Here is a 144,179-nt window from a genome sequence, read left to right as displayed (position 1 = left end):
ACTTGGAATTCCAGAGATAGATCACTCGGCAGGGAATATTCGCAAGATGACCTTACGTCATGGTTTAGTTAACCGTTCAGTGAATCGAATCTCACCATGCGGTCATTCCATTGAATAGATTTAAAGAATTTTTGCGGTCTTTCTATCGAACAGCTTTTAAGCAAAATGTCGCCTTGATCCTAAGATAAGAGTGATCCATGTTTTGTAAGTTCCACTTCGTGAAATAAAAGTAAAAATGAGAAAATAAGAAAACTAACTTTGAGAACATGTGCCAAGAGTCCGTGTCCTGTATTCTAATAACAGAAGATATGTGTGTCCTGTGTGGTAGTGGTATCTGACAGGAAATGTGTCTGTACTCCTCGGACGTGGTGGCGAGGGTGTGGACTAGTTTGTTGTTCCACGTGGGAGGATACGTGTAGTGCGCGTTACAGTACGTGTTTTGTAGCACGTGCAGCGCGTTGTGATTGTCACGTGATAAGTATCGCTCCTTCTCCTGAAAATTGGCATTTAGAATTTAATTTTTAATATTTAATTGTCATAATGAGTTCAAGATACAACTTTAAAAGATATTATAGTAACTGTAGTTTCTGTCAACTCATGATGCGAAAGTGCAGAAAAGTTACCGACAAAAATTAGCATTAACAGAAGTTACATCTCCATGTTAATTATAAACATTAACAAGAACTGCAAACTAGAAATGTTAACAAACCTGATGAATATCATCGCACGTAACCCCGTGCACCTCTCTCTGTCTGATTACATAAGATCTAACAGCACCCGAGGAACTGTAGTTCGTTATCTTGTCGTTTATCAGGTCTATGTACCATTGTGTTCCGTAGCTATCTCTTATCGTTATAGCTTTATCTTTGACTGTACCGTTCTGAGTTGTGAGCATGTTTATTTATTGAAATTAATAAATGTTTTAAACTTTTAAACAGGTTAGATTGAAAAACAGCTCATCAGAATGAAAACACGTACATTCACGGAAACCGTCAAAACTTTCCAGGATAAATGTCACCACGTGACATGACGTCACACCACGTGACACTTCTTTGAAACTGACCTTACAAAGAAGGGAGAATGAAGCTAGGAAGTGTTGGAAGGAAGCTTTACCGTACTCGAAACATCTCCACTCACTGCCATCATAATACTCCCATATCCTGAACTGGTGCTTTGCTGACTGAGGAGACGGCCGTGTTAATTATACTAATTAGTTAGGTAATTAGTAATTAGCAAATTATTAAGATACGAATTAATCCCAATCCTCATTCCTTATTGACCATCTTGGAGTTACTGGTGATATTACGGTTACTAATGCTCCAAATTCCATCTACTCACGAGAATGATATTAATTAGGTACTTAAGCCGCGCCCACGTGCGTCACACAGGCTGAGTAAAATATTCCAGGTATGCGAAAGTTTATTACTTTCGTGTCCGACATTCCTTACTACTAATAATTACAGAAAACAAATTACACAGGACGACCCTCATGCAACATTTTTTCTGACGATTTTAAAGATTTCTCTATCTGATTTTAGGGTTGCCAGCCGATATTATCGGCCGATAATTATCGGCGATAATTCTCCAAAAATCGTTATCGATTATCGCGATAATTTTCGAGAATTATCGCGATAATCAACCACTTTTTATTAGGGAAAAATGGCACAGATTTTCTAATCTGTTTCTTTGTTTGTAGAGTAAAACCCCAGTGCTAGCATAATTTACAGTGTGATGGTATGCTGACGTGCTGTGTAGTGTGTATTGTGAATGAATTTGTGGCAATGAAAATTTAAATGTTGCGTTATCGCATCTAAGTAAGTAGGTGGATTGAACTTGAAGGTTGTATGCTCAGACGTAGAGATTGTTGTTTGTTGAAGCACAGAAAGGAACTCAGACTACAACAAGACTGCAAAAACCGTTGGAGCTCACTGTGCAGTATGTTGGCAGTTGGAGTGATAACTGCAATGCAGTGAACGACGTTTTGGTTGAATTGGAGCTAGGTAATCTAAAACTGGATGCTGAAAAGACTGAGTTAGTTAAAGACATTATCAGTTCTGTGTAAAAGAGACAAAAATCTCGCTCATGCAGAAGTGATTCTTCAGTTTATTGACAGCCGGAAAAGATATAATTGCTACATTTTCGATCTCTTCTTGAAGTTGATAGTCTACGTACACGATATGTTAAGAGAAAGATTGAAAGAACCTTAACTTTGTATCGCTGGTAACGTTCTAGAATTATCACGAAGTAACTTTAAGTCCCTGCACCAGCGGTTGTTCAAGTAGTAAGAGACAAACGGCGACTGGTTATCAGGACTTACAGGCCATTCGACAACTCGGTACCAATGATAGATACCCTTGCTCGGGAGATTGACCTATTCACAACTAACAGGCAGAAAACTGACACTATCTAAGAAATACGCCGTTCATTATATTATATCGTACCACGCCAGCAGACTTTTTTGAATAAACTATTTTGTAACTTGAATGAATCTTCGTTAGATATGCTGATTGTTGATTTTCTACATTTTATGCCATTTTGTTACTATATAATGATGATATTGCAAGGTTACATAGCATAGGAGCATAATACAATATGTAAGTACGCAGAGTGCAGACAAATATTACTTCAATTATCTTGCCAAATTTATCGCCGATAACCGATATTATCGCGATAATTTCGAAAAAATTATCGATTATCGCGATAAAAAGAATTGTACCGATAATGGCAACCCTATCTGATTTGTAGTTAGAGAATATGTAGTGTTTTATTTTTAGCAAGTTAGGTGATCCTTAGCATTCCAAGAATAAATCTGTTTAAAACTTAAAGTATAGAAACATTGAATGTTTAATTCATTTTCCACATTTAACACCATGATCTTCAGTCACAATTATGAAAATGGCAGTTAAAATCCAACTATGTATTTTAAACTATTACAACACTAGAAATCTGTTAAATCTATTGAGATCATGACATCATCATTATGCAACATTGAAAATATTTGTCACGATCAAAAGTAGCTCTCGTCCATGTCACACAAACTTTTCGCGAAAAGAGAAGCATAAAAAGTTTAAAGAAATGTTCCTAACAATGATTTTTTAAATAAAGTATGATTAATATGCGTAGACGAATCGTGATCAAAAGTTTTGTTTCCTAGCGAGAGAGCTGAATTCTGGGGATTGAAAAGATAATCGTGTAATGAGATTACCTCTAATTTTAAAAACGAATTTCTAAGAAATGCAATCTGCTGATCGAGATAACGCCAATTTACGATGTTTGTTTTTTAGGAAATTGTTGTGTGTATGGAAATAAAAGAAAATTTGCTAAATCTTGTCACAGTAGTACACAGTTAATGTTACAGTAGTACACAGTTAATGTTACAGTAATGTTACAGTAGTACACAGTTAATGTTACAGTAATGTTACAGTAGTACACAGTTAATGTTAAAGTAAAAGTGAGGGTTAGGTGAAATATTAAACCACAGACCAGTTTAAAAAATTGTTTTTTAACACCAGGAAAGTTTCCACGTTTCACCCGTACAACATTTTTTGATCATTTATTGCTGAACTCAGTAAAATTTGAAAACTATTTAAACATTTAAAAAGTATTTAATAAACAATTTGTAAATGAGTATCTGTAAATATAGTATCTGTAAATATAGTAACCGTAAAGATGGTAACTGTAACGATAGTAACTGTAACGGTAACAATAGTAACTGTAACGATAGTAACTGTAACGATAGTAACTGTAACGATAGTAACTGTAACGATAGTAACTGTAACGAAAGTAACTGTAACGATAGTAACTGTAACGATAGTAACTGTAACGATAGTAACTGTAACGATAGTAAATGTAACGATAGTAACTGTAACGATAGTAACTGTAACGATAGTAACTGTAACGATAGTAACCGTAACGATAGTAACCGTAACGATAGTAACCGTAACTATAGTAACCGTAACGATAGTAACCGTAACGATAGTAACCGTAACGATAGTAACCGTAACGATAGTAACCGTAACGATAGTAACCGTAACGATAGTAACCGTAACGATAGTAACCGTAACGATAGTAACCGTAACGATAGTAACCGTAACTATAGTAACCGTAACGATATTAACCGTAACGATAGTAACCGTAACGATAGTAACCGTAACGATAGTAACCGTAACGATAGTAACCGTAACGATAGTAACCGTAACTATAGTAACCGTAACGATATTAACCGTAACGATAGTAACCGTAACGATAGTAACCGTTAAGATAGTAACCGTAACGATAGTAACCGTAACGATGGTAACCGTAACGATAGTAACCGTAACGATAGTAACCGTAATGATAGTAACCACAACAACTCACTCTGGTATGGTGGGAGTGTTTTAGTATGGGATGTATAGTTTTGAGAGTACATCTGTCACATAAGCCGTACACGTATCTCATTCTCACGTTCTGTATTTGTTTCCCGTATATACAGGGAACTTCCCGCGTTCCTAACTGAAACAGAGGAGGGTTTTAAACAAATATAATATAAAGGGGCCCAATTGCAATATTTAGAATATTAGAATTATTATTAAATTTACTCTAATGGGGCCGGTTTCGACTGATCAGCGACTGCATACTTTTGCACCGTTTAAACTTTTGCAAATGCGATAATGAATCTCCGGCCGTAGACACGGGTTACACTAGTATTTAGAATATTATAACCCCATTAAAGCAAATACTGGGGTAGGAAAATGATGGTTGTGGTAGTTCTTGTTCTAGGGCAAATGGTGAGATATGTTTAAACGTGACAGTTTAAATTAGCTCATAAAATATTGTTATAGATCCACTGCCCTGGATACATTAATATATGCCAACCGGTTAGTTTGAATAATTATCTAATAGTGGAATAATTATTTAATTTTATACCATTGTTCTGTGTAAACTGGCAACACAGAACACAGTGACCGTATACACTGTATATACAGGTATACACTGTACATTATACAGCCAACCTCAGTCAAGAGATCTCTGAGGTATGTAACTTTAAATATCTCATCAGTAAAACTGTGTTTTGAGTACAGACAGAAAATATTCGAGCATTTTTCCAGGCACATGACAGACACGTGACAGAGATTAACCAATCGGTTTCCAGCAGTGACCAATCAAATCCTCGAATCACTGTCACGTGCCACAACAACTGGCTCTTATCCTTACTAGTAGCCTGTTACATGGTTCACCGTTGGTGTAACAAGTGCATGGTGTATTGTTATAGTAATCAGAAATAAAATACAGCCAGACACTGTGGAACCCCGTACACCGGCCCCGTCTATCAAAACTATTTAGATTTCTACTATTAGTCTAGGATCTCATTAGTTATAACATCAGATTCAAGCGGTTACCGTATTTTGAGGCAACATGGCCACATGATGAAAAGACCTTACCTTGATTAATGTGTATTGTGTAATTCCTTACAATATGTTAATTTGACCCGCTATCCCGTGTAACCAACAGTGTGGGTAAATAGGGAATGTGGAACCCCACCGTGCAACACTACAACACGTACACACGTGCAGCATATTTGTTAAAACACGTACGTATATTTTAAAACACGCATATATTTGTTAAAACACGTACACGCGTACACCACACAATGTACTAATCATGGTGGGATAGTAGTTGCCATTATAATTGCTGCGTATGTGTTATTACAGATATAAGAGATGGTTAGTCCAGCGCGGTATGTGATAAGGCAAGTGTTGCTCTCTCTCAGAGAGAGAGTGGCTGTTTTAAGAGATGTGTGTTGTATTGAATAGATCTCACAGCATGGTACGTGGTACGTGGTAATTCAATTCTCACAAACACGTGTTGAAATGAAGCTGTGGAAATGAGGGAGTTTAACTCCGCCCCCCGGAGGTTATGTTACTTGTAACCTGTAACCAGTACATTAGGGCCCTCACTGTAACCTGTAACCAGGACATTAGGGCCCTCACTGTAACCTGTAACCAGTACATTAGGGCCCTCACTGTAACCTGTAACCTGTAACCAGTACATTAGGGCCCTCACTGTAACCTGTAACCAGTACATTAGGGCCCTCACTGTAACCTGTAACCAGGACATTAGGGCCCTCACTGTAACCTGTAACCAGGACATAAGGGCCCTCACTGTAACCTGTAACCAGGACATTAGGGCCCTCACTGTAACCTGTAACCAGGACATTAGGGCCCTCACTGTAACCTGTAACCTGGACATTAGGGCCCTCACTGTAACCTGTAACCAGAACATTAGGGCCCTCACTGTAACCTGTAACCAGTACATTAGGGCCCTCACTGTAACCTGTAACCAGGACATTAGGGCCCTCACTGTAACCTGTAACCAGGACATTAGGGCCCTCACTGTAACCTGTAACCAGGACATTAGGGCCCTCACTGTAACCTGTAACCAGGACATTAGGGCCCTCACTGTAACCTGTAACCAGGACATTAGGGCCCTCACTGTAACCTGTAACCAGGACATTAGGGCCCTCACTGTAACCTGTAACCTGTAACCAGGACATTAGGGCCCTTATTAAGGCTTTATTCTCAAAAGACCTTTACATTTACCCTTACTTCTAATCTGGACCATAGGATCTTAAGGACTTTCAACTTAAGGGACACGTTCCATTATGATTAAAAGTAAGCAAGCTCTGTCACTACTATATTGGCCACGGCGGTGAAATTTCAGGAGTAGTGGAAGATTACAGACACCGTCGGTTTCCTATACCTTTTGGTGAATTAGAAGTTAAGTTGAGGCTAATTTTCAAAGGCTCCGGAGAAATTGTTTACAAGATGAAACAGCTTATCAGAGAATATCTTTGTATTTAATTTTCTCAAATAGTGGGTTTCATTTTTGTAAAATAAGGAGATGAAAAAATTCCCCATATACCATGATTTGGGGAACGAAATGTGGGGTACGAAATGTGGCGGTTTTTGGAAAAAATTCCCATATTTTCGTTCCCAAATCATTTAGGTCACCGGAATTATGTCAAACATAAATATGTCTCGAACTAAATTATAAATATTTAGTTCGTTCTAGAAAAAGCAGCCGTGTTTCATTAAAACCGCGTATATAAATCAAAACCGCGTACCGGAATATATAATATATATGTAAATATATAAATATAAACCGGAATATATAAACATAATCCGGTACGCAGTTTTGACTTGAGAACGGCTGGTAGCACCAGACATCTTAATATTTCCACAGAAATACGAACAGTGCGTTGTGAGCTGGAATGACTTATGACTATTTAAAATCAGTAGACCGCGTCTTCTGGAGAAGCCGGTGACTTGTCCACTTTTACCAGATAGAACAGTTATTTCGACGAATTCTGCTTCTGCAGAATCTAGTGACGCGGTTACTGAGAGACGGAGAAAGAATTAGGTGAATTGTAGAGCAGTACATACAGAGAGAGAGAGAGAGAGAGAGAGAGCTGAGCGAGAGAGAATATCATATAGAGAGAGAGCTCAGAGAGAATATTATATAAAGAGAGAGAGGGTATACACCAAATATTATACAGGGTGGGCCAAAAGTCAGTGTGCAAACGTTGGCCTTAATAGCTCAGTCACTGAGTGCCCAATTGAAATAATTCCTTCTGGTATGACTTAGTACCACCACTGGTTCGAGGAAATTGTCAACTCGAAAAATATTCGCGTTCATTTTTTTCAAATGGAGGTTCATTTTCACATTTATTTGATAGTTTGGATAGTCGGATCAAGCTAAATGTTATTGAATTGTGTTTGGCCATTCGAATTACGTTTGTCCTGAAAGAATTAGAACTGTAGCTTCTCAGATGACCGAGATATGAAGCATAACGAGTTTATTCATTACGTGTGATCAGGTGATTGGTTTACCTAATCACGTGATAAGGTGACCCCGTTAACTACCTCGTTAAACATTATGGGAATTGTTAAGGGTGCCCAATTAAGGTGTCGTGTCACGGTGTCACATAATCACCCAGTCAATTTTGTTAACGAGATACACAAAATGCTTGATAACTTCGTCATTTCTAATCCGTTTTGCCTCATGTTTTCAGATCATATGCAACATTTGATAATCTACCGTCTCTGAAAAAATTAGGCGTTCATCATGTTCAGAGAAAACAATATAGGTGTTTTAATATTGAATGGGCGTGGTCTAAAATATTCGAATTTTCAAATTTTGACGACGGAATCCTCGAACCAGTAAGTACAGTATGCCATCTGCAAAGCAACAGCTCTCAAATATAAAACACGGCGGAGGTATAAGACCCAACGTTTGCACACTGACTTTTGGCCCACCCTGTATAAAAAAATATATAGGGAACATAATAAAGAATTTAAAGAGAACGTAACATTATAACATAGAGAGCAATCTTACATCACAATTTGTTAATTGCGGGTGAAGAATTGTGGAGCATTTCAGGGAATATGATGAATGGTAATGGGTACCAGCTGTACCGGGTATCATCTACCAGCTCTACTAGGTATCATCTACCAGCAGTACCGGGTAATATCTACCAGCTGTACCGGGTATCATCTACCAGCTGTACTAGGTATCATCTACCAGCTGTACTAGGTATCATCTACCAGCTGTACCGGGTAATATCTACCAGCTGTACCGGGTATCATCTACCAGCTGTACCGGGTATCATCTACCAGCTGTACCGGGTATCATCTACCAGCTGTACCGGGTATCATCTACCAGCTGTACCGGGTATCATCTACCAGCTGTACTAGGTATCATCTACCAGCTGTACTAGGTATCATCTACCAGCTGTACTAGGTATCATCTACCAGCTGTACCGGGTATCATCTACCAGCTGTACCGGGTATCATCTACCAGCTGTACCGGGTATCATCTACCAGCTGTACTAGGTATCATCTACCAGCTGTACCGGGTAATATCTACCAGCTGTACCGGGTATCATCTACCAGATGTACCGGGTATCATCTACCAGCTGTACCGGGTATCATCTACCAGCTGTACTAGGTATCATCTACCAGCTGTACTAGGTATCATCTACCAGCTGTACTAGGTATCATCTACCAGCTGTACTAGGTATCATCTACCAGCTGTACTAGGTATCATCTACCAGCTGTACCGGGTATCATCTACCAGCTGTACTAGGTATCATCTACCAGCTGTACTAGGTATCATCTACCAGCTGTACTAGGTATCATCTACCAGCTGTACTAGGTATCATCTACCAGCTGTACCGGGTAATATCTACCAGCTGTACCGGGTATCATCTACCAGCTGTACTGTACTAGGTAATAATATCTACTATCTAAGAAGACCTCTACGCAGAAATAGGGCAGCCGGGCAGGACTACTTATGATATGATACGAGAAGAAGACAAATTTTGAAATATTTCATAAGTTAACACAGTTTAATTACATCCAATACGACTAGCACACAGCAATGGAAACAGCAAAGCAATAGATCTTCATTACTTACCTTTACATTAAGTAGACCTTCATTAAAATGGTGAAACTTACCTTTACATTAACAGTAGATCCGTCCTCGAATGTGTGTACAGGGTTGATGGTCTTGCGGAGAGTAGCTAGTCTGTATGTTTGTTCTTGTGAGAAGCCTTCCCACCTGCTCCGGCTAGTTTCATACTCCCAGATCTCTATCATGTGAAACAGCGATCCTTGAATAACACTGTTAGAAACGTTTAAAGGAAGAGTTCTAAAACAAAACGTACACAGTGTACAGTTTATAGTGTACACGTATACATTGTACACTAAATTGATTTATACGAGGTAACCTAATTACTTAACAGTAAAATACACTGGTTTCCAAGTATTACTAGTAAATTACTCACTGGAGAAGATGGGTATCCTAAGTTTGACTTGTAATCCCAGGTAATACTGAGAATGTGCTTTAAGAAAGCTCTTTAAGCAGCAGAATCTGTCATGTCTTCCTTCAAGTTTGTAGCCGTTATCTAGTCTTATAAGGTAGTGGTTCAGAGGCCCACTCTCTTCACTCCTGAAATAGAGGGTGTCAGGATTGTAGGATTCAGTGAGGAGTAGAGGAAAATAAAGGAACAAGGTGTGAGGAGTAGAGGAAACTAAAGAAGGAGCATGAAGTGAGAAGAAGAGGAAAATAAAGAAGAAGTATGAAGTGAGAAGAGGAATATAAAGAAGGAGCATGAAGTGAGAAAAGGAAAATAAAGAAGGAGCATGAAGTGAGAAGAAGAGGAAAATAAAGAAAGAGCATGAAGTGAGAAGAAGAGGAAAATAAAGAAGAAGCATGAATTGAAAAGAGGAAAATAAAGAAGGAGCATGAAGTGAGAAGAGGAGAATAAAGAAGGAGCATGAAGTGAGAAGAAGAGGAAAATAAAGAAGGAGCATGAAGTGAGAAGAAGAGGAGTATTAGAATTGTTTGTGTAAGGATGTACTCACACGACTGATAAAGATAGTTTATTTCCCGCCTTATCGGAGCAGGGTCTGACAAGATAAGAGCCGGCTGGAAGTCCTCTTAGGAAGTCCTCAGCGTCTCCTCTGGACAGGTCGTTGTAACACATTACACGGGAGTATTCTAGGTGTCCTCCTTTGTCCTGAAACACCACGTGTTAGCAAATCACCTGACTTGACGTCACGTGACGTCACACAGGAAGGGACATTAAGCCACGTGTCACACAAATTGTTTCAAATCGTTTGTTTGAGTTTTTGGTGGCCATTTCGTTCATCATGCCAAATTTATCGTTACGTATTCGTTTCCAGATTTCTTCAGAATTTCGTCGGAATGTTTCCTATCTAATCTTGACAGTTCTAAGAATTCTTGCTAAAGTTAGCAGCGAGCAATTCAGCTAACTTGTCAATAAGCTAGTCTTACTAAATTAGCTTATCTTTATCCTTATCAATACGATCATAAATCAAGCTTACAGTTTTAAATCGACCTTTATCTTTAAAGCCCACATATTAGCCTCACATATTGTACACATACCATTAATAATTAATAAATTATGTATATCGTGTTTTTATTAAATATGTATATATTACGAATTTTATTTTAAACTTACCTCCTCAAAGTTAGGGGAGCAGTCGCATTCTAGCTCGAAATAGATGTGCTCTATCATTTGCAGTGCTACAAGATACTTGTTCAAATGGTTTGATAATAAAATCGTCGACATCAAAGGGCAATGCAAATTCTGACAAAATCTCGATGTATCCATTTAAGAATAAGAAGTAAAGCGCCAATAATAAAAATCTTATTTAAGTATGTGATTTGAATGTTTATTGAACAATGAACATTTCCCGGTTCTTAAGATAATAAATAAATAATAAATATACTGCTTGTATGTGTTTATTCGCAAATTCAATTGTAAGCATTGTAAGCATTGTAAGCATTGTAAGCATACTGAATTCAAGTATAGAGAGTATTAATATAAGAAGAGAAGCCGTAAATTACAATAAAGTTGATGAAAAGCACAGTGACTGCGTCCTAAAAACAAGCCCCTCAGTCCTCTACAGTGTGCACTGATGTGGCGGTAGTGTGGCCTATCGCCGGGGCTTGTTTAATTGTGATTAAGTATCTGTTAAATGCAGTTATGCATCGTTTCCGGGCAGGAAACCTTATTATCAAAACTTTCCGACATTATATTATAAAAATATATAATATCAGAAGCATAAACAACATCCCAAAATAGCTTGGAAGTTGGGGTAAATGAACTTGAAATAACACTTTTTAACCAAATATGACAAATGAAAATTTTATATTGTTATGTGATTATGATTGTGTATATTTTTATTTAATTACCACCGATGTGATCCCGGCACCAAGCCCCGGTATGTGGAGGAAATTCATGTAATAAATCCAGACCAACTATTACGTTTTGTAATATAATTCAGAAGCAAAAAGTATCTACAAATGTTAAACTAGTAACTTTAAAGTAAGTATTTTAGTTTAACATTTGCAGATACTTTTCACCTTATTGCTAGTTATAACGTCTAGCCTAATATTAACCAGTGTTTGTTGCGGTTCGGGTTATGTAACTATTAAGTTTTGTAATATAATTCAGAAGCGAAAAGTATCTACAAATGTTAAACTAATTACTTCAAAGTAAGTATTTTAGTTTAACAATTTACAGATACTTTTCACCTTATTGCTAGTTATAACGTCTAGCCTAATCAGTGTTTGTTTGATGTCTACTATCTCCGTAATTTAGCATTTGACAAGAGAAATTTTTGACATTAAGTTATTTGTTTTAGGGAAATATTCGACTTGGGCGTTCTTTTTAGCTATCCCTTGTTTAGAACTTTTATTTAATAAGTGAGTGGATAGTATTTACTTCGGGCTACTTATGACATGATGGTTAGCAGATAATTTTACGTTCACCAATCAGAAAAGCGGTGGAATGCCAAATAATCTGCGAGGAAATTTTGGATTTTATATGATGTCCAAAGAGGAAATTTTTAGATGACCTTTCAGGGCATGAGAAAATTTCTAGGGGAGAAACATTGAACAGCGAGGAAATTTAAATATTTCTGGATGTGGGCATACCAGTCTACTTATGACATTGACATGATGGAATGAATAGTATCTTGGATGCTATTAGTTACGACTAGCATTAATTGTAACGTAGTAAATTGCTGAATGAAATTAAAGATTACGATTAAAATGTGGTATATAAGTCATTCTATCTATGTGGAGTATTATCAATCACCATTATGATTAACAACAACAAATATTCCAATTCCTGGCATGGTGCTCTACTGTCTACTGAACGAAATCCATGGACTGGGTCGGGCTTCTTGGATGCTGCCCTCCCTAGTAATCAATCATGATCGACCCAATCAGGAGAGTGAAAAACGAAACATACAATTCAGAAGTGTTGAAGTAATTCTTAGAGTTTTGGAAAGATTAATTACTATACGGAATTCAGATTATTAATATAATTGATATGCCGTATGATAAGACCCTAAGAAGCTATGATACCGTACTTTACTAACACTAAGCGGCGTTATTGGACACGGTATTATAGGGACATTCAGGAATTAACTTTCTGAAGAACTACAAACCTGCCTCAAATCTAGCAGTTACAGAATTTCAGTAAAATAATTAATTATTATTATTCCGTCGGACCTTTGTTATGTCGTATTCGTCTGAACATATATCAACAATAAAACTTATTGTAAACTTTTTCTAGACTTAAAAATAAGTTCACAACAACTTCCACCCATACCTCTCGCACGGAACGGGGTAACTGTTATCACTATAACAAAGTGATATAAAACAAGAGGCCATGTAAAACCAGCGAGAAAAGTAACTGAAAGAGTTCCCTAGAGAATGGGAACGTCTAAACAAAGAGGAGAGGGAGCAATTGAGTGTAACTCAAAAAAGGCCCACGTGACACAAAAGAGAATTCTGAGAGTTGAATTAATGTAGGCCCTGGCCCATATCACGTGTCCTGGCCTCAACCATGGAACCAGGCCTCTACAGTCTCTCAATTCTCATGGGATGGTGTATTCTAACTGCACACATATTGTTAGACTGTTACACAAGTTGTCTATAACTCCGTAAAGAACATTGTTTATTGTAACAATGGACGAGATGTGTTGGTGTAGAACCAGAGAGAAAAAAAGAACTGAAATATTAATACATTAAAACATTGACTAATGAAAAGAAACAACCTGGTCTCCTTTTATTTGAAGTGGCGACCACGGACCACGTACAGAATATTAATGTCGCTAAAAGAAGCTGAGAAGAATTCATGGAGCTGGAAAATGGAGAGAAAAGAGGAAACTAGCAACAAAAACCATCTACTGTGTGTGACAAGAGATGAAACCAGCACGATGAAACAGAACTAACAACCAGGGCCCATGTAACCGGGAAATTAGACCCGACCCTGGGTCTCACCACGTGACTTAATTGCACTTTCGGAGGAATCCAAAATAAGAAATTTAATACTGTTTATCAAGCTTTAGCTTTTGGAGTGTCATTAGATTTATGAAGTCTCACATTAGATTTGAGAGGTAGAATTCTGCAGATTGGGTGACGGAGCCGTGAAGGTAAGTGGGTGAGTTCCGAAGAAGCGGACATTCAGCTAAATTCATCAAACACCCCCATTGCTTCACTTCCCCAGAAAACCGGGTGTCCGAGTGCTTTATCGCAGTGTGCTAGTTAGGGGGAGGCAGAGGCTGCCAACTGCCCGACACTTGTCTGGTATGTAAGTGGAAGGCGGGGAGTTTGATAACCGCTAAACGTTTTAGGGCTTTTTGAAAAAGGTGATCATGGTCGTTTATCTTTTCACGCACTTTGTAAAAGCGCGTGAAATTTAGCGCGTACAGATTTATTTTCAAACATCATATTTGTTCTTGAGAAAAAGTGCGCAGGTTCAACAGAGCTCGAGAAACAACCACTTCAAGACAGAGTTATAAAGAATAAGCGAGATGTGGTGGTCCCTTTACAATGATAATACTGGCTCTCAAGTAATAAAGAGCTCTTTAGTTGTAGCTGGGAAACTGTATAAAGAGTTGAGAGTTGAGAGGTTACTCCGCGAGATTCTGTGAAACAACTGGGGATTACAACCGGATATATATCCAACTATCAGTATTGGGATAACAACTAGCAATAGTTATCAGGTCGGAAGAACTGCAACTGCAAGATAAATATATTTCAACTGTTGGTATATTTCAATAGACATGCATCAATAAAAGGTTAAATATCTGACAAAAACTACTTTATGCTACTAAAAAGTGTGTTTTTATAAGCTTCCAAGTTCATTAATAGTGTTTGTAACGTAACGTGATCTGTGACACGTGATCTGTGACACGTGATGTGACGTGAGTTGTGACGTAGCACTGGTAACCCGGCTCTCTTTCCTCCTTCACGTTTATGCAGAAATATATGGGAAACCAAGCAACAACTAATCATTAGAATATAATATGTAGATATCTTTCTAGATTTCTAGAAATGGCCCCACCTTAGTAGAATTCCTACTGAATAACGTAAAAGTGGTTCCCCCAGTGCGTCTGAATAGCGTAATAAAACACGTAATATTGGTTCCAAGGTAATGGTAGTGGTTCCCAAGTGCGTCTGAATAGCGTAATAAAACACGTAATATTGGTTCCAAGGTAATGGTAGTGGTTCCCCAGTGCGTCTGAATAGCGTAATAAAACACGTAATATTGGTTCCAAGGTAATGGTAGACGGTAGGGGTTCCCCCAGTGCGTCTGAATAGCGTAATAAAACACGTAATATTGGTTCCAAGGTAATGGTAGTGGTTCCCCCAGTGCGTCTGAATAGCGTAATAAAACACGTAATATTGGTTCCAAGGTAATGGTAGTGGTTCCCCCAGTGCGTCTGAATAGCGTAATAAAACACGTAATATTGGTTCCTAGGTAATATTTCAAATGGTTCCTGTTCCTGCCTCTCCCAAGTACGAAATTAGCGACTCAAAGATATAACTGGGCATTACGTTATGTTGCAAGCAAAACTGGCGTATTTACATTTTACAGACGCCTGGAGACACTGCCTGTATTACATAATTATGAGGTGTTTTACGTTATTGTTCAGCTAGATCTGTAATTATCCAGGCAGCTCTGTCAATTATACAGATAATTATTTAATTAGTCAGTAAATTATTTAATTATTGGGCTAATTATTTAATGGTCTATGTAATTATTTAATGGTTCATCTTTATGTTTGATTATCAATTTTACTAAATCAATTCTTACATTTAGTAGCACAAAAATTTTGCATTACTTTTGAACATTTTCATAAATTATCCCTGAATTACCCAGACACTGTATAATTATAAACCCTTAACAATCATACACTCGCACACACTTGATAGGTTATAAGTGGGTAATACTCTAGGTGACATGAAACATGAGATAATGAGATTGTATTAGTGGACTAATAATGAAATGGATATGTATACCACTACAGTGTATACAGTGTGTACAGTGTGTACAGTGATGATACAAATCTGTGTACGTGGAGTTCAATTCTTGGCTACGTGCCCACATTTTTCATATTTATTGCGACATTTCAAATATTTGATACCTCTGATATAATGGTTTTTGTCCTTCGACAAAGTCTTGTATTAGCGTTTTAACAGCATATCTTCTCTTAAGTGAGAAAAGTTTCAGTTAAAAAAGGCTAGCGACGAGGTCTGTACGAATAACAGGTTGCGTATACTAAAGATACTAAGTTGCAAGACGCTGCTAACAGGTACTGTACAATGTAGCAATATATGCAGTAATACTGGGAGAGGGAAGCATCAGTGTCGATGAGACATGAGTATCATAATATAACTGTCATGAAGAGAAGACGGACGATAAAAATACGACAAATGTTAACATGTTGAAATAGTTAACAACAAATGTCAGCTAAAACGTGGCAACATATTTAACAAAAGTAAATAATTAGTGTTTAACTGATCTCAACATTCCGAAAGCCAAAAGCAGAACAAGAGCAGCAGAGTAACTGCAGTTACTAGTCTGCTAAGGTAGGTCTTCTTAAAACTGGTAGTAGCAGTAGCGTCATGTAATAAACACAGCAAAACACTGAAGTATCAAGTAGCTATAACAAAACAAGTACGGAACATTCAAGAAAGTTCCACAGAAAGAAAGGAGAACTGACAAAACAGAACTCAACAAAGAGCAAGAGAGAGAGTGAGTCTGAGAGAGAGTATACTTAACATGGCGAGAGAGAGAGAGTGAGAGAGAGAGAGAGAGAGAGTGAGAGAGAGACCAATATTCTCTCTCGGTTGATGTTCCGCAGAACTCGCACAAACTTTCTACGGAAACAGGAGAGTTACCTCCGTCATTACTCTGTAATTACCAGCACACATCATACACAGACCTCCACAGAGCACACAGACAACCTCACAGACAATCACACATCACACACAGACCGCTACATATCACAAACAAGTCACACACAGCCACACGTCATACTCACACAGACTATCACACACACAAACACACAAACACACACACACACACACACACACACACACACACACACACACACACACACACACACACACAGGTGATGGGGCCCTATAAATTAACTCCACTCTAGCGTATTACACAAGACACAACCTATGGTTGTACAGTCATCATATCAAGTAATACAACATATTAAATTTTTCATAAGGCGTATAATATATATAGATTTTATAAACTGTGATCAGATGGATATGTCGGCGAATGAACAATGTAAAACCATTTTTTGCGGTGATTCTCATTTCTACAGAAAGCACAAGTTGTAGCCTCCAGTCATGCATTTTCTAACTAGTTGCATAATATGTGGTTATGGTGGGCAGTGTAGAGTGGTGCAGATATGTAAACATACAGGTATGTAAATATGAAGGTATCCAAATTGAGATATACAGTGCACTGGACTACAATTTAGAATAACTCGCCACATTAGTCAAGTTTAATAGGCTACGATTTATTCTTCTCGCAAATATTTGTTTTTTTTTTCTAGAAGAAGCGTCGCACACTTGGATCCGAGGACTTTGTTCGATGTTTTACATTCTTCACCTTCTGTTTCCCAATTTCATTTAATTCTAGCACATTTTGTTTTGAGCACAGTTTTCAACACGAAACCGTCTATTATTACTTCAAGCAAACAGTCCTTTAACTCTATTCCAATACATTTATGGCCGATTTTAAAGAGCACTTAAAGCTGAAATACCACCCGTATTCACGCTCAGAACTGAGTTTAGTCATTTTCCGATACGAGATTGTGGACGGGTTCTATAAACAAACAAACAAAGCTGTAATAAACTGTTGCTATTTTAATTGGGATTGAAATGTTAAGAGTAAGGGGGAAATTTTCAGGTAAAAATGGTCAGACGAACAGATTATGATTAAATTAGATGGGAGTAGGGGCTGGAAGGACAGCCGGGTAGGGACCGGAAGTTATCTTCTCAGTCATCCGAATTTTATCAACATAATAATTTCTTATTTCCAAGTTTATCTCTTGATGCCGCGGAGAATTCCATTCCATTCCATCCCTTGTAAACAGTAAAAAATGTGCTTACACGTGATTATTTTGCTCACGTGATTATTTTGCCCGCGTGATCATTTTTCCTTCTGAGCGGCGTTTCTAGGAAACCAGTTGCGAGCTCTTTCGAAGAAATCTAGTTTCTGATTTTACTAGAAGTAGTTACTATACTAGTTATTTACCATTTCATAAAGAGTGCTGTAGCAACGGTCCTAATGGTATGATTACAAATTGGAAATGTAAAATTGGTCAGTGAGTATTGCAAATATTTCATCAAAGTCATCCTTTGATTATATACTAACTATTTGCTGGGATTACCAACAAATGTGATCTACTCCAGTGAATTCTTGAACAGCTGCATTTTTTATAACAATCGGAAATATCGTCTTTCAACGCCAAGATCATAGTCCAACGAGAACTAGCAGAACGGAATACTAATGAGCCGGGAAGATTTCCGCAGAGAAGAATCTTTCAATTTTGGGATATTATTGGTTTTCCACACCCGCTTCATATCAAGTTCTAGTTAAACGCTAAACGCCCAAAATCCAAATGTGCGGATTCGATTATTAATTAGATGTTGTCCTAATACATACATTCCATTTTCAGCAGAATAGAATATCTTCGTAGGACCAATAAACAACTGATCACTGGACACTGAGTGGTACAGAACTTGAAGTGCGATACAGAAATGATGTGATGAAAACACCTAATTTTGTTCCATAACTCGATTTTTGCGATACTTAACCGTAAACCGTATTATTATTAATTAACAGTGCCAGAAGAAAGACATAAATACTAATACTACATAAGTGATAAAGTAAATTATGTAAAAACTTAAACTGTTGCTTTTTCTTCCAGAATTATGTTAATTTTAGTGATGTCATGCTGTTCAATCCAATCACAAGGTAATAAATAGCTGTTGCTAGGGAACAAGCTATAGTTTCTATAGTAACCGTCCATTAAAATCCATTACCGATACTGTCTACTTGAACAAAACCTTATTTACGATTTTGAGAATAATTAAAAAAGAAAGCGATCTTAAACCTTAGACAATTCTGTGATGAAAATGAGTGAGGATATTTCACCAAAATGATATTAAATAACTAAATTACTAAATAGTCTTCTAGAAATAAACCAGAGATAGTCAAACAACTAACAGAACCTAATGCAAATGTAGAAAACAGCAATAAAATTAAGAGGGCACAATTGTAATACGTGAGACTTTATGAAATAGGTTACATTGAACTAGTTCCAATCACTCAAAAATATGACCTTAATAGGGATAATAGGCAGGTAACATCGCACCACCGCAACGTGTTGTATATAATATAATATATAATAAAATATGATATTATACTAATGGGGATAATTCAAGGGCGTCCACCGGGCCACCGCTATATCTCCAAACTAACACGTTACGTGAGATAGATCTACAAATAATACACTACGAGAGGTAGATCTCCAAACTAACACGTTACGTGAGATAGATCTACAAATAATACACTACGAGAGGTAGATCTACAAATAATACACTACGAGAGGTAGAATGTAGATCTACAAATAATACACTACGAGAGGTAGATCTACAAATAATACACTACGAGAGGTAGATCTACAAATAATACACTACGAGAGGTAGATCTACAAATAATTCACTATGAGAGGTAGATCTACAAATAATTCACTATGAGAGGTAGATCTACAAATAATACACTACGAGAGGTAGATCTACAAATAATACACTACGAGAGGTAGATCTACAAATAATACACTACGAGAGGTAGATCTACCAATAATTCACTATGAGAGGTAGATCTACAAATAATACACTACGAGAGGTAGATCTGCAATTAAGAGGGATTGAGCTCTACTCTGCTACTAGACCGCCTATTTCTATAGAATTATTTTATTGACTAATTAATTGTTTGTTGTCTGATCATTCAGAGCTCTTCAGAAGAGCTTGAAATAGGCAGAAGAATCGAGAACCAAGTTTCAAGGACTAAATGAAGCTATTATGTGTCTACTTGGCACACAGAACACAACCTGACCATATAAGGGCACCACGTGATCAGTAAAACTACACTGAATTAATTATATTGGCTGGGCCTGCTGAAGTGCTTAGCATGATCTCGAGCAACATAAGACCGGCAGCACATTCTGGGCCGATTAAGGCCGGAAGGGGGGGGGGGGGGGGGGTAAAAATCATTTTTCCAGTTTTCACATATGTGATAGAGCTATTGGCGACGGGAAAAATAAAAAAATCGGGCCGAAATCTGACGTTGCGTTTTTGAGATATCGCCCGCCGAATATTGAAGTTTACCTGTAATTACATGTAAAACTTTAACTTTAACTCAAAAAAGGTAAACCTCCACTTTTGGAAAAGACTGGCCACAACCAGGAGCTGAAACTTGGCACATGTGTTTTTTGGGGTGTCACGCAAAAACGTTATGTTTTAGAATTTTGATTTTTACCTTTTTTCTTGAAATATGAAAAAATCTCAAAAATCACATTTTGCCATTTTGTTAAGGCAAGAATCAAAATTCTAAAACATAACGTTTTTGCGTGACACCCCAAAAAACACCTGCGCCAAGTTTCAGCTTCTGGCTGTGGCCAGTCTTTTCCGAAAGTGGAGGTTTATCTTTTCTAAGTTAAAGTTAAAGTTTTACATGTTATTACAAGTAAACCTCAATATTTGGCGCACGATATCTCAAAAACGCAAGGTCAGATTTCGGTCCGGTTTTTTTCTTGATCGTCTTTAGTAGCTCTATCACATAATATGTGAAAACTGGAAAAATGATTATACCCCCTCTGGCCTTAATCATCAAGCTCTACAGATTAGCCATTACATAACTGACTGTCGTGTTCCCGTGCAGTAGCATGTAGTTTTAACTGAAGTTTTAATAAAGGAGCACTGTTTTCATATTGATATTGTTTAATCGAACTTTTCATTTACAATTAAAACAAGTCCTTCATATTATGGAACCAGGGTGTGGACTGGCTACACTTGGTTGGAGCACATGCACATTATATACTGAAATACAACAAAGTGACAATAAATTATGCAATCATAATATAATATATATATATATATCTCTACTATAATTCAGAAAATTATTTCTGCTGTATGTACGTACGACCGCCCACGTGCAAATTAGATGAAAAATAGGAATTTAGGTAACAACCAAAAGGTTCCATAGCAACGGTGTTTTAATGCACACATGCACGTGCAAAGATTGTTTTAACGTCATTTTGATCGGTTTTGTGATAATTACGTTGTGTTTAAAGTGTTTTATATTTAAATCGGCTGTATCTTTGGTTGGAATGGATATTGTTTGATGCGATTAAAACTTTCTTTCAAAGAATTCTACTAGCTTCGTCCCTGTTACCACGGGCTTTCTAGTATATATATAATATTATAGGTAACAAAATTTATTCGACCACGGAATCTCAAATTCAGATTATAATATGTATTAGGCATTAGCAGTGAACGTTGAACCGGTAACGAATCACCTAATGATTGGTAACTGATCGCTTAAAAACATAATAACATAATAGCTGGTAACTAGGCGAGTAAACCTAACAAGCTAATAGTTAGTAATCAATAAGTGATCACTAATAACCTGATAGCCAACTATACAGTTGCATTGGTAACTAATTACTAGTAAACCTAATATCGTAATGATTGGTAACAATTCACTAATAAATCTAATTATCGAGGTTATTGTTTGTGTGCATTATATATATATGTTAAGCCCTATTTGGGGAAAGGGAATGCGCGCGGTAAATCAGCCCCGATTTTTTAATCGGTATATCAGGGCGCGGTTAATCAGGGGTTATACTGTAACTAATCACAATCTGAATGCTAATAAGTAATACTAATAAACCTAATAAACTATAATGGTTGGTAACTGGGCGAGTAACAAGGCTGAGCTACCAAATATCGCCCGCAACTGAAGGATAGTGAGACAGCAGAGACACCACCAGTCCACCAGAGCCCCAGCATAATATCACAATCCAGGTCACGTGCTCTCAGTTGTGGTGTCACGTGAGCTAGGCTACAGTCACGTGGCACATCATGAGGGCGCTGATTGGTTGAGTGCGGCTACGTCTGTTCAAGCAAAGGATTTGATTATACTGTTAATGCTTTCTTCAGAACTTTCTGTAGAACTCCATAGCATAAGCGAACAAATTCTCAAGAAAAGAAATGTCTAATTTAAGAGTGAGCGTTAACGATTGTGAGGGAGATTTAGAGGAACATTTAGATAGAGAGACCTCTAAATCTCCCTCTAAATGAGGGAGAGGCCTCTAAAACTCCCTTTATATTAGAGAGATAGGCCTCTAAACGTTATTTAGAGGAAGGCTTCTAAAATTTATTACATTCTCATTATCAAGATTACCACACTGCACACGTGAACAATTAATAAGGTCCCGAACATGTCGCTTTATTTGATAAGATGTCTCTCTGACAAATGAGAGGATCAACTGTAATATGGGTTGTCACGTGACCTAGTCAGCCGTCACGTGACGTCACGTGACATTGCTGCTGACTGTCACTTCAGAGAATGCTGGATATTACAACAGTGGCAAATGACAGGAAGAAGAACCCTTAGTTATAATTTTAGAGAAACTATATAAATATATAACAGTTTCTTTATATATTATAATCATGTATACATATTATAATTATGAAGCTTGTCTCTGTGAAAAGTGAGTGCTCTGTGGAATTATCAGTATCGTCATCACGTGACCAGTATTGTTGTCAGGTCTCAATGGTTTTATTATCCAGTTTAGCCAAGCGTGTATTCTTTTATCTTTTATAATGACGGAAACTTTTTCAGACGGAAAGTACATTCCAGTGAGTATTACGTTGATTAATTATATGTACTTAATTAATTATATGTACTTGACAATTAATAGTTAAAACAATGTATGTCAGATGAATAATGACAGATGAGTAATGAATATTGAGACAACTGTCACTGGATTGCAATGCTGTCCAGTAAGAACAGAGTCAATAAGTCAAAACATGAGAGAATATAATAGCGGCCCATTTCGGCTGTCATGAGAACATAATATTATCATAGTAATATAATAATACTAGTGTAACCCGTGCCTACGGCCGGGTCTTCACTATCGCAGTTGAATTGCAAAAGTATAAACCCACCTATTATATTCGGAAACACGCAAATTATATTGTCGTATGAAAGTATGAACTCTCTCTATAATCCAAACAGACCGCAATGAGTGCCCCCTCCTAGTAAGCTTATAGTATTACATGACAGTGAATCTTGCGGCTGATACACTGCCAAATAACCTAATTGTGATTCATGTACCAATGCTGCATATGCAGTAATGGGAGAGAGAGCGAAGAGGGAGAAAAAGTGAGCCATTTTATGTCACATTTGCGGTACAACCATCAATAAATCCACTTACCACCGGCCGATTTTTTTTAAATTGGCTTCGTCAGAGTTTTATCGAAATTATGCCAAAAACACCAGTCCCATAACTCTTAACGTTTTCTGGATTAATTCGCTCGGAAATTACACGCGCACAGACAGACAGACAGACATAGACAGACAGACAGACATAAACAGACAGACAGACAGACAGACAGACAGACAGACAGTCAGACAGACAGACAGACAGACAGACAGACAGACAGACAGACAGACAGACAGACAGACAGACAGACAGACAGACAGACAGACAGACAGACAGACAGACAGACAGACAGACAGACAGACAGACAGACAGACAGACAGACAGACAGACAGACAGACAGACAGACAGACAGACAGACAGACAGACAGACAGACAGACAGACAGACACAGACACAGACAGACAGACAGACAGACAGACAGACAGACAGACAGACAGACAGACAGACAGACAGACAGACAGACAGACAGACAGACAGACAGACAGACAGACAGACAGACAGACAGACAGACAGACAGACAGACAGACAGACAGACAGACAGACAGACAGACAGACAGACAGACAGACAGACAGACAGACAGACAGACAGACAGACAGACAGACAGACAGACAGACAGACAGACAGACAGACAGACAGACAGACAGACAGACAGACAGACAGACAGACAGACAGACAGACAGACAGACAGACAGACAGACAGACAGACAGACAGACAGACAGACAGACAGACAGACAGACAGACAGACAGACAGACAGACAGACAGACAGACAGACAGACAGACAGACAGACAGACAGACAGACAGACAGACAGACAGACAGACAGACAGACAGACAGACATTTTGAGATTATTATTGAGATGAGATTATAGTAGCGGTTCAGTTTGACAATGTAGCTGACAATGTAGACATTGGCACGATGTATCCGTCATATCTATAGTGTGGTCATTTATGCACATTGCACATTGACCTGTGTTTTATTGTACAGGGCTGAACGAATATTTGGGGTCTCTCCAAGATCTTCAGAACGAAAATAAACTGAGCCGAAAAATTCAGACTGGGACAATCGCCCCTTTGGCCACGCACCAATGTGTATTATATAATTCAAATTTTTTATTTAATAAAGTTACCTCAGCTTCTGCACATCTTAGATACTTTTGAATATGCTCAAATTGACTGCAATAGCCACATTAACGTACAACTTATGGGGCAAAAATACCACAAATGCCTAATTTTGGAGTTATTGGCCAAATCTAACTTATATGACGTCATCTTAGTGTATGTTCCAAGCATAAGGTGCGGTGACTCACGTTTCTCGATCAGTGACGTTTGATTTATCATGTGAAAAATTTAGTGATCGGAAAATTTGCTGAAGCAAACAAGCGAATAGAAAGGAAAAAACATAATGAAAGTATTGACAACAATAATAATGAATGCCGATCAGGTGATTAAGTTATATTATAAGTTATTTTAGTGTGTACACCGTAAAAGGTCACTCCAGGCGTGACGAGCTTCCAGCAAGATGAATTTAGACAATAAGGCCTTGTTTCCCTTTGAATTATATTATAAGTGTATAACTGAATAATTTGATGAGGTATCAGTGGCGTAACGGGGGGGGGGGGGGCGCCATCTTAGGGGGCGCCAAATCGTCGTTTGAATGTGGGAAAATATCAAAAAGCTTAACTACGGTACTAACAAAACTGCACGTTTTGCTCTAGAAACACACTTTTTTAGAGATTTGACCGGTGTATCCTCTAAAATCATCTAATTTGTTCAATTTTAGGGAGGGGCACCAAAAGAAGAGGGACCGGGGGGCACTTTTTCAGCGGGGGGGGGGGGGGGCAATGTTACAGGCAACATTAGGCCACTGTGAAGTAGTAAGGAGAGTCGTGGGTTTCATATTCTGAGCGGACTTCGAAATTGGGTGGTTTTATCTGATTTTTTTATTTTTTGAGCTATTGAAGAAAAATGCAAGCGCATTTAGGTCAACAATGGCGATGTATTTTTTCTTTAAATTCGGCTGAAATGAAGTACTGAAATGAAGTAGTTCCTGAAGTAGGCAAGATGGAAACGATTTGTTTGTCTTTTAAGGATTTATACAAAACATACAGATTTTCGATCGGGTCGAGTTTAACTGTCAAGTATTTGTCGTAGAAAGTTGAAATTGTCTGTTTTGAAATTTTTCAGATTTTTCAGATTTCTGCAGAAATATTTCGGCTGATTCGGCACAAACGTAATCTACTGTCATGAGGGTTTTTTATCATGGATAAAATTAGGCGGAATTTATTACCGAGAATATCAATAAAATTCAACAACAAATTTAAGTAATATTTATCTTATCTCACATATTTGTCACGTACCTAATTTGCGAATTTTCCGAGAAAATGCTCAGCTGAACATGCAACTTAAAACAGTGCAAAACTTTACCAACTTTACAGAACAATAAATTGTGTGCTTATTCAGCAAAAAAATTCAATTTTACTTATTTTATCTAAGAAGATTTCGATACTTAATTAACAGTATAACCAATGTTAACTAACGAAATAGAATATTTAAACCTTTACTTACTTTACATGTTCGAGCTGAAGCGGTCACAGTCCCCGTCATGTGTCCCTAGAAAATATTGAGATTAGTTATTGCCTTATTTGGGCATATTGAGGTTAAATATTGCCTTATATGGGCATAGTGAAGTTAGATATTGCCTCATATAGGCATCACTTGCTACTTAGTCGATAGTCACGCGTCATATCAAAATAGTGATGTAACACAACAAAATATTGAGGTTTGCTGACGTTAGAAATAGATAAATCTCAGAGGATTACAAAAATACTGTTTTTGGCAAGAATAACGGCGAGCTATCCGTTAACAAATAAACGGTTTGAATTTCTTAGAATTTCTCATAAAAGTTCAGCCACATTGGCGGGAACTCCAAACGTTTTTATGATACCCATTTTAATTTGGCTAATGTTGGACAAATCTTGGTCATAGATCAGACAAGGCTGGTCGGTCGGAGGTCGGTCGGAGGTCGGTCGGGCGCCGGTCGGCGGTAGGTGAACGCCGGTCGGAGGTCGGTCGGAGGTTGGTCGGAGGTTGGTCGGGCGCCGGTCGGAGGTCGGTTGGAGGTCGGTCGGAGGTAGGTCGGGCGACCATTCTATGAAATAATTTTGGACTCGAGGCTCCCCCTGGTAATGTGATCTCGGAAGGCAGGCCTCCCCTTTGCAACCTCCGACCGACCTCCGACCGACCTCCGACCGACCTCCGATCGACCTCCGACCGGCGCTCGACCGGCGCCCGACCGGCGCCCGATCGACCTCCGACCAACCTCCGACCAACCTCCGACCAACCTCCGACCGACCTCCGACCGGCGTTCACCTACCGCCGACCGGCGCCCAACCGACCTCCGACCGACCTCCGACCGACCAGCCTTGTCTGATCTATGACCCAAATCTTATGTTATATATAATAATATTTTATAATAGTTTAAATCCCATATTAATATTTTAAATCCTATTATATAAATTCTTTTAAATCAGAGTTGAAAAATACGTGAGATAATTTTTTAAATACGCCGTATTTTGCGTATTTTTGCTTAGAAATAAAATACGTCAAAAATACGTTAAAATACGTTTTTCTTGAAATTTCATTCAAAGACTAAAGTTATGTCATTCGTTTGCATTTTTTTTAGACACATTTCTCCTTAACTTCAACGCTTTAATGCTTTGGTATAGCACGTGCCCAGTACTCTGAAGTCATATGCGAGGTGAAAAACGACAGAGCTACGCGAGTTTTGATAAAATCGTAAATTTATATAAAGCAATAGTACTTATTACTATATTGGAGCTATCAATGGTACAATAACACTTTTTACGTATTTTATTCAATGAAAATAAAATACGCCGTATTTAACGTATTTTTGATATTTTATAAAATTCGTAAAATACGTATTTTTCAACTCTGTTTTAAATCCTATCTCATTTTAATTTGAATTTTGATAAGGAACCTTATTTCAAAGCGTTATGGAGTCGCTAGGAGTGCTCCCCATTCACGATTTACGTACGTCATGATTATGATTTTTGTACGCTTTTATATTTTTCTATGATTACTGTAAATACATTTTAAGGCGTTACATTTTCTGGTGAACTGCCCAATCAAACAAACAGATCTCAAAGACTTGTGTTACTGCAACAAAGAGAATGACTGCCCTTATTTTATCAATCGACTTTCAAATTGTTACACGAAGTAGTACATCGATTTATTATATTTATAAAGAAAATTCGCCGTGAGACCTCTATAATTTGCCTTGACAAGTGACCAAGTGTAAACGAAATTAGGGACACCGAAACACCAGATGACCAGTAAACATTAAAAGGGGAGATGGAAAACTAATTCTGTAGCGTGCCAGTGTCATGAAAACGACTGGAGACACCACCCGAAAATACTGGTGTCACGAATTCTGAGGTGATACAAGGGCACGAACAGAATTTTGCGAAAACGGAAAATACTGAGGCGATACAAGGGCACGAACAGAATTTTGCGAAAACGGAAAATAATGAGGTGATATAAGGTCACATACAAAATTTTGTGAAAAGGTCCGACAAAAAGCCCGATAAAAAGCCCGATAGTATCGCAAAATGCAACGTGGTCGTTTTACTTTGACGGATATAAAATAACAACAAATAAATAAACAAATGAAAGTCATTTCATGATCAATTTGTCGATACACCGTTTTTATTCGTCTACATTATGTGAAGTTATAGGATATTGCAACATATCCTGATAATACTATGAAAAAAACGTAACCTTTAATCAATCCAGTCAAGCTACAGGTTAATATAAATTCGTCAACAAACATAACATAATATATTTAGCATTCAAACTTGACATATTTTATATATAAGATGACTAGTTATTAAGTATTTAACTTATTCGAGATTTTCATTTGGAATTAAAACAAGTCTTCATATTACCGAGCCAGGGTATGGACTGGTGGCACCTGGTTAACTTATGTTATAAGCTAGAAGTTAAACGAAAATTCCAGTTACTCTTGTTAGGGCATCATGAATATTTTCTGGTAACTAATTTTCCAAAAGCATTTCTGTGCATGAATATGTTGTCCATATAAGTCCCATGAACCACCACAAAGAGTTGTAACAGTAGATCTGATGGCCACAACTAGCTCTAGAGCATGATTTATCCAGGCGACATACGAACAAACTTATATAAAGAAGACAACTAAGTAAAAAAACAACTAAGTAAACAAGGCCAGGGTGGCACATGTAACGGAGTTTGATTAAGTATATAATATGTACATTTGCATTTCCATTATATATTAAAGTCAATATTAGTATTGACGATATATTTTCAAGCATAAGATACCTTTCTTAACTTAGTATTCATGTTATTTTCTGGGATGACTAGTTTAAACACTGCTGAGTATAAGTAAAAATGATAGAATGGAACATGTCCACAAACACGCGTATAAGCGATTCAATGTTAATTGGGCGTGGCCTCTAAAAATTCCCCTCCCCTGTATATTTACATTAAACTGTACCCGCTAAGTTTTCTAATGTGTTTTGTCGACTTTTGAGACTTGACAACGTTTCCCGGTAAGTGCCTAAAAATCACAAATTATAGTTTTAATTTATGAGAATAATCTTCTAATGAAAATGAACCATACAACAAAATTAGCATGCAACTGTTGTGTAAATAAAAAATAAAAGATAATTGTAAATAATCCAGTTTATAAACACATGGTTTGAATTTCTTAGAAAAGTACTTAAATACAGCAGGGACAAAAGGATTTCGCGATTATTTTGGCCAAAAATCGCGGTACCGCGAAATTTAACAGGCTATACATTAAACTATACATAAAATTTGTCGCGGAGAATGGGAAATTTCGCGATTTCGTACATGCCGCGAAATCCTTTTGTCCCTGAAATACAGTCACATCTGCGGAAACCCCATCTTCTGATAAGGATAATCCGTACAAACAATTGGTAATTTGAAAATATGGCAGAACATTAGCATACAGATATTTTGGTGAAACATTGGTTGTAATATTAAGACGGCCTGAGGGGCATAGAAATAATCAATTATAATAGAAATGAAATAAAATAGAATAGAAAAATGTATTGTTCGTCTCCATGCCAAGAGACCCACGACACGATATTAATTTATCTAATAACGTAATATTTCTAAAGCTAAACACTTGCATTAATGACTGGATAGTTTGCGACTAAACGTGCAAATGTTTCTGTACCTGGTACAGAAACATTTGCACCTTTATTCGCAAACTATCCAGTCATTTGTGCAAGTGTTTAGCTTTAGAAATATTACTTCGAAAAGATCCTCCTACAAGTACAGTGTACCAGTAGGAGGATCTTTTCGAAGATCCTTTTAACCACTAACACACCTAGGACAACTTGCAGATTAACAGGAGTTGACCGTCCCTGGAATTCCCTGTCTCCTCGTCGTTAACCCGGCGGGTGCACCAGGGGCCGTGGTAACAAAACTTCGAGACTCTCGGAGTCTGTTGTCGATATCTTTTCTTTTTTTTAATGATGGGGCACCCACTTTACCTCCCTATTGGGAGGCTACGTCCGTCATTAGTGACTTACGTCTATTGGGGTTCCTCTGGTTGTAGGTGTCAGTAGGTTTGGGTCACTTGGCATGGGCTAGTGATCCCGCCCCTCCAGAGGATAAAGCCTGGTGAGCGACGTTTCCCGTTAGGGAAACTGTCATAATGCTCGTTCACGGAAAAACACCACCCATGCCTAGATGTTCTCCCGGGTACTCGATAGAACAGGCTGCCCCCTGTCATTCTAGTGTCGATATCTATGTATTTATGGTATATAATTTGGGAGGCTCTCTCTCCAGCAGCAGAAGTTGAGGAAATGGGGACGCGTTGTGAAAGCCACCGTAAGGAACTAGGAAGGCTTACTGTCGACGCCGACCAATCAAAAGAAGAAGGTTCTGTACCAGCTATCTTACTATATACTATATCTTACTTATACTATAATATATTATATAAAGAAAGACGATATATATAATATATATCCGTACCACTTTACTGACACCATGGCATCAAATTTAACACGACTTTCCGCAAAAACCGTAAAAGATATACAACCTAAATTAACTGCGTTACAATCTCACGAAAGAGAAACAAAATCGAATATAATAATTTAAATATGAGTAAAAAAGAATGGAGGCTGTGCAATGTGTTCTAGGAATGCCAAGAAAAAGGAAACAAGTCATATAGACGCGTTAATGAAGATGAGTAGGAAACGGGAAGTGATGACTAGGACTTCTTTTTAGGAGGATTTCGAAGGTGTGAGGATTCTGTGAGGTACTTTCCAAATTCTGTTGCATGGAATGAGTTCATGCGATGGCCCCATATTCTTTGAGCATAATGAGGCTTTTAAGGTTGTCAGAGGTTGGACCGGAGGGAGTGGTAGCTGGGACATTCATTTAGGACGTGGTCCTCGGTGTTTCAAAAAATGGTAGCTCTTCGTAAAACCGCATGACGTCGGTGTCTCAGGAGCAGCAAAAGCGACTGTGGTAACTAACTACGTTACTAAGTAACCAGGTAACTAAACTTAGTACCACTTACCTAACCCAAGTACTCCCTGACAATCTGTCAGGTCATGTTAACACCCAAACATAGGGGATGCTTACATAACTATAAGCAGACTTCTACAGAACCCTTTACTTAAGCTGGTTATTCTGTAGAAGTCCTCCACAAAAGTAAGCACTCTGTAGTTGTGGTGCAGATTAGTCAGCAGTCAGCTAGTGTACCCTAAGCTATATTATGAAACTTAAGAACTTTAAGTTAACAGTTTCAACTGTATCAACAGAACAAATTTATCATAGGATTACATTGGGATTACATTAATATTATTTATAAAAACGAGTGTGGAATCTAGCATATGGTTACTACATGTAAGTAATATGTTATATATTCTAGGGAGTAGCTAAGGATCCATTGGATCTATGCGATCTCCTCGGTCGACTCAGCCGAATGATAGGAAACTTAATTGAGGGTTAAATGAGGAGGGGTACCTGTTAAAAGTTCAAGAAACTTCCTAGGATACCCTTTCAGTGCATACTGCAAAAATAGTACTATTACCTATATTAACTATTATTATTATTTTAATAATCTTATGTAATCACGAAATCTGGCAAACTGTTTAAAGTGGAATGTGAAAGTACGGACGTCCGTAGCATTTAGAAAGCCACTGCTGCGATGTTATCTTCTTCCAGGCCCAGCCGAAAGTAAAAATATGTATATATTACATTACGTTGTTTTCTGCAACCACGATGGTTGGTACAGGAATCGAAACTCTATCTCTGCAAATTACTATAACATTCTTTAAATCTTTTCCATCCTGTAGTACAGAGAGGACACGTACTTCGGGTAATAAATGATGCTTTGACTAGAATTAGGAACAATGCAGTCCTTGGAGCAGGTCCAACTCTCCAACACTTGTTGACAAGCCATAAGGCAAATGAGTGAGAGCCGGCTAGGTACCAAACGCGTTTAACTGAAAATGAGTGCTTGTCTGGGTCGTTGTTCTTAAGGATGCGGAGTTTTGCTACTTTATCAAATTTGTCAGATGTTAGTAACTTCAAATTATCCAAGATCGCTAGTCTGCATGGTGTATGCAGTAGTAGGTAAGACCGAACTTACGGACGCGCCCCAAGGACTACATTGCATTGTTCGGTGATCCTGATTCTAGTCAAAGCAACATTGATTACCAGAAGAACGTCTCCTCTCTGAACTACAGGATGGAAAATATTTAAAGAATGTTATAATAATTTGCAGAGATAGAGTTTCGATCCTGTACCAACCATCGTGGTTGCAGAAAACAACGTAATATAATATAATAATTGATAATAATTATCTAGTGCTAATCCCTACTTACGAATAAATTACAAAAGTATTCCCAGTATTTGAACATTATAAGGCTTTTAAGGTTGTTATGTCTGAAAGGTTGGACCGGAGGGAGCGGTAGCTGGGACATTCATTTAGGACGTGGTCCTCGGTGTTTCAAAGAATGGTAGCTCTTCGAAGAGCCGCATGTAACTAAGTAACCAGTTAACTAATTAACCAGGTAACTAAGTAACCAGTTAACTAAGTAACCAGGTAACTAAGTAACCAGGTAACTAGGTAACCAGGTCACTAAGTAACTAGGTCACTAAGTAACCAGGTCACTAAGTAACCAGGTCATTAAGTAACTACCTGTCACTAAGTAACCATGTCACTAAGTAACCATGTAACTAAGTAACCAGGTGACTAAGTAACCAAGTAACCAGTTAACTAAGTAACCAGGTAACTAAGTAACCAGGTAACTAAGTAACCAGGTAACTAAGTAACCAAGTAACTAAGTAACCATATTACTAGGTAACTTTTGGAAAAGACTGGCCACACCCAAGACCTGAAACTTGGCACAGGTGTTCCTTGGGCTGTCACCCACAATTCTATTGTACAGAATTTTTATACTTGCCTCTGTTCTTGAAATATGAGGTTAACTGTCTTAAAAAATAAAATGTTAATGTAATCGTGAAATCTGGTAAACTACTGAAACTGAAAGTGTAATGTTAAAATACGGACGTCCGTAGCATTTAGAAAGCCACTGCTGCGATGTTATCTTCTTCCAGGCCCAGCCCAAAGTAAAAATATGTACAGGGTGGGCCAAAAGTCAGTGTGCAAACGTTGGGTCTTATACCTCCGCTGAGTTTTATATTTGAGAGCTGTTGCTTTGCAGATGGCATACTGTACTTACTGGTTCGAGGATTCCGTCGTCAAAATTTGAAAATTCGAATATTTTAGACCACGCCCATTCAATATTAAAACACCTATATTGTTTTCTCTGAAAATCCTGAACGCCTAATTTTTTTAGAGACGGTAGATTATCAAATGTTGCATATGATCTGAAAAAATGAGGCAAAACGGATTAGAAATGACGAAGTTAACAAGCATTTTGTGTATCTCGTTAACAAATTGACTGGGTGATTATGTGACACCGTGACACGACACCTTAATTGGGCACCCTTAACAATTCCCATATTGTTTAACGGGGTAGTTAACGGGGTCACCTTATCACGTGATTAGGTAAACCAATCACCTGATCACACGTAATGAACAAGCTTGTTATGCTTCATATCTCGGTCATCTGAGAAGCTAGAACTCTCATTCTTTCAGGGCAAACGTAATTCGAATGGCCAAACACAATTCAATAACATTTAGCTTGATCCGATTATCCAAACTATCAAAAAAATGTGAAAATGAACCTCCATTTGAAAAAAATGAACGCGAATATTTTTCGAGTTGACAAATTCCTCGAACCAGTGGTGGTACTAAGTCATACCAGAAGGAAGTATTTCAATTGGGCACTCAGTGACTGAGCTATTAAGGCCAACGTTTGCACACTGACTTTTGGCCCAACCTGTATATATTACATTACGTTGTTTTCTGCAACCACGATGGTTGGTACAGGAATCGAAACTCTATCTCTGCAAATTACTATAACATTCTTTAAATCTTTTCCATCCTGTAGTACAGACAGGACACGTACTTCGGGTAATAAATGATGCTTTGACTAGAATTAGGAACAATGCAGTCCTTGGAGCAGGTCCGACTCTCCAACACTTGTTGACAAGCCCTTAGGCAAATGAGTGAGAGCCGGCTAGGTACCAAACGCGTTTAACTGAAAATGAGTGCTTCTCTGAGTCTTTGTTCTTAAGGATGCGGAGTTTTTCTCCTTTATCAAATTTGTCAGATGTTAGTAACTTCAAATTATCCAAGATCGTACTTTCTCCGCTAGTCTGCATGGTGTATGCAGTAGTAGGTAAGACCGAACTTACGGACACGCCCCAAGGACTACATTGTTCGGTGATCCTGATTCTAGTCAAAGCAACATTGATTACCAAAAGTACGTCTCCTCTCTGTACTACAGGATGGAAAAGATTTAAAGAATATTATAATAATTTGCAGAGATTAAGTTTCGATCCTGTACCAACCATCGTGGTTGCAGAAAACAACGTAATGTAATATGATAATTGATAATAATTATCTAGTGCTCATCCCAACTTACGAATAAATTCCAAAATGACTTTAAGTAATACCAAATATTATGTTATAATAATCAGAGGAGAGAACAAAGAGTTTCGATCCTGTACCCACCTTTGTGGTTACAGAAAGTAACGTAATATAATTAATTATTGAAATTTATATTATCTGTCAAGTGATAATCCCCTCTTTACTTTGAACTTATTAACTTTGAACTTATTAATAATAATTCTCAGAATACTATAAATTATTTCGGATTATTGGGAAAAATGATAGATTAATGGAAACGAAATGAGAGTCTCAACTCACAGTACCTTGGGCCAATAAATATGGTTCACAATAAATTTGGTTACCATAATAGAAGTCACAAATTTCGCAAATTTTTAGTCTACAGCAGTTTTAGTCATATTTTTCGACTTTTCGAGACCATTTTCCATTCCATATTTATTTGATTTTTCCATTTTTTTTCGATTTCGCATATAAAGTCATACTTTATAGTTTCATTCCCTTTTTATTGCATACAGTTTCAGTTTTCTAGTAGTAGTAAGTTTTAGTGTTTTTTCACATCTCGCTCACAATCAGTAACCACTCACTATAATTTCACTCACAGTGTGTATACACCATCTCACATGTATTGCAGTATCTTTTACCTTATCATCTGTTATCACTGTACATGTCATTCCATCACACGATCACAATCACGTACTTGCTGTTCAGTTGATGTTTTAAGTTTATTGAATAGCAGATCGAGTATTTGCGTATATATAGATTTTGATTCTAATTTTTGTCTAGTATTTGAACAATTTGTTGTCGTAAAAAAATCAGAATAATCAGAAATTATTTGGAACTCCCAAAAACTGTCTATTTTATAGTTTAACGTTAGGCATATTGATTAAATTATTTGTTGCGATAAAGAAATAAAACAAATAATTTGTAAAATAAAATGCTATCTATCAATTCGGCAATGAGCACCCGTCTGAGCATCACAGATTAAGCTGCAACGCATTACTCAGGAATTTTAATAACATCAGATACAGAGTCAGTGACTCTGTATCACTAAGTTCTTCAGTACGCTGTTCGGTTACTTTTTCACCCTTTTAAAAAGTTTACCATTTCTGTCGGTACGACGTAGTTTATGTCGATATGATCCTTCAACCGTTTCAACAGAACATGTTGGGATGGATCGATTAAAAATGTAGTATCCAAGAGGAGCTCTAACCCTTTAAGTACAATAGGACTTTGGTACAGTTTTGTGCTTCGTAGTTTCACAATAGTCTTTCCTCTCAACAAAGTAGTTCAGCAGTAGGAACGGTGATGTCATTATATTGATTATAAACAATGTAAGCTCAATAATATTCATGTCATATATAATACTCTACTAAAATTTTGGTCTCCTTTAAAATTAGTCTCCGAAACATTTAGTCTCATAAAATTTGATTTACAACAATTTTAGTCAAAAGTTTGACTAAATATATGGTAGACTAAATTTTTCGTTCTGAAGGTAAGTTACTTTTATTTATGTAGTCTATCTAGTTATTAGTGCGTTGAATGTCTACGCTGCAGTTTTGGTTATTTGTTTTGATAAAGAAGTAATTATGGCTAACTTTTGTAATACATAGTTCATTGTACGTTCATACTTTGTTAGGATGAAGAATATTTTAATAACCTATTTCTTTACACCTACATTTTGTTCGATTATGATTTGTGGTTTTTATTTTATGTTATTACTAGTTGTATTATTAATTGTATAGATTTTTGTAAATTTTGAGATATTTCATTGCTTGTCATTTATTAATTGTATAGATTTTTGTAAATTTGTATAGGTATTTCACGTTATTGCTAGTTATGTTTTATTCGCATTGATTTACTTTACCAATTGTTTATCGCAGCTATGAAAATAGTAATCTCAACGTTTCGTCTATGACAAAGGTAAGTAGCCTAAACGTCGACAATACATGTATTTTGTTTTACAGTGCTTGAAGACTCTCTTCTCTCCAGAAATCTATCATGATCGACCCAATCGTATCATAGGACAAATTCAGAAATTACTAATTAACATTTATAATTATATAATAATATTATTAATATAACAATATATAATATTACTGATTCAAGTAACAGGGATAGTTTTAGCCCTGTGCCTATAATAGTGGTTTCTAAAAACCTAGTATAATTGTTTCGAAATTCGGTGACTTAGATCGGACTAATAATCAAATTATAACACTATAAATAATTTCATACAAATAGGAATTAGATAAGGATAATTGGCATGTAATGACTATTTAAACAATAACGATAGAAATATAATATTCTATACGTTTCCAGGAAGCGTATTCACGGCTCGAATGAGCGGAAATAGAAATAAATAAGCGCTAAACCGGGCTGAACGACAAACAATTACAGCTGCGCCGAGATATAAAACAAGGTCGCAATAAGTTTATCAAAGGCATGAAATAATAATAATAATAATAGAATAATTAGACTTGTTGTTCTGTTTAATCATTCCCACTTGTGATCTGTGACTGGGCTCCACTCATATCTCCCCTTATATCTCACCTTATATCTCCCCTTATATCTCCCCTTATATCTCCCCTTAAATAAACCCACTCGTATCTCCCCTTATATCTCCCCTTATATCTCCCCTTAAATAAACCCACTCGTATCTCCCCTTATATCTCACTTTATATCTCCCCTTAAATAAACCCACTCGTATGTCCCCTTATATCTCCCCTTATATCTCCCCTTATATCTCCCCTTATATCTCCCCTTAAATAAACCCACTCGTATGTTCCCTTATATCTCCCCTTATATCTCCCCTTTTAATAAACCCACTCGTATCTCCCCTTATATCTCACTTTATATCTCCCCTTAAATAAACCCACTCGTATCTCCCCTTATATCTCACTTTATATCTCCCCTTAAATAAACCCACTCGTATCTCCCCTTATATCTCCCCTTATATCTCCCCTTATATCTCCAGCTCCCCTTATATCTCCCCTAATATCTCCCCTTATATCTCCCCTTATATCTCCAGCTCCCCTTATATCTCCCCTTATATCGCCCCTTATATCTCCCCTTATATCTCCCCTTATATCTCCCCTTGTATCTCCCCTTATATCTCCCCTTATATCTATATTAAGATGTAATAACTCCGCTTTTAAGATTTAAAAACTTATACTCAGCAGTGTTTAAACTAGTCATATCTCTCCCTTCATATCTCCCCTTTAATAAACCCGCTTATATCTCCCTTTAAATAATCTCTCTGAAAACTCTTCTTCGGAGAAGAGGGCTAAGCAAAGTATTTATCCTGGGAGATTTCAACCTGACTGGAGTCTCCTGGTCTACCTTGGCCGGCTCCTGTCCTATTGAGCAGATTTTTGTTGAATCTTTTGTAGACCTTGGCCTTCGGCAATGTGTACTTACACCCACACATTGCAAAGGCAAAACACTGGACCTTTTGCTCACAAACTCTGAGTCTAATATCAGTGACCTAATGGTAGGTGAGCGAGATAGCGTCTGTAAGTCTGATCATTTTCCAATCAACTTTAAGATCAACATTAAGGTAAATAGGAAGAAGCCGGTTAAGCGTATGTGCTATAACTATAAAAACGTGAACTGGGAGAGGCTAAACCATGAACTCCGGCACACAGACTGGAATGCATTGCTTAATGGCACAGAACCTGAAATTGGGTGGAAAAAATTTAAAGAAAAACTTTTTAATATCACTGACAAATTCATCAAGAAATGCTCAGTTAAGACAGATGGACAAGATCCATGGTTTGACTCAGAGTGCTATGATGCATGGCGCAAGAAAATAAGACTGCATAAAGATAGACATAAAAGCGATAGAGCCCAAATAGCATTCTCCCTTGCCAGGAAAAACTTCAAAAATGTGGTTGCTCATAAAATGCGAGAAACATTAAATGAATCAGATGATAGCGCTCTTGTAACAAAAAAATTCTGGTCATATGTAAAATCAAAAACAGCTAGTCAAAGAATTCCTGAGTTTGTAAGCTACAAAGGCATTGTCCGCAACTGCCCAGAGGACCAGGCCAACTTATTTAATGGCTTTTTCTTTGAGCAGTTCTCTGAAGCATCATTATACGACATAGATATTGATTATTCAAACGATTGGCGCTTTGATATTGCATTTGACCACCAAAGGGTTCGAAAAATCCTTTCCAATATTAACCCTAACAAAGCTTATGGGCCTGACGGTATTCATGGGAAACTTTTGAAAAACTGTGCTGTTGGGCTTGCATACCCATTATCACTATTATTTCATTCATGTTACAACATTGGGACATTACCTAGGGAGTGGAAACTGGGACACGTTGTACCCATATATAAAAAAGGTGATAAACACGAGGTTTCAAATTATAGGCCAATATCCCTTACATGCTTAATCACCAAAGTTCTTGAACGCATAATTAAAGATGAGTTACTTGCACTTACTAACGGCATGATCAACGATAAACAACACGGTTTTCGAGCTGAAAGATCATGTGCAACTAATCTTGTAGGTCTATGTGACAGCCTAGCTCTCTCACTGAATGAAAATATGAGAACAGATGTAGTCTACTTTGATTTTGCCAAAGCTTTCGACTCAGTTAACCATGATCTTATATTATTTAAGCTAAAGAGCAAATTTGGTATTGATGGGAGGCTACTGAAATTCATCACTGATTATCTAAGAGACAGGCAACAACAGGTCTTGATAAGTGGTAAGTTTTCTTCCATGAGAAACGCCCAATCTGGTGTACCACAAGGGTCAATTTTAGGACCTTTGTTGTTCATTATGTTCATTGATGATATATCAGTGGGGATTTCACCTGGCACACAACTGTCACTGTATGCCGATGATACTAAAATTTGGCGTGAGATTGTTTCGGAGTCTGATATCCTGCGACTGCAGAAGGACATTGATTATCTCCATGACTGGTCACTTTCTAATAAAATGAGATTTCATCCCGACAAATGTAAGGTCCTCACCGTCGCAGGAAGGATATCCGAAACAGTTTCCCTCCTTAGTGTCCTACCACTCTTTAACTTTGTATACTCCATGGGAAGAATCGCACTTGACTATGTCGATCATGAAAAGGATTTGGGTGTTTTTGTGACCAAGAATCTCGACTGGCAAGACCAGTGCTCTAAAGTCCTCTCAAAGGCCAACCAAAAATTAGGCATGGCAAGGAGAAATTGCTATTTTGTTCAAGATGTAAATCGTCGTAGAGTACTGTATCTCACTTTAATGAGAAGTCAATTTGAGCATTGCTCAGTTATATGGAGACCGGTCACAAAATCCCAGATAAGCAAGCTGGAGGGCCTCCAAAAGCGTGCTATTAAGTGGGTTCTTCGCGAGGAGTATATGAGTTATCCACCATCCACATACATTCAGAAATGCAGACAGCTTAAGATTATGCCCATAGAAGACCGCTTCGACTTTCTTGACCTTATTTTCTTCTTTAAAATTGTGAAGCAACATATTCCTGTCACTTTACCCTCATATTTGCAACCATATCAAGGCCACTCAAGGTTAAGAAATAGCCACATGGACCCCTTATGTTTTGTAAGCTCGATCTTACCACGAGCAAGCTCTAACGCTTTTGCTAAGAACTTTTACTTTAGGACCCATTCCAAATGGAATCATATTCCTCTAGATATACGTGAGATAGAGACTATTTCTGAGTTCAAAAGCAAATTGACCTCATACATGTGGGATAAAATTATGCCGGAGGACTTTGATTATGATCTAGATTTTTCCCTCGAGACAGAGATGTGAAACAGTTTACCTAAAGCTAACAATATGTTCATAAGGAGCTTAAATCCCTGTTGTCTGTATTTCTCATTTCTCATTTTAGTGCATGTCATCACATCATGGATTTCACTTTATTATATGATTTGATTGCTTTTGATATTTTTGTGTGTTTCTATTTGAAATTCTATTTAAAATTTAAGATTTTCGTGGGCCCATACTTGTGCAGGAGGTGCATTTTGCTCTCAACATCTGTGTTTTGGTGACCCTCAGGTCCTTTGATTACATACATTTTGTCCTAGAAAATCTGATTTTATCGGAGTCTTATACTTTTGAGAAAATTTAATGTTGTTCATTCATTGTGTAAATTTGTATGTAATTGATCGATTTGAAAGATTTCAATAAAAAAAAAAACTCCCTCGTATCTCCCCTTAATTAAACCCCCTCGTATCTCCCCTTAAATCTCCCACTCTCGCAACTCCATAGTCCCTAAAACCTAACATATGAAACTGTGATGAAACTATCAAATACCATCCCAACATAACATTGAAGGCTCACAAAGTCAACCTCCCAGCAATTATAACCGATCCAAGATCCCCGAGGGGGCAAAGCAGCTAACTGGACGAATTAATTGAGTGGCAAGTATGAGAAGAGTTCAAGGAAAAGCAAGGGGCCGGGAGGGAATGTTATAATATGAAGAGTAGTATTGGTATAGGTCAGCGTGTACAGTGAGATAGGCCTCTAAAGCCCAAAGGTCTTATCTCAACCAGCATGGCCGGGTCCAATTAAATAATAATTTGACGGGTGACAAGAAGGACTGCTACTGGAGAGAACCGGACACCAGGCCCAGGGTTGTGTCACAGAGGTCGAGGTTGACGTGTATTATCTTGAGTAACTACACCGTCCTCTGCAGACAGGCCATGGGTTAGTGCTAGGTAACCTGGCAACCTGGTAGCTAGAGATCCAGGTAACCTGGTAAACAGTTAACTAGGTAACTAAACAAAGCAGATTTCTGCAGTTTTATATCTCGTAACCGACACCAGGCCACGGGTCTAGTGGTCACGAGGTGCCTGGCCCAAGTATAAACATTAAACACCTTATCAGCTGCTGGAATACCTAGTTGTCATAATATGCACTGACCTGGGCCTTTATTTAGACTGATAACAGACTGGATGAGATGCAGACGTATCTGATATGCGCTGTGTTGACCTCATAATTCGGGAGAGGAGGGGGGTCCTTCAAGGAATACAAGGAATACAAGGAATACAAGGAATACAAGGAATACAAGGAATACAAGGAATACAAGGAATACAAGGAATACAAGGAATACAAGGAATACAAGGAATACAAGGAATACAAGGAATACAAGGAATACAAGGAATACAAGGAATACAAGGAATACAAGGAATACAAGGAATACAAGGAATACAAGGAATACAAGGAATACAAGGAATACAAGGAATACAAGGAATACAAGGAATACAAGGAATACAAGGAATACAAGGAATACAAGGAATACAAGGAATACAAGGAATACAAGGAATACAAGGAATACAAGGAATACAAGGAATACAAGGAATACAAGGAATACAAGGAATAATAGCATTATAAGGAAATAGGTAAGTAAAACAAAGAATGATCCCAGAATACAAGAAAAATTACACAATCTAGGTAAACTGTAGGTTAATATACAAACAACAACGATATAACATAATAATAACATCATGTTTTTATAACATGGCATATTATAAAATTAATACAATAGGTCATATAATAACGCTACGATAAACCAACCAATCTTTGTAACCGAACCAATGAGGAACAATGAGGGATCAGTCGGAAACAAAGTTAGAAAACTGCGCGTGTTGTAATCTTCAAGCGTGCATTACAGGGTAAAGTAAAGTGCGTTACAGGGTGTGTTACAGGGTAAAGTAAAGTGCGTTACAGGGTGCGTTACAGGGTCAAGTAAAGTGCGTTACAGGGTGCGTTACAGGGTCAAGTAAAGTGCGTTACAGGGTGCGTTACAGGGTCAAGTAAAGTGCGTTACAGGGTGCGTTACAGGGTCAAGTAAAGTGCGTTACAGGGTGCGTTACAGGGTCAAGTAAAGTGCGTTACAGGGTGCGTTACAGGGTCAAGTAAAGTGCGTTACAGGGTGCGTTACAGGGTCAAGTAAAGTGCGTTACAGGGTGCGTTACAGGGTCAAGTAAAGTGCGTTACAGGGTGCGTTACAGGGTCAAGTAAAGTGGTCCTCGGCTTGTGTGACTGGGGTTGTTTTTTATTGTAAACTGAGACGGTGCCCGGGTGGTTCTTATGACCAAGTTTAATCTTAACGGGGGTGATGCAACGTCAATTAATGTCAATTAATGTCAATTAATGTCAATTAATGTCAATTAATGTCAATTAATGTCAATTAATGTCAATTAATGTCAATTAATGTCAATGTCAGTTTTGCAAAATTTTGGAATACTGACATTAATTGACACGATATTTTTCGACCAGAGATTATGTAGTTTTACCATATTTTTAGCACTTTAGAACGTTTATATCATCAATTTATTCACTACTATCACATATGGAAATGTGAAATGTGAAAAAAATTCAGATCATTAAACAATAAAACTAATATAATACGGTTTTCCTAAATTTAATTTTCTTAAATGGGCGTGGCCATCCAAGGGCGTGGTTCTCAACATCATCAGAACTTAAAACCCACATTAAACGAAATGCCTTCATGACATTTATATATGAATAACGAATCTTAAACAGCTAACATTACTCCTTCATAATAAAAAAAGCCGATTCTAGATATTTTACCTGTATAAGAAACCAATAAAATATGGGCGTGGCCGGTGGGGACCGAAGATGGAAGAGTTGGAAGCTGGAATTTTTTTGGTGGTCTTTGAACCTCAGGATCAACAGATAAGAACATACTCATAATTATGCAAGGACATTTTGTTTTTTTGAACCGGTCTAACTTAAATAGACGTGAATATCTTGAATATTTATCGAATAATGATAATCTCAAATTTCAAGACAAATTAATGTCAATTAATGTCAATTAATGTCAATTAATGTCAATTAATGTCAATTAATGTCAATGTCAGTTTGGGGTTTTTATGGAATACTGACATTAATTGACGTTGCATCACCCCCATCTTAACAAATATATAATAAAAATGTTAAAATAATCCCTCACAAGGGCACTGCACTCTTAATAGGAAAATGCCACACTGTGTAGATCAACACTTTACGATGTAATCTAAACCTCATCTGACAATCTAGTAACCTGGTAACCTGGTAGCTAGGGATCCAGGTTACCTGGTAAACAGTTAACTAGGTAACTAAGTAACTAAGAATCTAAGTAACCAGGAATCTAAGTAATCAGGAATCTAAGTGGAGACTAAACTGAGCAGACTTCTGCAGTTTTATATCTCGTAACCGACACCAGGCCACGGGTCTAGTGGTCACGAGGTGCCTGGCCCAAGTATAAACATTAAACACCTTATCAGCTGCTGAAATACCTAGTTGTCATAATATGCACTGACCTGGGCCTTTATTTAGACCGATAACAGACTGGATGAGATGCAGACGTATCTGATATGCGCTGTGTTAACCTCATAATTCGGGAGAATTAATAGGAAAATGCCACACTGTGTAGATCAACACTTTACGATGGAATTTAAACCTCATCTGCAAATATTGCGAAAACTTAAAGTTTTGTATGCTCCAACGGCCAGACAGAATAACGCAACAAATAAAATTGTTCATCACAACGGGACAAGTCCCCATCCTCTTACGAACACTATCGTCCCTAATATAATAGCAAGACATGTATTGAAAAAATTCACTCTAGCAAAAGCCACACTCATCTCACTGATTTGTCAATGTTTAACGGTGCAACAACCACGGTGCAATCATAATACTCCTGACGTGTGATGTAGAGACTACAAAGAATTTCACAGAATTCAAGGAATACAAGAGGCTTTCAGGGAATAAAAGCTTACGTGGCAGAACACGGTGGTCGGTGGTGGACCAAATAACGGGCTGCTAAGAAACGAAATAATAAAAGGAACCTGTGTTATTTTAATCACAACTCTCACAACAAAGCGAGCTCTTATACAATTACAAGTTGCTCTTCCGTGCAGTGCCAGGTACGATTATTGTTGTTTTAGATTACAAAAGAATTGCTGACGAGGAGAAGCCTGCGTTTGTGTTCTCAGTTCTATGTATCTTTAAATTCCTGACCTTTTGGAGCTCAAACACAGCTTCACTAGTTTTCAGGGTGGTGTCTGTGTGTATAGACGGAAATAACGGTACTCACTGAGTACCGTTATTTCTACTAACACTCGCTCACTTCAAAGAATTTGAAGGAGACATGATCCGACATGATCCGACAACAGCAAACTTATCAAGGATTCTTACCGCGAAGAAATATGGATTGAAATTGCAGATGAGGGGATCGGGTTGAGCAGGTCTAAAAACAAATGACAACTTTTCAGATTCTATTCTGGAGAGTTTATTTGATATCCTGAAAGGAATTTGGTCCCTTGATCAGCTTTATTGATTACAACTATGAACTACTACTACTTCTACTAGTATTAGAACTAGCTGCAGTAGTATAACTACAAATTTTACAGTATAAGTCTAGCATGTTCGGAGTTCAGCCTATTTGATCACGTTTAATTTCGCTCGGGGATTGCTGGAAATGAGTAATTTCAAGGATTTCCCAGAATTCCAGCAACATGATTTTCCCCAGAATTTAAGGAATCCGATAATTTTGATTTCATCAGACCATTCCAGCATGAGGAGATGATTCACGTACCACACCAACGAGCACACGAGAGGAGCATTACCGGGTAATAACTAGGTGTAATGACTAATAACTTGATTAACTAGTCATTATTCTCTTACCACATTAGAGGAGTAGACAAAGAAGACGGTGAAACATAACAAGCCGATATCAACAGTAGTAGCACATCTTCGGAAGAACATAAAACTGTAAGCGGTTTTGTTGTTTTGGTATAATGACTTTCAACGCCACTTCATAATTTTTATCATCAACCTTTTGAGATTTCTTGAATAAGGCAGAGGATGCCGATCCAGCAAATAGACGAAGGGTCAGTGGCGAAACGTACCTACCTTAGTTCGTTTAATTATGGCGGGTTAAATTCAGCGGGTTTTTCAGAAATTCCGCCATATTTTAACCCGCCATTATTTTTACCCGCCATAATAAAACCCTCCAAGTCAACTTTTGGATTTCTGACAGGGTATATGTCATAATAATTTTACCGTTACTATTTTATTTTTACATTGAAACAAGCGTCATGAACTCACTTTCTACGAACAAGTACTGTCAAACTGATTGATACCGTACTATGATACTTATTACCTATTCAAATTTACTACCTATTCATATCAAATGAGATATTATACTACAATACTTTTAATTTCAAATGTTATTTTACTTTGAAACTGCAAACAAAAACGCAGTCTGGAAGCAAAATTGGGTAGAATGACTGGTTAATTCGGTGGATTTGAAAATTTGTTTCTGAAAATGATATTGCAGGTAAACAGGTTGCGGGTTAAATTTGGCGGATTTCCGATAAATCCGCCATATTTTTAACCGCCATTACTTTTACCCGCCACAATATTACCTGCCATGAATAAACGATATAATTTATGTTTTTCCACCCCCTACAGCCTTTCGTTGCCCCCTGGAAGAATTTTTCGTCAAAGTGGACGGGATGATAAAAAACCTAAAGTTCAAAAAAATTCCGCCACCCCCAAAGTGCCGCGGCGACGGTCGCTTTGTCACTTTGAAGGTGGGCTTAAAACCAGTGACTAGATGGAGTACCCCCAAATTGGAGGAGTACTACCACATGTTATGGGTACCACAACATTTGAGGGGTACCACAACAGAAAGAGTAAGGCTATTATTAGTAAAGTGGTAGAAGAGCGTGACTAGTCACATTTATCAATCGGGGATTAATTCTTAAAGCATGCTTTCGGAGTATATATGAAGATTTCTAAGAAGAGGGAGCACGTTATACCCTAATATGGGCATGTACGTATGTGACACGTTCATCCTGGTATCTAGTCTAAGTCACGCAGGTCCTGCGTCCCGATTGTTCCAATTATCATACAAACAGATGGTTAGTTGACTGAAGATAAGGATACTCATACAGACACAGGAACAAACGATATTCTCTAACATTAGAGACAGGGACACTTGAACATAATTCATTTAAACTGCTGCAAGGCTCGCAACGGGAATATTGTTTGATTTCCAAGAAAACCTCCTTTTTTCATTAGACGATTGGTGATTGAAGTGAATATTCGGCCAATGATCCTGGTTGAAGCAAAAACTGAAAATTCTCGGAAATCTTGGAAATTGTCCCCGAAAGCTTAAAACCCTGAAAGGATTGTTATTTTTCGTAAATTTCGAATTATACTATGTAACCCATGTAAAATCCGGATTGGATTTATGAGTCGCAAAGTTGAAATGTTTTCTCGGGTAAATTTCTTTTTGGGTAATTAGATCATGAATTAGACTATGTAAACTATGTATGTTAATTTTAAGGGGAGTTAATATTAAAAGTTACTTCAAAAGCACATTATTTTCCCTCTAACTTTAAACATTTTACCAGAATAATTCAAAGAAATTGTATATAGACTTTCATGACCAATCTTAAATATGTCATCACGATTCTTAGATAATTCTTGGCTATTGAAAAGTAAATCCTGCCTAAAGTGACGGAGTTTGTTTCATGTATTGTGTAGATTGTAGGGGTCATGGTTAGAACTCAGCCTTTTCAAGAGGTCACAAATCACGTTGTGATATGTAATATACCCTATCGGACATAATTGTCACGGACCAAATTTTTCACGGACCAAATTTTTCACGGACATAATTATTCACGCTCATGACCGCCCAAAAATGTCCAAAAATTTGTGAACATTTTTGGTGATTTTGTAATAAGTGTATTACTCTTTTTCTGAACTCTAGAATGTGACTGAGGAGTGATTATATTTGTCCTAGTTTACTGATAAACTAATATAGTAATCGGCTATACACATATCTACGCATATGTAGGGACACACACACTAAAATTAATGGAAATAATTACCGGGCCACTTTATTATTCACGGACCTTAATGCCACAGACATTATTTTCACGGACTTAATTATTCACGCTAAGGTCTTCAGCGTGAAAGTAATGTCCGTGATAATTATGACCGATAAGGTAAGTTATCTTTCATGTGAAATGTTGTCTTAAAATTACCGCAACAGCGGGCTCGGCAAAATTTGATCGAAAATTTCTTGAAAACTGACACTACGGTCCCCTCCTCCTGGTGTTTAATTGAATGTGGAGTCGTTTCTCGTGGATCTTTCTCGCACTACCATATTCGATATAATGAATGGTTAGTGAGGACATTATTATAAAATTAACTATAAGCTACAATATCACACTAAATTATAACCATCCAGAACAACCTTTAAAGGCCCGGTAAAACAACACAACATCGGTAGTACCACCAAAACAATCCCAAAGTAACCCTCAAAGATCACGAAAACACGACTCTAAACGTACGAGACTAAAATGGTAATTGCTCAAAAGTCAAAATTAAATTCTCGACATAGAGTCTGAAATAAAGATACGTAACCTAGTGGACGCAATAGACTGGCCCTTACAGTCTGAAATAAAGTTACAGTGGCTATGTAGGAAAAAGAGTTGCAGCCTGTAATATAGATACAGTCTACTGTCTAGCTAAAGACTCAGTGAGTCGGAGTTAAATTAGGAAAACACGTACATCAGTATGTACGTGGTCGCTAAATTAGGTCCAATAATCCGTAAAACGTGAGGGAGATACGATTACAGAAGTCGGCCGCTTTTGAGCCCACGAGGGATGAAGTTCTTAACCGGGGTTGTTGCTGATAGGAAAACTCAATGATACGATTACAGTAGTAGAGCTATCAGATGTCATCGTGGAGTAGGTGGTCTCCTGCACCTTTCCCCTCGACATGGCAAAAAAAACATAAGCTGGGATTGGCCGTAAAATTTGTTAGAAATTATTCACGTGTTTTAAAGACGAATGAAGGAACAACCACGGTTACAGTAAGCAATCCAGTAAGTTATCCGAGGAGAATATCTGGAATACTCAGATGAACTTAACACCTTGGTCCGTAATTATTTTTGCTCGAAACCACAACAGAGGAAAAGTAGGTAGAAACAAAGACACGGTCCATGAAGTAGCTCACGGACACGTACGATAAATAGCAGAAACCAGATACAAGAAGGTGGATTTGAACTGTAATTACAATCACCTTAGATATCAGGTTAAATTAATGTTTGAGGTAAAACATCCGTATAATCACTAGTCGGAAACCTTATTATATGGTTTTTGGGGCAAAATAGCAAAAATATCCAAGATACCCTAATATTAATAAACGTACTTTGTGGTATAGTATAGTACTATACCCCTCAGTCATGCCTGACTGCCTCGTCACTGAGTAGAATACAGAGAGTGATCCTACGTAAAGCTAAAGTTATCGAACAGGGTAGCTGGAACTACTAGCTTTATCACAATCTTACCAAACAAGCGTCATGTCCTTCCAAGGTCCTTAAATAACTTAATATCGGCTACTTAACAGCATTAATAATACTATAATATAGTTGTCCAGGTCAGTAATTTAGTTTGGTTGATAAGGGGAAACATATCACTCTAACACTGCCACACATAGAAATTCAATATTCTTCAATGGCCCACTTTTGTTTCTAGTTTATACCCCTAAGTCCGGACCACTGTAAAGCGGAATGTATCAAAGAAGGTTAATGGCAGTTTAATATTGGCAACTTAACAATATTAATGATTTAGCTTTCCACGTTAATAATACAATTTTCCAGGACAGTGATTTAGTTTGGTGATGTCAGAGGTTCGTGAAGTGGCTCGCAGAACTACTAGCCTTGAAACAGATGGAAAGCTATGCTTCGACTGTTTCTTGGATCAGGACTAAACTTTCCTTCGAGGTGATACGGTCAGCAGTTCTCGGAGTTAGAGGGTCCAGAACACCGTGGAAGAGGACATCTTCACTCCACACTGACGATTTTGGCCTCCTAGCACACAACGCCGGGATAGACACGAGACAATAAACATTAAATTTTAAACAACATAATATGCACATTGGACTATTGATGCTGTTTTTCCCACTTTATGGAGAGTATGCTTATGATTATAGTTTCAATTAACACATTTTATAGATGATTTATTCATTTATTCAATTGCATGCTATGTATTGTATTTCAGTTTATCTTTACCCATAAAGGGTTTGACCGTTGGGAGCGGTATCAAAACAAAATTTAGTTTGGTTGATAAATAGAAACATATTACCTAAAATTACAGTAGAAATCGATCAAATTCATAAATTGGAGGGAAACTACCTGATTGTACGAGCTAACAATCATAATCAGTCACCTGGATCTGCTAATTTAGAGCACGTGTTAACCACGTGTTACTCACGTGGCTATTATCCACGTGGTGGTGTAGTAAAATAACCTTTATAGTCATATTATGAAACAAGCATCTCCCGCGAGCAAGAAACAAAGTTTCTAGAAAAGGTATGTAAACTACGCAGTTGACTGTCAAGTGTATTTACTTAGCTAACTATGAAGTCGTCTGTAGAGCGAATCTTTCAGTATCTGACAGATTCTATCCAGGAAAAGGGGGAAATATGATATTATTATAGTTGGGTTAAGTAGTGTTATCGATAGGCTTCCATGTTTCACTGCCAAGTTCCACTGTCAGACACAATACGGAAATAGTTGGAATATTTGATACCAAGCCAACTAGGTCTACACCACGAAAAACTAAGTGATCGAATTCAAACTGTACTCGAGATTTACCTTATCAGAGGTTATTATAGTATTATGAGAGGAAAATTTGAGGAAAATTGAATCCAACCAGGGAGAAATTAAGTTAACAATAACAGTGAATAACAACAACAATGTTCAATGACGCTTGTAGAACATCGCAAGTAAAAGTTACCAATGGTCTGGCAACTGAAGCATCGTGAAGAAGTTCTGTAAAGTTGTAGGGAAAATAAGGAACCGTAGCTGTAGTGAAGCGGGTTTTTAAACAGAAACCCGCAAAATAGGATATCCTGTTCTGGACAATTACATTCTTTTGAACAACATCATAACCTCCATAAAGTTACTTCTGTTATTTCTCAGAGCAAAATCAAGTAAGACTACATGAAATAAACCTTATTTCAAACAAAGAGAAACACTCAAATTGGCGGGCAAACGATCCGTTTCATGATGATATGTAGAAAACAATTTGAGTGCTTAATTCCTCCTTGATTGCAGTTGAGCACTCTTTTGGGAAACCAAGGAAAAACTAACCATATGAAGTAAACCCTAAGTAGACATGAATGTCCTGGAAGATAAGATTCCGGAAGATAAGAGAGGATAAGATTAAGAACAAAGAGAAAATACAGGATCGAGGCGTTTTTAAATCACCTTTCAGGATTCTTCTGGCCCTATCTTTTATATTTCTTTCCTTGATCAGGATTCAAGGTGGGCGGAAGGGAGAACATGCCCGCTTCAGTTTTTCAGGAAACAAGCAGAAGATTCTTACAGAAGCAGTTAATTTTACATTCTTTACAACTTTTTGGGCCACCTTAAACTTTTGATCACGGCTGCTTTAAATCTGAAACCGTAGATAAATCTATGGGAATAAAATAAGTAATTCAATAAAGCAGTTACGCAATATATATTTTATATATGCTTATAAACATTTGACGCAAAAGGATTACTATAAAAATATTTGATAAAGTATAGTTTTTGCATTAACAAGATGAATGTTAAAGTTAATTCAATCTTGCATAGGCCTGATTGTTGAATAGCAACTAGTGACCTAAGTGACTACTCCTATGAATATAAATTAATTTTACGCTGAAGTCCTTTAAATCAAATGGAAAATCGGTGCCAAAGAGACGTTTTTTAGAAGACCTATAAGTCTATAATTTAGAAGACCTTTTTCTTTTTCTTTTCATAACCATGTTTTTAGCGGGTAAGTAACTATGGCGGGTAAGTAACTTGGTGGAAACATTGATCTGCGAGGAAATTTAAAACTTTCTGGATGTTGGTGAATAACTCGATCTATAAGTCGGGATTACTGCAAACTTGAATAAAGGTCTTTCGTACGATATTTATTAAATTATTGAACAATCAACTACTAATGATGTGCAAAACTCTACTAATGAAAACCAAACTAATAGTTAAGTACAAACTAATAGTACAGACAGGTCCGTCTGAAAAATCGATCTACTGACACAAGAAGCTTTTTTTTTGACGTTTTTGAGTCCCATTAGGTGCCCTTTATTTTTATGGCTGAGCAACTTTTCCAAACTTTTCCACGTGTCTTAAGGCCACTTTTTGCCACTTTTACCACTTTTTACCACCTTTCTTGTTTGTCGAATATCTTTAGTTGTGAACATCGTAAAAGGTTGCAGATTAATCGAGGGTGTTCATCTTATCAGGAGGAAAAACTTTTGTGGGAACAATTTTTACGCCAGATAATCAGTTAATTGGATAATTATCAATTAGTATAGCTAATTAGCAAAAATTTAAAATTTTGATTGGCTCAGACCTCTACTATTTCTGATTTATATAAATGATATTGTGAGCTCCTCAAGCTGGGCTGAATTCGTCCTGTTTGCTGATGATACAAATATTTTTGTGATAGGTAGTTCAGCACAGGAAGCTTTTGAAAAAGCTAATCATGTAATGAAACAGGTCAGTAACTATATGGAGTCTAACAAGTTACATATAAATGCAGGGAAAAGTTGTTATATGCATTTTCAGCCAGGTTTGTCAAGAGCAACACAGACCTGTGCCAGAACACGGCCCTTTAACAGGAATCTAACGATTTTAATAGATGGCAAAAAGCTAGAAAAAGTTCAATGTACAAAGTTTCTTGGGGTGATAATAGACGAACAGCTAAGCTGGGAACCACATCTTAATCATTTATCTTTAAAGCTGAACTCCAGTATTGTATCGATTAAGAGAATTTGCAAATTCATTCCCAAATCTGAATATTTGAAACTATACAATGCTCTTTTTATGTCACATCTTAGCTATTGTATAAGTTGCTGGGGTGGGATCCCTAAACATAAGCTGAATAAAATCTTTGCAATTCAAAAACGATGTATAAGACTGCTATTTGGTAACATTCCCAATTTTGATCATAAAGAATACTATTTAACCTGTGCACGTTCAAGAACTTATAACGAACATATGGCTAGCAAGAACTACTGTCTTGAACACACTAAACCGCTATTCACTGAGCAGAAAATTATGAACCTGGAGAATCTGCACATGTACCATACATTTATGGAACTATTCAAAATTCTTAAATTTGATGTCCCCCAGTCGATTAAAGATCTTTTCAAGTTCTGTCCTAGAAATGAAAAACTTCGTCTGATTGTCCCATTACTGAGGTTAGATATCTCCCAACAGAACTTTTTGTACACCTCTACGAAAATTTGGAATGACCTCAGCCCCTATGTATTCGAAATTTGTGATGCTAATAAAGATGGGATAATAATCCCGGGTTCTTCCAAGAATTCAGACTTGTCAGCCTCGTCAGGTATTATTAAATCTAAAGCACTTGCTATCCCTCCAAAATCGAGATGACCCTAATACATGGTAACTACTTTATATTATATCTCAAATTGTAAATCCGGTACGGCTCTGCACACATGATATCTCTCTCTGCCATGAAACATGGCTAACCTTTTAAACTATATTTTAAAACCTAAACCTAAACTAAAACTCAACTGGGCTCTCCTATGTCACCAAACTAAACCAATAAGTAATTTTATATTATTATATTTTTCTATATTTGTATAACAAGTATATTGACGTAGTGGATGGTTGAGGGGGTTTCAAGCACAGGTCACTCTCAAATCCTAAAGATAAGCAGTGGCCTTCGGCACTTGAAACCTCTTCAAACCTCCCCTGATTTATTTATTATTGATATTGTTTGATTGTGCCGTAAAAATAAATATTTGTTTTATTAAATATTTGTTTTATTAATGATCGGAATAGCTTAAAACACGGAGAAAAGTAGTTTTTAGAAAAACTTTGAAAATTTTTCACTTACATTTTTCTTTCGAGAAGGAAAAATTTCGAAAATTCAAAAAAAATTTTTCGCCAAAAGTTATTAAATTGCATGAAACGTGGAGAAAAATGCTTTTAAAAAACTCTGTGAATTTTTTGTTTCAAGAATATTAAAATCGAAAATAATTTTTTGATGTTTGAATGTTTGTTAAATAATTGATTAACTAATTAATTAATTATCTAATCCAAAGGTTGTCAGATAAAAAGTTGTTCTCTTTTATGTTTTGAACACATTGGTTCAATCTAGAACCTTCTACGACATTCAGAAGTCGTTTTATTAGCGGAGATTCAATGTGGTAAATAGTGGTAAATAGTGGTTATCCTTTACAAATTTCGAAAAGTCCAAAATATTGAAAGTGAAAATTTTCAAAAGTTTTATAAAAATTAGTTTATTATACGTGTAATGTAATTGTGAATATTTTTTATCAAAATATATTTTTGAAATATTTGAAAATTAATTAAATAATTTATTTTTGAAAAAGTTGTTCTTCTTTGTTTCCTTAACACACTGCTTTAAACTAGAATCTTCTAGGTTATTCAGAACGTGACTTATTTGCGGAAAACCAAATTGGTAAAAAGGTGGTAAAAATGTGGTAATTGTGGATTTTCCTGAAGTCAGAAATTTTGGGAACTCTCTGGAATGATTCCTGGGACCTGTCCCCTACCATTTCCCGTTAAAATCGCTTTGTTGCGAATTTTTTCCGACAAAGGCTTAAATTAGGACGTATTTGACTGTTATACTAGTTGTATGAAAAGCATTAATAGTTCATATCGCATTTGGTGGGTGATGGAAGTACATATCGAGCTGTATTCAATCACAATACGACACAATACGTGTATATATTTGTTAAGCATTTTTCTCCACGTTTCATGCAATTTGATCACTTTTGGCGAAAAATATATTTTGAATTTTCGAAATTTTTCCAAGTCTCGAAAAAAGATGTATGTAGTAAACATTTTCAAAGTTTTTCTAAAAACTACTTTTCTCCGTGTTTTAAGCTATTCCAATCATTTTGACCCAATAAACATTTTAAATTTTTGCTAATTAGCTAATTGATAACTATCCAATTGACTGATTATCTGACGTAAAAATTGTCTTCACAAATATTTTTCCTCCTGATAAGATGAACACCCTCGATTAATCTGCAACCTTTTACGATGTTCACAACTAAAAATATTCGACTAACAAGAAAGGTGGTAAAAAGTGGTAAAATTGGCAAAAAGTGGCCTTAAGTTCCGTTATACCCTGTACAAGCACAAATATTTTTTCGAAAATTTTCTTCTTTAGGACTCATCAAATGGAATCATATTCCATTCGATGTTCGAGAGGTTAAAAATATTACATATCTTAGATGCCTCATTGGAGACAGTTCCATAATGTTATGTTTGGTCATCGGAACTAATGAAACAAACAATTATGTCTACCAGATTGCGTCGATGCGTGATAAACTTGAAAATTTTAGCTGCATTCCATCTCATCTCATTCCATTATTTTGATAATTCATAAATATTAAATATCATATGATTTGATTTTTAATTGACTGAGTTGGTAATTTATTTGATTGGCAGATAACTTGATTAGTATTTAATTGTGGGGGTGTATTCTGATTTTGGATGGGCCCATGTACAGGAGTTGCATCTGCACTCGATATCTGTGTTTTGGTGACCCACAAGTCATTTGATTACATACATTTTAAGTATTTTGCACAGTAAACTAGCTTGCAAATCCACACTTTCTCTCAAGGTATATTTTGTTATTTATTCCATTGTGTAATTTGTATGTAATTGATCGATTTAAAAGATTTCAATAAAAAGAGGTATTTATATCCCGCTCATATGATTAACCAACATCACAACGAATGTGATTAACCATGTCAGAGCGGCTGACTGTGAGTGATGTGAGCAAATGTGTAAAAGTGAACAAAAGTATAACTCATTATAAGGCAAAGACAAAATTAAAACATCTTTTATTGTAAACCACACTGAACTAAGTAGAAGCAAAAACCATACAATACATGTAGGTATAATAAAGGTTAGTTCAATGACATAGTCATAATCAATAAAAAATAAACAGATCCAAGGTAGAGATTAAGACATAAAATGGAGTGCAGTAAAGTGAAGACAATGGTAGAGATTAAGACATAAAATGGAGTGCAGCAAAGTGAAGACAATGGAAATAAAAAACATCAAAACTGATTATAATAAATAGTTCTTTAACATTCGCTTGAAACAGTTGCATTGGTATCAGTAATACATCTCAACATCAACTTGGAAGAGAGTTCCATGCAACCGGTGCATGGCAATTGAAACAAAACCTTTAAAATCGGAATTGCAGAAACGATAAGTAGACAAACAAACTTATTTTATTAGATTTACGTACGAAGGCCTACTTTATCTCTGTGTAAATATTTGACTATTCGTATAATTCAATATAAGTATAATTCACATAATTCATAAATTAGCTCTATTCCAAGAGCTCTATTCTCAGAAAAAATGGAACTGTGACAAACGTGATCCCGTCAGCTTGCCGATCAGACCACATACAGACTTTTTTATTAGATTTTTGTTAGATAGCCTATTTAACCGTTATTTTACAGCTATTTTACCGTTATTTTACAGCTATTTTACCGTTATTTTACAGCTATTTTACCGCTATTTTACCGTTATTTTACAGCTATTTTACCGTTATTTTACCGCTATTTTACCACTATTTGAACACTATTTGACCACTTTAATATAAACAGCACACTATAAATTCAAACAAACTATCTCCATGTCACAGACAACATCAGAGCTGTGACCTATTGTAACACCTACACCAAGTGGGAGACAATGCACGGAGGAATGCAACCTACACTCGTCCTCTTTATACCGTTATTTTACCTCATCACACCACCTATATCACACCTCATCACACCACCCATATCACACCTCATCACACCACCAATATCACACCTCACCACACCACCAATATCACACCTCACCACACCACCAATATCACACCTCACCACACCACCTATATCACACCTCATCACACCACCAATATCACACCTCACCACACCACCAATATCACACCTCACCACACCACCAATATCACACCTCACCACACCACCAATATCACACCTCATCACACCACCAATATCACACCTCATTACCCCACCAATATCACACCTCATCAGAACACCAATATCACACCTCATTACACCACCAATATCACACCTCATCACACCACCCATATCACACCTCATCACACCACCAATATCACACCTCATCACACCACCAATATAACACCTCATCAGAACACCAATATCACACCTCATTACACCACCAATATCACACCTCATCACACCACCCATATCACACCTCATCACACCACCAATATCACACCTCATCACACCACCAATATAACACCTCATCAGAACACCAATATCACACCTCATTACCCCACCAATATCACACCTCATTACCCCACCATTATCACACCTCATCACACCACCAATATCACACCTCATCAATCACACATGTTTCACGCTATATGTAGAGCCAAAAAGAGGGTGTCCAAAAAAGCCCCCAATTTTTGGGGACTGTAAATAACTCGCCTTAAATTTGACTTGACAACTTTGAACCTTCCCAAATCATGTGGTACTATCAGTGGCGTAACGGTGCCTGTTGGCGCCCCCCCCCCCCCCCCCCCCCCCCCCCCACCCCCTTTTGGTGCCCCTCCCTAAAATTGAACAAATTAGGTGATTTTAGAGGATACGCCGGTAACATCTCTAAAAAAGTGTGTATCTAGATCAAAACGTGCACTTTTTGATAGTACTTTAGTTAAGTTTTTCGAAATTGTCCCACATTCAAACGACGATTTGGCGCCCCCTAAGAATTTTTACATATGATGACCCTTTTTCTTGTAATGATTCTTTACCTCTATTTTCTAATACAACCTGGCATTATATTGATGTAGTAAAGATTTGAAATTCATAATCATCATAAACCTGTAAATAAGTGGAAAGAAAGCTCGTGTCCCTGCTAAAAGATACATCATCCAGTATAAGCATTTATGTGGGAAGTGTTACTTCCAACGAACTGATAATGTTATCTATTTCACCAACTCGATTCTTGGCCATAATGCCTTCAAGATGAAATAAGCCTCTACGATATGATCAATAAATTGTGGTCATTTACTGGCAATGGAGAAGAAAACACCATACTTGAAGGCTGAAGCCTAACATCAGAGTTCCACATCACAACTCCATAAGTTCTAGAATTTCTAACTTCTTCTAGTCTATTCCTGATTAGCCCCTAATAAGGAAGCCTTACTCCGTGCTGGAAAGATGTTCGAGAAGTATCTGGATTTGAGAGCAGAGCTCTACTATTTCTTTACAAAACATTGGTTAATAACTGACGACGGGAAAATGTTCAAAAACAAGGAGAGCACTAACATTTGCTACAAAGTTGATCAGCCTCTGAACTGAAATAAGAAACTGACAAATTCCCATCAAATGTGGTAAAATAATTAAAATCCAATCAACACAATTTCTACAAATTGTCAAAGTGTTTTTTCCAGGTAGAAGTTCAAATTCAAACTACAACAATCAATCCCAAGAAGCACACTCCATCACGAGTAACAACTACAACAATTAAAGAACACGAATGATAACTATGACGGTGGAATTATCGCGCGAAACAAAGAAACAGCATCTGATCTACCACAATAATAACAAGAGCTACAACTATCTGACTGAGAGTGATATTATCACGTACGGATACCAGCTGCTCAACACCACGTACCGTGCATACCTGCTAATGGGGTTCGGGGACAATTTCAACTGTTCTCATTTTCAATTGTTACCAGGTATTATAGGTTTCAAATACATCTGTAAACAAGGTATTTGTGAACACGGTTTCAAAACAAGTTAATTTGACGGCCAGGCGAGGCCGGAACTGCTGGTTGAGTGTTAACAATAGTTTGCACTGTACAGTCCTCACACAACACGTACATGTAATGTGCATGTTGTGCAGATTTAGCGTGAATATGTATACATTAGTTGAACCAGCCCTGAACCAGCCCTGAAGTACCTGCCAGACGTTGCAGAAATAGGTTTACTTTATTCTATAAATACGGAGATTTTGTAAAGGTTTGAGGTGTCCAATGTCCATGATGATCATGCATCTCTATGATATGAAATACGCCTAAACTGCATAAAATATGGGGAATTGAAACTAATCCAATTTTCAAGATTCTACCGAACTTTCGACCAGCAGTTTTCTACTGATGGGAACAGACATCCGGGTAGTAACCAGGTAGCTGGCAGTAAATAGAAGTGTAGCAAATGAAAGTGGACACTCACCAATTCGCTGTGGTAGGACGAATCTCATGTACTGTTCTGAGTATGTCATCCCACGATATGTTGATTCTCGGAAACGTTGATTGCACTCGTATATATTTCTAAATAATATATACGCGAGTTCCCAGAAATTGTACAAAGCAAACGCAAATCTTGTTTCTTCTATATATCCAACCAACCGGGCGACAATCACTTTTGCTTCAAATTTATCCAACGCGAATTTCCTCTTCAATGTAACTTTGTCATTTTTTTCAATAACGCGCGTCACGATTGACGTCAACTCACATACGCTACTTTAACATTTTACTTACCTTTCTGTGATTTATTTTATTTGCTTTGTTTTGTTCAGGGAGCAAACTTGTCAAATAGGCAATCGCGCTACAAAAATCGCTAAACGCCATTTAGAGAACGTGTTAAAGTTTACATGGGGACCCCATATAGAGATTCGGCGGAATGACGGGCTGAGCGCCGCCAAGTAAATTGAAGTAAGTCACGTTAGTAAAGATTAATCATTATTTGCAAATTTTTTATTACTGGGCGGTGCTCAGCCTGTCATTCCGCCAAATTTATATGTTTGTTAACGTTTAGCCTGTACTGGGGTCCCTATGTAATTTTTTTAATGATATGGCATCAAAGTATCAAACATAAGGTGCGTACAAAACGTTTAGTTTACCTTGACCATTGTTAATGATCTGGCCCGGCGCGCACTACTTCGTAGCACTTGCAATCGGGTCAACATTTCGAGAAGAAAGCGGCGCGCGCTACTTCGAAGAAATTTAGACGAGTAACATCCGTCAACTTTCTTATCAACAGTGCTACGAAGGCAAGTGCTACGATGGCAAGTGCTACGAAGTAGCGCGCGCCGGGCCAGACCATTAACAATGGTCAAGTAACATTTGTCAAAGTTAACCGAACTATGCTACTTTTGTCGGTTTATAACCTACCAGGACGCGCGCCGAGGACGGCTTTTACTAATTCGTTGTCATACGTTGTCATACGTTGTATGACCCGCCGCGCACGAAGTGCGCGGCTCCCCCTGTATCCCCCTGGTCGTTTCACCATAGTGAAACGACCGTGGGGGTCGCAACGTGATACAACTAATTCGCTCGCCCAAACCATGCCAACAGTGACAACTTTTGACTTTTGCGCGTCTCCTAAATGATACGTACCTCTGAAGGTAGTGCTCCCGCTTCCCGCTCCTACTAAATCGCTCGCCCAAATTTTAAGAAAATTCTTGTGAAAAGGCCCTTTAGGCATGAAAATGGTTAAGATCGGTGTATTTTTGGACGCTGATTCCGAATCACCCCCCATGACGTAGGGTTAAAATGCTTCCCTGGAGAGTTACGGGCAAAAAACCGTTTTGGTCACGTGACAGGCTAGTAAAACGTGAATTCGATTATTAATGATTAAGGGCTCGGGTTAGGGTTATGGTTGTGATTAAGATTATGGATAGCTTCGGGGTTATGGTTAGGGTTGGGATTAGGGTTTATGTAAAACCGTTTTGTACGGCTGCAAAACCAAAAAAACCGAAGTCACGTGAAATTTTTGGGCGAGCGATTTAGTAAGAGCCCAATTTCATCATTCATACCCAAAGGGCCTTTTCACAAGAATTTTCTTAAAACTTGGGCGAGCGATTTAGTAGCGACTTTTCCTATAAGTATAATATGGAGAACATGGAAAATAGGAGGAAATGGAAAAACTCTTGGGCAATTCTCCATTTATGCCATTGGACCCCCCCCCCCCCCCTTTCACGTATAATTGATAATGAGACAAGCTCGAAAAATGCACATTGGGATTGGCAGGCCATGTTACAACAAAAATACAAAGTTTCTGAATTTTTACCCGGAGAGAAAATTGTTTAACGGGTGATCAGTGATACTCGTAAAATATTTGTTCCGAATATTGAGACCGCCGAAGAATCCAACTAGCGTCTTGGTACATGGTAGGTTATAAACCTACAAAATCGTTGAATTTTGATGCTTTCTTGTTTGGCGCGTTGATTGGGAAAAGTGAAACACTATGTTAACAATTCAAACTATCCTCATTATGACAAAACACTGCAATACAAGATGAATCAATCTTAGTCTGCCGTTCCTGGCAGTGAAATCAACCAATCAGGACACAGAACGACGCCAACAATATATTTATCTGTGTGAACTGTTTTAAAAGCGATAACGCGTTTTATAAACTCTTCAAATCGAAAACCTCTTAACAACTCTCGTTTTAACATGAAGTACTGTGGTAACGACTAGTTACCAATTCTGGATCGGAGCACACGTACCTCAATTTTACAAAAGCAACCATCATTCACAAAGTTACCTCGAGTAACTGGCAGCAGGTTGGTATCTACATGATAACGGTAGTTACCCTGTGACTCGTATCTGAGTCAGTATCGGCTGTTTTATTTAACTCGACAATATTTGAGACCATTTAACCTCTCAGAGGACTCTGTAGCGATGTTTGATGTGGTAATAGGGTGGGTCGTCAGTGTAACAGTTGTGTTGTTACGGTAACGGGGGGGGGGGGGGGGGGGGGGGGGGGGGGGCTCTGTTATGATAAGGGGGTGCAACTAAAGGATAGGGTATTGTCATGGTAACAGGGTGGTAGTAACAAGACATTGTCATGGTAAAAAGGGGTTGTTGTGGTGTAGAAGGGAACATCACTACAGGTCGGCAAAGCTTTTCATTTAATCAATTCAACTGTCTCCAAAATAATAAACATTAGTTTCTACTCTTCAGGTGAGAAATTTCTAGAAATATTACTCCTTTTTCCCAACTCTCCGCTTGCAGCATGAAAAATGTTTGTCCAAAAATCCCTCGAAGTAAATAAAGAAACATCCTTAAAAGATATATTTGGTGTAAAACTAGCGTGTATTAGAAACGTAGGTCTTGTTGCATTGGAGCTGATGTGATAAGAAAAGATAAGCAAAGCGGTGTAAGCAGAGAGCCGGGTGGGAGTAATTCCTACTCACATTTCACTAGGCAGGTACATATTTACCCATTGAGCTATACAACCATATACAATATGCACAATACGCCGCACCCCCTCCAGAAACCACAAACATTCCAACAAACCAGCAGTCCAAGTTAACTAATTAATTAACTAATTATTACTAGAGGACTACTGGGAAGCAGAGTCCTGGGCCCGTCGGAGGATGCTTAATCGGCTGATAAAATATAGCATAAAGTTACATAGCCAGATAACAGGCAAACATATAACATAACCGTACAAAACATGATCATAATTTATGAAGGAGCACTCCGGCTATTCTTCTCATAATTTAAGAGTAAAATCTTCGTTTTATTACTACATTTAGTCAGCAGGGGTCATTAATAATAACAAAATTTGGCCTTGAAAATCGTCTGGTATTTCATTCTGATAAGTTAATAAATACTGTTCATTATTTCTCAGAAGCATTAGAAGCATTTCATAAAGATGTTCATCGTAACATTCTAGTTAGATAATGTTACTCACTGGAAATGACTAAGTTGGAACTTAGTAAATGTTTAAGCTGTTTTGGCACGGGACTTTTCAAAGGAACATGGCCTGCTGACTGAAATGTTATCTACTTTAACCCAACATTGATTATCATTCAACTGATCATATACAAAACTAACGCTATAGAGACACTATTGCCATGATAACAAACTGTCTTTGCCACGGTGACATGCAATTAGACGTTCACACGGCGAATTACAAAACTCCTTCATTTTGCAGTTAAACAATTCAAATAATTCTATAGACTGACTAGATAACAATTAAAATAGTCCGCGAGGGTTTCTGTGAGCGATAAGGTATAAGATTTAACGCCTTTACTGGACTCATATAAACAGTTGAACAAATAATCGACCAAATATTACCAATTAGTTTCCATGGAAACGATCTTCTCAATAAATAACTGTAAAAGCAGGCCGCTACAAAAATAATAATATGTACAGAGTTATGTTTAACAGTAGAACGTCACATTCCGTTAAAAGCTTTGAGCGGTACAAATGTCACGCGTTACGAGGCTTCCATCTCAAATATAAAGTCACGTGCTTTAATGCTCTCACGTGCACATCATATCTCACTTTTAAAAGATATGGCTTGGTTGCTACGGCAACATATCTCACTTCAAAAGACATGGTTTGGTTGCTATGGCAACATATCTCACTTTAAAAGATATGGTTTGGTTGTTATAGCAACATATCTCACTTTAAAAGATATGGTTTGGTTGTTTTAGCAACATATCACACTTTAATAGATATGGTTTGGTTGTTACAGTAACGATACACGAGTTGTTAGATACATCGTTATATAGTTACCATAGTACATGTACCGTTACTATGGTGATATAGAAAATTCTTTAAATATGTGTCGTTAACGTAGTGCTCTTTCATTAATCAACTCTGGTTAGATACCATTCCTTTGGTACTATTCCTTAGACAAACAAACAAATAAAAACAACTCACGCTTACAGTTCCCGCTATTTTTACTGAATAGTCTCGTCCTTACGCTTGTAAAATACAAAATCAAAACATGCACTATGTAAGTTGATGAAGCGTATTTCGTTGAATTGAGAAATAATTCAAATTGTTACTTATAAAATATACATAGTTTAAATAAGGTGTAAGTAGAATATATTATTACTATACGTGGTGAACGCACCAGGGCTAAGCGGTTACTAACCAATAATTAACTAACACAGGCCGGAACGTGCAATTTGACACAACAAGTTCATTACTTTTAGAGTTCCCGCCTATAACTACTACAATGTTATCTGCGTGAAAGTGCCTGACATGTCAAACGATCGCTTTGAGCTGCGCTGCAGCTACATGATAACAACATGTATAAAAAGGCAGAAACTCTAGTGTAAACACGCAAAACAACACAACACACTCTCCCTTCGCGCTGTAAAACTTCAAACATCAAGCTCTAAATTGTTAATAAACTGTTCATAAGAAAGCTTGTGTTCATATAGCGTTCATAAGGTGAAGGTAATTTAACCTTGTTTCAGTCACAGGAATCATTTGCAAAAAACATTTTATTAAACTTTAAATATGTTCCTTTTTTCATTAAAGGAACATCAAAATACATGTAGTTATGTTAGATGAAGAATATTCAATAGTTCGTTAAGTCTTGTAGAAAATATATAGAGTAAAACGAGCCAACAAAAACCGCAAAGTTTCAAGAATAAGATATTTTATCCTGGCAACGGAGTCATTTCCCAGATTTCCTGACGATGGAGGACATTTAGCAGTAATTAGGAGACAGTAGGTGGTTACTAGGAGACAGTTGTCGTAATTAGGAGACAGTAGGTGGTTACTAGGAGACAGTTGTCGTAACTAGGAGACAGTAGGTGGTTACTAGGAGACAGTTGTCGTAACTAGGAGACAGTAGGTGGTTACTAGGAGACAGTAGTGGTTACTAGGATACGTTTACTGCGCTGTGTCCTGTGTCCATGCTGCCCAGGATGTTGCCATTCCAGGAATGTTTGTCAGGCCAGCCGGTAGGTTAGTCACACCCTGCATTATAAAGGGTCGGACTAGACCTGCTGGAATGGGACATCTTCAGACTTGAAGTAAAGATTCCCTACATATTTCAAACGGACATAATTGTTCAATCAAGCCTGATTAAATCATAATTGAAAAATAATCATTTTAGATTTTAGTTGAAAATTTCTATTGCTTAAACTGGTCAGGAGTTTGCAGTTTTACGTTTGTCAGTCCAATGGTCGGGTGTTTAGGGTATGTTACCAGCTTGAGGGTTGGCTAGATTATCAGATAGCTCCTGTTGTCCAACTCCAAACTGGGCCGCATTAGCCTGGAAGTTTCTAGGAGAGAAGGAGGCTGGGGTGTTGAACTGGGAGTTGTAGAGGGCAGCAGCGTTAGAACCTGGTACAGTTACTGTGGTTACTAAGCAGTTACAATACGGTTACTGTGGTTACTAAGCAGTTACAATACAGTTACTGTGGTTACTAAGCAGTTACAATACAGTTGCTGTGGTTACAAAATATAAATAGTTACTATAGTTACTTTATCATTCAGAGCCGATAGTAATAAATTGCACTAACTAGCATAAAGCGGGAATGGAGCTGGAGCAGGAGTTGAAGGGTTTGGAACAGGACTGGAGTTCAGACCGTCCACAGCAATACCTTCATTTCCACTTCCGCCCATCTGAGATAGGGGGAGTGTTAACATCACCTACACTGGGGCGTGTTAACATCACCTACACTGCCGTGTTAACATCACCTACACTAGGGCGTGTTAACATGGCATATACTGTTAACATCACCTACAGTCTACACTGGCCTGGGGCGTGTATGTGCCTCAAATTGAAGCGAGGCAAGCACCAATGAACCCAACAAATAATGTCACAGAATATTGTACAGGATCTAATGAGCTGAACTTGACGGTTAGTTTTAAAGTAATAACCTGGTTGAAAGCTGGCAGGTAGTTCTGGGGTTGTTGCTGAGCCTGTTGAGTGTTGATCAGAGGAGGAGGAAGGAGGGGTTGGTTGCCTTGGTTACCGGCATGTTGTGCCTGTTGTCCACCACTGGACGCTGCATTTCCTCCTGAGAGAAGTTCGCGTTAAAAAACGAAGACTTTATTTCTGTATAGCAATTACGGTACGTGCAAGAATGAAATTTAACAACCCATAAAGGCGAAGGTAAAGTAATAATTGGCCCGTAGAAATTTAGCAACACAACTGAATAATCACTAATAATTCATACTGGGATTTTTTCAATAATCTGCTGAACTTACCAGCTGGAGTAAGTCTGTCAGCAGCGGACTGGTTGTTGTTGCCAGGGTTACCAGTGTTACCAACAGCATTGTTATCTCTGTTGTTGTAGTTACCAGTTGGGTTGTAAGAGTTGGGTGACTGCATGTAGGGTTGTGCCGCATAGCCCATGTGGTTAAATGGGTGCATCTGCGGAGAGTTCTGGAATAACATAAAGTTAGAAAGTTCAATAGCAGAGTTGACATTGTGTTTTAGTCGTATTTTAATATTTGCTTGTTCAAAATAAGTAATAAATTAGTTTGTCAAAGTTTCGATAATTCGAAGGTGTAAAATTTTACGGACGAACGTGTAGCTGGTATGACTGTAAAGTGTAAACTAACCTGGTTGTAGAAGTTAGGAGGGTTAGTGCTGTAACTCCTGATAGTTCCTCCGCCGGGAGGCTTCATTGTGTTAGAGTATCTGACATTGGTACTGAACTGAGGGCCTCGTCTGTAGTCCCGACCTCCAAACCTGTCCTGAGTGAACCTGAAATAATCTCATTAGCACGTGCCTAGTTTCACTTTCACTTTCATTATCACTACACTTGTTATCTAATTTCACTTTCACTATTAATCCTCTTAAGCAGTACTCACGATTTCTTGTGTCCACCACCGCTGCCGCCTGATACAGTGCTGTTGTTGTATTTCATCTTAGCGAGGAACTGGGGTACTTCCTGGCTGCTCTCTTTCAGCAGCTCAGCTAGTTCGGGGGCAATGTGCCAGTCACTCTCGCAGAAGAACGAGGTGGCACGTCCTGGGTTACCCATCCTTCCTGTAATACAGTAAACTTGTTGGAAACTTTAATAATTCATAATACGGGACTCTTATCGTGGAGTCTCCAATTAACACATTTAAATCTCAGGTTTGTTTCTGTTTTTGGTGTGCATGTATCTGTACCCAGATAACAGTAATATTTAATAGTACTATGTTTACAGTATGCACTGAAGGTGTATCCCAGGAAGTTTCTTTTAACTTTTAACAGGTGCAAGATAAGATAATTCCAACTGAATTCCTACCTGTACGACCGATCCTATGCACATAGTTCTCGATGGTATCAGGCATGTCAAAGTTGACCACGTGACTGATGTTGGGGATATCGAGACCTCGAGCTGCAACCTCGGTTGCCACCAAAACGTTCTTATCACCGTTCCTGAACTGGTTCAAGGCGTTTTCACGCATTCTCTGGGATTTGTTACCGTGAATACTGATAACACTGTGTCCTTCGTCCTTAAGAACTCCCTGAATCTTCTCGGTATCGTGCTTTGTACGTACGAACACGAGAATTCGGTCTTTGGTTTCTGAAGGGAGAAGACAGTCAGTAACGGTTAAAAAGCTTTAAATGGGATAAATATAAACAGCTGTTAGTAAGCCAGTGGAGTATCCGGCTTACAGATTCGCTGTACGGCCTACGGGGTTAAATTATTAGGACTCGGGTTGCAGATTTAATTGTTTCTCGTTACAACTGCCGGAAGATAGTGCGCGCTTTACGCGCGCAAAACTCACATTGTGATTGCTAAAAAGTGAGACTTTGTACGCGCGATTCCTAGAACTAGAAGACCTTTATTACTCGAACAATCGAGAATCAGGAGATTTTCTAAGAAACAGAGTCCATTTAAATCGTTTGAGGTCCGTAAAGATAAAGAATTTGTGTAGTAGTACTCAGACGTAAGTACATCATTTCTATCGAAAGATCCTCCGAGTCCCAACGTTCAAATGTAAGTTCATAAGATGGCCCCCAGTTCATTATTCATTGTGTTTCGGAACTATACGTGTGCTGAATGTTTAAAAAACTTTTTGTTCTTAAGAAAACCAACAACATTCCAAAATATCGTGTAATACACGCATGACCACATACTCTCGATACATTTTTAAATGGATGTAAAAATCACCTCAATCCACAGAGATAAGAACAGATCATAAAAATAATGAAGAATGTTCTCTCGAATGAGGTCATTATAATGAGCCGCCGTCACAACTCACACACATAAATCACGTAATAATTTAGCGACAATCAATGACTAGCACTGATTGGCATTTAAATTTTCGATGTCAAAATAATTCACCGCACTGACCCCACCCGTGTATGTTTAACCTAGCTGAAAGCTTGCGAAGATTAATACCTTCTGTAAGTACACGAAGCAATTCAGGAATCTTGTCATTTCGTCTCACATAGTTAAGTTTCTGTGTGATGATATCATTGGTAGATCCTATCCTTCCTACAGTCAAGAAGATGTAGTCGTCCATAAACTCCTTAGCTAGCAGCTGAAATACAAGGAGTTAAGTTGTATTTAGATGCAGTTAAACTATCGGACTACGATGAATATGGACTTAACACCCCATGGTGAAAATATTTTAGCAGCAGAAATACAAGTAGAATACTGGTTATGTATTCTGTGTACAGTATAAAATGAGTATAACGTACCTGAATAGGTTTGGGGAATGTAGCACTGAACATGAGAGTTTGTCGCTTGCCAGCGATACCCATTTTGTAATCAGTTACTATAGTTCTGATATCCTTCTCGAATCCCATGTCCAACATCCTGTCAGCTTCATCGAGTACTAGGAATTTCACCTGTAACAATGTTTATTAGTTTGTTTATAACTTCACCTGTAACAATGTTTATTAGTTTGTTTATAACATTGTTTATAACATTGTTTATAACATTGTTTATAACTACTCTATCTGTTACATTGTTAATTAGTTAGCACTACAAAATTGTCTGTAACAGAGTTAAGTTAGCATTCTAACTTGTCAAATAGTCACAGCTATAAAATAACACTATTATGTTATATTAAACTTTGTTTAATTTAACTAGTCAGCACATTATGTGGTACTATTCACAAGTTAATTTGTAGATAATTTGTAGTTCAGTTATAAGTAAGAGTGACACAAATAGATAAAGGACTAACCATAGATAAGTTAACTTCTCCTCTGTTCAACAGGTCGATGAGTCGCCCTGGTGTAGCTACAAGAATCTCAACTCCAAGAGAAAGCTGGTCTATGCACTTGTCTATGTTGGATCCTCCGTACACTACATACGGTCTCACACAGGACCTGTAATAAACACAACATAACATGACGTAACACCACGTGACAAGTAACACACACCACGTGACATTACACGTGACATGTAAACTTGCATGATATGATGTAATAGATCCCCCTACAATACTACATTACACGCGGCCACACACATTCAAGATAATATGCTGTACAATTTAACATGGTTATAATAACTCATGCTATACAATTTATGATTATAATGTACTGTAAATCACCGTCAAGACAAGTTCTCAATTATAAGATATCTTCTAAAGCCTCTAGTCGTGTAATAATTAGGGTAATATACGTGACAACATTCCTTAGGAGGGCCCTAGCATCACGTGACTCATTATGGTCCAATCACAAACTAAATCAGAAGATATTAAGGCACGTGAAATGACGTTACATCACGTTACGCATTAGATATTTAGGCTGGTTGCGGGGTACCACTACTTCACGGTAATTAAACCTCTAAACGTAGAAGATACGGCGAGTAGGACGGCTACTAGGGGGTCATCTAGTGTGCTACGTAACTACGGGTTACAGGGACCATATGCCGTAAATCTTAAAACAGAGAGGTCACAGTAAGAATGAAACCTGTAGCAAAGGTGTTGCGTCATCTCGAATATCTGACTAGCAAGTTCCCTGGTGGGAGCGAGGATGAGAACAAGAGGAGACACTCTGTGTGCCATGCTGGTTCCGTCCTTCAGTTCCTGGGGTGGTCCGTTCTCGAACAGGTTGGACAGGATGGGAATCAGGAACGCCGCTGTCTTGCCGGAACCTGTTAGAGTGGACCGGTGTCAGACATTATTTTAATTAATCTTATCTTGGTTATGTTTCGTTCTCCGTATACCAAGTATTCACATCCCGGTTTAAATGTAAATATTCGATACTAAATGGTAAAATATAGGTGCAAAAGAGATTACCTGTTTGGGCACAAGCCATGAGATCTCGGCCGTTCTTAACGATGCTAGTAGAGTACATCTGAACAGGGGTAGGTTGTAGAATTCCAGCTAACTTAATATTGTTCTCCAGGATCTCTCCTGAGTGGGTTTAATGTTATAAAGTAGGGAGGGCCAGGGGTTTTACCCATTATACTCTAAATTAAAACTGTCTTTCGGAATCAATTTGTACCACCATCTAAGACCATTGTACACTTTATAAACAAAAATATGATTAAATTGAATCTTAATTTAACTAACCTAGTCCAATATCCTTGAATGTGCTGATTGGTTCAGGTAGGTTAGTTCCAGAGGTTTCAACCGGGATGTTCTTCCAGTTATCAAAGTTAATCTCTACTTGTACGAATTGTTTCTTGAATAGTTTGCTGAAAGAAATTTATGAAACGACAGTAATGCTAGGGCTTATATATATTAGGCGTTTTATTATATTTACATAGCTATGATGATCGAAATTAAGAACTGTAAATTAAATATGACCAATTTTAAATAAATTAAGTCAATAAGAAGAACTGACTTCTCCATGGCGACGTCTCTGGGAGCCATGATACTCCAATCCTTCTGGTATCTCTCACTGCTGTTGAGAATGTGGGTAGATACTCTGTCAGGGTAAAAATCGTCTCGCTCAACTTGCTCGCCGAACCCGCCCCTCCAATCGTTACCTCCTTGGAAGTCACCTGACAGGTTTGTGTTATGAAAGTAAACTTGCTCCCCAAACCAACCCTTCTATCGACATTCGACAGAATATTTATCCTCCTTCCCCCGATTTTTTAACCACTTAATTTCACACCAGATACCTTCCCGTCAGATCTACATACTAAAACTAAAGATAACCCCATTATACATCAGAAAAACAATAACTGTAAAAAGGGACAATACCTCGACTATTACCACGTCTCATATTTCCTTGGTAGGGAGAGAATTCGCCGCCAGCTCCCCCCATATTTGGTGGTTGGAACTTGTTGCGTGGGTAGTAACCCCCTCGTCCCCCGCCATGTTGGGGCATGTTCTGGTACATACCTCCTCTTCCTCTACCTCCTCCACCTCCACCACCACCTCCGTTGTATCCACCTCTGGGTCTGAGAATAATTTATTACAATTTTGATATTATATAATGCTGAGACAAGATGTTTGTTCTTAATACTTATTTATAATCTCGGTATAAAACGGAAAAGAAACACCACACGAAATATATTGTCTTACATACCCGCTGTTATAATAATCATTTCCACCGCCGTAACTGTTGCCTCCGTAATTATCACCACCCTCATCGTCATTATTGTAACGGTTAGATCTGCGGTCGTCTGGACGATCTCTCCTGTAATCGTCCCGGTACATGCGAACTCCAGGATACCTGGGAACACTAGGGCCACGTCCTCGGCCACCACTGCGAGTAGACATGTTCATCTCTGAAAGGAAACATCAGTCATACAGAGCAAAACTGAGATAATTTGATCTAGGACAATAAATTCAACAATAAGTCACGAATCAGAAATCACTATTTGTGCAAAAAATAAAAACAGTAATACCAAGTTAAAATAAAAACCTGGTAATGACAAATTAACTTAAAACTCTAGTAATTAGAATTGAAAAAATTAACTTACCACTGAACTGGTTAACCATGTGGTTCATCCCACTGCTGTAGCCACCATGGTAGTGCTGGGGAGGCGTTGGGTACATCTTGTTTCCAGCCAGTGCTCGCGTGGCCTGCCTATTGCAAGAAATCGATCTAGCTATCTTGTGCATAGTTTGATATTTTCTGCAGTTCTCAATTGAGGACTTGTTGCCTATCAAGATAGGACTGAGTATGCACAAGGAAAGTCAAATTTTTGCTTTGAGCTCAAAAAATGTATATATTCGTCTTTCACATCTTCAAAATGTGAGTCCACAATAGCTCAGGCCTCAGAGATCTACCTGGGCCTTTCGGGGGATGCCTTAAAAGTTCTCAACCTGCGGATGACTCCTGTCCTAGTTTCCCTGGCAAGCAGTTTTGAGAGTGCGCTTAAGTTTGATCAATGATCAGCAACAGAATTGATCACAATAGCACTAAAACCCAAGCTTCTTGCCTACTCCTATAGTATTAGCCTTGCCGAAAGTCGTACATAAAGATACTCCTAGGGCTGCTACACACTGCCAACAATAGAGCATGGACCTCAAGTGGTATTGACACAAGGTTGTCAATTGAAAAAATCCCCTTATATTAATCGATATCTGCTCATGGACTACAGTCTGCATTTGAGCACACTTTCTTTGACGTCAAGGTGTCTGGTCCATATAATTTGCCCCATCAAATGTGTCTGTCAGTCTTACTGCTCTGATGCAAGAAACGAGAAGTTGGAAAGAGACCTTTATCAAGATTGGTACTGGAAAACTGATGATAACAGTAAAGTAAAGTGGGTAACAGCCAAATATATCGGACAAGAGGCAAGTGATATGCTCATGTAATGGGCTTTATAATAACAAGACTTTGCATCTCTCTACTTCAGAGTGTCCTCATGGCCATTCAAGACGTCAGTGGAATAGCTGTTCAAGTCTTTCAATCTTATTCCATCATGCAAATCTTATGACTGTTGACATTATTTCTAGTACTGACTCCTGCACCTCTGTAGCACAATCTACTGCAATTCCAGTCGCAAGCCTGGGACCACTACTAGCATAGTCACAACATCTACAAAGCTGCCATATAGCCTGACTGACAATTTTCTCGACTGACTGACAATGTTTCTTCTTTTTCCCCATTTAGAATACAAAGATTAGTACATTTTAGCTTATGATTAATATTATATTTTTACCTATAGTTTACCTAGATTATTGATGAGCTCAAAGCTCAAGTTTAATAGGGTGAAAATATTGAAGATTTCTATTTTTAATGGCACACAGCATGCAATCCAGTGGCACAACGAAGGGCCCTGCCGACCCTGCTGTGGGGGGAGGGTGCCAGATCGAAGGGGGGGGGGGGGGGGCCAAATTGTCTGCAGATTAACTGCAGTACTAGCAAAACTGCACGATTTGCTCTAGAAACACACTGTTTTAGAGATTTTAAGGGCGTACCCTCTGAAATCATCTAATTTGTCCAATTTTAGGGAGGGGCACCCAAAAGGGAAAGGGGTGCCAACAGGGGGGCGCTTTTTCTTTTTTTTTTGTGATCCCCTTTAACCTGTCAATTGATATATATAAATCATATATAAATTGGCAACCACACTACAGGTGAGGCTACATTTAATTATTAAATTGATTTGATTTCACTCTTTTATACCTCAATTTTTTATATATCCTGTCATCACTGCTAGAGTAATGATTAATCTGTGTTTATTAGCGTATCTTGCGATACATCACAATGCGATGATATTATGTAGACATGTGTGATGAAATGATGTCATAAATTTTACTTTATCTAATGTATCGAAGCCTTTTAAAAGCACGTCTTCACGTGCATTCTAGACGTTAGTGATGATTAGTGATGATGTTATGTCATAATTTTTACTTTACTTAACTTTACTTTCACGAATTATTTTAGTTAGTTAAGTTAATTCAGTATACTACAAACTGTTGCTGCTAGATCAAAGACTCATAGATTCACCACAAATGAGACTGATTTCTTTGCCCAAAGGGTCTTGCGCTATTGGAAGAGTCTACCACCACTTGTGAAAGCTAGTGAGTCGGTTACTGGTTTCAAGAGGGGATTAGATGCCTTATTTTATAGGGATTGCCTTTATATGTAAGATAATCCAATAGTAGCTAAGAGGAAGAAGGTCAATTAAAAATGCCTTACTTAGGCACTTATCAGCCAAGTTTTCATTTGACTTCTTTTAAATTTTAAATTTTAATAGTTTATTAAACGTAAATTGTACAGTTTTGAAGTAATTATATTTGTATATGAGATGCTCAGAGAGGCATAAATTTAAATCTTATCTTATCTTATCTTACAAAAGTTTTCAATCAAAAAGGAGTAGTGTGGTTCAATCACAGTGGTCCACCAGGCTATAATTGAACCAAAATCGAGTATCATGAAATTCTGTTTATTTATTTGTTATTTATCATAAATTATCAGCCGGTACATATGCTGAAGACGATAATTAAAAATCTTTCAAAATGTGGAAATGATGTACGATAATATCAACGATTTTTTTACACAGTCCGAAATTCAAGCAATTGGCAGTAAAAATTGGCCTACATCTGACTGGATATTCATAAAGCAGTCTATATTTGCATTCACTTACTCTTGTTGTTGCTGTTGTACGTGTTGAATACCTGTCTAATGAAAAAAAATTCATGTTGATATCTATTTTGGTTGATTTTTCATTTACCCTCAAATTTTAGACCCACTTTTTAACTAAAATTTTGGTTTTAAAATAAAAAAATGTTAGGTAGTGCGCTCGAGTGCACCTAAACCACCTATGGCATCCTAAAGTTCAGATAATTATCTAACTAGCCATAAAAAATTCAACCTGGGACAAGCTGGGACTTTTTTTAAAATCAGCCACGCCCATATTTGGTCCCAATTATCCCAATTATGCAAAATCACCTTAACAAGCTCAAAACCATGCTTTGGGGTGCTTTACTTGTAGCTTCTAGTCTCCTGAACACAAATATAAAGTTTTATCATAATTTGATAAAAATTGGCTGAGTTATGAGCAAAATACTATATGACCATATTTGGGCATACGCGCCAATTTTGATAGATTTTTATAGATTTTAGCTCATAATTTGGCCAATTATCAATATTTTTGGATGAGACAAATGTTATATGTTAGGTAAGCCTATACTGCACATTCTCTATGAATATCAGCTCAATATCTACCTAACTGTGGATTCTGTGTTCAAATAATGGCAAAAAATGAACAAAATTGCCCATATCTCAGTTCGCGACATTCGCGAAACTGATGTCGCTCAAAATAATATAACTCAATAGGGTTTCAATATTTTTTAATGAAATTTTCAGAATCAACGTAGAATTGCCTGAGGACTTTAAGTTGTGGAGTAGAATTTTGAGTCAGGCCTTTTAAACAAATTTAGCGGCCAAATTCTAAAATTTTCAGGGTATTTTTGGAAAAAATCAATTTTTTGATTTCTCATTTTCAGCCCTTCTGGTATATTTTAAGGACTTCTAAGTGCTTTTAAACGTCTTTTTGGGCGAAAATAGTCCAGGAAACATATCCTGAGACAACAAAATGACCTAGAAGGAGTCTATTATAGCCTGACCCCCCTTCGCGGACCACTGTGTCAATGTAGAATTATTTTGAGATTTTTTAAACATGAGCCTACAGTTCAGAAGACATGCACGATAAATTCAGCGAGGGTAATTGTTGAACACCCTAAAGGATACGATTCGAACTGTAATTTAAAATGGCAAGAATTTGAGCAAAAGCCCATTAACAGTTCTTTAATCATGATAAGATTGTGACCAAGTCTGCTTATTTTACAGCAATATGAATGAATATTTTTTAAATAAGAAAGCATTCAAACAATATACACACAAGATCACAATGACCCTACATAAAATGAAACCTCTAAGATTGCAGTATATTCCCAAACTAAAATATTGGCAGAAACATTTCACCATTCACCCTCGGCCTTGTAGCTCCAAGTTTAAATCGAGGGTTGAAATACACATGCCTCTTGAAGCCATTTTCAAAAACTATAAACATAGTTCTCAAGAGGTCATCAAGTAAAGTAAAGTAAAATCCGATGATTTTTGTAGAGCAAATCGCACTACTGGATCGCGCTGCGCATTTAATAATGTTGAATGCAATCAATAAGTGAAACAATGCATCACTGGGCCAATACTTAACTTACTGGGCCGCGCTCAGCCTGTCATTCCGCCGAATCTCTATTCGGTTGTTGTTTATGAACATAAAAGCCTGAGGTCCCCAGGTAATACTTAACGGGTGATACTCTTAAAATATTTGTTTCAAATATTCAAGACTGTCGACGAGTCCAACTCGGCGCGCGTCTTTGTAGGTTATAAACCTACAAGGCCAATACGAGCTTTGAAAGATTGACACCGTCAATCAAAATAATTTGTAATTGTTTCTAAACATGTAAAAAATACTGTTTGTGTCTCCGATCATGGGTAATATACATTAATAATGTGTTACCTAGCTTGCTAGTCCATAGTTAGTTACTTGCATTCTCTGTGCCACAGGGATGCCATAATTGATATTGTATCACGTCGTGACCCCCATCGTCGTTTCACTATACACTATAGAGTTTCACTGTAGAGTTTCTACGATACAGGGGGAGCCGCACACTCGTGCGCAGCGGGTCATACAACGTATGACAAAGTTAATAGTGCAAAGAAACATAGCTATAACTGTTGCTAACTGCTGCTGACTGCTGGTGACTAGACTGTTTATGTTGATTAGATTGACGATGTCAACCCATCAAGATCGTTGCAAATAGTTTAAAAAGTGTTCAAAATTTGGAATATTTTGTAAAATGCGCTTATTTATTTCATTTTTGGTACTTTAATGTTTTGTCATCAAAAGATTATTTCAAAAATATTATAAAATACGACTAATTTAAATAAAAACGATTCAGTTATGGCTGAGAAATGATTTCAAAATAAAACTATAAAACCAAAATTTTAGTCGCGCCGCGCATATTTTCGTCGATTTATTAAAATCGAGCGCTAAAGCAAATAATGTCACATTTTTACACTAAATAATTACCTTGAAACTGTTTTCAAAAACATCTTTGGCCTCTATTTGAATATTGTTTCGGTGTTTAATTTGATTATTAGCTGTTTTCATGTATTCACATTGATATGATATGGAGTACTCATCCATAGCAATTTTCATCGTTTTTATCGCATGCCTTATCACTTATCCCCAAAATGTCGACTCTATATATACGTTTTTATCGTCACCATGCTTTATTTATTCGTGATTGGTTGATACTGAGAAGCTTCTTTTTAAAAATATTCCAAAATCTCTTTTATATTCTGATGATTTTCCGTTTATCAAAGCTTTCTTTGGAAATAGAACTTTGAGTACCTCAATCGTGTCTTGTGCCATCTTCTGTGACCTTGTAAGATGGTCAGGGAAGAAAAATTCAGTCAAAACAGTGAAATTCGGGTCGTGGAAAGCTGAAATTCGAATATGTCTTACTGGTAGGACATATTCAAAATTTTCATTGCATCAACGTTTTCTCCAGACGTACTGATTCCAGTACCTTGATGGCATCCTGTGTCACTCTCACCGACTTCACTGAATGGTCACTGGTCAACATTTCAGTAAAAACCACGAAATTTCAGTCAAGGGGACGACAGAAAAGCTACTCTTCAAAAATCTTCCAAAATCTCTTTATATTCTGATGATTTTCCGTTTATCAAAGCTTTCTTTGGGAATAGAACTTTGAGTACCTCAATTGTGTCTTGTGCCATCTTCTGTGACCTTGTAAGATGGTCATTGAAGAAAAATTCAGTCAAAACAGTGAAATTTGGGTCGCAGAAAGCTAAAATTCGAATATGTCCTACCGGTAAGGCATATCCAAAATTTTCAGTGGGAATCATAGCTTTAGTACCTCAAAATTTTCGTTGCGAATATTTTCTGCCATACAAACGTTTTGCGACGAAAATGTTCGTCTCCGCTTGAACCAGTAAAAATGTAGAATGACCAAACTCTATAGTAATAATAAGATATTATCGTTTGTTGAATGATATTGTGATATGGTTAAATTATTCGATCATAGATTGTTTATGATTAATCTAATTGAATAATTAATCTAAGCATCTGTCACGTGTTATGAAATGACAGATGAAGAACATGAAGAGCCAGCGAGTCAAAGTTAGTACAACTTCTGCCATGATTTATAAATGATTGATAATTTATTTATAATTGATTTACAATTGATTTACAATTGATTTACAACTGACATAATTAATAATGCTATCAACCTGGGGGCAACATACTCATAATAGACTAGAACAAATCCAGTAAATAGAATTTCTAAATCATGCTTCTGACCAGTTCTTGATCTTATACAATACACTAGCTTGAATAATGAGCTACTCTGAGGCATGATACATGAACATTGAACAATGAATGGAAATCTGAGAACAGTGAGTTTAACTGAACAGCCAGGCTGCTGTGTCTACTCTGCAAACAATTGAACATTCTAAATGATAATGATACAAACACATTACATATCTTTTCAGCACCAGAAATCGTGCCCAGTGGCAGTACAGAGCCTCCTCGTGTTGCTTTTACTCTTCAAGGCGCTGTCGCCTCCAGCGACCACTCCCACTTCCACCACCACGTCTTCAGACACCGCACTGAGGTGAGTTACCTTAAAGTTACCTTAAAGTTACCTTAAAGTTACCTTAAAGTTACCTTAAAGTTACCTTAAAGTTACCTTAAAGTTACCTTAAAGTTACCTTAAAGTTACCTTAAAGTTACCTTAAAGTTACCTTAAAGTTACCTTAAAGTTACCTTAAAGTTACCTTAAAGTTACCTTAAAGTTACCTTAAAGTTACCTTAAAGTTACCTTAAAGTTACCTTAAAGTTACCTTAAAATTTCCTTAAAGTTACTTTAAAGTTACCTTAAAGGTTTCAACTTTTACACCATTGCTTATATTTGAGATTAGCATTTAGGTCTTGGATGTCTGGAAAATAAGCGAAATTAATTTTCATTATAATTTTACATGCATTTTGCGCTACATGATGCTAAAACATTGGTATTACTCAGATTCGCTACATAATATACCCCAATATACCCCCTTATATTTGAATACTTAGTAAGTAGTACTCAGATTCGCTACATACCCCCTTATATTTGAATACTTAGTAATAAGTAGTGTGACCATTTTGCACCACTCACCACCGTCTTGTAAACTGATATTTGTAAACTTTTAATATCTAACTAACACCTGTACTACATTACTACATACCAGTTACTAAATAACTACATAGCACAGACCGCAACATACCTTCTAGGTTACATGTTAACTTAAGAAATGCTCATGTCTGGGATATATAAGCATGATTACTGATTTAAGGTACCAGTAGTACCGTTCACGCTCTACTTATGTACCAATGTAACTTATATAACTTAATATGTTATAACTTATATAATTAGATAATTTATAAGTTGATACTATTTGTGTTTGTTTACAGAGTCAAGATAAACCAGTCCGGTTTAAAGACAGCAGAGCAAACGAACAAGCAGAGAAGCTGCGTGAGAAGTTGCGCGAGCGCCAGCTCAGTGGGGCTGCTCAGAATGATGCGCCTGAAACAATTCTTGTTCCCTGCCACGTTAGTCCTTTTTTTACTGGCAGATTAATTTTACCGTATTGGTTGGTCCTAGTTGTGCTACAATAATCAAGATGATGTATGACTACAGAATTCTGTGTACTATCTAAAAACGCTGAAGTAATCATAAATACTTTTAAAACGTTTTTCCAGTACATTTAGAAATTTAAAGCGTTTGAACTTTATTTTAACAACTGCAGGGAACCTGCAAATTCAAACAGGGCAGCGGAGAAGCTGGGGCATCTGAAGACACTGAAGTTTTTGATGATGATGCGGACGAGATTCTACAGCAGCTTTTATCAAACATCACATCACTTAGCGTCGGTCAGTTGGATTATCTCTCTTTACTTTCACTTTCACTACGTTTGATTTTCTCTTTTTGAATACCACGTATCATTACATCACACACCACGTGTCATGACGTCACACACCACGTGACACATTTCCTCTCAGGCAGTATATCAGGGGACAGCGCGGTTGTTTCTTGGGACGAGCTGGATATAGAAGGATGTGTTTATTCTCTAAACCTGACCACTGGGCGCAATACATCTGTTACAGAGGAAGTGGAAACTCCGCACATTTTGTCAGATTTAGTTCCTGGTACTCAGTATTCTGTTTGGTAAGTCTCCCACGGATTTTGGGGATAGAACAATGCTGCTGTAAATGGAGGTTTACAATAATTTGAAATTTGAAATAAAGCGGGGTTTGTAGTATATCAGGGTTTTACTGTACTCAATTAACAATATAATCTTGAATAGGTAAATCTCATCCTCACCCCCACTAATAGCAACTACCCACAGTGTAAACGCAGTGTGTGGCAGTATAACTGGAGCAGCCAGCTCCCCACAAGAGTTCACCACCCTCTCCACCTCACCCTCTAAACCTCAACCTCCTCGACCTGGGGGTGCTACTAAATCCTCTCTCAACGTCAAGTGGAACGTTAGTAACCGTCACGTGGTGTGACGTCATGTCACGTGTTACTTTAATACAGACAAATTCTAACGTAGACACAACGAGCTTACAAAGAATTTACATTTCACAACCCTTCTGAGTTCAATATGTGTCCTCAACTGATAATAACCAACTTGTTCCACCAGACTGCAGCTAATAACGGGTGTGCAATAACACACTACATCCTCTACTGGGACGAAGGGGGAGGAGGGTGGAGGGAGCTGGTTAGGTGTTACGAGAGACAATACAAAATAACAGGACTCAAGCCGGGGACTGAGTACAACTTCTCTGTGTCTGCTGTTAACGAGATGGGGGAGAGGTGAGTTACTTGTCACGTGGTGTGACGTCATATTCATGTCACGTGGTGTGACCTTGCACTAATTGTTTTATGTTTCCATATTTCTGCGAAACATTTAAATTCAAGTTATTTATTTTAAACGTACTGTTCGATTTATAGTTTTCCCCTGAAAAAATAACTATCACGTGTTATAACGTCACACTACACGTATTATGACGTCACACTTTATTTCAGTGAGAGGAGTGAGACAGGAACTTGTCGTACTGGATTTGGAGTTCCCAATCCTCCTACCTGTATTTACCTGGGACAAGCTTCAGAGACTTCTCTAACTATTTGCTGGAGTCCTCCTAATGATAACGGAGGAGGTTAGATACTAGATAGTTATCTTCTTTAATTTACTATTAACTTAAATAAAAATAGAGTTAAGTGCAGTGTTATGATGTACATCTGCCGTTTCCTGTGGAGCTGATTGTGAAACAGTTTTTTGAAATTTATTAAATCTGGGGCTGTAGATTATTGCACAATCCTCTGCTCTGAGTAACTATAGTATTTAACTGGTAACTGTGCATTGTGCAATGATACTGATTGGGGGGTCTTTAACCAAGTTAAGTGGACACTTCTTTAATCAAAACTCCATATTTAGCTATAACCCTGCTGCTGCAGTGTTGTAATAATCTGCACACTTTGCACTCTGTGGAGAATCCAGTAACCAGTAGAAACCAGTATCTGTGTGACGTATTGTCTGGGATATTATAGGACCCGAGTTTTAATTATTATAATATGTGCTGTAGTGGGGTGGATGTTATATTCCTCGGATTGCGTCAGCCGCCATACCACGTGATATTACGTCACACCACGTGATATTACGTCACAACACGTGATATTACGTCACAACACGTGTGATAGAGCCTTAGATGGTAGCCGGTAGGTCCCACAAAAGGAGACTGTAGTTGGTGGATCTTTAGAAATGAAGGACACATTCTGTGGGGGGGGGGGGGGTTCAGATGATGGGGTTTTATTGAGACTCTACTTTATATTATTATATTCACATGTTTACAATGTTTACAGCGGAAGTGACAGGGTACAACGTGGAACAAGAAACAGAGTACGGTTTTATCAGTGTTTATGACGGAGAATTACAAGAATGCCACATTCCCAACCTCACTAGATCCACCAGATACAAGTTCAGGGTTAGTAACATGTCACGTGACATCTTAGAGAAACATCAAACTCAGAAACTTATATCACGGTTGGCATTCAGGAACTTTGAAACTCATGAATATTTGTGATTGCAAAGGAACTAAACCTATCAAGAATTTCGCTGTAAACATAAATCCAAAATTCTGTGACGTCACACACCACCCTATGACGTCACACACTACCCTATGACGTCACACCATTCTCTCTCTCAGGTTTACTCAGGTAATGTAGCGGGAGAAAGTAAGCCGAGTGCTGTGGTAATGTTCACAACTAGGGCTGGACTTCCTAACCCTCCAGTTAGGGTCAGGGTTGAGGGCAAGGAGAGGAGTGACAGTGCTATTATCGCTTGGGGTCAGACATTTTCTTTGTTTAATATCTTAGGTGGTTTATTTTAGGGGTTTTATTGGACAATTTTCAATTAAAAGCTTACAAAATACAACCGTATGCTCAATGTTTCTCCGTGAAGTTTAACATTTTAACTAATATTACTCCTCTTCAGAACCCCCAGTACTAGAAGGAGAACAGCAGATTCTACGCTACAATTTGAAGTTAAACACTGTAACTGGATCCGATAGCACAGCTAACAGAGCTAATGGTGATGTACTGGAGTTCCACACTACTGACGATACTAAGATACTCATAAATTCTCTTCTTCCTGGTACACTTTACAGGTGAGAGCCTTACATGACGTCACACCACGAGTTATTACGTCACACCACGTGGCATGACGTCACACCACGTGTTACTACGTCACACCACGTGTTATTATATCGAACCAAGTGACATGACGTCACGTTCACTGACATGCCGTCACATCACGTGGTATGACGTCACACCACAATAATACCTGATTGTTACAGGATCCTAGTGACAGTGGTAACTGCAGGAGGTGAAGGACCCCCCTCTAACCCCTTCAACTTTAAAACCAGACCAGTGAGTCCCAGTGCTCCCGCTCCTCCTTCTCTCAGAACAAAACCAAGTCCTTACTCTCTCAACCTACTCTGGGGTATGTTTGGTGTTCTTCTTACTTTCACTTTCACTTTCACTTTCACTTTCACTTGGGTATATTGGGCTGACTGGTTTTATAAGTTTATAAGACCGAAGGGGGCCAACATTCAAACACTTCTGTTGTCAACTCTATCTTTTGAGGGCTGTGCCCCTGAACCTCAATATTTTACATTTAGCCCTTTTTTGAAACTGAGTGGAGTTGGGTTAAAAACATATAAGAGATACGATGATTTAACTTGTAGAAGCTTTCAATAAACATGTGTTAATCGTCGTCAGCTGAATGTAATGTGGTGGACAATGCTTATATGTGATTGAGTGGTGTCAGGGATGGAGGGTGGGGGAGGTGTGGGTGGGAAAGTGAAAATTACAGTACAATGTCAATAAAAATTTAGTCTTCTGTTGAGGTTGAGAAGGAAATGCCAGATGGTCTGGACTTTAAGGATTTGGCAATTTTAGGAAGAATGGGGTCCCAGAGGGAACTACATTTGGGTGCGCGGTCTGTTCTGTTCATAGCTGGTTGTCGTATTTGTATAGCTGCGTGTTCTGTGAGGTCAAGTTGGGAGCGTGAGGTGAGGGATTTGAGGACTTCGATGTTGTTCCAGGAGATGGTGTGGCCGGTGGTCAGGGCATGATGTGCAGGGGCTGATTTGATTCTGTCTGTGGATTCGTCGATGGCGTTGTTGAGTCTGTAACATCGTTCGTGTTCTTTCATGCGGTGGACCAAGGGTCTGTAGGTCTGTCCGGCGTATTTGGAGGGGCACTGTGAGCAGGAAATTTCGTAGATGGTGTTGGGAGTGAGGTGAGTAGGGGGTGTGGTCTTCGTTTTGGTGAGGAGGTTGCGGAGGGAGGTAGCAGAGGAGTGGGTGACTTTGATGTCGTGTTGTCCGAGTATCTTGGAGATGGGTTTGGATAGGGAGGGATGGAAAGGAAGAGAAACACTAAGGGCATGTTCACGGGTCTGTCGGTTGAATGAGGCTAGGGATTGGTGGCGAGAGGGGTTGGTGAATTTCCGTTGTACTTCGTCCATGATGGTGGTGATGCGGTGAGGAGGGAAGCCGTTCTGGAGGCAAACGTGTCGTACTGTCTGGAGTTCGTCGTCAAGGTGTTGGGGTGAGCAGATGTTGTGGGCTCTTCTGGTCAGTGATCGGATGACTGCGTTCTTAGATGAGTTGGTGGTGCAGGAGGAGTACTTGGTGTAGAGGTTGGTGTGGGTGGGTTTTCTGTAGACTGATGTGGATTTGTCAGGGTGGATGAGAACGTCAAGGAAGGGTATAGTTCCGTCTGTAGAGGGATGTTCTTGGGTAAAGTTGAGGTCTTCAGTAAGGGAGTTAAGGAATGTAAGGAAGGATTCTGCGTGGTTTCTGTCTCTGAAAGATCCAAGGCCGTCGTCAACGAAATGGGAGTAAGTGTTCGGAGGGTCAGGACATGAGGATAAAGCTAAGGTCTCGATTTCAGCAAGGCGGATTTCAGCTAGTTCAACAATGAGGGGGGATCCCATTGTACCACCTTCGTCTTGGGAGTAGAAGGAGCCGTTGAATTCAAGGTATGAGTTGTCAAGGCAAAAGTTGATAAGGGAGCCTATGGTGGTGGTGGTGACATTGGAGGGAAGACGAGAGGGGTTCTGTTCAAAGGAGGAGATGACAGTTTTGAGGGATAGGCGCATGTCACAGGAGGTGTACAAGGATTGGACGTCTAAGGAGGCGTGGTAGTGGAAGGAGGGATTGAGAGAGGAGTCGAAGCGATGTTTGAAGTCGGAAGAGTCTTTGAGGCGTAAGGGGTTCTGGGCTAGGGGTTTGAGGAAAGATGCGAGGACTTTGTGGAGGGCTTGGAGGGGGGTGTTGTAGAAGCTGACTACGGGACGGATAGGTGCGCCGGGTTTGTGTATCTTAGGTTGTCCGTAAAGTTGAGGCCATCTAGGATGTAGGTTGCGCATCTTGTGGTATAGGTCGGTCGTGATCTTCTTGTCGGTGTGTAGTTTCTTGAGGACTTTCTGTAGTTTAGTGGTAACGGATTGAGTGGGGTCTTTCGTTAAGAGGGTGTAACTACCTGAGGATAAGTGGTCGGTAACTTTGGTTATGTATTGATCGTGAGTCAGTACAACAGTGGCGTTGCCCTTATCAGCAGGAAGCCCTTTTTTGGTTTGCACCAAATTGATACAAAAATAAACCCTTGACAATGACGCAGGGTAACCAGTAACGTCAGACAGAAGAATGTCTGACATAACTGTCCAGCTATCCAGCTGTCAATATAAATTAATTTGAGCGATTTTCAAGATTGCACAGTTTAACGGTTAACCCCCTCTTCTAATACAAGCACCACAAAGTTGTTGCTGATTAATGAAGTGTAGCACCGTGAGCCCTTTTGTTATAAGTTACTTGTACTTTGTAGTTATAATGTGTACATGATACATGCTCTTTGTAGTCACGTGACCGCTAATTTGGTGCAGTGTATACCTTGTTTGTACTGTATGTTGTTAAAACCATGTACCGGGTAACTTGTAACTTTTAGTGTCTTGTAGTCACATCACGTGGTGTGACGTCATATCACGTGATTTTACGTCACATCACGTGATTTTACGTCACACCACGTGGTATGACGTCACACCGTCACTAACTTGTAGTGTCTTGTGGTCGGAGTGAGTAGGTCCCATCTGTTAGTGATGAGAGTAACTATAGTTTAACATTCTGTCTCATCATATGCCTGGTTGTCCCTCTAATATTCCACTGTTTAGCCGTTGTAGTTTATACCTGAATTTTATCTTGCACGTGTTATGACGTCACGTGTTATAACTCTACGTGTCATGAAGTCACGTATTAACTGTTATGACGTCATATTTCATAACGTCACGTTTCCCAGGACCCCCAAGTTACACTGGAGGAAGTGTTATAACGCGTTACACCCTAGAGATTTTCAGAGATGACTGGTTACAACTCTACACTGGAACTGAGACTTCTTTCCTCGTTACAGAACTGACACCTGGTTTGTAACTATTACTTGTGACATGATATCGTATTTAATAATGAAGCTTGACTTAGTCAACCTTTTAGTGCAACCTTTTAGACAGCGCATGCTACATGCGTGGACATGTATATTAATGTCCACGTTGTATATCCTTGTAGCTAGTGGAAACATTAACTGCCCTAAGACCGTAAGTCGTAACCATCAAATTATTTAATCATTTTAACAAACGCTTACCAAGACGAACCCTAGGAAAGAGTTACAGATTCAGACTAAGATGTCACAACTGTGCTGGAGCCAGTCTCTACTCTAACACCGTTAACTTTGTGACAGCCCCCGCTCCACCTCTAGCTCCACAACCTCCTGTTATCACTAGCAAGGGGCCTTATGCTGCAATTATAGCTTGGCCGGTTCGTTTCACCTTTAACTTTTATTTCCTTCTACAATCTACTGTTTAGTATCGGTTTTGAACATATTAAAAGGGTCTACTTGATTCAGAAATGGACGGCGCGGTGGATATTTTAAGCCATTATGTTGACGAAATTGCTGCGCGCATAGGTGCGTTTACTCATTTCCCAATAAACGTGTCGTTAAATTTAGTAGCTCAAAAGTAGATATTATGAGACAAAACTAATTAAATATACAGTAAGCTGTTCTCTAGCTGTTATCCAGCTGCACTGCAGTCGTTTTCAACATTAAGGGCTTTATTCAGTTCTAAACAACACTTTTGGACCGCGCGCTGATCAGTAAATTTTACTTTTGGCTATAAATAGTCTACTGTGAGGTGTTCGATAAAATAAGGTTCGAGGTTTAGGATTTTTGACTCGTAGACAGTGCAAATTAACTTAGGCCTTTAACTGATAGTTGTGACCTTCAGGAGACGTCTACAAATGGAGCACCAATAACTTCATACTCAGTCGATATGTGTCTTCTCGGTGACACCTTTGCTGAGGTAATTTCTTTTTTTAATACATATATAAGGTCTTTGTGTAATGCTGTTAACAAATAAACTGTGGTCTTACAGGAAATGTGAAAAATTTCTAACATAAACCGACCTATCAGATGTATATTTACACTCTAAAGTAAACAACAACTACTACCAGTAAGTAAACAAATGCTCAGGTGTACAATGATAAAGAAACAGAATGTGTAGTCAGGAACTTGAACCCAGGTTCTACATACTACTGTATAGTTAAAGCAAACAGTGTAGTAGGACAGAGTGTTCCAAGTGAGGTTGCTGTTTATCACTCTCCGCCTGCCCCTCCTGAGCCTCCTACTAAAATACACCTGGTTAGTAACCACTTAGTAACCATTTAGTTATAACTTAGTAACCACTGCACTTAGTAACCACTTAGTAACCATTTAGTTATCACTTAGTAACCACTTATCAACACAGGATTATTATAAAGGAGTACTTAGTGTTACCATACCAAAACAAATAATTAAAAAAAGGATTTTCTAGTACATATTCTGATGTCAGGTGACAACTCCACTTGACCTCATCGTAACTCCACCTTGTCCAGGTTGAGAGCAGTGACAGTTCACTGAAGATAAGCTGGGATCCTCCATCCAGTCCTGGTGCTGATATTCTCCACTACAACGTGTGTTTTAACAACGGACCAGCTAGTAAATGTGTGGAAAATGAGTTTTATGTAAGTTCAGTTTTCTGTTATACGAGTTAATTTCAACAAGTTAAGATATGATTACGTTAACTGAATCTTATTTATTGAGATTGAAAACAACGTATTAATATTATTGAGGTGACTAACAAAAGACTCCAATATTCAGATAGAAGGTTTGAACAGTGAGACTCAGTATAAAGTAAGAGTTCAGGCTGTTAACTCAGTGGGATCCGGCCAATTCAGGTAACTTGCCAACCAACATTTGATATGTTTTCTTAACTTTAAGTAAATAAAGGCTGAGTGAAGTTTATTGTATACTGTAATTTTACCAAAACCCATAATCATGGGTAGAGTGGACCGCTGCCAGTGTCTCTCTTTCCCAAACAAAAGGAAATGATATTAATTTGATTGACCGTTCTCAAATGCAAAATGATACCGAGAATGAAATCGGTCGCTCGCTTTTCCCATTCATTCACGGCTTACGAATTGTAATAATTTTCGATTGATTACATGTCAATCAGATGCTGTAAAAATCTCTTTGGGTTGCGTTCGGGTCGATACCTAGTATTTCGGGGTAAGGGTGGTAGTTATTACTTATTGCATTAGCTGAAGTTTATTGAATCTTTATTGCCGAGTACAGCTGCCTTTGGGTAGTTCTTCTTAATCTATTACAATTGTAAATGAATGGGAAAAGCGAGCGACCGATTTCATTCTCGGTATCATTTTGCATTTGAGAACGGTCAATCAAATTAATATCATTTCCTTTTGTTTGGGAAAGAGAGACACTGGCAGCGGTCCACTCTACCCATGATTATGGGTTTTGGTAAAATATCATCTCTTTTTGATTATAATGTCAGGGTACTTTATAAAGTCGAAATATAAACTGATATCTTCATTATAATAAGGAGGAAGTTTCAACGATTTCGAAATTTTTCCTTTAAAAACATTTCCTTGTGTTTAGGTAAGCATATCGGTCCATCACTGACTGAATATACCACTTAATACTCATTCAAGTTGACATTAAATTCATATATAATGACATTAAACTGTCGTGGCAAAGCAGAATTTGTTGGAAATCACGAATGAGCAAAATTCTCACCTTTCGCACGTGCAAACTTTGAGCGGACGTTGCATGCGCATCCAATATTGAATCGCCGTAAATTTTTGCATGTAATTGTTTTATATATAGCTTGATAAGCATGCAAAGTTTCAAAGTATTTCAAGAAGAACTGTAATCACAACGGCACTCTAAAGTTGACAGAAAATGACGAAAACAGCAATTTTCAGTGATTTTAGCAATTTTCTATCAATTTGGGCGTGTCCCCACGTGTGCAACTTTTCGATTTTCAACTTTAAAACTAGCCTAATGCACAATTTATACCTATAGGAAGCAGAAATGAGCTCCACAACCCAAGGCATGGCCCAACACCAAAGAATACTAAATCGCAAAATTGACGTTTTTATAAAATAATTCTTCAAAAAAGCACAAACTTCAATGACAAATATCTTTATGAAGGAGCAAGCTAGAAAAACTTTCCGGTAGATTTTCAGAATGCTTGAACAATTATCTAAGATGAAAATTTCCTCAGATTTTGAATAAAATTACTCCTTAATGGGTTAAAATTAATTTTAAAAGTTATTACTTTGTCAAAAATCAAGTTTTAAAAACGGTTAACTTGATGACGTCATCAAGGGGTGTTAATGACGTCAAATAAATTTTTTATACAATGTAAACTAAAGTGTAAACAATTATTTGCAAGACCTGTGGTCGGAAATGGCTGTATCTTTTATACTTTTGAATCTATGGACACTTAAATACAGGCTACAATTGACTGGCAAAGCGTCTATCCCTGAATATATATGTATATCTGTATGTATATCTGTATATGTCCCGACAATCTGTCGTAAAACAGGGGTTCTAGAAAACCCATTTCCCGATGCTCCTGAAACCTGAAACTTTTTTTGCAGTCGATTTGGTCAACGTCTAGACGCCCTGAAAAATTTCAGATCTTTAACTCAATTTTAACATGGTTTTTAAGGCACCTGAATATGGCGATTTTGGGTTTTTTACCGAATTTCGTATAACAGTGCTGGCGAGTATTTTATGCAAATTTCTTAAAAATCTCAACATAACTATTTTTTATTCCTGTCATCTTTGACATTAAATTAGAATGTTTTCAACTAAAAATAAATCTGCTGAACGACTTCCGATGAGTCTTAATGCCTGAAAAACTCCTGCCGGAGGCGGCGGCCTTCGGCCGCTGCCTCCGGCCGGAGTGCACGCTTCGCGTGCACGAAAGAGGCGTGTAACGTGTACCAAAGGGGGTATAATAGTAAAGGGGGTATGATAGTAAAGGGGGTACATAGTATACCCACAATAAATGCAACGGTCGTGCTTGCCAGCACTGTGATATAGTAATATAGCAGAATTAGATAAAGGTTGAATCACATGGTCAGGTTTAACTTCTCCCCTCCCCACAGCTCTGCTAAAGTAGTGGTCACAGGAACTCCTCTTCCCCCAGCCCTGACCGGTCCAATACTTCTCTCATCACGTGGTCACAACTTCCTGAAAGTCGGCTGGACTAGTGTGCGCTCTGTCAAATCTTATCTACTGGAACGAGCAAGTGCTGAGTCGTGAGTAGTTTTGGATCACACAGTTTCGTTTTGTTTAAATTCGGGCAGTTTCCGTTTCAGACTTCAGTTTTATGATCTATCCGCATGTCATTCATTTAAAAAAAGTTTTCAGTATCTTCGCTAGAAATAACGCTAAAATGTCGAAATTCCACGACACTAACTCCAGTCAAACTTCAGTGATGACTTTATATCGGTATACGAAGGGAACAAGCCCCAAGTAAAGATAAGCAAACTATCTGCCAACACAGACTACAGGATACGTGTATGTGGGGTGAACAATGCTGGTACTGGACCCTGGTTACTAGCTTCCTTCTCTACTGACTCCATCCCTCCTCCTCCTATTACTAGTTAGTCAAACACAAGGATATATTTTATCACTAGTTAGTCGAAAACGCAAGGACATTTTTTCTATATGTATTCGTGAAGTTAACGAGGTCTGATCGTCATCTTCTTACAGCGTTCGATGTCTGTGTGCAGTAGTCCCATTGCCTTAGTATTGCTGTACAACTACTGCAGTATTCGTGAAGTAGTTATGATCATTTTAAATGAATGGTACTCCTGATAACACAGCATATAACACTCTTTTACCCTCTTTTCAGAGGTGTACAAGTCGATAAAAGAGAACCAACTGACCATCTCCTGGCAAGTGAAGGATAAACTACAAGAAGAGGAGCTGTTCCAAATCTTACACTCCACTGATGGTGATACTTTCACTCCGGTAAGTTTCTCGGCCAATCAGAGAGCATTTTTATGTCACGTGACTACCATCTTCCTGATGAAAGTTTATAACAGTTTCATCCAAAAATTGCTGTTTATAAAAATAAAATTTTTCAAATTTAACCGTGTATATCTGCAGATATACGAAGGACTAGATCGTAATTTCACTACCTCGCTTCTCCCCGAAACTACCTACTCTTTTAAAGTGAGAGTAAAACGAGACTCCACCGATCCACCAGAGTATGGACCCTTCTCCCAGACTCTCCTCGTCAAACTGAAACCACCTCCTCTGGAGAGGAAAGAAAGTGAAAGAGAAACCAAATTAGTTGAAAGAGAAATTGAAAGTAGTGGCACGTTTGAGGACTCGCACGTGGTGGTCTTCATTCTGTTGGCCATGTGTCTGCCAGCTGTGCTGACGGTGGTTTACTTTATTTATTTTTAGTAACACTGTCACGTGATAGGTTTATTGTTAATTATTCATGTTATTCATTTAGATTGTGTTTTGTGAACATTATGTACGGGAAATAGACACGTGATATGACGTCACACCACGTGTCATGACGTCATTTGTTATTTATTTAGGTTTAAATATTGTTATTTCATTATCTTTGATCTGTGATTATATGGTTGAGGTTTCTTTAATTTCAGTTAAATTATGTAAACAATTTGCAGTGAGATCAATTATTTGATAAGGGGTTCTTTATCATTCTCAGTGTCAATTGATAACGTGAAGATTAGGACAATATTTTGACTTGCTGATTAATAAGCCGAATTTAAGTAAAGTGTTTTAATGTTTTGAATTAGTAATAGGAACGATATATTAAAACTTCAAATTAATGTAGATAAACAGATAATATTCCTTGCAAAAATTCGAAGCAAAATTATTGGGTTTTATTTTGCAGTCAGTTTTAAAAGTATAGACATTAGAAGTGGCCCAGAGCAGGTGAAGACGATAACATGCTACGGCTCTGTGGTCCAGATTCTTGTTGGCACCTCTTCAACTTTAATTGTATGGAGCATGTAATCGAGCTAACCTAAGATAATTAGCTTAATGAAAAAATAGCGACTTACTGCCATATTACTTTTTTTGTGCTCTGGTGCCTGAATATGTTAATATGTAAGCAATTATGTACCCTGCCGTGTAATGCAGTTTATAGGACATTTCAGAATGTCCTATATAAACGGATTAAACAGGTCTTCGCATAAATCTAACTTAATTAACATAAAACTCACGTGACAGATTCAAGTGGCCAGAAAATTCAACATTTTTAGACTTTAGCGTTTGCTCCAATTTGTTTGCTGCGCGTGTATATTAACCAATATATTGTGTAACCATGGTAACCAAGTGTGGTCATAGTAACGGAAATTCGTTTATCCTTCTTCTTTGTTTCTGGAGACAAGTCAACTGTAAAGGGGGATCAGGAGGAGGGGGAGCTAAGGGTGGTTCATGTAAGTTCAATTATTAACATGTAATAGGCAGATCAATATCCTTAACCTATATTTATCATAGATCTATCTACCGGTGGCATCACACGAGACAAGATTGTCAGACATATACAGGGTGTACCGCATAAAGTGTGACTTTTCATAGACGGAGACTAACGAAAAAATGAATCGAAATATGATTTTTTTTTTCTTGTTGATTAGGTCCGATCACCATGTCATAATTCTGCCTTACTGGCAACTTGTCAATTAATAATCTGAACATTCCCAGACGAAGGCCATTTTCCAGTGTTCAGGGATAATAGTTGGAGAATATACGCTCCCGTTCTTATCTGTATCATCCTTATATTGTGCTGTCTTTTCTACGATAAGGTTTATCAACTATTTCTGAGGATACGCTTTGAGAGGGTAGGTTCCACTCCACTCCACTCCACTCCACTCCACTCCACTCCACTCCACTCCACTCCACTCCACTCCACTCCACTCCACTCCACTCCACTCCACTCCACTCCACTCCACTCCACTCCACTCCACTCCACTCCACTCCACTCCACTCCACTCCACTCCACTACACTCCACTCCACTCCACTCCACTCCACTCCACTCCACTCCACTCCACTCCACTCCACTCCACTCCTACACTTTGGTTTCTGTCTCATTTTCATTGTCAACAAAATAATGATATTAGTATCTTATAGTATTAGAATTTTTGATTATCACTAATACTTACCAATTTTCAATATCTATGCGATATATATCTTTTGTTATATCTTTTTTATATTTGCGTTATTTTATCCGCAGTGCTTATGAAAATCACTTTGACTATCAACGTTTAGTATTTTTATACAATCCGTACATGTGATCAACAACAAGTTAAAATATGTAAAGGTTTAACTAACATACTTTTAGGCATTTAAATATTTTGTATTAAATAGCTTGAATTTTGACGATTATAAATCAATTCAGACACTAGAAGAAGCTGCAAATTCGACTCAAGAAGAAAGAATAAACTCAGTAAATCTCCGGCCGCCAAGCAGCAGAAACCGCGTGGTTGTTCGTTATGCGGCAAGTTACCATGGAAACACGTCCACTTGTCTATGCGACGGACAAATGATTCGCGGCTACCACAGTGCAGTGCCCAGGATTTCAAACATAGATGCTTACTATTGCAACCAGTGCAAGAATTACCGTCAGTTTGGAGCACCATATTATTGGAATGTGGAGAGAGATGATAATACCTTATATGGACATAACGTTCAATGTGGAAAGTGTGGGGCCAGGGGGGACTCGGTATTAAGTCAGGAAACAGTCACTCATAACAGCGTTAATAACTTTAGCAACAACCCGTCTCTACTCATGGAGACAAAAGAGTTATGACGGAGATAAAAGTGAAAGTGAAAGTGAATGTTTCAGCACAAGCTAAACTTATTCAGATTCTTCGTAAGCCTATCGCAACCAATTTTGAGTCTACAAAATTTGAGTAATGAGTATCATTATTTCAACGATGTTTCAACAGCTTCAAACACAGTAAAACTAAAATCAAACTGAAATATTCAATTTATTCTAACAATGTAGAACGTGAGGTCGATGCCGAAAGAACATTAAGAAACTAATTAAACAATAAACATATTGTCTTTTCTCAAGTATTTTATCAATATAAAGGAAGCTGTTCATTGTTTCAAACGAATGTTTGAGATGCTCGAGGAGCTTAAAATGAATATTCAAGCCATTTCACATAAATCATTATTAAAATAGATAATAATTTCCCACTTGTAGATTTTTATACTGAGCTTTAAATAACTATTATTTAAATAACTATTGTTTAACGACACTGTGTAGTGTGTCTTGTATCCAACAAGTACATATCACCAGTCACCTACATTGTTAGACACAGACCAAACTTGAGTCGTATTCCTGCAACAGATTCACAGGCTCCGAGAGATTAGTATCATTAATCCGCGAAGAGGTTTGACTAACAAAGTTAATTCTCCTCTGTCGGTGAACTCTTTTTAAGAGCTACATAAATTAATAAGCGATCGGGTAGGGCAGAGGACTACAATACCCGATACTATTACTAGTATAGTACAACTACAAGGGGTCAAATATAGTCCCTTGTAACTTGTAAGCTTTTAGTCATTTTATCGCAAAAAATTATGTAGGTATTAGAGAAATTCTAAATCATGGAAATTACCTCAATATTAAGCGTATTTAATTTTTACCATCGGAATGTTATTTTGACCCCTACTGGTTGAATGAAGCTGCATTTCTGATCTACATTCTACAATCTAGTCCTTTCAACTCTGATTCTTAAAACACGTGCTATATGTCATTCAGCTGACAGAAATGATAGTTCCTCATTATAAATTTAAGTTGAGGTTGCTCAGTTCTTACATTTATAACCTCCAGTGAGCCAGACTTAGAGGACTTAGAGTACAACTTTACCTCTAAAGAACTCTATAGAGCCGTAAAACAGAACTTCATCTCTGACAAATGTAATTTAGAAAATAGAAATAGGGTCTGGCTCGCTCATAGTTTTGGTTGAGATCTTGAATTTCTTCTTGAGTCTCTCTTGTTGCAGGCCATGCGTCATTCTACTTACTGGAGGGGAAAACATTTTTAAATTAGTGTCATGATAACTTACGGACTTATAGCATGTATAATATCTAGATCTTCTGTAAGATCGTATCGGTATAGTAACATTAACAGACATATTAAATATCCACCACATTGCATGATCATGTTAATACATTTCATTAAATGTGATTTATTTGTAGTGCCGACTTAGTTTTAAAATATATCTTTTCTTTGACGCACTTTTCGTCAAAATAACAAGGAGAAGAAAAATGAATATGAAGAAATACATATGAAAAACTCTATAAGTTTCACAAAACACTTTTTTTCGGGCAAGCAAGCTAATAAAGTTTAGAATTAGAGCGGCTAGATCTGGATACACGGAGAGGCTGGAGAAGTGAACTATGTGTAAATTTATAACAAATATTGTGTAAAGATGTGTAAATTTATAACAAATATTGTATAAAAAGTGATTATCAATGTCAATATTTATATATACCCAAATGTTTATTTATCTATTTAAATTGAAATCTAAATTCTTCAATTTCACAAACCAATGAGCTCGACAGTAGAAGGACTGAGTTGACTCAGGAACCTCTCATCCTCGTACTCACTCCTAGCGGAAGATACAGATAGCCTACTTGGACAGCTCCCTATTGTACTGCGGGATGAGTTGGCTATAGCCGGCTTCTTGTTCCAGGAATCTGCGAGGTTGAGGAACTAAAGTTATTTTGGAAGTTGGCCATTAGATTGAAAGAGAAAGTGATATTGTATGAAAAATATAATTGATGAGATAAGACGCGCGACAATTATGACTGAAACCTATGTAACTAATAAAGTTGCAAGTTTAAAACACTGATCGATGTAGGATGAGAAACTATTGTAAATAAACCTGAGCTGTTGATTGGAGCAGTATGAGAGTGGTTGAGTTTCTTAGCACAGTTCTTCAAAATACACGGTAAGTGAGAGACAGGCCAGTACCCTCGCGAATCTTTGGTTGCCAGGTTTCTGCTGCTATAGAAACACGGTGGAGTCCCTGCTTTCTGAAGACCTGACGTTCAGACCTTGTGAAATACTGCATTCAACCTTCCAAATGTAATGAATAAATCTAGAAAGTTCCTGGTTTGAAACCGGAAAATTTGCGAGGTTAAGTGAAAGATAGCTTTAAGGAAGAGGAAGTAAAACCTCTCGGGATAGAGAAAAGATTCTCCCCGGCAGCTTTGTAATAAGGCAGCATTTCCGGCACCATATCCTCAAAAACATCCAGACTAAAAGAGACTGTGGAGGTGAGGTCCTGGACTCTTCTATCCAGCCCATCCCTCATTAGCTGGGGTTGTGAAAGTTAACTTTAAGGTTAAAGTAAGAGAAGTTAACAAGTTCGTCGTGAATTTTAAAGTTAAACTGTTATATTACTTTATTGAATCATAAGGCACCACATTTTTTTAGTACACCAGTTTTTAAACGAAAAGGAATCACGTTTAACTTTAAAAGTTGTAGACAAAATGAAAGATCTTAAACCGTCAAGGTACTTCAATAATTGAGAGTTTGGAAAGAGAATTAAATATTTCTCAGGTAGTTAAGAATGTCTACCTGAGCCTTGGCTGTCTCTGTGAGGACTCCAGGGTCGCAATATGAACTAAGCGTGTGACCAGGAATGAAAGTTAGACTCTGGGAGTGCCTCAGAGAAGACCTCAAGTTGAAAGATCGTGACTTTGTCTGGCCAGGAGGGGTCCTGTTACGTTTGTTGGCTGGGGACTTTGCTGAGGTGGGCGGAACTTTATACTTGTAATCGGGAGACTGAAGAGGTTGAAGTTATAGTCGGAATTTATTGTATCAGTTTCACTTTCTATTGTATCAGTTTCACTTTCTATTAAATATAAGATATATCGTATTGTAAGTGAGCTATGAACTTTATAACTCACTAAATGATATTCATTGATTTACTTAGTACTTACTTCTTTGAATGACACTGAGTGATCCTTGAATATCTTGATCTCTTTATTCCCATTCATAACTCAGTTTTGTTAAGTTTCAAGCAGGGGCAGGATTCGTTGTCGATGTATACAAGTCACATTTCTATCAAATTATTAAAGACTCAATAAATAAACAAGAGTTAAAACAGACAATTGATTATTCAGTCTATTTATTTATGATGATCAGGACAGAGCGAAACTGTGATTTATTCAACTTAAAAATTCATTATTTGAGCTCAATACTACAACTTCGAAGTTCGAACTCCAATTTGGATAATTCGTAGTTACAGTTTCACTATGTTTAACTTTTATTCATTCAAGGTTTACAAAATTGAATAAACAGTTTATATAAAAAATAAACTACGAAAGAAAATTCCTCCTCCAATCGCCTTGTCAAACTAGCAGAACAAGTCCAGCACTGCACTGTTAATGTTAATAAAATAATTACAAGTGTTAAGTGTGATTTACCGTCCGAATCACGGAAAAATCAAAACCTTTTAAAATGAATAATAAAAACTCTCGAAAAAAGAAACTACGAGATAAAATCTCTCAGCCAATAACTAAGTTGACTTATCGTGAAAGTAGCGGAACAAGTCGTGTAATGCTTGCTGCTACACCACCTCCTGTTAAAACAAAGCCGACTACAAGCAGTAGAGGTGTAAAAGTGGCACTTTGTAAATCACATTGTAAATCACAATACCATTTTAAACCTTGCTTGCTCAAGTGAAACACAGCAGTTCAGACGAAAGGATTGAAGAAAGAAGGTGCAAACACCTTGATGGTTAACTCTAGAATAGGCGTCAACAAGTAATAAAACCTCAGTAACACAAGGCTAAACACGATACATAGATCAACTTTATTAACAAGATATTTACTGAGAGCTGAGTCTAGCCATGCTTGAAAACCATGCCCCAACGTCTGCATGTTATACGGAATAGTGACGCGGTTGTCAGCCGAATTGTCTGCGGAGTATATCACATGACAAGTGATTAATAAACAAGACACAAGCACGTGATCTGGGTTTACAAGTTTAATTACTGGATTTACGATGCTTTACTCGGAACTTCTAGATTCTTACTGTGATGGTAAAAATCACGCTGGCACCACAGTTGGCCGGAAGTAAACAGTAGATTCTCATTGCTTATAGCACAGAGATAATAAGATAATACGATAGTGCAGCACCGTTATTCGGTAGGGCAAGCAGGAGATTTTCATTATACAAATTATGCGATACCGTATCCGACCAAAAGATAAATCATACGGCAATGATGTGGCAAATTTAAAAATTACACGAACAATTATTTGAATGTGATGGGCAAATGTGCTTTTAGCCGAAGATGATCCATGGTATTTAAGTCTAATTCTGTTTAAACTTTCGACCAGGCATTTGACCGATGGGCACACATCCGGCCTGATCCACCACTAAGCTGCTATCGGTCTTAGGGCTACGATCTTAGGGCTACGATTACCGGAACCAGTGATAATTGATATAACTTATATCCCACTAAAATACCGCTGCTACAACGGAGATATGTCAGATAAAGGATTTTAATCAATTCAGTAAATTCTTTTTATCATACATCACCACTGATAACTATGAGTCTAAGTCTGGACCGTGTACATTTTTATCGATGATAACAAAGATGATGACAAAGATAAGTGTCCACCGACAGATACCCGAATTGTTCGATTTTTGTTCCCTTCTTTTCTTTATCATTCGTCGTTTCCCTTTCTCCATTTTAATCAGCACCAACTTTTAGTTCATTTACGTCTTTCTAATTCTCAGAGCTATTTTACTTATTATTTCAATGCACCACACGCAAACACATATCATATTTGAATCGGAATTTGATAAGACCCAGATCTAGATCTTAAGCCGAGGTTACTTAAATTACAGGTAATGATCTGGATCTTAACAAATGTCCACAGCCAGCTTACTCTATATAACAGAACTATATACTATTACTAAGAGCTAAGAGCTTGAAGGTGTAAACATATTTGAACATGTATTGTTTTCGAGTATAAGCTCAGAACACAGAACCTATCGCTATAATAGGTCTTTAGCATTTAGGAACTTACACTATACGTGTGTGGAGTTAACAATTGAAAAGAGAGCGACCCACCAACCTGGACTCTTAATGAGGACAATAAAAAGGCTCATGATTGGCAAACACTGTTTGAGCAGCTGCCAGTTCGAGACTAACATCTAAATCTGGGTGATAACGCGTGGTATTTGCTAACTTTGTTGAAGTTTATAAATTCTCAAACATTGTGGCCTTTGTTTGCTCTTCTAAAATGTGAGAGATAGTTATTACTCATTAGGTCGCAGATGTCTAAACTCCTCTGTAATTCCTTGATTGTAGGCTTGTCACAAAAATCACTGTCAAAAAATGTCTTCGTAAACTTTGCATCAGCTGGTAGTAAACATGAGCAATTCACGGATATATTTAAGACTAATTTAGTTTCAAATTTTCGACCAGTTATCCGACCGATAATCATACAACCGTCCTCCAGCTGATAGTGTATAACTTAATGTAATATTTAATATTGATAAAACTTCGCAGTTCCTAAACGCTGCTACGTGTAAATATGTGAAGGGTGTGTACATTGTATGGTATCTTATCTTTATCATGACGATCATCAAGCGATCTCAGATTATATATTTGGCGGTTTATGTAACCATTACTCACAAGTTACTGACACAGCCGACAGTTTCAATAAAACTTCGACCATTATATCTTCATTATGTTGGTTTGACCTACTTTTAGTTGTTGTTATTCTGTAGTGCCCGCTATAAAGGCAATGTGTTGTTAGCACTAGATATTTCGTTTATAATGTTTTCAAAGTAGTATAGGTGGTTGAAATGCGATACCTAGCTCTTTGGTAGTTATACGTCACTGGTAATTTGCTCTTTATAAGAGCTACGTGAGCTCGACTCCACATTACTGATGTAAAATTAAATACACTGTTGACTGTAATCACCGGAGTCGTGCTTATACTCAATACTGGTTTCGAATACCACTAAGCATCATATCTAGTAGATTCACTGTCTTCAGATTAGTTTACTTTTAAGTTTCTAACTGAGGACGAATTTAAATTCATTGACCAGTTTTGTGATTAGTAGTAGTTTATCGCATTATACCTACTTGTAAACCTTGTGAACCTTGTAAACCTTGTAAAACCTTGTAAAACCTTGTAAACCTTGTGAACCTTGTAAACCTTTTAAACCTTGTAAACCTTGTAAACCTTGTAAAACTTGTAAACCTTGTAAACCTTGTAAACCTTGTAAAACTTGTAAAACTTGTAAACCTTGTAAAACCTTGTAAACTTTGTAAACCTTGTAAAACCTTGTAAACTTTGTAAACCTTGTAAACCTTGTAAAACCATGTAAAACTTGTGAACCTTGTAAACCTTGTAAAACCTTGTGAACCTTGTAAACCTTTTAAACCTTGTAAACCTTGTAAACCTTGTAAAACTTGTAAACCTTGTAAACCTTGTAAACCTTGTAAACCTTGTAAAACTTGTAAACCTTGTAAACCTTGTACTCCTTGTGAACCTTGTAAACCTTGTAAACTTTGTAAAACCTTGTAAACCCTGTAAACCTTGTAAAACCTTGTAAACCTTGTAAACCTTGTAAACTTTGTAAACTTTGTAAAACCTGTAAACCTTGTAAACCTTGTAAAACCTTGTAAAACTTGTGAATCTTGTAAACCTTGTAAAACTTGTACTCCTTGTGAACCTTGTAAACTTCTAGTTTATTTAAAGTAAGTTTCAAATTATTGGTATCTATGTATATTGGCTAGCATAACGTCAAAATAATAATATTATCATATATTATTCGAGCTTTTCATTTAGAATTTAAAAAAGTCTTTCATATTGTGGAGCCAGGGTATGGACTGGCGGCACCTGGTTAAAGCACTTCCATCCCATGCTTGGATATTATAATATCAAAACTCGGAAGTGAAAACTAATATGAATCCCGCAATTTGCAAGTCATTTCTACATAGCAACCCTGATGATCACATACAAACACAGTTGACGATGTTCAACCTCATTTCCTTGTGACTTTATGCTTGTTCTTATTGGTCATGTTCCTTTTATTGGGGAGAATAGACAATTTAAGCTTTTTATTTTAGTACACCTTATACACATTCTCTGGGAACAAATTCCTTTTTTGGATTCCGGATTTGATTTTAGTACCGCTAATCTAAAATTATCTAAATTCTAATATAGACCTATTTTTGTAAAATTTGTAACACTTGTAAAATTTGTACAGTGGACAGTAAAGTAAACTTTAGCTTCACGCCAACTCGATATAATGATAATTTCCGTGTTAAGCTAATGAAATGTTACCCACCCAGCAAATATTCGGAATACCTTTTACCAGATCAGAGTTTGATCAAATCAGTACATTCCTCTATAGGTTACTAACCTTGTTTTGGTTAGTGTGAGTGTTACACTGCTAACACAGTTACAGTAACGGGCTGTTATACTCTGTGTAGTGACGTTAAACTCTGTGTTATTTTGTTAAACGTTGTCTTACTTTCTGGAACTCTGTATTGTTTAGTTAAACTTTGTTTTACTCTTACTTAATTAAATTCTGTCTATGTTTTGTATAAAAGTATACTCTCCTGCTCCATTTGTTTTTATGGTTCTTTGACTGTTTAGTGTTTCTTTGATTGAATTTTGTTTTTTAGTTGTTCAATTGCTAATTACAATAGTCATACTGCTTACCATTGAACTAACGACCCAATCATTAAGAATCTGTTGGATGATGTATACTTTGTTCCACTCCCATGACTCTAATTGTCTAATCATCTAATTACCTAATCGTCTGACACGTGTGTTTAACTTTAATAACATACCTTAGTTCGTATATTTATGGCGGGTAATATTGTGGCGGGTAAAAATAAAAATATGGTGAAATTTCCGAAAAACCGCTAAATTCAACTCGCCATAACTAAACGAACTAAGGTAGATAACTTAATAACATGATGCTCCCTACTAAACACTATAACTTAAATAACAACACACTCTCCTGAGGGCTGATATGAAATACCTGACCGTTACGTGGCAGTTAGCATAATGTTACTTATAATCTATCACAGTTTTAGGCTTGAGTTTCCCGGCATGTGGGGATTTGTCATACTATTACCATACCTTTCTAACTGAAGCCAAAACCAAATATAGTGATTTGGGTTTGACTTAGGTGGCACAATAATTTTATAATTTACCATAATTTTGTGTTTGACTTTGGTGCCATGGTAATTTTATAATCCACAACAGTTTTGGTTTTGACTTTGATGGCACGATAATTTCATAATCCACCACAATTTTGGGTTCGCCACTATCTGTGGTTATGTCATTAATGATATCTGTTATAAAGGAATCATTATACAAAATCTACTGGATGATGTATACTTTTGTTCCTCTCACACAATTGTCTCGCCACAATCTGCGCGCGGTTATGTCATTATTAATATCTTCGTCATGTCACTCAAGTCGAACCCAAAAATATAAGTTAACACATAACATAAATTATCGTAAGCAATTTCACTCCTAATCATATGATAGGCTATTTTGCTGCCTCCGAGTTCATCAGTCTGGTTCACGAACCGGCAGGTTCTTGAGCTAAACACATGTGCCACATCTCGTTAGCGTATTTAAAACTGCAAAATAAGAGGCAGCCCGGCCCCAACTTAACATAATATTATGTAAAAGAGAGGCTGATGGTATTCGTCTAGACCCTAATTCAGCTGTAGATCTTAAGATTAGAGTCCCCTCAATTACAGTTACCATGGTTACAGTAAGCTCTGTAATTAGTAGAGATACTATGGTTACTATGGTTACTATGGTTACATTCCAAGTCAAAGCTATGAAATAGAGTTGTTCTATTAGGGTCCAACTCTAAATTGAGTATTTTGTTTCCATACGACAATATCTGTGTTTCTAGAACACAATAGATTTTGTAGGGTCGTCTTAGACAATGGAAATATAAACTTGTATAAAGACCATTACCCAAACAAGGCCAGGTTTGATACTTACTGTACTGCTGTAAGATTTAGTTCACCTAATTGTGTTCTGACGTGTCTTTAGCGCTGATTTTATCTAAGTTCGTAACTACCGCATCACAGATAATAATAATTAATAATGCTTACGGTGTTCGTTCTAGTTCTCCCCCTTACTTGTCCACGACAACTACTTCCTTGCACTAGTGATTATTTTATCTTTCTTTGCTCTGTAACTTATTCGTTATAGTTCTAAATTTAACTACGGGGAAAAGGGGAGGTCTAAAAAGGGGAAAACATGACGTTATTCTTGATATTGTTAAAGTAAAATTATTACTACCAGGCCGCAACTACACGTGCAATGTTTTCATCTGAAGTTACGTGAAACTCGCTGGGTTACTGAAAGAGCTTGAGGTACTGGTTCTCAAGAAGGTTCTAGAAGGAACATGTCGGTGGTTTGGGATATCTTCCTGGGATTCTTCTTTCAGAACTGGGTGTACCTCATCATAGGAGCTGTAGTTATCCTTACTATCATGGGTAGGTTCACTTCTAGTACTGTGAAAGTGAAAGTGAAAGTGAGAATGGAAGTGCCATTTTTAGTGATTTTAAGTGAACTGGATTCCTAAACCGAATTACAGCGATCAACAGAGTCCTCCATCTTCAGTCTCGTTTTGGAGACTTTACCTTAGCTTCTGAATTAGAATTGTAAAATTACCTGTCGTATTAGTACTATGTTAATTGTTAACTACCATTTAAATAAACACTAATATACAGGAGGAGCAGGAGTAGTGTGGTTTGTGTACTGTTCAGACAGAGCAAAGTCCTACAAAGTTAGACCGCTACCACCTCAGAAACGAAGTGGTGAGTTTTAAAATATTTCTCCCCAGGAATAATGTGCATAATACTTGACGACAATGTTATAAAATTGGAGTTTAAAGTACACTTAGTTTTTTCATAACAACACCACGCGAAAGCATAAAATAACCACGTGATATAACCACAAAACCACGTGATATAACCACAACAGAACTCACAAGATGACGCAACTCTCCACAGGCAGAGCAGAACGAGTCACGGAGATAGAAGAAGTGGCGCCTCTCCCGGCGCCAGAAGACGCATTTGCACTGCCCCCTCCAGTTCCAGAGCTACTCAGATCCATGAGGAGGGAACGGAGTCGACAGGAATTGGGAGCAGATGTGACGTTACCACCTATTCGTATGACGTCATCAAAAAGTCAACATGAAGAACTCATTGGACCAGGGCAACTTGTGTGAGTTCAGAGTTTTTAGCCTGATTCCAGTATAAGGATCCAGGAAATAATTACTTCTGAATTAAGTTTGAAGTAACGCCAGCTGCTGATTATCAAAGTCTAAGAAACATGAACCAGTACAGCCGTACAGGTAACTCCATAGCACACACTAAAGTTTCCGGACCATTTATATTTTGAACTTTCTATTTGACTAAACTGGTTGTTTTCAGGAAATTTAACTACCATAATTACCTCCCAGGGAAGAAGAGGGAACAATAAGTAGAGCAACTACCACAATCAAAAACAGAGCAACAACCCTTGATCAACTGAGAAGCAAATCAGAACTGGACAAACAGATGAACAGATCAATGAGTGTGGAACAACGAAACAGAGCAGTAAGAATGGACCAACAAAACAGAGCAGTAAGTGTGGAACAACAAAACAGACCTACTCAGTTGAGGCTGGAACAGCAGCTGAGTGCGACACCACGTGACATTGTGCCATCACTAGACCCTGACACTTCATCTGAAGAAGAAGAGGATTCAGTGAGTTCGTCAGCTAAAAAGGGAGCCATCACTAAAAGATTATCAGCTCCTTGGATATCTCCAGAACAGGAGACCCCTACCATTCCTTTCAGGTATGATCTCTCGTGAGGATCCTTTAGAGTGTAAGACCCCCTCGTCCGTCACGTGTTATGCATTATTTTGTCGGGGACAAGTTAAAGCCGTAAGGCCATATTTACCCTGGTTAATAAATTCCCTCTTTTCAGATCCTGTGACTCGTTTGTCTTCAACCAGTCTCCTGCTACATACAGACAAGCTCACCGGTCAGGAATAGAAGAGGAACAGCTCAGCAGCCCACCACCACGTGACGTCATCACCAAACCACGTGACGTCATCACACCCGCGCCTGTATCAGCCAAGACTCCTCGCACTAGTTTCGCGTATCAGGCCGATCGAAGGCCCTCACGTGACGCAATCAAAGCTCCACGGAACTCCTCACGGGACATCGTCAAGCCGGAGCGAAGTCTATCGATTGACGTTATCAAAACATCACGTGAAGATTTAGGCAAGTCTCGGACGACTCTACATCGAAGCGAAACTCATGGGGCCATCCAAACTAAATCTGAGAGTAGAACACTGCCACGTAACGCAGCACCACCTGACTTCTTAGCAAATCTACGTGACGTCATAGCGGCACCACGTGACGTCATGGCGGCACCACGTGACGTCAACAGGAGACCAAGTGAGGTCATCTCACGACCACGTGACGTTACCAAAAGAGCACGTGATGTAAATACAGCGCCAAGCCAAAGAAATAGAGCAAGCAGAGATGACAACCGGTTCTCAACGCAACTCTCAATGGGGGAAATCTCTCCGAAACAACAGAACGGTCCCCTATTCCCTACATTAGAGGAGCAGCATGACATGATACATAGGCCACGTGATGCATACGTCGACCAATCAGATTCTCCCGAGATGAGAATGTACGAGAACAACAGGGACACGGTAAGAAAACATCAGAATAATGACATGGATACGTATGCTGAGGGGTTTTCCCTACCAAAGTACACTACAGTGAACAAATTCCGGGACAATAGTCAACCAACGAGTCCTGTACCACGTGACGTCATGACTACACCACGTCACGTCATGACAACACCACGTGATGTTATGACAAGTGACGTCTTGGCACCATCACGTGACTTAAAACGGAGCAACACGGTAGCAGCACCATGGGCACACGAAACGGAACAAATAGAGTATAGTAGGGAGTGTAATTTGGACTACAGCTCAGAAAATGTGAATTACACCGCTGGAAATATGGACCAGTTCGTAGTGGACCAGTTTGGGTCACTTGATCGTCGGTATGAGGATTTATCTCAATCTGAGGATGATTCAGAATTTATGGAACCGACGATTTATGAAAATCAGGAAGCAGGGTTTCATAGGGGAGACTTGTAATGGCGGAATTTTGTACATTAAAAGGGGCAAACTTATGGCGTTTTGTCTTTTAAATTTTGTTTTATTTTTGCTATGGTTCCATTTGTATAAATTTTGTGATTTACGACTTATAATTTCTATGGTTAATCAGATTGTTTCTTTGTTTACATAAAACCCGTATCGTCCCCAATCCCGTATCAAATAATCCAACTCAATTCTGAGTGTGAATTTTTACCAAAAATGGGTAGATTCAATAAACTTTGTATTACCATTCTCAAGATATTGTTCCACAACTATACTTCTGTATACTTCAGTGATTGGGCTGATGACTCCAGTGAAAGGGCTGGTGACTCTAGTGAAAGTGCTGGTGACGATGAGAAAGACCATAAACCAGGGATTCCTTCGGGAGCATGTAAGATTATATCCAATGGGGTGTGTCTGGGTGTCAAAGATCTTCAAGGTGGGTGCTACTTGTGATGAACTCTAGAAGGATGGGGTGGTAATACTCGGTCTGGCCGTCTGGAAGCCCATAGAATTCCAGTTCAGAAACCGAGTAAGGAGGTGCGGCTACTGATGAGAAGCCTCCTTAAAGTTTATTTGGGTTAGAAACGACATCTGGGTCCCTACCCTCGCACAAGATTATTCTCAATTTTCTTGTTGTGTTCCACAACTACGCAATTCCGCCCAATCGAGTGACAGTATTAAACGGGGACCTTTCTAAAATATTCTCACATGTTCCACAACACCAAATAGCGCTATATAGCTATATACGTACTTGGGAACGCGCTATTTTGCGCGTTTGCTTCTGTGACAAAGTTTGAGCGCGTCACAGAACATACATTCAAAACGTGGGACCGACATACAAGGCTGATGAGCGCAAACAAAAAACGAACCACCATATTTTGATAAATAGTCAATACAGTAAGTAAGGTAAACTTACTGGTTCAGTAATTTAATGATCTTATCATAAATTTACCAATTCCAAAGATTTATTTTTGGTATTGTTCACATCATATTAAGATGGTCAAATGTTGAGATAGTACGTTGTAGCGGGAGACACAAAAGGCTTCACCGAGATTCGAACTCGGGATCTCCTGTTTACTAGACAGGCGCTTTAACCAACTAAGCCATGAAGCCGTTGATCGAGCGGAATCCAATATGAGATTAAATTTGATTGTGGCGTGTGGGGGTGCTTATAAACATGGCACTGAAGCAATATATTATTTTGTTATACAAATACAACACAGCTTTCGATTAATTGAATATTTGACTAGAAAACTTAGGCCGATCAAAACTTGCACATTCTCACTCTACACGAATATCTAATGTTTCACAAAATAATTTTAGAAATAAAATAATCTTCTTACTTAAGGTTAAATTTTTACAAAAATCAACAAATTTTATGCCACCAAAATTCATAAATTATTATCCCTTTGACTAGAAAACGTCTCAAAACTTCACTAAATAAATCGTTTTCAGATTCAAATATATTGATCATTATTCTAACAATTTCAAAACATCCGAAACTTGTTTCGTTAAAACCACCACCCCATTCTGAACATCAAACCCTTGAAACCCCCGCAACGCTGCAGCGTAAAGCATCTTGGCATCATGCCCAGCGCCACCACCCCCACTTGCTCCTTCACAAACAAATCCATCCACAGATTTCCCTTGCTTAACAAGCAACACTATAGACTTCAACAGCGACAAAGTCTGATCCCTCAGCAACGACAGCATCTTGACTTGTTCATTTTCCCTGGAAGTTCCGAGAGAAACAACCTTTAAATAGCGTGGTAGTTTGCTAAGAAGTGTGCTACAAGCTGATAGTGCAGAACAAGGCGCGGTAGAACTGTACTGAAGTAACCCAACAAACTCCATAACTACTTGTATATACTCCATCTCAAACCCACTCTCTTTAAAGTAGGACATGGCTTTCTGGTAGTTGGAGTCAGAGAGGGAGAATAAGCGCTTGAGTTTGCGCACGCTGTGGCAGGTGTCGCGCGCCTGCGCGTGGTATAGACTTGCTAGCTTGTGGTGGGTCCCACCTGTTCTACCAGTCGCGGGAGTGAACCCTTCCCGAACAAGCCCCTGCAAATGTTCAGTTTCAATATAATAAAACGTTATTGACTGCTTTTATTGGATAATCCGTCTACTGTACTATATACCCTGGCCTGGAATTGCGAGAGAGCACAAAATATAGAAATACGGAATAAGGTTTGCATCCTTACTATCACGTCGCTCAAATATGTATACCAACTTGGTTTACATATTGGAGCCACGCAAGGTTCGATGTAAAACACCTTACACGCTACATCCACGGTACCTACATTTTCATCGTAACCTTATATTTAAAGCACACGACTAACCTCACTGATTCTGAGTGACTTGTTGTAAAGATTTGTAACTTCTCTGATAACCTCCCCCTTATCACTGCTACTTGCACTGCAATCCTGCATTACTGTTGCCATGGTGAAGTAAACGCCTGATAACTCGTTAGATACTGCACACCAGATATCTTTCTGTACTGATCTGAGGGGAGTGTCACGTAATGACGGGATGTCACGTGGGAAATAGTTTCAGAAATCGTTGAAGAGAAATGTCGAAAATTGTAATATCCACAATGTTAGATTTTTCTCAAATTGTCTTTTAAAAATAAAATATTAAGTACTGACGGTTTACGAAGAGTGTCGAGTGCGTTGTTATAGTAACCAATAGCCTCCTTGTAAAACTCTTTCTCTTCATACAACAACTCGCCCCTTTCTCCAGAGCCGTAGTAGAAACGAGCTTGTAACTGTCCGGATATCCTCATAACCTATTGAAATTGAAATATGTTACGTGGAAATGAAGATTGGCGGAAGAGTAAGATTCTCGGGTCATTGTTGTGTAGTGAAAGTGATATAGCTGCTCGATGCATTGCTGGGAACAATGCCTTCTATAAGTTCACCAAGATCTGGTCTCAGCAGAATATCTCCGTTACCAGAAAGATAGCAGTATACGAAGCCCAAATTGTATCAATCATCATGTACAATTGCAGTAGTTGGTGTCCTACTGCAAAGTCACTAGAAAAACTAGACATTTGCCATAGAAAACACCTTATATCATTACTGAACATTTATTGGCCTCATGGAACAATATCCAATGCAAACTTATACCTAAGATGTAACTCAGTAAAGCTATCAGATCGTGTCCCTAAAGCAAGGTGGAAGCTCCTAGGTCATATCTTGCGTAGTGCTGATGACTCCCCCGCTGCATTAGCGTTAAAGTTTGCTGTCACAACAAACTGTAAAGGGCGCGTCGGTGCGCATCGTAAGAATTTGTTCAAGATTATTGTGAATGATTTGACCCGTAGAGGTTTAAAACTTAACTCTTTGAATGATCCTAATAAGCTTAAGATATTAGCCGATGATAGAGCTGCTTGGAGAAACAAATTTTTACTCTAGCTGTCTTGATATGTACTGATCACCATTTTAGGATGACTTGATTTCTTTTAGGGATTTTGAATATTTTATTGGTGTAAACAGTTTCTTAATTATTGAAATTAATTATTTAATTTCATAATTTAAATAATTTAAAAATTATATTTTTATGAATATTTGTGCTGATCTTATGTATCATTATGTTTTGAATTAGTATTTTATTTACCTTTCCCAAGTTGCTGTACACCAGAGCTATGTTGTGTATATCTGTGCAGTCTTGGAAGTGGTTCAGGGCTGATTTGTAGTGCTCGAAGCTCTGTTTTAGTAGCTTCTTAGCAACGTCTTCCTGGAATGTCGATATTAATTTTATTGTGATTTACAATTAAGTGATCACGTGAAGTGGTTAATAATTGAGATCAAGCTTTTAATTGAACGAGCAACTAATTGAAGTCTCGGTCTGAATAAATAAAATAAACTTCTTCGGAACCAAACGATTGATGTTCGACCAAGTTAGTAACCATTATTTAATAAGTTAATTGTACGGATAACTAAACTCAAGTAACCTGAATAGTCTCCTCAAGTGAGATAAGGTTCAAATTATAAGAAGCTAGCTCGTTGTACACGAACCCCAGCTTCCTAACAGACCAGTCTTTCTCGTACTCACTCGCTTCTAAGTACATGTCAAGACACAGCAGTAGGCCTGTTTCTCTGGTGTCATATTGGGTGCTGAGGTGGGTCACGTGTTAGGTGGGTCACGTGTTAGGTGGGTCACGTGTTAGGTGGGTCACATGTTACGTGTCATTTTGCACGTGCTCAATGCTAGAAAAGTAGAAATGTTACACGTTATAAAATTATTAATGTTAGAAATTTCCTGGTAATTAAGTCGAATTATGTTTCCAATTTGTGTGAAACAATATTAATTGTAAACCTAACATGACGTCATATCACGTTACCTATGACGTCACAAAACTCACCTAAACACACGTTTACTGATATTTCCCTCAGGCACCAGAAAATAGCACCACTCAAATATCTTGGTGCAGTTTATATCAAAACTTCTTGCGTAGTTGTTGAGACTGAGAAGAATGCTGTCCAGTGTAGACAGAGATGTGGAGCTCTGGAGGAGTTGGGGAGTTAACTGTTTAATTGTTATAGTGCTAATTAATTAATTAGGAGGAGTAGGGGAGTTAACTGTTTAATTGTTATAGTGTTGTTAAATAAAACCATTCAGATGAACAAAGATAAGTTATAATTTAAATTTTTTGAATGTTTGTTCTTTGCAGTTGTTACTAGATGTGTACATTTGTAAACCTTATTTCCACAGTTTCAGATACGTGTACGACATACCATATATTTATGTAAAATAAGGAGAAGAACCAGTTGCAGTATATCACGTCATGTTCTTATTGAAACACATGTGTTATAAGCCAGAGAGTGATAGAACACCATTATTGGTGATATGTGGCGTCATATGTGGCGAAGTGACAAAGATGCAAACTCTTCCAGGAACAGGACTGCTACCTAATAATAACTTTGCAGAGGATGGTATTTAAACTAACCTTCATATTAGCAGACAGTATCTCAGTAAGTAACGTGTCAGCCACGTGACACAGCACTAAGCAACGTAATATGTCATACCCGTACCCGTGTGTGTACTTCGTATCTGGGGGTAAGAGGTTTATAATTAACCTAGGACACATAAAGACACAAGCGAGATTTGAACATAATATTTAAGTTGTGGATCATACCGATAAAATATGTCAAATTTCCTCAAAAATAGCATAAAACCAAGCACAAATAAAAGGTTTGACATCTATAAACTAACGTAGTAACAGCAACTTACCTTTAAAGTAAAGTAGAGAATTGTAAGCATCAATAGTAGTAAGACTGAGCAGGGCGTTAGTGAAGACAGCAGAACCCTGACACCTCTGAGACTCGTGCAGGAATATAGCTGTTGCTTTGAAGAGGAGAAGCTTCTGGAGCTTTACTGCCCAACTATCGGACTGGTGAGATACCTGTGTGGTGTAGAAATAATGAGAAGTGAAAGTGAAATAAAGTTGGAGTGAAAGTGAAAAAAGGAAGGAGTGAAAATGAAATAAAGTCGTACAAATGAATTTGAATTCATGTGAAGTACAGAGTTAGAAATAAATCTTAAACCTACTTTCATTAGTTCTGAAGTCTGCACAGAAATTTGACACATTTGATGGATTTTTTGCCCAGCGACCAATTATTCAGTTGACTGAGGATGGTATGGGACCAAATTGGGGTACTGGAAGTCAAAATCGCCGAAAAAATGGTAAAATCATATTCTCCAATTTCTTGTCCGATTTTCAGTTTTTGAGGAGGAAATCTTCAGGACCGAAATTTTACAGTTTTAACTGAATTTCGATCCAGTAACCAATTAGTCAGTCAACTATAGATGCCATTTGACACAATTGAGGTGCTGGAAGTTTGATTCCGGTCGGAGGAAGCTTACTGCAGAAAGTTTTCCAAAACGAAAATTCACATTTTCAAAAGTCTGTCCCATTTTCAAATATCAAAATTTCTGAACAGAAATTTGACACATTTGATGGACTTTTTGCCCAGCGACCAATTATTCAGTTGACTGAGGATGGTATGAGACCAAATTGGGGTACTGGAAGTCAAAATCGCCGAAAAAATGGTAAAATCATATTCTCCAATTTCTTGTCCCATTTTCAGTTTTTGAGGAGGAAATTTCCAGGACCGAAATTTTACAGTTTTGACTGAATTTCGATCCAGTAACCAATTAGTCAGTCAACTATAGATGCCATTTGACACAATTGAGGTGCTGGAAGTTTGATTCCGGTCGGAGGAAGCTTACTGCAGAAAGTTTTCCAAAACGAAAATTCACATTTTCAAAAGTCTGTCCCATTTTCAAATATCAAAATTTCTGAACAGAAATTTGACACATTTGATGGACTTTTTGCCCAGCGACCAATTATTCAGTTGACTGAGGATGGTATGAGACCAAATTGGGGTACTGGAAGTCAAAATCGCCGAAAAAATGGTAAAATCATATTCTCCAATTTCTTGTCCCATTTTCAGTTTTTGAGGAGGAAATTTCCAGGACCGAAATTTTACAGTTTTGACTGAATTTCGATCCAGTAACCAATTAGTCAGTCAACTATAGATGCCATTTGACACAATTGAGGTGCTGGAAGTTTGATTCCGGTCGGAGGAAGCTTACTGCAGAAAGTTTTCCAAAACGAAAATTCACATTTTCAAAAGTCTGTCCCATTTTCAAATATCAAAATTTCTGAACAGAAATTTGACACATTTGATGGACCTTTTGCCAAGCGACCAATTATTCAGTTGACTAAGGATGGTATGAGACCAAATTGGAGTACTGGAAGTCAAAATCGCCGAAAAATGGTAAAATCATATTCTCCAATTTCTTGTCCCATTTTCAGTTTTTGAGGAGGAAATTTCCAGGACCGAAATTTTACAGTTTTGACTGAATTTCGATCCAGTAACCAATTAGTCAGTCAACTATAGATGTCATTTGACACAATTACTCCAGTAGCAGGGAATAGTTGAGTGTGCACTTCGATGTATACGATTTCTGACAACACAGGGTTGTTTGTTAGATCATTCTTAACCAAAATCGTTTAGGTACGCAATTTGTGTCGCTAGACATAACCCTACAGGGCAAATTTTCTAAATTACCCTCAGTCGCGTATACGGGATTTTTGTATTTCAGCTCCTGAAGGTCATAGAGACTTCAATTTTAGCTTAAAATTACCGCAATGGCCATATTTATATACAAGTTATGAAGCAACATAAGGTCTCCAGTGCTTTGTTTTATAGATATTGACAAAAAACTGTTTTTTGTCTCAGCGAACCAAAAATGGGACTGAATTTTGATAACTTGAACTAGGAAAATCGTAGAGACTTGAATTTTAGCTTAAAATGAGCGCAAACATCACATTTATATACAACTTATAAAGCAATATAAGCCCTTTAATGCTTATTTGTTAAGATATTGACAAAAATCGGTCATTTTGGCTACACGCGTGAGGAAAAATACCAAATTGGGCAACAACTTTGGTCTTTTTTTTACCAGTTTTGTGCTCAAGTTATTTAAATGTGCTTTGATGTTGTAGATCGGGTGTTTTCTTCCAATATGGGTTTCGGTATAAATTCGGAAGCACCCGGTTCATTGGTGATAGGGGTTAAAAACCCTAAAATGTCAGGCGATGGGCGAGACAATTGTCTGAATTTTGTTATAAAAACACTTGCACTCTTTGCTAGGGTTTGCTTTTTTCTGCTACATCGATCCGATTTCTAACTACTAATCATCCGCATCTAGATCATTCTCTTTTAGATACATGATTTCTATAAGGTACATCCGGCATGATGTAAAGTCTATATCAAAGCATTTTAAATGTGGTCTTAACAAGTTGCAAGATATTCAAGTTCACTAATAAAACAAAGATTGTAGGTTATAATCCTTCTTTTAGTTTTACATATTGAGTAATTTTGGCTAAACAGGAAAGATACCAAATTGGTTTACCAAACTAAGATTGTAGGTTGTCTATTATTCTTTACATGATTATTGACACAACTTCATTATAGTCAAACCTGTATTATTTTAAATATTTAATATTTATCCACACTCTCCATAAGAATATTATTGGGAGTCATTTTTGTGGTTAAAATTCGATTAAATCAGTATTTCCAAGCAAAAAACTGTCCCAAATTTCTCCTCCAATATGGTCCGCTAGTTCGAAATTTTAGCACTTATGAACGTTATTGTTAGACATTACATTAGTGTAATACCACTGAGACCAGATGTAGTGATCTATTCAGATAAAGCGAAGAAGGTGCATCTGAATGAGGAGAACTTTGCTGATCAAGATAAAAGAATATGAAGAGATATTAGCAGCTGACAGAAGAGATTGCAAGCTCCAGACAGTAGCAGTTCGAGTTCGAGTTCGAGGCATTTACAACTGCAGCCTCCAAACCTTTATGAACCACTGCACCTTGAACGTAAACACTAAAGAGAAAAAGGCCTGCATGAAGATCGCTGAAATTAGCATGAGGGCATCATACACCATCTATCTGTCCAGAAACACCATTATATGGACAGATGATTGGGAGTTAGTCCAGAGGCTAGTAATTGCATAGTAGGAGCGGACAGGGACAAAAGGAAATCGCGGCATGTACGGAATCGCGATTTTTCCCATTTTTTGCGACAAATTTTATGTATAGTTTAATGTATAGTCTGTTAAAAATCGCGGTACCGCGAAATTTGGCCAAAATAATCGCGAAATCCTTTTGTCCCTGTAGTAAGGGGAAAATTGGTCGATTTAAGGGTTCCGTTGGATTTGAATGTTCACAAGGATTTCTCAACGGAATATGGTAGTTAGGACCCCTACGAACATAATTAGACTTGTTGCCAATTTTGTATCTCAACAGAAACACCACTTTTACCACTTTTTACCACCTTTGTACCACCTTTCTGGTTTGCCAAATATCTTTAGTTGTGAACGTCGTAGAAGGCTGCAAATTAACCTAGAATGTTTATCTTATCAAGGAGTAAAACTTTTGTATGAAAAATTTTGACATTTGACAATCAGCTAATTGGATAATTACCAATTAGTTAATCACCAAAAAAAGTGAAAATTTTTTATTGGCTCAAAATGATTGAAATCGTTTGAAACACGGAGAAATGTAGTTTTTAGAAAAACTTCAAAAATTGTTCACTTAAAAATTTTTTTCGAGACTTGGAAAAAAGTTTGAAAATTTTAAAATATTTTTTTCCGCCAAAAGTGATCGAATTGCATGAAACGTGGATAAAAATGCTTTGCAGAAAAACTTCGAAGATTTTTTTCCCTGCTCTTGCCGAAGGCAAAAAGATCGTAGGGAATAAGTAATCGGGTTTGGATATATGAGGTGGCTCGACGGTCCTACGATGATGACAAAAGTCTGCTCCTTCGCAATATAGACCACTCCCATATAATTATGTGTATAAAAGGAACCTATTTTGCGCGCGCGACGCCAGTTATGTGTTAATTAATTGCAGGCATAGCAACCAGTTTTAGGTGCTTGACGACTGTTAAATTTCCGCTAGCTCTCCGCTAGGCATCCGCTAGGCATCCGCTAGGTTCCACTATTCATCCGCTATTGCCGCTAGTTTTTTAATAAATTACCGAGTGATAAAATTCAGAACAAACTAAATTATTACATCAGCTGATAAACTCGTGGCCGATTATTTAACAGTTGATTGACACTGAATGGTAAAAAGCGATTACATTTACATATTTAAGAACAGATGTTACTTTACATTTACATTCAAGAAGCAACTAAGATCAAGATTGCGGTATGCTTTTAAAGATTCCTATATTATAGGATTCCTATTATATAGTCGATGGTGCTGTAGATGTGTCGAGTAAGCATCAAAATGTATTAGTTTATGTTAGATACTTATAGTTATAATAACTAAGATGAGACAGAATATTCTATTCCAGTCAAAAAAGTTGGCATACTTATTACGACGATGCAATAATATGACGTGACATAATACACATCGTTAACACGAAACAAATCACGCAAAATATGAAATGATCTACAACCAAACCACACGTACACAGATCAACGCGACACTACAAAAATGCGCGCAGAATTTTCAAGTTCTGCACGTGGCACGCCAAATATATCGAAAACGATTATCATGTTACATGTGCGCCAAACACCACTCTGGGATACAATAAAGTAAAACAATTACATTGTAGGCAGTAGGGAAATTTGATCGTGCGTGGTTTTACCGCGGCGAAATTCTTGTTAGATTGGGGAATACTAAAATCATCAATATTTGAAGTTGGAGTTCAGTAAATCTCGACATATTTGATATTTTAGTAATTAGGAATAGCTTAGCGGAAAGGGCTGAACCTGAAAAAGGTTAACCACACAATATTAGAGTTTCATAACTAATTACAATACAGCTTTATCAAATTCCACATAAAGAAACAGCACAAAAGGACCATTTAAGATCGAACCGATTTTACCTGCTGTACTATCATTTTATTGATTTCAATGATCAAAACCTCTGTACCGTCAATCTTGCCAATCTATACCGGGTATCTGAATGTACCGGACCTCTTATTTACCTCTATAATTAGACCCAGTTATGCAAGAAATGCGATTTCTCACAGGGATTTCTTTTAACTGTGCACTTTTTGTCACTCTCGCAAGAGGCCCGGTATTATAGGGGGGTATAGGAAGAGAGTGTAAATATACCTTTCATCATCCACTGTGGCTTTTTTGTATTGTGAATGCGCATGCCAATTCGTTTGCTATGCCAGATACCTCAAATAACCCCCCTATCTCATTGCCAGGGTCGGGATAGAGCTGGAGATAGCATCGAGAGGTTGCTAGAAATAGCTAGATTTAGAGTAAACTGGTGGTAGCTGGGTGGTGCTAGCATGGATGTAGCAGAACGTAGCTACACGGGGTTTCATTGGAGTTGGTTATTTTAATGGCCAAAGAGTGCCGGAACTAAAGTTACTTAAGATTGCAGTTGAGGGGCAGTGTAAACCACGGTGTAGTCAGGGACACAGAACTACAGTGCAGGAGTACTGCAAAAGAACAGTGCAAGTGATACAGTCTGCAACAGTAAAACGCCGACGAAGCTAGACTTAGAGTGAACTGATGGAAGCTGGGTGGTGCTAAAATGGAGGTAGCAGAACGTACTACATGATGAAAACAGGAAAACTAAGGCTGGTTGAGACCTAAAAAGATGTGAATCTGTCCTGATAGATCCAGTGAAGAGCGAGTTGCGAAGAGTTTGATCACTAACCTAAAGCTCTAAAGAAGAAGAGGGCTAAAGAGACTCACTTTGATCAATAAATCCGGTACGGCAAGGTCTGTAGCCTTGATAAGAAGATACCATGAAGTAATTCATGCGGTAAAGTCGATTTATATAAAGGGTTTCGTTGGATCTAAAAAAGGTGGGTCAGTCTCTCTGTTTTCATCAGATTCTGATGAAAGGCTGTTAAGCTCAGGACGGTGATCTTAATAGGTCGGATAGCTGTACCTGGTTGCTTTCAACCCAACCTTGTCGCTTGAAAATAAGTTCTCACTCCACCTCTTCCAAAAATGCAGTTACCAGAGCAGGACACTCTTCTTCCTCCTCTTCTTTCAACCCAAACACAATCAGGTTCCAGCTCCTCTCCTCCTCTGCAGTCACAATCTTATCTCCTTCTTCGGCGTTTTACTGTTGCAGACTGTATCACTTGCACTGTTCTTTTGCAGTACTCCTGCACTGTAGCTCTGTGTCCCTGACTACACCGTGGTTTACACTGCCCCTCAACTGCAATCTTAAGTAACTTTAGTTCCGGCACTCTTTGGCCATTAAAATAACCAACTCCAATGAAACCCCGTGTAGCTACGTTCTGCTACATCCATGCTAGCACCACCCAGCTACCACCAGTTTACTCTAAATCTAGCTATTTCTAGCAACCTCTCGATGCTATCTCCAGCTCTATCCCGACCCTGGCAATGAGATAGGGGGGTTATTTGAGGTATCTGGCATAGCAAACGAATTGGCATGCGCATTCACAATACAAAAAAGCCACAGTGGATGATGAAAGGTATATTTACACTCTCTTCCTATACCCCCCTATAATACCGGGCCTCTTGCGAGAGTGACAAAAAGTGCACAGTTAAAAGAAATCCCTGTGAGAAATCGCATTTCTTGCATAACTGGGTCTAATTATAGAGGTAAATAAGAGGTCCGGTACATTCAGATACCCGGTATAGATTGGCAAGATTGACGGTACAGAGGTTTTGATCATTGAAATCAATAAAATGATAGTACAGCAGGTAAAATCGGTTCGATCTTAAATGGTCCTTTTGTGCTGTTTCTTTATGTGGAATTTGATAAAGCTGTATTGTAATTAGTTATGAAACTCTAATATTGTGTGGTTAACCTTTTTCAGGTTCAGCCCTTTCCGCTAAGCTATTCCTAATTACTAAAATATCAAATATGTCGAGATTTACTGAACTCCAACTTCAAATATTGATGATTTTAGTATTCCCCAATCTAAAAATCTTCGAAGTTTTTCTGCAAAGCATTTTTATCCACGTTTCATGCAATTCGATCACTTTTGGCGGAAAAAAATATTTTAAAATTTTCAAACTTTTTTCCAAGTCTCGAAAAAAATTTTTAAGTGAACAATTTTTGAAGTTTTTCTAAAAACTACATTTCTCCGTGTTTCAAACGATTTCAATCATTTTGAGCCAATAAAAAATTTTCACTTTTTTTGGTGATTAACTAATTGGTAATTATCCAATTAGCTGATTGTCAAATGTCAAAATTTTTCATACAAAAGTTTTACTCCTTGATAAGATAAACATTCTAGGTTAATTTGCAGCCTTCTACGACGTTCACAACTAAAGATATTTGGCAAACCAGAAAGGTGGTACAAAGGTGGTAAAAAGTGGTAAAAGTGGTGTTTCTGTTGAGATACAAAATTGGCAACAAGTCTAATTATGTTCGTAGGGGTCCTAACTACCATATTCCGTTGAGAAATCCTTGTGAACATTCAAATCCAACGGAATGCCACTTTTCCCCTTACTACTGGGAGCGGATAATGTTTGTAGAATGTAATTATTTTCACAAACTACCGTTCAAAAGTTATAGATCAAGTGATTGCCTACTCACAATTATATTACAACGTCGTGGGTTCAGTTGATATTGTTGCTAAAAATCAGGAGCAAGCGTCTTGAAACAGGATACCATGAATCTGTATAAGTTTTAAGTAGTTTCATTCTACGTTTAATATTATTATTGGGTCGTTTACGTTAAAGTTATATTCGGCCATTTTATAGCCTCCCCCTCAAAAAGCCCACAATTACTCAATATTATGTAAAAGAAGGATAACCTACAATCTTTGTTTTATATTAGTGAATTTGAATATCTTGCAACTTGTTAAGACCACATTTAAAATGCTTTGATATAGACTTTACATCATGCCGGATGTACCTTATAGAAATCATGTATCTAAAAGAGAATGATCTAGATGCGGATGATTAGTAGTTAGAAATCGGATCGATGTAGCAGAAAAAAGCAAACCCTAGCAAAGAGTGCAAGTGTTTTTATAACCAAATTCAGACAATTGTCTCGCCCATCGCCTGACATTTTAGGGTTTTTAACCCCTATCACCCATGAACCGGGTGCTTCCGAATTTATACCGAAACCCATATTGGAAGAAAACACCCGATCTACAACATCAAAGCACATTTAAATAACTTGAGCACAAAACTGGTAAAAAAAAGACCAAAGTTGTTGCCCAATTTGGTATTTTTCCTCACGCGTGTAGCCAAAATGACCGATTTTTGTCAATATCTTAACAAATAAGCATTAAAGGGCTTATATTGCTTTATAAGTTGTATATAAATGTGATGTTTGCGCTCATTTTAAGCTAAAATTCAAGTCTCTACGATTTTCCTAGTTCAAGTTATCAAAATTCAGTCCCATTTTTGGTTCGCTGAGACAAAAAACAGTTTTTTGTCAATATCTATAAAACAAAGCACTGGAGACCTTATGTTGCTTCATAACTTGTATATAAATATGGCCATTGCGGTAATTTTAAGCTAAAATTGAAGTCTCTATGACCTTCAGGAGCTGAAATACAAAAATCCCGTATACGCGACTGAGGGTAATTTAGAAAATTTGCCCTGTAGGGTTATGTCTAGCGACACAAATTGCGTACCTAAACGATTTTGGTTAAGAATGATCTAACAAACAACCCTGTGTTGTCAGAAATCGTATACATCGAAGTGCACACTCAACTATTCCCTGCTACTAGAGTAAATTGAGGTGCTGGAAGTTTGATTCCGGTCGGGGGAAGCTTACTGCAGAAAGTTTTCCGAAACGAAAATTCACATTTTCAAAAGTCTGTCCCATTTTCAAATATCAAAATTTCTGAACAGAAATTTGACACATTTGATGGACTTTTTGCCCAGCGACCAATTATTCAGTTGACTGAGGATGGTATGAGACCAAATTGGGGTACTGAAAGTCAAAATCGCCGAACAAATGGTAAAATCATATTCTCCAATTTCTTGTCCCATTTTCAGTTTTTGAAGAGGAAATTTCCAGGACCGAAATTTTACAGTTTTGACTGAATTTCGATCCAGTAACCAATTAGTCAGTCAACTATAGATGCCATTTGACACAATTGAGATGCTGGAAGTTTGATTCCGGTCGGAGGAAGCTTACTGCAGAAAGTTTTCCAAAACGAAAGTTCACATTTTCAAAAGTCTGTCCCATTTTCAAATTAATATCAAAATTTCTGAACAGAAATTCGACACATTTGATGGACTTTTTGCCCAGCGACCAATTATTTAGTTGACTGAGGATGGTATGAGACCAATTTGGGGTACTGGAAGTCAAAATCGCCAAAAAAATGGTAAAGTCATATTCTCCAATTTCTTGTCCCATTTTCAGTTTTTGAAGAGGAAATTTCCAGGACCGAAATTTTACAGTTTTGACTGAATTTCGATCCAGTAACCAATTAGTCAGTCAACTATAGATGCCATTTGACACAAATGAGGTGCTGGAAGTTTGATTCCGGTCGGAGGAAGCTTACTGTAGAAAGTTTTCCAAAACGAAAATTCACCTTTTTAAAAGTCTGTCCCATTTTCAAATATCAAAATTTCTGAACAGAAATTTGACACATTTGATGGACTTTTTGCCCAGCGACCAATTATTCAGTTGACTGAGGATGGTATGAGACCAAATTGGGGTACTGGAAGTCAAAATCGCCGAAAAAATGGTAAAGTCATATTCTCCAATTTCTTGTCCCATTTTCAGTTTTTGAAGAGGAAATTTCCAGGACCGAAATTTTACAGTTTTGACTGAATTTCGATCCAGTAACCAATTAGTCAGTCAACTATAGATGCCATTTGACACAATTGAGGTGCTGGAAGTTTGATTCCGGTCGGAGGAAGCTTACTGCAGAAAGTTTTCCAAAACGAAAATTCACATTTTCAAAAGTCTGTCCCATTTTCAAATATCAAAATTTCTGAACAGAAATTTGACACATTTGATGGACTTTTTGCCCAGCGACCAATTATTCAGTTGACCAAGGATGGTATGAGACCAATTTGGGGTACTGGAAGTCAAAATCGCCGAAAAAATGGTAAAGTCATATTCTCCAATTTCTTGTCCCATTTTCAGTTTTTGAAGAGGAAATTTCCAGGACCGAAATTTTACAGTTTTGACTGAATTTCGATCCAGTAACCAATTAGTCAGTCAACTATAGATGCCATTTGACACAATTGAGGTGCTGGAAGTTTGATTCCGGTCGGGGGAAGCTTACTGCAGAAAGTTTTCCAAAACGAAAATTCACATTTTCAAAAGTCTGTCCCATTTTCAAATATCAAAATTTCTGAACAGAAATTTGACACATTTGATGGACTTTTTGCCCAGCGACCAATTATTCAGTTGACTGAGGATGGTATGAGACCAAATTGGGGTACTGAAAGTCAAAATCGCCGAACAAATGGTAAAATCATATTCTCCAATTTCTTGTCCCATTTTCAGTTTTTGAAGAGGAAATTTCCAGAACCGAAATTTTACAGTTTTGACTGAATTTCGATCCAGTAACCAATTAGTCAGTCAACTATAGATGCCATTTGACACATTTGAGGTGCTGGAAGTTTGATTCCGGTCGGGGGAAGCTTACTGCAGAAAGTTTTCCAAAACGAAAATTCACATTTTCAAAAGTCTGTCCCATTTTCAAATATCAAAATTTCTGAACAGAAATTTGACACATTTGATGGACTTTTTGCCCAGCGACCAATTATTCAGTTGACTGAGGATGGTATGAGACCAAATTGGGGTACTGGAAGTCAAAATCGCCGAAAAAATGGTAAAGTCATATTCTCCAATTTCTTGTCCCATTTTCAGTTTTTGAAGAGGAAATTTCCAGGACCGAAATTTTACAGTTTTGACTGAATTTCGATCCAGTAACCAATTAGTCAGTCAACTATAGATGCCATTTGACACAATTGAGATGCTGGAAGTTTGATTCCGGTCGGAGGAAGCTTACTGCAGAAAGTTTTCCAAAACGAAAGTTCACATTTTCAAAAGTCTGTCCCATTTTCAAATTATATCAAAATTTCTGAACAGAAATTTGACACATTTGATGGACTTTTTGCCCAGCGACCAATTATTCAGTTCACTGAGGATGGTATGAGACCAATTTGGGGTACTGGAAGTCAAAATCGCCAAAAAAATGGTAAAGTCATATTCTCCAATTTCTTGTCCCATTTTCAGTTTTTGAAGAGGAAATTTCCAGGACCGAAATTTTACAGTTTTGACTGAATTTCGATCCAGTAACCAATTAGTCAGTCAACTATAGATGCCATTTGACACAAATGAGGTGCTGGAAGTTTGATTCCGGTCGGAGGAAGCTTACTGTAGAAAGTTTTCCAAAACGAAAATTCACATTTTAAAAGTCTGTCCCATTTTCAAATATCAAAATTTCTGAACAGAAATTTGACACATTTGATGGACTTTTTGCCCAGCGACCAATTATTCAGTTGACTGAGGATGGTATGAGACCAATTTGGGGTAGTGGAAGTCAAAATCGCCGAAAAAATGGTAAAGTCATATTCTCCAATTTCTTGTCCCATTTTCAGTTTTTGAAGAGGAAATTTCCAGGACCGAAATTTTACAGTTTTGACTGAATTTCGATCCAGTAACCAATTAGTCAGTCAACTATAGATGCCATTTGACACAATTGAGGTGCTGGAAGTTTGATTCCGGTCGGAGGAAGCTTACTGCAGAAAGTTTTCCAAAACGAAAATTCACATTTTCAAAAGTCTGTCCCATTTTCAAATATCAAAATTTCTGAACAGAAATTTGACACATTTGATGGACTTTTTGCCCAGCGACCAATTATTCAGTTGACTGAGGATGGTATGAGACCAAATTGGGGTACTGGAAGTCAAAATCGCCGAACAAATGGTAAAATCATATTCTCCAATTTCTTGTCCCATTTTCAGTTTTTGAAGAGGAAATTTCCAGGACCGAAATTTTACAGTTTTGACTGAATTTCGATCCAGTAACCAATTAGTCAGTCAACTATAGATGCCATTTGACACAATTGAGGTGCTGGAAGTTTGATTCCGGTCGGAGGAAGCTTACTGCAGAAAGTTTTCCAAAACGAAAATTCACATTTTCAAAAGTCTGTCCCATTTTCAAATATCAAAATTTCTGAACAGAAATTTGACACATTTGATGGACTTTTTGCCCAGCGACCAATTATTCAGTTGACCGAGGATGGTATGAGACCAAATTGGGGTACTGGAAGTCAAAATCGCCGAACAAATGGTAAAATCATATTCTCCAATTTCTTGTCCCATTTTCAGTTTTTGAAGAGGAAATTTCCAGGACCGAAATTTTACAGTTTTGACTGAATTTCGATCCAGTAACCAATTAGTCAGTCAACTATAGATGCCATTTGACACAATTGAGGTGCTGGAAGTTTGATTCCGGTCGGAGGAAGCTTACTGCAGAAAGTTTTCCAAAACGAAAATTCACATTTTCAAAAGTCTGTCCCATTTTCAAATATCAAAATTTCTGAACAGAAATTTGACACATTTGATGGACTTTTTGCCCAGCGACCAATTATTCAGTTGACTGAGGATGGTATGAGACCAAATTGGGGTACTGGAAGTCAAAATCGCCGAAAAAATGGTAAAGTCATATTCTCCAATTTCTTGTCCCATTTTCAGTTTTTGAAGAGGAAATTTCCAGGACCGAAATTTTACAGTTTTGACTGAATTTCGATCCAGTAACCAATTAGTCAGTCAACTATAGATGCCATTTGACACAATTGAGGTGCTGGAAGTTTGATTCCGGTCGGAGGAAGCTTACTGCAGAAAGTTTTCCAAAACGAAAATTCACATTTTCAAAAGTCTGTCCCATTTTCAAATATCAAAATTTCTGAACAGAAATTTGACACATTTGATGGACTTTTTGCCCAGCGACCAATTATTCAGTTGACTGAGGATGGTATGAGACCAAATTGGGGTACTGAAAGTCAAAATCGCCGAAAAAATGGTAAAATCATATTCTCCAATTTCTTGTCCCATTTTCAGTTTTTGAAGAGGAAATTTCCAGGACCGAAATTTTACAGTTTTGACTGAATTTCGATCCAGTAACCAATTAGTCAGTCAACTATAGATGCCATTTGACACAATTGAGGTGCTGGAAGTTTGATTCCGGTCGGAGGAAGCTTACTGCAGAAAGTTTTCCAAAACGAAAGTTCACATTTTCAAAAGTCTGTCCCATTTTCAAATATCAAAATTTCTGAACAGAAATTTGACACATTTGATGGACTTTTTGCCCAGCGACCAATTATTCAGTTGACTGAGGATGGTATGAGACCAAATTGGGGTACTGGAAGTCAAAATCGCCGAAAAAATGGTAAAATCATATTCTCCAATTTCTTGTCCCATTTTCAGTTTTTGAAGAGGAAATTTCCAGGACCGAAATTTTACAGTTTTGACTGAATTTCGATCCAGTAACCAATTAGTCAGTCAACTATAGATGCCATTTGACACAATTGAGGTGCTGGAAGTTTGATTCCGGTCGGAGGAAGCTTACTGCAGAAAGTTTTCCAAAACGAAAATTCACATTTTCAAAAGTCTGTCCCATTTTCAAATATCAAAATTTCTGAACAGAAATTTGACACATTTGATGGACTTTTTGCCCAGCGACCAATTATTCAGTTGACTGAGGATGGTATGAGACCAAATTGGGGTACTGGAAGTCAAAATCGCCGAAAAAATGGTAAAATCATATTCTCCAATTTCTTGTCCCATTTTCAGTTTTTGAAGAGGAAATTTCCAGGACCGAAATTTTACAGTTTTGACTGAATTTCGATCCAGTAACCAATTAGTCAGTCAACTATAGATGCCATTTGACACAATTGAGGTGCTGGAAGTTTGATTCCGGTCGGAGGAAGCTTACTGCAGAAAGTTTTCCAAAACGAAAATTCACATTTTCAAAAGTCTGTCCCATTTTCAAATAATGGAAGATTATTATTGAGAGACCTTTTATATTAAAAGAGAGTAATTATATTATGACAACTCACCAAATCAAGCGCGGCTACAATGTGCGTCAGTGACATTTTCTTCTGAACCTGTAAATCAGGTGCAATGTTGTTCCAATAATACTGCTGTTGAGGAGGTTCCCATGCTGTGTCAAGAAGATCGCGCTTAATTGAACACTCAAACAGGTTGGGCAGGTTCTCAAACCTGATGAAGAGAAAGTGAAAGTGCAACTGAATTCAAAGTGCAAGTGAAAGTGAGATTAGAAAGAGAGAGCGAAACTGATTGACTCACTGACACTCGAAGAGGGGCTGAACGGTAAGTCTGATTTTCTTCTCTTTAGTTACTGTAAACGTGTTGGAAAGGAATAAGTCTGCAATCATGAAGTGAGCAGTAGCTTCCATCTGAAGGAAAGTCTGTTACTGGGGTGTAATACCACGTGACTACATACCACGTGACCGCATACCACGTGACTACATAGCCCTGACTACTAAATATGTCTGATTTGTTAATGAAAAGCACTAATGTAGAGGATTAACTGGTCGTTTTTAGTCGCATACCTCCCCCTCGCGAATTCCGCCCTCGCGACCGATTCCCGGCATAGTATATTTAAGAAATGTCAATCGATTTTCTTGAATCTCTATTCGACTAAGTGATTAATTTGAAAGACATTCCTAGGAAACAAACAACATAATGTAAATTACCTGAGGGTAAGTTTTGGAGGGTATGAGGTTGAGGGTGTTCTGTAAAAGTGTGTAAATTGTATTGCGGTCCTCAGGGCGTGCTTCTTCGTATAGTCGCTGTGCTACCTAAACAGTCAGGGAAGTAAGACAACAGACTGGGGGTACGAGTGGGACAAACAAATGGAATTGTAGATTAATTATTTCAGAGTCGCTGGTTAATAATCTACTCAAACTAAGCACGCACAAAGCTATAATTAAGCTATAATAAAGCTCTTACTAAGCTTCAACTAAGCTCTATTACTACATAAGTAGTTTTCGGGATCTTGTCAATAAGTACCTTAAAACACAGCATAGCTACAGGAGTAGAGAAAGGGTTCATCTCAGTGAGGTTGATACCGGTACAAATAGAACTGAGATCGTATAGTTTCACTATATCGTCACCTTTAGCTCGGTACAACCAATAAGTGTGTCCTTCCTTCACACATCGGCTCTGAAAAGAGAAAGTGAAATGTTAACACTGTTTTAGGAAGAGAAAGTGAAATGTTAACACATCGGCTCTGGAAAGAGAAAGAGAAAATGAGAAATATTGACGTTAACCGGCGAGGGAAGCAACACTATGCAAAGAACAGAATGACACCAAGAAATTGATGGAAACTAAAATGATAAAAGTGAAAGTGAAATAAATAGTGAAACAGAAAATAAAATTAGAGGTGCTAGGGATATCATACCTTTAAGAATTTGAGTACGTTAGTGGCGAGGTCTTTAATGACAACGGGGTCAAACTTGCAGTTCTCAAGGTCAGGTATCTCCTCTGTCTTGTACAACTCGTATCCCTGGAAGTGAAAGTGAAAGTGAAACAGAAGCTCGTATCTTTGGGTCGACTCATGATAAGAGATGAAGTGTCGATTGTTTGTTGTGTAAAGGAAAACAAGTAACCTGTATTTAGTAATATTATAACAGTAAAAGTGAAATAAAGTAACCTGGATATTTTAGTAAAAGTGAAAGCAATTATCCCATTTTGAGTTAAAATGAAAGTAATTAGTAAAAGTACCTGTATAAACCCGTCCAAATGCCAGCACATAGCCAACTCAGGAACATTACATATTAGGTTATCAAGCCAGCAGTCAATACCTGAGTAATAGACAAAGTAATAGACAAAGTAATAGACAAAGTGATAGACAAAGTAATAGACAAAGTAGATAAAGTAATAGACAAAGAATGCGATTGCTTATGTAATTGCTAATGTTGTCTGTACTTACTATTACTAATGATCGAGCATAATGTGAAAATATAAAACAAATCAATCCAAAAATATTTATCAAACTCCAACTAAAACGTGAGTAAAACATTAGAATGAACCGTGGGAATATAATAATAACTGCTAGTTGTAATATCCAATACTAACCAGTTAGAACGTTGATCTGCTCCTTCATATCCCGTAGTTTGAGACTGATAGCTGGGTACTCTCCCCCTCCAAATATGGGCATGTTGTTACCTGCCAGATAGTGACGTCATGTCACGTGGTATAATGACGTCATGCCACGTGGTGTAATTTCATAACACGTGTTATGATGTTATGTTGTATCAAGCTGGAGAAAACACGCCACAAGGGCACAAGTAAACAGAATACAGAACCTAGTAACATCTGGATATCATCAAACTAAAGAAAAAAGATTGTAGTGAAAGTGAAAGTGAAAGTGAAAGTGAAAGTGAAAGTGAAAGTGAAAGTGAAAGTGAAAGTGAAAGTGAAAGTGAAAGTATTATGACTAACCTAGTAACATCTGGATATCCTCAAACTCCCAAAACACAGTCCTATTATAGTCTGGAGGCGAGTAAAGCTTACTGTTCAGAACTTGTGGTAATTCCAGCGTTATCTTGGAGAGTGGGTCTCCCATTCCAACTATTATATCGTTATTAGTTAACGACTTTCGTCTGACCTGGTATGTGAAAGCCCAGTCTAAACAGATAGTGAAAGAGAAAGTGAAAGTGAAAGTAATATTTGTTTGTTATAGTTATCTTATAAAGTTTCTAGCCTAAAGTCTGCTTCTTCATTTTGTTCGCAACCTTAAGAGTCAAAAGATAACTTCTCCAAGAAAAATATAGTTATCTTGTTATATTAATTCATCTGATGTAAAATTGAATATTTTATTTGTTTAACATTTTAGAGTAACATAAAAATAAAACAATGTTTACTGTTTGGTGTTGCGTTCATCGTCCAGTAATTTAAATAAGGAAGCGAAAGTAAAGCGAAAGTAAAGCGAAAGTAAAGCGAAGTACCGCCATTACACTCACCACAACATTAGAATCGGGGGCTTCAATGTGGTTATTCTGCAGTAGAGTGTGATACAAGAACTTAGATATAGTATTGACGTGAGTTGCGCTCTTCTTTTTCTTCTTCTTCTTCTTACTTAGCTTCTCGTGACGTTGTGGAATGTAACTTTCTATTGGAAACTCGTCCAGTAACAGCGTTTTACCTGAGTAGTGAAATAGTGAAATAGTGAAATACGCGAGGTAAACATATGAGAGTCTTCTGTTCTGTAACTGTATTTTTTATTCAATAGAGCGCAATATTCAAATATAAATAATCAAATGAATTTAGCTGTCACGAAGATGTAACTAGGTGAGACCGAGCTAATAGGTGAGACCGAGCTAATAGGTGAGACCGAGCTAATAGGTGAGACCGAGCTAATAGGTGAGACCGAGCTAATAGTCGCTACCAGTGCGCGGCTCTACTTGTAGACTACAGGTAAAGCCGCACACTAGTAACGACTATTAGCTCGGGCTCACCTAGTTACATCTTCATGACAGTAAGGTACAATATAAGTATAATATTAATAGTACCTATTCTGTGAACTGCCATGCTAACTTCTTCCACGTCTTTTGCTATCTTCAGTAGCTTCTTAATGTTCCTGTGTGGTATTATTGTTAGAGACCCTGGTCATTAGGAAAGTTCGCACGAGATGGACCACGTTTTTCCAAATTTAACTTTAGAAGATTGTCACAGCAAGAACTTTTAAGATAGGCATATGATATTTCACATGTCTATAGTTTCCAAGTATGTAATAAAAGTTTAAACGTGTTCAATCGATTCATCAGGTCGAACTCTTTCAGATTCCGAAGAGAAGAGGGAAATTTTCTCGCTAATTGAGGGGAAAATGAGGCTCACAAGTCATTACTTAGAACTTATGAGTATTGCTGAAAGCACAGTGTAAGGCCTACACGGACCGCCTATAACTAGCCATCCCTGTTTACATGCCGTTACGTGTAGCAGGGGACTAGAAAGGGCTTAACTAGTAAGCGGGGCATAGCCAATACACTGTACTCCCATCATTGAGTATATTAACAACCAAAAGGAAAATTTCCTTGTGTTTGGAATCTACCAAGACGAAAGTTGTGCAATCCAGCGAAATTCCGAAGAATCATTCCAGTAGACTAGGCGCATTGCAACCACAGCCACGGAAATACTTATGAGTATTGCTGAAAGCACAGTGTAAGGCCTACACGGACCGCCTCTAACTAGCCAATCCCTGTTTACATGCCGTGTAGCAGGGGACTAGAAAGAATTATATTTTTAACGTTTTTAACCCGGGGGTAAATTTTTCTTAAATATTCCCTTGAATTTTTTATTTTTCTTCTGACTTTTACCATTAAGCATTTCCGTAAAAATTTCATTGGGTATCAGGTTTTCAAATTGCCCGGTTAAAAACCCCCCCCCTGCAAAACCCCAAGTAAAAAGATTTAAGCCTGCTAACCAATTAAAATGGTAATTGAAAATTTTATTGTTTTTTGGGTTTGTATTTTTAAATACGCCCCCGCTTATACTTTTTTCCCGCAGATTATTTTGTTCTACCAATTTTCGCTAGCAACTTGGAATCTTTTCTTCACTTATCCAAGGAATGTGGTTGAAATGAAACTCATTACAACAAATAATATATTCCCGGGAATTAAATTTTCTTAAAGGGGTGGATTCCGTTTGTTTAAATCTAAAATTTTCCAAACGCGTGCTTATACAAAATTTTGAAAGAACTTAAAAGTATTAAAATTCTCATCAAAGCGATTCGTTTTTTTTTTAAAATTTTAAGGGGGCTTTCCGGTTGGGGCCGAAAATTAATGTATTTTTTTTGGGGGTCTTTGAAAAAGGATAATGATTTTTTTGAACAAAATCAAAAATTACAGGAATTTTTGGGTTTTTTTGTTGAACCTGGTTATTAGAAATTCCCCAAATTTTTTTTTTCAAAATTAAATTTAGATTTTCCCAAAGCAAGAATTTTAAATGAAATGAATTCCAAAGCCAAGTTTTTTTTAATAAGGTTTAAAAAGTTTTCAACTTTCTCGGCCCGAACTTTTCAGATTGAGAAAAAATTTCCCGTATTTGGGGAGAGGGCTCAAAGACATTGGGATTTTATTAATAAACGTCACAAAGAACTCGACTTTAATAAAACTTCAATAAACGGGGTTTAAAATTTTTTCCTACTTCTCTTGAATTTTATGAATATTGAAATCTTTTAAGGACAAAATTCAAAAATTTCGGGGTTAAACCCCCCCCTTTAAAACCCCCCCCCCCCCCCCCCCCCCCCCCCCCCCCCCCCCCCCCCCCCCCCCCCCCCCCCCCCCCCCAATTTTAACCCCCCCCCCCCCCCCCCCCCCCCCCCAAAAACACCCCCCCCCCCCCCCCCCCCCCCCCCCCCCCCCCCCCACCCCCCCCCCCCCCCCCCCCCACCCCCCCCACCCCCCCCCCCCCAACCCCCAAAAACCCCCCCCGAGGAAGTAACCCCCCAAAGTTTTACACTGCCAGTTTTAAGCCGTAATGTTTGGGAGAGACTTCCTTTTGGTAAATTTGTGTTAAGTTTAACGCAGCATTCTTATTGGCCCCTGTTTTATTTTTACAAGCGACTATTATGATAGTCCCCCCGGGAAAATTTCCTTGGGTGGTTCCCTTTTGGTACTCGAAGCAATGCGGTTGCCTTGGACCTCTACAACAAAGGTGTTATATCAGGTTTTCAAATAAATTTCCTGAAGGTTGGTCTTGATAATTGTTTAATGGACTGAAGATTGGGTTCAACTGCGTGCGTAATAACATAATTGGGGAGGAGAGCCTAAAGTATTAATAAATTGCTCATCAGGTGTCAAGTCGCTTTTTGGTGTTCTATTACATTGGTTAAGTGGTTCAGTTCACAGTTGCGTCTTGATATTATTGATATTTTATGTTGAGTGATCATAGACTGCATTATGCATAACTTGATTATTTTCTGTACCTAAGTCAATATTGTTTCTAGTTCTTCAAAAGTTGGGATACTTCCACTTTCAAAGTCAGTAAAACATCCTAAATACTCTTAAACTTTTATAACCCTTTCACACAGAATGAGATACAGCGCATGTAACTGTTTTTATGATGCAAATTAAACGAAACCTTTCATATTGTGATATTAGTGTGTAGAAGGCGCTTACAGAAGGCAGTTACATCAGCCAACTAACAACTGTTACATTCTATACGAGATAATAATATGGTAGTATGTTAAAATAGAGCAGTGTTTAAATACAAGCTGAAGTTATCTAAAGGTATATACGTGTTTCAGCAAGTGAAAGTGAAATTTAAAGTGAAACTGAATTATATCGACCTGGAGTCCGAGATCACGTCAGCAGATAGCAGTTTCTTAGCGTGCTGGGCAGCCATGTGAATTGAGGAGAGTTCAGGAGCATCACTAATAGACCAGTAGCAGGACTCTTGTACTGAAACACTTGGTGTGACGTCATGTCACGTGGTATGACGTCATGTCACGTGGTATGACGTCATGTCACGTGGTATGACGTCATGTTATTTCTCGTACGGAAAACACAAAACTCAAGGGTGAAGTATAAAACATTGCTTAAAAACAGTAACTGACCCATTGGAGCCAGCTTCTCGTCTCCTCTCAGCCAGTTATCTGGTGCCACATTTATATCCGTCTCTATAGAAAGCGTTCTGAACATCTTCTCTGTTTTACCTTCTTTGCTACTATCACTTTCACTTTCTCTTTCTTTTTCACTATGAGCCTCATTGCATTTTTCTTCCTGTTGTTTCTCGCTACTTACAAACTTCCCGCTGGTGGTGACTGTTTCATTTAGTTTAGATTCTTTTGGAATTCCTACAACCCGTATCTCACTTAAGACGATATCTCCGATCTGAACTGAGATTTTGTTATCAACTGCTACTCCCCTATCAATATCCGATTCTTTCCCTGGAATCTCTACAGATTCCTTAGTTTTCAGTTTCTCTTTGTGTTTCTCTTTCACTTGCTGAGTGTTTTCTGCTTTGTTAACATGTCCTCTGTCTATGTTTAATTCTTCTTCTGCTGATGTAAGCATTCTTATACCTCTAATATTAAACAGTTTTATTGTATTAATATGTGAATCGAAATGTGAAAAAGATTCGTAACTTTGTTTTTAATTAAAATAAGCAGTCCTTTTCTAATGATATTGCACACTTTTTTTCGTTTTGATGTCATATTTTCAAATTTCATCTTAAATTTCAATCTTATGTAAAAATAAGTTTGACAGTTTAGTATTTCCATTTTTTGTTGGAACGATAAAAATCAATAAAATTCAGCGACTTAATGTGATATAAATAAATGTAAGATAAATTAAATCGTACGTCCTATTATCTTATTATGAAGTTGATAACAAAATGTAACATCTTATACAGCATACCAAATAATTATATTTTCGTTCTCGTGTAGTCAAAAGAAATAGTACAGCGTGACAATGCTTGTTCACAGTAATAAATGAGTGGAATTCACAATCGAGTAAATGTTCCCTCAGATAGATTAGCTAGCTGAATTAACCCTAATTTAAATGTATAATGTATATCTTTAACAAAAACAACTCCTTGTGATTAAAAATTAAAAATTTAGTCAACCAACACCATCAGTAAAAATTATAAACTGCAGGAGAAAGTGAAAGTGAAAGAAGAAATCGCTACCATGCCAGTCAGTACCATCAGTTAGTACTCAGTATAACCAGCAGATACCTTCAAGAAAATTCAACATCAACATGATTAACAGCTTCATTAAAACGGTTTGATATAATTCCTATTTCTTAACTTCACAAACTTTCAACAAAGTGAAAGTGAAAGTGAAAGTATGTTTACTTCTTAAACTCGCAACACCTGAAGTTCTCAATTATACCCGCCCCTGAAAGTCCATCAAAGTACAAGCTGTTGACTATAGGATCATCTTTCTTGCTGACTATCTTTATTATCTCCTGACTGACAATCCCTCCAACTATTGCACAAATTGGTACTAGTTCCCCAGACACGTTCCTGGTGAATTATTAAATTTGAGATCATCAAATTAGCAATCACACATTTAGTAATCATCTAATTATAATTATCGTATTAGTACTAATTCGAGTAAAAATTAGAAAATTTCCTTCCACCCTGTTCTACCTGATCAGTTCCTCAGGAACCTCTTTTCCTCCTATTTTCTGACACATTGTTTTACAGTGCTCCCCTAGATCCGCTACTTCGTTTAAAATTCCTGGAGGAGTAAATAAATAAAAGTGAAAATACATTTTCCAATTTAATTGTTTTACCGATGGCAGAAATTGCAAAACAATCACAAATGTTCGTTATTTTTAACAATTTTATGATTACAAAAAAGGCACATAACAAGACACTTATTCTTTTACCGTGAGTTATAAGCACAGCAGGGGAGGAGAACTTAAGAGAAGATAAGGGAGCAACATTGCTGTACTGGGTAAAGTGAGCAACTCTCTCTTCGTACTCTGAGTTATCTTCCTCCACCTTCCGTCTCTTAGTGTCCTGCTTCTCACTCGCCTGTAATAACGTGATGTCATGTCACGTGGTCTGTGACGTCATATCACGTGGTGTACCATCGTGTCACACGTTTCAAACAGTTAGTCGTGTCACGTGGTTAATGGTTTGTAACTAACCTTGCCGCGCGCTATTTTAGGTTTCTCTGCGATGTACTTGTACTTTTCCCCACAGTCCTGGAACATGAACCCCGTCATACCCCAGGTATTTGTAGCTAGGAACATAGCCCCGTGTATCCGACATAGCTTGTTTGTCTCCTCATACTCCGTCTTACTGCCGTCTGAGGAGAAAGTGAAAGCAAAAGTGAAACTAAAATTAGAATTGAGACTAAAGGATCACAAGAGCGAATTAGAAAGATCCAAATAAAGGCAAGATATTACACCTGTAATACAGACAACAGAGTACTGTTTGATAGTGTCCTCCGTCAGATCCTCCGTAACGTAATCTACTTTAACTAGCGGGTTTAAGATCTGCAGATTCGGTACACACGTTTCTGTGAGGGAAATATATAGTGTGACGTCATGGCACGTGGTGTGACGTCATGGAACGTGGTGTGACGTCATAACGTAAAACATGGTGAGTGAGATGACGTCACTTTGTTAAGTTTTTAACTTAATCGTATAGAATCTTCTTCCAAACCATTCTCAATTGTAATCTTATCACAAATTATATACCAAAGATTTATTCGCTCGGAGTAAAATAACAAACAAACAGTTGGCATATCTTTACCTGCAAATGATTTGCCGGTGTTGGTTCTGATAAGGAAGTTAGTAGCAGAATGTTTCTCCTCCACTATCCTGGTGTCTAGTATTGTGAGGGAGTTAACACCTGACAACACTATGTTCTTACACACTTCCGCTCCCTGTAATTATATTGTATGTCACGTGACGTCATACTTCGTGTCATGTGACGTCATACTTCGTGTCACGTGACGTCATACTTCGTGTCATGTGACGTCATACTTCGTGTCACGTGACGTCATACTTCGTGTCGCGTGACGTCATACCACGTGAAATCACGAATATTCTATTCGGCGTTGTACGATAATCCCCCAAATTATCGTGACGGAAATCGTTAAATAATGGATGTAGCAACTAACCAGGGGCCCGCAGCGCTTAACGAATACGTTAGCTGCGCGCAGGGAGCGCTGTGCATCAACCCCCCACAATCTGATCTGTCTGTCATACAGAGCTGCTTCGTCATCTGTTATCTCAACCATTGTGAACAGGGTGCGCTAGGATTGGTTAAAGGTTTATTTAGATTGGTTGGTTGTGGACGTTGCGGCGATCAGATGATATTGAGTTATCAGCAAAATTTATTATATCGTGATTCGTGTAGATTTAACTTTTGGGAAAATAATGTAAACACATGATTTAATCATGAATTGACTATATTTTATTTAATACTTCCATATTTTTAAGCCAAGAGAAACCCTCATAATCTCGTTTGAACATTATATCATTCGATGCAGTTAAAATAATAACTATATTTAGAACTTTCTAGATCATAACAAGTTAACATAACAAGTTTATAAGAGACACGTTACCAGGATATCATTCTACCGTATGCGTGTTAAATCTATAGAAATATGGTAAATGAAGATGATAATTGATCAATAAATAGCAAAGGTCGACAAAAGCCTTACTTAACAAATACATTAAAAGTCATCTAGTTAAAATATATATTAGTTTATCTTTGAGAATGTAAGAAAATAAAACGTGGCATGTTTATAGAATGGTGCCATGATAATCACCTTTAGTTTAATATCAAAATAAAGTGAAACTTAGAACTGTTTCAGTTAACTTTACTCGGAGTTAGTTATTCAGTTAATGTGAAATTAATCAATTATTTCAGCCAGTTAAGTATCAACGAAGATTTCAAGACTTACGTTGTGTGTTTCCCTTCGTGTCCAAAAGCATTATAAGTTTCATCGCTATCAACTAAATATAACTACGTCAGAAATACGGAACTGAGTTGTTGTTTCACTGTCCTTACTCAGTTTTGTTGATAAAATCGTTTTAAAACATTTATAAAGATTTTTAAAGAATAATCTACATTAAAACAAATAAAGATTTTTACATTAAAATTGTAGTTTTTGTTCTGTTTAAAATACAAATATTTGGTATAGTTTAAGTAAAATCGGCATAACGCCATATAAGTATAACTTAATATTTACAGGAAATAAAATAATATAAGATATTTTAAAACAAGTCTACTATGAGACTTAAAAGTTAAAATGTTTTCTGTTCTGTCGGATGTTTATAAAATAATTTATGAAAAAAACCGAGATTTAAAGGAGTTTTGAAAAACGGTCCGGAACATGCTTCAAGGACTGTTGTTAATTAATTAATACAAGACAATATTTGCCACGAAACATAAATCATTCTATCTCCCCAAGCATTAATATCGTACATCGTAACAAAAATTATAATTTAACCAAGTTTCGTGACGTCACGCACCACGTGTCATGACGTCACACATCACGTGGCGTCACGTTACACGTTGATAACCGAGCATTTAGCCCGAGAGTGTATCATTGCAGGAACTTCATCCCAAGTGTCACTGTGAACATCGTATCTGAACACCTGAGATAAAGAGATTAAAATAAAGTCTGAAAAGACTTAATAAAAGACTTGGTAAGGTCTTAAGATTAAAATACGATCTGTAATTATTATTGAACGAGGTTTCTTGTTTACAGCTGTCAAAAATTTGATCCTATTCAATGTTTCTAATGTAATATACCTTGTCAACAGAGTTGAGCTTCTCAGTTCCCCCAAAGATATAAAGATGACCCCCAATGCCAACACAAGTACAGTCGTTCAGGGAGAGTAGCTCCTTCTTGCTTATCTCTACCCACGTGTTATTCTGAAAACACGTGATCACAGTGATTTCGCCTTATAAGGATATCACGTGATATTTTGACTTATAACTGAAGGCACATCACAAAATCAGTGATAAATAACGATAAAAACGTGAAATTGAGCTGCAAAATAATATCAACTTTCGGAAGAGGCTTTCATAAGAAATCAAAAGACCTGGCACAGGTCGAGTCCAAAATCTAAAACTCCACCCACCTGAGTATTATATCTCTCAAGTGTGTTATGAGACACAACGTAGATAAGATGATCCAACACACAGCAGCTGATACCAGCTCTCTTAGTGAACAGTGGTGAAACTACACTCCACTGTTTGGTTATCACGTTGTAGGACTCCACGCAGTGCGGAGCTCCGTTACACTCGTCATACCCTCCTACTGCCCACAACCTGGGGTCAAGTGGTGTTCACATATTACGTAATCAGCCGAGGGGGGAGGGGGTTTCCACTAATATTTACCAATATCCTCAAACTCAAATGAACGTGTCCATATAATTCATAACTTTTAACTTGAATAAGTTCTGAAGCTCCCTAACCTGTCTTTGATAGGTAGGAGACCAAAGTCACTTCTACGATGGTTCATAGGTGGGAGCTGTTTCCATGACAACCCATCCTTAGAGAGAACTTCAACAGAGGAGAGGGTTATGTAGCCATTATACCCGCCGCACACGTACAAACTATCTGAAAGAGAAGGGTCACTTTCACTTTCACTTTCACTTTCACTTTCACATAATCACAAACTTTTTTAATGGTGGAGTCAGGAGAGGGTAACTTTCATTTTATATTTCACTTTCAATCCCACTTTCATTTTGACAGCTGATGTACAAAGTATCTGAAACGGGTCACCTTCACTTTAACTTACCATCCAGTACGGCAGCAGCACCACTAGCCCTACACTCGTTAATCTTACTAGCAGTAGCCCAAGTATTATTGTAAGTACAGAACTTCAAAACACTACTCAGCACCAAACCGTCTCTATTCCTGCCACCCACTACGTAGATATACCGGCCTAGTTTAGCTACTGCAGCTGCAATCTTACACGAGGGTAGGTCTGTAAGTTCTTGTGATTGGAGGCCTGAGGTGGAGTTTAGTCACGTGATTCATTTTATCTAGGCATTAATATTTAAGGCCAGAGGGGGGGGGGGGGTAAAATTCGTTTTTCCAGTTTTCACATATTTGATCAGAGCTGCTGGAGACGAACAAGAAGAAAAAAACCGGACCGAAATCTGACGTTGCGTTTTTGAGATATCGCGCGCCAAATATTGAGGTTTACCTGTAATTACATGTAAACCTTTAACTTAAACTGTAAAAAGTTTAAAAACCTTAACTTGTGAAGACTGGCCACACCCAGAAGCTGAAACTTGGCACAGGTGTTCTTTGGGGTGTTAGGCAAAAACGTTATGTTTTAGAATTTTGATTTTTGCCTTTGTTCTTGAAATATGAGGTTAACTTTAACCCAAATTCGATTTTATTTCGAATTTGGGGTAAAGTTAACCTCATATTTCAAGAACAAAGGCAAAAATCAAAATTCTAAAACATAACGTTTTTGCCTAACACCCCAAAGAACACCTGTGCCAAGTTTCAGCTTCTGGGTGTGGCCAGTCTTCTCAAGTTAAGGATTTTGGTATGAAAAAAACCGTTTCGAGTAAAACGAGTTTTGGTGTTTTCATTTCACTGCCAAAATCTCAAATTGTGCATTATTTTCCGTATTTAGTAGCGTCTCCATACAATTTTTGCTTTAAGGTGTAAAGATCTTCATTGAGATACTTTATATTGGGAAAATCAACATCATAAACCAAAATTTGTCTAAAAATGAGGTTAACTATCATGATATCGTGTAATAGTAGTAAAAATATGATTGTTAACCTCGCTATAGACCATATTACACTGGGATTGGTTTATCAATACATTGCTATACATGTAATAAAACATTTGCCCAGTGTAACGATAAAGTTTTTGAGGTTAACATGTGATTGACTGGCCCGATATTCAACAAATGAGAGGTTAACCTCATTTTTGAGCCATTTACGGGTGAACTCTTCTACTCAAACATGGTCATTCCAAATCACCTTTGTCATGTGATAATATTTGAGGCATTGTAATACAAATAGATACCTCACTGTGATATTGTGGTACGTAACAAAAGTAAGAATCGTATGTAAATAATTCTTAAAGTACCAAGTGTGATGGTTAACCTCATTTTCAACACTTTCTCGAGATAAAATTAAGTGAATCAGCACTACATCTATTTAGAAATTTGTATGTCGTAATCTTACGATAAAAATAACAACTCTATCGTCTAATCTATTTTCGCTATACCTAATTTAAGAGGTTAACCTCATTTATAAACGTTTAGATAGCGTTTTTACTGACAATTATGAACCTAAAATTCAGAGTTAACATTTGCTTACCGAAATAACAAAAAAATCTTGGAGTAAAATAACATCTTAACCTCAATTTTAGTAACCTCAACGTTGTAACCCTAATTTTGTAAGAATCGGTTAACCTCATTTATCAAAAAAAGTTAAGCAGTTACAAATATGTGAATGGCAGCAAAACTTTTGTCATCAAAAAATGAATTCATTTAAAGAATAATATTTTTGTAAAAATGTTTGAGCGTTTACCCCCCCCCCCCCCCCTCTGGCCTTAATAGTTATACTCAATACTCGTCAGATTAGGAATGTTGACTGGATGATAATAAAAATCAACAGTAAAATTGTAAAATTTAAACAAATAAACAATCAACCTGATGGGTCGTACATCTCGAGTTTCTGATGTTTTTCATCACCACCAATAATATACACTATGTTAGTGTAACAACCAACTCTGGGCTTCTGTGGTAAGCTGTATTTCTCCGTATCGTACCCTGATCAGCAGTTTGTGTGAAAGTGAAAGTAAAGATAAAAGTGAAGATAAAAGTAGGGGTGAAAGTGAAAGTAACCCTAGTTTAAAGTATTGTGAGTTTTTACCTGGACAACAGTTTATCATCAGGTGAAGTGTCTTAGTTTTGTCCAGGAGGAAACGAAATTTGGAACTTTGCAATAAAACCTGAAAAATACTCTCGATTAGAAATATTTGATTCTCACATCAATATACCCTAAGAGGCAGTGAGCATAAAACCTGCATCATGTATTCCCCTTTAAAACCCACAAATTTTGCCAAAACCCCGCCTCCATGGTGGCACGGACAATTAAAGTGAAAGTCGAAATCGTGGTGAAAGTGAAAGTGAAAGTGAAAGTACCTTATTGCTAGAGGCAGTCTCAACAAGGAAAGGTACAGGTAATCTAGGGAAGCGAATACAGTCGAGCAGAGTATCCAGACACTGCAGCATTAGTGCAGACAGAACACCGTTCTCATCTACCTTATCATCTGCCCACTCTGATACACACTTGTAAACCTGACAGGAATGTGGGGAATTTATTTATAAAACAATTATTTAATAAAACAATTATTTGTTTTTACGGCACAATCAAACAGTATCAATAGTAAATGAATCAATATTGAAACATTCCAGCAACAAGTGGTACTGGCATTGGAAGATAAGAATAAGAGACGAGTGGTGTCAAGTGAAACTTAGCAAAATTAATTTAAATCCAGACAAAAAACATTTTAGTTGCACTGGTCTGAATGTGAGATTAAAAGTGAAATAAAGCAAAGAAATTCCAAACCTGACTCTCGCACACTGCGTTTAGTCTATCAGAGGAGAGGAAAGAGACGAGTGCATCAGCAGGTAACATTAAGTATCTTCTACTTTCTACAAGTTCACTGAAGTGCTCTTCTCCCCATCTGGTAAAAGTAAATGTTCATTCGGCAAAGCGCATTCAAATAATTTGGTCAAATGATGATCAATTAATTCAAAATCTGGCTCCAGGAAGATCATACAAAATACATGGAAATTTGGAAATAATTAAGAAAGCCATGTCAAATTTAATAACCAAAGAATAGAAACCTGACAGCAGCAGTTTTTAAGCTAAGACAGGAGTGTCGATCACTGAACAACATGATTTCTAAACAATTCTCTGTTGACAAGTTGTGTGTCATAAACTCGCAACACGCTTCCTTAGCGTCCAATAGATGTAGCATGTCTGATACCGCTAACAGTGACTTGGCCTGACGGATTGAGAGGGTAAAACTTGAGAAGTAAGAGGAGCACTGACTTGCAAACAAAACAATTATTACGACTGTGTAACTTTCTGGTATCTGTCCTTACTCCTTATGGCATGATTGCGAGTGAAATAATAGCCCATAATTCTGGCTCCCGTTGGCGTAAAGATGCAAACTATAACACAAAAGGACTCATAACAAATCTGGTAAAACCTTCACCTCGGAATTCAATTAATATAACACAATTATTCAGGCATTGTCATTGATTTAAAGCTTGCTCAGGAATGTAGAGGTTAGTAATTCGTGTGGAAAATTGTGGAATGTAGCGACAGCAAAGCATTGTGTGTGCGCAGACTGTGGAACATTATAAAATCATAATTATGAATCTATTATTATTTCATATATATCACAAGTGACGCCACTATAATGACTAACATTGTTCATGGTAATCTCGAACTGTCCAGTGTAGATGAAGTTAATCAGAGTGTTCACTGCTTCTCCGTCCACATCGTATAGTTCTATTCTGAAGCTGTTTTTCTCAAGAAAGCCGTCATCAAACAGAGCTTTGAAGTAGGTGCTAGTGGTTGCTAGGACTACTCGATGTGCATAGATCTGAATATCAACAATTATTGTGAAAGTAAAGTTGAACATGAAATTGAAGTTAAAAGTGAAATTAAATGTGAAATTAAGGAAAACATAAAGGTAAATGTGCAAATGTTTTATTGATTGGAATTTAATTGATAAGCATGGAATATAAAAGGAATATATGGCTTTTTTGGAATACATTATTATGTCCTCAAAACTTTACGTAATGAAAAAGCTCTTACCTCTAGTTTACCCACAACAAGGATAACATCACAAAAGCTTTTCTCAGCTTTAAGGTCAAACAAACTACTCAATACATCTTTTGCATGGACACAACTCTTTGAGAAGACAAATGACATCAACTAAAAAGGGAATCAAGCTAAATTTAATTGTGTTAAATTTAAGGGGTTTGAAATATCTGCATGTTAGAAATTTGTTTTGAGATTTGTTATTATTAGTGGTGAGAGCTTCTATTATTGATGACACCACCTGAACGTGTATTTCATGATCTCATTTAGAATTAAATTATGATGTAGACTAGAAAAGAATTGAGTTCATGCCTGATTATAATTTGAACCGTAGCATATTCACCTTCTTTCTGTTATTTCATTTTGTGTATTAACTTAGAGGTTAGTCAAGTGCTTCCTACATCCATAAAGTTTTTTACTTATTGTGTGTCACACAATATAAGTCTGTGTTTGCAAGCTAACATCTATATTATGCTCAAGAAAATTGAGTGAAAGCCAATAATATTTTCTGGGTAAAGTTATGATATACAACTCTATTTAGATTGAATTGTACGGTCATTTCAGTCAGAAGCCAGGTACAATGGCCCAGTGGCGTAACGTTGCCTGTTGGCGCCCCCCTGCCGAAAAGGCGCCCCCTTGTTGGCGCCCCCTCCCCTTTTGGTGCCCCTCCCTAAAATTGAACAAATTAGGTGATTAAAATGCAATGGCCCTGATAATCCTAGAAGAAGCAGACTCAGTGGTCTGGTGTATCAACCCCTTACTTTCCTGATGGAATGAGATATAGATAGAGAATCAATGTGTCTCGAATCTGTGGTTGCAATCAGAGGAACTACATCAGTGGCGTAACAAAGGGCCCTGCTGACACTGTGCTCTAGAAACACACTTTTTAGAGATTTACAGATTTTTTAGAGGCCTAATTTAACCAATTTTACGTTTCTACTTTAAGAGGGGGAATGACGCCAACATTCAACGTTATGCCACTGAACTACATCAATCATTCCCACATCTTCCTTGTCCATTGTTAATTGACTAGCCCGGCGCGCGCTACTTTGTAGCACTTGCCTCAGGCTAACATTTCGAGAAGAAAGCGGCGCGCTACTTCAAAGAAAATTAGACGAGTAACATCCGTCAAACATCTTCCATGAGGGTCTGTATACCATCCTGCTTCTAACTCACTGTGTAGGGTTAATGGTAAACAAATTAAAGAAGCAGCCTGCTATTACGTCGTCAAACTGAGATATCAAAACATGCCATTTTAGCTATCGTACAGAACAATACAGAAAAACTATACAAACTTCTCTTGCGACAAATTTAACTAGAGCCCATTGAATGTTTTTCGTTTTCCTTTTCAAGCAAAAACTTTTTGAAATTACAAAGCTCTTTCCTCTAGATTACTTACAACAAGTATTGCGTCACAAAAGCGTTTTTCAGTTATAAGTTCAATTCAAGCAATGATTTTAACACAATCCCAAGGAATTAAAATTACAAGCATTCTAACAATCGTTAGAAATCGAATATGATAGTCAAGCAATATATTTATATAATAATAATAATAAAATAATAAATACAACTTTTATAAACCGCCTTATAGCTAAATCATATAACTCGATATAATTTAATCCTGGAGATAAACTCCAGTGCTTTCTAAAGCGGCTCTTACATTAACTGAGCTTAGTTTAATTGAAAATTAGACATGACAAGTTCATTTTACCTATGTAAATGCAAAATCAATCAAATGCTAGAGAAAAGAAGTATGTTTTAAGTTTGGTCTTGAAAGATGCAACTGACTCAGCTGATCTTATGTCGTATGGCAGGGAATTAAATACTTTAACTGCACAGTGACTAAAAGCTTTCTCTGTGTTTACATAGTTAGGAGAGGGCGGAAAACTAAGGTAAAAATAATCATTATCAAGACGTACATTTTTAAAACTTTGCTGCCTAGGAGATATCAACTCTTTTAAGTAAGGAGGAGCTATATTATTTAAACACTTGTAGGCAAGTAGGGCAATCTTAAAATCTATTCTAAATCTAACTGGTAGAAAATGAACTTTCTTAAGTAGTGGAGTAGTGTGTGCCTTTCTTCCTCTCCCGAAAATAAATCTTACAGCAGAATTTTGCACCTTCTGTAAACGACTTAAATCATAAGAGCTCAGTCCAAAATATACGCTATTGCAATAATCAATTCTAGAGAGTACTAGAGCATGAACAAGCTGAATCTTAAGGTTAAAAGACAGTTTTGATGCAATAAACCACAAATTTCTGATCTGAATATTACATGCTTGAACCACTGACGTAATCTGATCACTCATTGAAAGATAACTGTCCAAATACAGCCCAAGACTCTTCACAGTTCCACTAACAGCATGTGGCTCTTGATCCTTAACAATCTGTAGAGAGGCTGGAATATTTTTTGAGTCAAATTTAGAGGATATAACGATGACTTCAGTCTTAGAAGAATTCAGTTGAAGGAAATTGTTTGTCATCCATTTCTTGATATCAGACATACAGTGTTCCATATTGTGCTCTAGCTGTGATGGGTCATCAGAATCAAGAGTGAAATACAGCTGGGTGTCATCAGCATACAAATGAGTACAGCACCCATGCATACTTGCAATGTTCTCAAGATCTTTGGTGTACAATATGAATAGCAGGGGGCCAAGGATTGAACCTTGTGGCACACCTATCTCAAGAACAGTTGATGAGGAAGACGAATCCTTGACTTTGACCCAAAATGAACGGTTAGCCAAGTAGGACCTGATCCATGTAAGAGCAATGCCTGTAATGCCATAAGCAGATCTTAGCTTCTTGATTAATCTTGGGTGATTGACAGTATCAAAGGCAGCACTCAAATCTAGAAGTAAAAGAACAACTTTAGTTTTCTTGTCAATAGTTATCAAGATGTCGTAAGTCGTTATGGATTCTGGTTGTTGCAGTTTCACAGCTATGAAACTTTCTATAGCCGGACTGAACTTTAGAAAGCAAGTTGTTATCCTCAAGATAACTGGTGAGCTGTATAGATACACACTTCT

At 37.6% G+C, this 144,179-nt stretch overlaps 8 protein-coding genes and 1 non-coding gene across 18 annotated transcripts in view; 2 read left to right on the top strand and 7 right to left on the bottom strand.

The window, feature by feature from the left end:
• The window catches only part of LOC134824883 (uncharacterized), a 63,197-nt gene extending 4,251 nt beyond the window's left edge, over nucleotides 1-58,946 (bottom strand). Inside the window, exons 1-9 of one of the 2 annotated variants that reach the window (XM_063836864.1) lie at nucleotides 58,759-58,946; nucleotides 25,972-26,016; nucleotides 10,404-10,558; nucleotides 9,824-9,987; nucleotides 9,495-9,649; nucleotides 4,357-4,491; nucleotides 1,064-1,180; nucleotides 710-880; nucleotides 258-493 (exon numbers count right to left, since the gene is read on the bottom strand). In XM_063836864.1, coding sequence (XP_063692934.1) covers nucleotides 258-493; nucleotides 710-880; nucleotides 1,064-1,180; nucleotides 4,357-4,491; nucleotides 9,495-9,649; nucleotides 9,824-9,987; nucleotides 10,404-10,558; nucleotides 25,972-26,010 — 1,172 coding nt within the window. In that variant the 5' untranslated portion in view covers nucleotides 26,011-26,016; nucleotides 58,759-58,946. Of the gene's footprint in view, nucleotides 1-257; nucleotides 494-709; nucleotides 881-1,063; nucleotides 1,181-4,356; nucleotides 4,492-9,494; nucleotides 9,650-9,823; nucleotides 9,988-10,403; nucleotides 10,559-11,023; nucleotides 11,099-25,971; nucleotides 26,017-58,758 lie in introns of those variants that run through there. The other variant, XM_063836863.1, reaches the window with a different exon arrangement.
• Nucleotides 58,947-60,777: 1,831 nt separating this feature from the next.
• LOC134825579 (uncharacterized) lies at nucleotides 60,778-71,298 on the bottom strand. Of its 9 annotated transcripts, none has more exons than XM_063837815.1 (18): nucleotides 71,120-71,298; nucleotides 70,723-70,924; nucleotides 70,395-70,594; nucleotides 70,033-70,192; nucleotides 69,759-69,883; nucleotides 69,483-69,599; nucleotides 69,154-69,337; nucleotides 68,424-68,568; nucleotides 67,936-68,085; nucleotides 67,634-67,775; nucleotides 66,530-66,811; nucleotides 66,108-66,285; nucleotides 65,856-66,000; nucleotides 65,499-65,676; nucleotides 65,169-65,308; nucleotides 64,808-64,910; nucleotides 64,452-64,628; nucleotides 60,778-64,288 (listed from the first exon to the last, which is right to left on the bottom strand). In XM_063837815.1, the coding sequence occupies exons 1-17, from the start codon at nucleotides 71,259-71,261 to the stop codon at nucleotides 64,477-64,479; spliced, it is 2,745 nt and encodes a 914-aa protein (XP_063693885.1). In that variant the 5' UTR covers nucleotides 71,262-71,298; the 3' UTR covers nucleotides 60,778-64,288; nucleotides 64,452-64,476. The 9 variants fall into 9 exon arrangements, with proteins under 9 accessions (XP_063693885.1, XP_063693881.1, XP_063693883.1 ...); XM_063837811.1 differs by having other exon boundaries at nucleotides 62,103-64,288; nucleotides 64,491-64,628; XM_063837813.1 differs by having other exon boundaries at nucleotides 62,310-64,288; nucleotides 64,491-64,628; nucleotides 65,499-65,664.
• Nucleotides 71,299-77,225: 5,927 nt separating this feature from the next.
• LOC134825559 (fibronectin type-III domain-containing protein 3A-like) lies at nucleotides 77,226-90,733 on the top strand. The gene is made up of 22 exons (XM_063837789.1): nucleotides 77,226-77,302; nucleotides 77,674-77,795; nucleotides 78,632-78,769; nucleotides 78,967-79,090; nucleotides 79,220-79,385; nucleotides 79,567-79,705; nucleotides 79,864-80,036; nucleotides 80,250-80,380; nucleotides 81,084-81,205; nucleotides 81,428-81,566; nucleotides 81,715-81,886; nucleotides 82,076-82,221; nucleotides 85,080-85,202; nucleotides 85,434-85,591; nucleotides 86,059-86,133; nucleotides 86,304-86,471; nucleotides 86,705-86,833; nucleotides 86,970-87,046; nucleotides 89,285-89,437; nucleotides 89,615-89,784; nucleotides 90,037-90,155; nucleotides 90,294-90,733. The coding sequence occupies exons 1-22, from the start codon at nucleotides 77,266-77,268 to the stop codon at nucleotides 90,594-90,596; spliced, it is 3,084 nt and encodes a 1,027-aa protein (XP_063693859.1). The 5' UTR covers nucleotides 77,226-77,265; the 3' UTR covers nucleotides 90,597-90,733.
• A 1,647-nt stretch (nucleotides 90,734-92,380) lies between these two features.
• On the bottom strand, nucleotides 92,381-96,257 carry LOC134825058 (uncharacterized). The gene is made up of 6 exons (XM_063837174.1): nucleotides 96,124-96,257; nucleotides 95,759-95,965; nucleotides 95,354-95,495; nucleotides 95,061-95,219; nucleotides 94,723-94,872; nucleotides 92,381-94,195 (listed from the first exon to the last, which is right to left on the bottom strand). The coding sequence occupies exons 1-6, from the start codon at nucleotides 96,178-96,180 to the stop codon at nucleotides 94,095-94,097; spliced, it is 816 nt and encodes a 271-aa protein (XP_063693244.1). The 5' UTR covers nucleotides 96,181-96,257; the 3' UTR covers nucleotides 92,381-94,094.
• A 6,233-nt stretch (nucleotides 96,258-102,490) lies between these two features.
• Nucleotides 102,491-105,486, top strand: LOC134825130 (uncharacterized). The gene is made up of 5 exons (XM_063837271.1): nucleotides 102,491-102,686; nucleotides 102,924-103,010; nucleotides 103,206-103,419; nucleotides 103,658-104,035; nucleotides 104,168-105,486. Exons 1-5 carry the CDS (start codon nucleotides 102,596-102,598, stop codon nucleotides 105,360-105,362), a joined length of 1,965 nt encoding a protein of 654 aa, XP_063693341.1. The 5' UTR covers nucleotides 102,491-102,595; the 3' UTR covers nucleotides 105,363-105,486.
• A 918-nt stretch (nucleotides 105,487-106,404) lies between these two features.
• Trnat-agu (transfer RNA threonine (anticodon AGU)) lies at nucleotides 106,405-106,478 on the bottom strand. Its single transcript has one exon. It is a non-coding gene; the product is annotated as a tRNA-Thr (tRNA).
• Nucleotides 106,479-106,571: 93 nt separating this feature from the next.
• Nucleotides 106,572-131,887, bottom strand: LOC134824851 (erythroid differentiation-related factor 1-like). Its single transcript, XM_063836828.1, has 20 exons — nucleotides 131,415-131,887; nucleotides 131,148-131,259; nucleotides 128,371-128,438; nucleotides 127,822-128,003; nucleotides 127,301-127,466; nucleotides 126,935-127,024; nucleotides 126,581-126,660; nucleotides 126,258-126,362; nucleotides 125,867-126,019; nucleotides 125,551-125,655; nucleotides 125,141-125,250; nucleotides 124,891-125,053; nucleotides 110,601-110,772; nucleotides 110,317-110,420; nucleotides 109,732-109,874; nucleotides 109,321-109,483; nucleotides 108,984-109,103; nucleotides 108,014-108,153; nucleotides 107,708-107,870; nucleotides 106,572-107,429 (listed from the first exon to the last, which is right to left on the bottom strand). Exons 1-20 carry the CDS (start codon nucleotides 131,872-131,874, stop codon nucleotides 106,839-106,841), a joined length of 3,390 nt encoding a protein of 1,129 aa, XP_063692898.1. The 5' UTR covers nucleotides 131,875-131,887; the 3' UTR covers nucleotides 106,572-106,838.
• Nucleotides 131,888-132,117: 230 nt separating this feature from the next.
• On the bottom strand, nucleotides 132,118-134,569 carry LOC134824711 (SUMO-activating enzyme subunit 1-like). Its single transcript, XM_063836688.1, has 7 exons — nucleotides 134,439-134,569; nucleotides 134,069-134,201; nucleotides 133,722-133,832; nucleotides 133,459-133,619; nucleotides 133,195-133,342; nucleotides 132,953-133,043; nucleotides 132,118-132,826 (listed from the first exon to the last, which is right to left on the bottom strand). The coding sequence occupies exons 1-7, from the start codon at nucleotides 134,556-134,558 to the stop codon at nucleotides 132,652-132,654; spliced, it is 939 nt and encodes a 312-aa protein (XP_063692758.1). The 5' UTR covers nucleotides 134,559-134,569; the 3' UTR covers nucleotides 132,118-132,651.
• Nucleotides 134,570-134,671: 102 nt separating this feature from the next.
• On the bottom strand, nucleotides 134,672-141,303 carry LOC134824850 (kelch-like protein 3). Its single transcript, XM_063836827.1, has 12 exons — nucleotides 141,145-141,303; nucleotides 140,753-140,929; nucleotides 140,163-140,323; nucleotides 139,882-139,999; nucleotides 139,455-139,610; nucleotides 139,183-139,261; nucleotides 138,960-139,079; nucleotides 137,076-137,288; nucleotides 136,750-136,894; nucleotides 136,414-136,603; nucleotides 136,082-136,204; nucleotides 134,672-135,924 (listed from the first exon to the last, which is right to left on the bottom strand). The coding sequence occupies exons 1-12, from the start codon at nucleotides 141,259-141,261 to the stop codon at nucleotides 135,835-135,837; spliced, it is 1,689 nt and encodes a 562-aa protein (XP_063692897.1). The 5' UTR covers nucleotides 141,262-141,303; the 3' UTR covers nucleotides 134,672-135,834.
• Between the last annotated feature and the right edge of the window lie 2,876 nt (nucleotides 141,304-144,179).

This window comes from Bolinopsis microptera, chromosome 13 (genome assembly GCF_026151205.1).
Source record: "Bolinopsis microptera isolate Bmic1 chromosome 13, MBARI_Bmic_1.0, whole genome shotgun sequence".
NCBI lineage: Eukaryota > Metazoa > Ctenophora > Tentaculata > Lobata > Bolinopsidae > Bolinopsis > Bolinopsis microptera.
This window is presented reverse-complemented; position numbering and strand designations above follow the sequence as displayed.

What these genes read in the sequence shown, in the direction of transcription:
- LOC134825579 (XM_063837811.1), bottom strand. Translation starts at nt 71,261, where the DNA reads ATGCACAAGATAGCTAGATCGATTTCTTGCAATAGGCAGGCCACGCGA. An exon ending in CATGGTTAACCAGTTCAGTG is followed by an intron (nt 70,925 to 71,119) that starts GTAAGTTAATTT and finishes GTTTCCTTTCAG; the next exon opens with AGATGAACATGTCTACTCGC. An exon ending in ACGCAACACCTTTGCTACAG is followed by an intron (nt 68,569 to 69,153) that starts GTTTCATTCTTA and finishes TGTTTATTACAG; the next exon opens with GTCCTGTGTGAGACCGTATG.
- LOC134825559 (XM_063837789.1), top strand. Translation starts at nt 77,266, where the DNA reads ATGACAGATGAAGAACATGAAGAGCCAGCGAGTCAAA. An exon ending in CAATTCTTGTTCCCTGCCAC is followed by an intron (nt 78,770 to 78,966) that starts GTTAGTCCTTTT and finishes TAACAACTGCAG; the next exon opens with GGAACCTGCAAATTCAAACA. An exon ending in GTGTGGAAAATGAGTTTTAT is followed by an intron (nt 86,834 to 86,969) that starts GTAAGTTCAGTT and finishes TCCAATATTCAG; the next exon opens with ATAGAAGGTTTGAACAGTGA.
- LOC134825058 (XM_063837174.1), bottom strand. Translation starts at nt 96,180, where the DNA reads ATGAATGGGAATAAAGAGATCAAGATATTCAAGGATCACTCAGTGTCA. An exon ending in CAGAGACAGCCAAGGCTCAG is followed by an intron (nt 95,496 to 95,758) that starts GTAGACATTCTT and finishes TCACAACCCCAG; the next exon opens with CTAATGAGGGATGGGCTGGA. An exon ending in TTCTACTGTCGAGCTCATTG is followed by an intron (nt 94,196 to 94,722) that starts GTTTGTGAAATT and finishes TTTCCCCTCCAG; the next exon opens with TAAGTAGAATGACGCATGGC.
- LOC134825130 (XM_063837271.1), top strand. Translation starts at nt 102,596, where the DNA reads ATGTCGGTGGTTTGGGATATCTTCCTGGGATTCTTCTTTCAGAACTGG. An exon ending in AGTTATCCTTACTATCATGG is followed by an intron (nt 102,687 to 102,923) that starts GTAGGTTCACTT and finishes ACTAATATACAG; the next exon opens with GAGGAGCAGGAGTAGTGTGG. An exon ending in ACCACCTCAGAAACGAAGTG is followed by an intron (nt 103,011 to 103,205) that starts GTGAGTTTTAAA and finishes AACTCTCCACAG; the next exon opens with GCAGAGCAGAACGAGTCACG.
- LOC134824851 (XM_063836828.1), bottom strand. Translation starts at nt 131,874, where the DNA reads ATGCTTACATCAGCAGAAGAAGAATTAAACATAGACAGAGGACATGTT. An exon ending in CACTTGAGGAGACTATTCAG is followed by an intron (nt 109,104 to 109,320) that starts GTTACTTGAGTT and finishes TCGACATTCCAG; the next exon opens with GAAGACGTTGCTAAGAAGCT. An exon ending in CTCGACACTCTTCGTAAACC is followed by an intron (nt 107,871 to 108,013) that starts GTCAGTACTTAA and finishes CACTCCCCTCAG; the next exon opens with ATCAGTACAGAAAGATATCT.
- LOC134824711 (XM_063836688.1), bottom strand. Translation starts at nt 134,558, where the DNA reads ATGGTTGAGATAACAGATGACGAAGCAGCTCTGTATGACAGACAGATC. An exon ending in CACCGGCAAATCATTTGCAG is followed by an intron (nt 133,833 to 134,068) that starts GTAAAGATATGC and finishes TTTCCCTCACAG; the next exon opens with AAACGTGTGTACCGAATCTG. An exon ending in CTCTGTTGTCTGTATTACAG is followed by an intron (nt 133,620 to 133,721) that starts GTGTAATATCTT and finishes CTTTCTCCTCAG; the next exon opens with ACGGCAGTAAGACGGAGTAT.
- LOC134824850 (XM_063836827.1), bottom strand. Translation starts at nt 141,261, where the DNA reads ATGTCATTTGTCTTCTCAAAGAGTTGTGTCCATGCAAAAGATGTATTG. An exon ending in CGAGATGTACGACCCATCAG is followed by an intron (nt 137,289 to 138,959) that starts GTTGATTGTTTA and finishes ACTCCACCTCAG; the next exon opens with GCCTCCAATCACAAGAACTT. An exon ending in TGCTGCTGCCGTACTGGATG is followed by an intron (nt 136,895 to 137,075) that starts GTAAGTTAAAGT and finishes CTTCTCTTTCAG; the next exon opens with ATAGTTTGTACGTGTGCGGC.